We start from the raw sequence: 110,115 nt of genomic DNA on the forward strand, positions 1-110,115 counted from the left end.
AAATTATTACTCACAGTAAGTTATTCAAAACACTTTATAGGTTGTAAAGAACTGAAAATTGTCCTTTGTTGTGTTTGCAGCATATTTACTGAAATCAAAAGCTATTTCAATCAAACTTTTAACAACATTTTAACTTTTTAAACATTTTAACACTCATCAGTGAACAGGACTGTTTGAAAATTAGTCTTCATGTATTTTTCTGCCCAGTGCAGCTGTTTCTGCTTGTGAGCATTGGTTAGTGGTGGCCGAATAGAAGGTTTATGCACAGTTGTAAGACTCTGGAGGACTCTACACCTTGATGTCCGTGGGACTCCAGAGGCACCAGCAGCTTCAAATATTTGTTTGCTGCTATGTAATGGTATTTTAGCAGCTGCTCTCTTGATCCGATGCATGGATCTGGCAGAAATCTTCCTCAATGTGCCTTTATCTGCACCAACCCGTCTGTGCTCTGAATCAGCCACAAATCCCTTAATAGTGCGATGATCACGCTTAAGTTTTCATGAAATATCTAATGTTTTCATACCTCGTCCAAGGCATTGAACTATTTCACTCTTTTCGACAGAGAGATCCTTTTTCTTCCCCATATTGCTTGAAAATGGTGCTCTGCTTAATAATGTGGAACACCCTCCTTTAGTAGTTTTTCCTTAAATTGGGCTCACCTTCCAATCTAATTATCACAGGTGTCCAAGATTGTTTTCAGTGATCAAAAGAGCCCTGACACACAATGCCATCCAAGAGTTAAACTGAAAAACAAAATATATAATCTTTTTGACACTTAAATAGAATTTTCATAATAATTTGGAACAGGGTGTATATAGAGAGGAACAAAAAAATATGGAGATCTCACGTTTGGAGAGTTTCTAGAGAATGCTACATCAGTAGTGTTGATTTTTTTTTTATGGATCCTTTGTTTATTCCTCCTCTACCATAGGACTCCTTTATTATCTGATTTCTATATTTTCTCATCTCAGCCATAATTGAAATCTTCCATTAAACAAACCCCTTTCCCTACATATTTCACCACATACAGTGGCTTCTTCGGGGGTACAAACTGCCAGTTGTGCAGTTCTTAAAATCAGCGCAATGATAACTCAAACATCTTAGCATAGTGAGGGGCCCTTCAGCCGTTCCAACATGGAGGGGAGAAAGAACTGTGCTGATATATGTTAAAGTTGTAGCATGGCCACTATGTTAAAGTTATTTTTGGCCATTTGCATAGTAAAAATAAATTATTGCTGATGACGTGTTCTCCATCTCTGGCCGCTGCAGCAAATTACTGCCGATGACGTGTTCATCTTTGGCTGCTGCAGCAAATTTCTGGCGATGACGTGTTCTCCATCTCTGGCCGCTGCAGCAAATTACTGCCGATGACGTGTTCTGCATCTCTGGCTGCTTCAGCGTTTGTTAAAAATTGTTGCTTACATTCACCCTGCAGTTTTCCGTGGGCCCTGAAAATTTGCAGTTCCGCCTGCGGTACAGATATCACAAGACGACGCTCGCTCACCACTCCTTCATTCATAAAAAGCCTTGCATTCTTTTTCAAAGAATGCAAGGTGAACTGTGATTAGAGGAGTAAGATTGTGGTGTTCATCACACCTCCCCTATTTGGAACACATCCTGACATTGGAACAGCTCAGATTGCAGACAAGGTACACAGAGCCAATCAGAGTGCTCCTGTACTCTGTGAACCAATTACAGCCATAATATGTGTCAACATTGCTATTGTTTTTAGCCCATTGATCCTGAATGTTCGTAAACACAGCAGGAAGAGGATTGCGTCAGGTTTTAAGAGCAAGACTATGTGACATTTTTTTTTAAGTGGTTCTAAAGGCTACACATTTTTCCTTAATGTATTCCCTGTAGTAAAGGTAAATAAAAAAGTCCCACTACTTGTATCACCCCCTCACGTCCCTTAATACTCACCAGATTCCTCACTCAATCCAGCTGCTCGCTCTCATTTCACAAGTTTAGAATCACTGGCTTCTGTTGCTGTCAAAGCCACACTGGGGTTTATTTACTAAAGCTGGAGAGTCCAAAATCAGACTCCCTTCTGCATAGAAACCAATCAGCTTCCAGGTTTCATTGCCAAAGCTTCATTGAACAAGCTGAGGTTAGAAGCTGATTGGTTTCTATGCAGAAGGGAGTCTGATATTGGACTCTCCAGCTTTAGTAAATAAACCCCACTGTGTCGCTTAATGGAAGCACACAGCCCAGCTTTTGGGAGCAAGCCAAGTGTTCTTCCTTAGGAAACGGCTTCCTATGGTGGTATGCAGAGCGAGGAGGAGCCAAGAACACCAGTGGGGGGCCCCAGAAAAGGAGGTGCCCGGCTAGCTATGTATATTATTTTAATAAAATATACACTTTACAACCACTTTAAATAATGGTATATTTTAATTACAGGCTTATAAGATTTTTTTTTAATATTGACAATTATTTTTTTTCCCTCTTAAAATTGACAAAGTCCTGCTGGTGAATGAAAAATAAAACCAGTTTCTTAAATAATCACATGTAGTGGTGCCAGTCCTCCAGCTTGTCGTAAGAGGCCTCTGTGCACCAGAGAGCTGGATGAAGCCGAGAAGCGGAACACTTGAGCAGAATGAATTATGCAGAGTGGAAACTTGCTATGAATAGCAGCTCTCACTGCATTGTCCTCATGAATGAGCAGACTGAACACATCATAGGGGGGTGCTGAAGCGCTCTGTAAACTCTTCCAGTGTATACACTTTGCCATACCCCACGGCAGGATCCATACTGATGAAATCATCCAGGTTCATGGACGATTCTGAAACCAACAAAAGCAACAAATCAAACATGGTGCTCTGGACGATAAGCATTGCTGTTTATTGGTATAGACTGCCAATGTAAACATTCATGAGCATAAAAAGCCCAATTGTGGAAAAAAAAAATAATTATCTGTGTACCCGCACTGCAGGAGTTAATAGCATGTTTTTTTTTTTGTTTACAAACTTTTTTTTATTGAAAAGGCAGAATACAAAGACTGTGCCTCATAGAATGTAACACAATGAACAATGAGAAAAAAAAACAAACAGGTCATTTTCATTGACCGACAATCACAAAATAAAAATCAAGTACATAACAATGCTGGAATATGAATGGTACTTCTCACAAAAATCAAAGACAGGTCTGTTTTAGATAGGCATTCAATCTATCAGCAGATATCAATGTATCTTCCAACCATCCCATTTATTGTTGAATAAATGCATCCTATCTAATAAAGTATAATGGATACGTTCCATGAGCATGACCATATCAATTCTCCGTAGAACAGAAGCTAATGGGGACTACAGGTGATTTCCAATGCAGGGCTATGGCCCATAGGTTGGAAACACAGATGGTATGAATCAGCCAAACTGGCAGGGACCCCCTGAATGGATGAACCCAATAAACAAATCTGTGGCAAGAGAACAATCAGAGAGCTAACCAAAGCGGAGGCGACCTCCGATATTCTACACCCAGGGGCGGACTGACAATTCCTGGGGCTCCCGGGCAATAGGGGATCATGGGGCCCCTGTGTCCTTGCCCAAACTCAAAAAAGCCTATGAAAAAGGTACCAGGGGCATCTCATGGGGCCGCCTACTGACCCCAGGCCCTCGGGCAGTGCCCAAGTTTCCAAATGGTCAGTCTGCCCCTGCCTACACCATATCAGGGAAAGACCAGGACAGGCCCAAAACTTGTGCATGAGAGTTCCAGCAAGGCCACAACCCCTAAAACAGAGGTGGGAAACTTCTGGGTACATAACATGTAGCCTGGAAGGGGTAAAGTACCAACGGGTAAGAACCTTAACCACTTCCTGTCCGGACACTTTCACCCCCTTCAAATCCAGGACAATTTTCAGCTTTCAGCGCTATCACAATTTGAATGACAATTGCGCAGTCATGCAACACTGTACCCATATGAATTGTTTAGCATTTTTTTGAGACAGATAAAACTATTTTGGTGGTATTTATTCACCACTGGGATTTTTATTTTTTTGCTATATAAAAAGTCCAAAAATTTTGAAAAAAATGTGTTTTTCTTATAAAATTTTGCAAATAAATAATCTTTCTTCATAAATCTTGGCCAAAATGTATTCAATTATCTTTTTAGTAAAAAAAAAAACCCAAATTAGTTTATAACCAAAAATTATAATTTTTTTTAAAATATATATATATATTTTTTTTTTTACATACGGTCACCCTAGCAGTACAATATCACAATAATGACACTGTACGACTTGTGGGGGGTGATAAAGATTTTTTTTTTTTTACACGGATTGCTTTTACACCCATAAAGGCTGTAAAAGCAATAATTTCTCCTCTCTGGCTATATTCTTGCAGCCATTGAGAAATACTGTGTTAGCTGTGATTGGTCACACCTTGTCACATGGTACAAGGCTGTTGTGACTAGCCTTGTACCATGTGACCTCTGTGATCATTCACAGATTTCCTCCCTTGGCCAACTGATAAACTCCCACGGCCTCCACCACCATCTCTATGCCGACGACACACAAATCTTATCTCTCTACCCCTCACCTCACCCCTTCAGTCTCCAATTGCATCACCAGCCTTCTAAGTGACATATCGGATAGGATGTCACTCTACTTCCTGAAAAACTCAACCTTTCCAAAACTGAGCTTCTAGTATTCCCCCCAGCCTATGCCCCCTCCCCCCTGACTTCTCCATCAAGATCAACAACACTACCATCCGTCCCTCCCCTCACGCCAGGGTACTAGATGTAATCCTAGACTCCCATCTGTCCTTTCAGCCCCAAATCCAATCACTGACAAATTTATGTAGACTTCACCTCCGCAACATCTCCAAGATACGGCCATTCCCAACCTCGGAAACCCCTAAGCAACTTATCCACTCCCTTGTTATATCTCACCTTGACTATTGTAACTCCCTCCTCATTGGCCAACCTCATCGCAGGCTATCCCCACTTCAGTCTATCATGAATGCTGCCGCCAGACTCATTCACCTTACTAACCGTTCTGTATCCGCCACCCCTCTCTGCCAATCCCTCCACTGGCTTCCAATTGCCCAACGGATAAAATTCAAAACACTATCACTGACATATAAAGCCGTTCATAACACTGCCCCAAATTACATCACCGATCTTGTCTCCAAATATCACCCAAACCATACTCTCCGCTCCTCACAAGACCTCCTACTCTCTAGCTCCCTTATCTCCTCCTCCCATGCCCGTCTCCAGGGCTTCTCCCATCCTCTGGAACTCCCTGCCTCAAGCTATCAGGCTATCGCCTTCCCTGCTTACTTTTAGGCGCACTCTGAAAACTCGTCTCTTCAGGGAAGCCTACCCCGGCTAATACTGGAATCCCCTACTCCCCCAACCACTCCATCCCCCACAGCTAATTACCTCTTGTACCACTATCCCCTCCCTCCTATATTGTAGGCTCCAAGGAACAGAGCCCTCAAATCCCTCTTGTATTGAAACTGTACTGTCTCCCTCCATAATGTAAAGCACTGAGCAAACTGTCGGCGCTATACAAGTCCTGTATAATAATAATAATTTCACGTAGTAAGCAATGTCAGAAGTGACATCTTGCTTACTACTATTCATGTGATCACTGATTGGCCAATCAGTCATAACATGATCAGGACCTCACAAAGAGGTCCTGTACAAGGATTGATGTTCCGCTGTGTTCGGCACCGGAGCGCGCACAAGCAGGGAGGACATTTATAAATGGCCACCCACCCCTGCACTGCACCCGTCTGGCCGTTTATATAAATGGGCCGGACGGGGAGTGGTTAAGGGCCGTCTCTCGGACCGAAAGGGATCTAGAACCCCTGCATATGTTATCCAACATGGAGTCCCAGTCATCATCTGAAAATGTGACATTACAGTCAAGCTCCCATTTCAATCCATATGGGGGGCGGGGAGGTATGATAAGCATCCAGGAAAAGGCAATATAGGTCTGAAATAAGGCTTTTACCTCCTAGGAGAGTCATGAAAGATACGTTCAAAATAGGTAATTGGTATAGTCGGTGTCAGACCAAAATGGGAACTAAAAAAGTGACATATTTATAGGTAACGATAATGTTCATGAAGTGGAGCATCAAAGAGGGTGCGCAGCAGGTTAAAAGAGATAAAGGACCCTCCTCTTTGAAAGTCAGTCAATCTAATCAGGGCTCGGACATACCACCACCGATATGCCAGTGGAAACGAGAAGGCTGTGGTAAAATTCGGATCCCCAAAAAACAACGATCCCGGAGGGGCAGGGAAAACTAGGCCCAATTTAGATTTGTATTGGGACCAAAGTGTCAATGTTTGAAACACTATAGAGTTATAAGCCGACAAGGAGCGTGGTAGGATATTAGTCAGGAGTTAGTAGCATGTTTTGTCCAGGGGAGAGGAGAAACTTTTTTTACATCAGTTTTTAGCTTCAGGATTGGCACATTTGGGGAGTGGGGGGGTGTTTTGGTGTGGGAGTGGGTACTCGAATTTGACAGGTACCAGCTCCCACTTCTGCGGTGATCACCTAGGCGATCGTAAGTGGAAGTTGTCCTCCCTCCCTGTAGTCTTCTGGGACACGTGACAGGTCCCAGAAGCCTACGGGGCCATTCACAAAGCGCAGCGCTTCTCGCACATGCGCAGTGGGCACCTGGCTCTGAAGCTGCAAGCTGACACAGCCGGGTGCCCACACTTAAGGTGCCGGGCCAAGGAGAGCAGACGGCCGGTGAAACCAGCCGTGGTGAGGATACTGCTGGACCGAGGGACAGGTAAGTGGCTGTATTTTAAAAGTCAGCAAAGTTTTTACTGCTTTTTTTTTTCCAGGTGGAACTCCGCTTTAAGTTTTTTTAGTGTTTGATGTTCAAAACAAGAAAAAAAACCAGAACATTCCATAGACATATCTAACCAATGCTTGAAAGATAATTAGTAGAATATACTGGTTTTGCTTACCTGATCCTCTGCCCCCCCCCCGGCAGATGGTGCACCCCAACAATCCAGCAGTGGAAAGTCACTTGGTATCCTCACATTCAGAACAGGGATATGGATCCTGCTCTGGTCTTGATAATATCAGGACTCTAGCCCGATAAAGCATGGGTGCTGCGGGGACCGGTATAGCTGCAGGGAAGAGTGGAGGATCGGGCAACTATATATCCTATTATTGCTCCCCTAGCCATTCCCCTTGATTCAGCAGAGAACTGTCACTCCACATCCTCATACCCAGAGCGGGGATATGGACCCTGTTCAGGTCTGGATGTTGTCAGGGCACTGGACCACTAGAGTGCAGGGGTGCACAAGCTGCAGGAGGGAACGGAGGATCAGGTAAGTAGATTTCATTTTATTGTTTCCCTAGACAAAAACAGGCAATTAACCCTTACAGCCCCACTGCAAGGAAACATTTTCTATTTGGGTTGGGCTTTAATTATCAATTCACCTCTGATTGGTTACCAAACTTTCCATACTGTTCTTTGTCTCATCAGAGAACTCGTACTAGAAGAAATACAGAGGGTACCCTTGCCGACTTCCTCCTAACAATACTCTGGCTGCCTCTGGTTTTGGTACTTTAAGACGGCCACACACTAGAAAAGTGTTCCCCTAAATTTTTCTTTCAGAAACATTTGCCTAATTTTTTGTTAGTGGAGTCAAATCAATATTCGTTTCCAAATGCGGCGATGAGAAATTTTAAAAGAAGCAGGATGGAAACATTTTCTCAAACTTCTAACAGTAAAAGTGTTGTTTCAGGAACTTACTTTCATTCCACGATTGAGTGTTATAAGTGAATTAATTTTTGATATACTTTCAAGACATTGGTCAAGTCATCGAATGTACTGATGAGACACTGTACCCAGCCGATCCGAGGAGCTGGGTACCATGGGATCGCTGTGATTGGTCACAGCGATCACATGGTACTGTTTACAGTACTGATCCTTCCCTTTCCCCTTACAACAGAGGAAGGAGAGAGAATGTGTATCATCGAATGTACTAATGAGACACTGTACCCAGCCGATCTGAGGAGCTGGGTACCATGGGATTGCTGTGATTGATGAGCAAAGGGATCACATGGTACTGTTTACAGTACTGATCCTTCCCTTTCCCCTTACACATTCTTTCTCCTTCCGCTCTTGTAAGGGGAAAGGAAGGATCAGTACTGTAAACAGTACCATGTGATCGCTGTGATCATCAACCACAGCAATCCCATGGTACCCAGCTCCTCAGATCGGCTGGGTACAGTGTCTCATTAGTACATTCGAAGATACACATTCTCTCGCCTTCCGCTGTTGTAAGGGGAAAGGAAGGATCAGTACTGTAAACAGTACCATGTGATCGCTGTGATCATCAATCACAGCTATCCCATGGTACCCAGCTCCTCAGATCGGCTGGGTACAGTGTCTCATTAGTACATTCGAAGATACACATTCTCTCTCCTTCCGCTGTTGTAAGGGGAAAGGAAGGATCAGTACTGTAAACAGTACCATGTGATCGCTGTGATCATCAATCACAGCAATCCCATGGTACCCAGCTCCTCAGATCGGCTGGGTACAGTGTCTCATTAGTACATTCGATGATACACATTCTCTCTCCTTCCGCTGTTGTATCATCGAATGTACTAATGAGACACTGTACCCAGCCGATCTGAGGAGCTGGGTACCATGGGATTGCTGTGATTGATGATCACAGCGATCACATGGTACTGTTTACAGTACTGATCCTTCCCTTTCCCCTTACAACAGCGGAAGGAGAGAGAATGTGTATTTGTGAATAGGGGACAAAGATTGGATCACCAGCTGCAGATTCATTCTGTATTAGTGACAACGGAATTGCCTCGTAATAAAGTATTACAGGCTGGTACTCAAGTAGTTCCAAAAAACAAAAATGATTTACGAAGAATGTTTTGGTTAAATAGGTATTCATTTTTAGTAAACACATTGAGGCAGATTCTGATTGTTTTGAGAAATTACCACACATGCATTTACAGACATGCATCATTCTTTACAGAGCATCCCCCCCACAACTGACATATGGTTCACTCCTCTCTAAAGCTCACACGTGTTGCAGTGTGCTGGCCATTTAAAATAAATGGCACCACCTTGCCACAATGTGGAACAGTCTGAATAGGCTCCTTAGAATTTGGAGAACCCCAAGAAGATCAATTTTGGTCCTCTAATTACACATTCTGTAACATCACGTTGATGGAAAAGGTTGATTTGCGAAGAGTCCTGGACTGAACAAACCTGGAACAGCTGCGCGGGTTGATCAGCCTGGTGTTTGTGTTGTACCGTGTAAACATTTCGGAGCACGTTTATATAAACCTAGCACATCTGTCAAAGCTTCATCCAACGATCAGCGTGAGCCAGAGAGATTCTGGAATGCTGCATGTGAAATCAGAACAAGGTTTGACGTTCTTTCGCACTTGCTGTGGATTTTTGGCAAGCCTTCTAGTATTCAGGACAACAAAAGGAGCTGAAGTTTACTGAAGGCTTTTTTTTTTTTTTGTAAAAAGGTTAAAAAAAGAACTCTGGTCACATTGGAATCAATATATTGTTTGAAATGAGTTGCTGCTGAAATGCCATGCTGCACTCCTTCTTTGACAAGGACTGATTGGCACATAGTTTGATGCAGTCATCCTAAAGGCATAGTTCACCCATACCAGAATGCCGATATGCAGGTAAGGGGGGCCTGTATATAAAAACAAACTGTGCAGCTTTCACCAAAAGTAAAGGTCAAGTTCAACTTTTAGAAAGAAATAATGCAATTTTATTTTTTTCGGCAAAAACATGTGCATTTATTTATTTTCGCCTGCAGAGCATTGCACCTGTGATCAGTGGATCATGGGTGCCATGTCAACCTCCTGCAGACCAGCCCTACAGCTTTTAGCCCATACCTATGAATGGACTATGAGAGCGTATGCAAATTAGCAGCCTCACAGAACTGAGCTTTCTTCCGTGGAGCCACTAATTTGTGTGCCTGTCTTTGTGCTCGGGGCGTGCTCCCAGCACAAAGACCATGGTGTCAGGGAGAGCCCCGAGTCCCGTTCTAATGATCAGGACCCACAACTCTCGATTCCGGGTCACATGATCGCCGATAGCCTCTGATTGGCTATCACAGTGATCAGTCACTGTGAAGCCGGCCCCCTCGTTTTCTCTCTCTGAATGGAGGAGAGATATATTGCATCTCTGTCCTTTCAGAAAGAGAGAGAAAAAAAAAAGTGTGTGTTAAAAAAAATATATAAATCAATCAAATAAAAAAATAAATATAAATATGTACATCAAGGTTTGATCTAGGTCAGTGCCGGAGTTAGGCTACGTTCACATTAGCGTTGTGTGCAGGTGGCAGAGAGGCATTTGGGAAGCGTTTTTACCACTTCCCAAACGCCTCGGACAATTCTGCACATTGCAGCACATGGTGCTGTTCTAACGGGAGCGTTATCGTCACGTCGCAGCAGAACGGACGCCTCTGGTCCAGTCAGGAGGCGTTGAAGCCTCCTATTCTAGTCTATGGTGCCGCTCCGCAAACACGTGGCCGGCGTTTGTGGTGCGGTTGCGACGCGATTGCGGAGTGGTAACACCATTTAAACTTTATTATAGGCGTTTGTGGGGCGTTTCTAACGCTCGGCAAATGCCTAGCAACCGCCGCTAAACTGCGCATGCGGCGTTTGCCGAGCGTTAGACACTCCACAAATGCCGAACCAGCGCTTGCCAGACGCCATAGGGGCGTTTGGCAAACGTTGGTAAAACAGTCAAGTGTGAACGAGCCCTTAGTGTTTGGGTCAAAGGTCAAGGTCAGAATTATTTTTTTAATTAATGTTTAAATGGCAGTTAGTGGCAGAATAAAAAAAAACAAAATGCACACTATTGTTTCTGGGCTGTACTACGGGTACAAACAACTAACATACACACATGTAGTATTGCTGCAAAAGTCAGGAGCAGGAGAAAATTATTTTAGGTTCTTTGGTGATTAGTATGGAAGTAGCAAAAAATATACAGCTAAATGTAAAAAAAAACAAAAAAAAAAACTTTTTTTTAATACTATTTTGGGTCTGTTTTCCTTTGATAACAAAAAAAATAAAATAAATCTGGAGATATCCATTACCATTTACCACCAAATGAAATCCCAATTTGTCCTGAAAAAAACAAGGTATAATGCACCTGCATGCACAAAGTAGTTGTGCTGATATGTACGTTTTTGCTAACACGTCAAAGTTGCTAAATTGTGCTTAGGCATGAAGGGGTTAAAAACCACCCGGCCCTAAGCTTTTTCCTTGGTTGCCCTAGCAGAACGGAGATTTCTAAATTAGAGACCTGGTGGATTTATATTTTAAAAATGTATGCCCCTTTCAGTTTACATATTGAATGTAAACACAATAAATGAACTTAAAAAAAAAAAAAAAAGTCCTGGATTGTTTCTTAGATACACAGAATATAACTGGATATAACATTTACAGGTAAAGTTGATCCAGGGAATATCTGAAAAAAAAAATCAAATTTCATCATAAATTTAGACCAAAATGTATTCTGCAACATGTCTTTGCTAATTATTATTTTTTTTTTTAAAGGTACAGTGTAAGAAAAAAGGAAAAAAAAAAAAAAGTTTAAAGTGCCCCTGCCTCCCCGTGCTCGCGAGTAGTGGTGGCCGCATACATAGACGGCCACATATGTAAACAGTGTTCAAACCACACATGTAAGGTATTGCCATGAACGCCGGAGCAAGAGCAATAATTCTAGCAGTAGACATCCTCTAACTTTAAACTGGTAACCTTTAGAGATTTTTAAAGTGTCACCCATGAAAGATTTTAAGTACCACAGTTTAATGCCATTCCACAAACATGTGCAATTTTAAAGCATTACATGTTGGGTATCTATTTACTCGCCTTAACATCCTCTTTCATATTTTACTAAAACTTTGAGTTATATATTGTGTTTTATTGCTCATTAAAGTGTATTTTTTTCCAAAAAAATTGCGTTTGAAAAATAAATTAATTTTTAAACTCGGTTTTAACTTTCAGCCAAGTTGCACCCTGAATTTTCGGTTTCAGCACTAGAATTTTCATTTCAGTGCACCAAGTGAAACTCTTGCTCCCAGCAACTCTGTTCAGAAGGCAGGTTCTGTGAAACATGTGACACAGCAGTGCCTACTCACAGGGGATAGTGAATATAGTAAGAGTAAGCTAGAAACATTTGAAATACAGTGTGCAAATTAATATATATGTTTTTACATTTTGATCAAAGATGCATTTTAAAGCTAGCCCACCCATTCAAATGAATGGGCTGCCATGCCCGAACAAAGGTGGCCCGGAAACACGTATAGGTGTGAACTGAACATCAAGCTGGCCAAAAAAAACAGAAGAATTTACTTTGGAAATTTTTGTTTTAGGAACGTTTGTTCGAATTACTGGTGGTGACTGGGGTCAAGCTCACGTTTGTTTTTGACTGCAATGATTAAAAAAAAGTTCTAAAGGAGCAGGATGGAAGTTTTATCAAACATTTGAACAAATTTCTAACAGTGTATATGATTTTTGTTCAGGAAAGTCCATTCATTCCAAAACTGAATGTTAAAGTGGAACCATAACCATCATATTTGCTTGTGCTCTCAGCCAAACTGTCCAACCGTCAAATGGCTGGAGTCATAACTGATCACATGGGCAGCATGATGGCAGATCAAACAGAGGCTAAAGCAGCTTCCTTGGATGAATAGGATTGGAGGGCTTAGTTCTGCAAACAAACCTTTGATGTACTTTGAAACAACATTCATCAAGTCAATTGTACTGATCAGAATTTTTGGATGAATTTTCATACAAACATTTTATGAAAATCTATTATTGTACGGCCAGGTTTAGACAGAGGAAGGTTAACTATTGATCTGCGTCAGTCTACAAGCATCACTTCCATGCTCATAGAAAGTAAAAGAAGATTGGGCTAATGGAAAGAGTAAAAGGGAGAGAAACCGACACACAAAAAGTAGATAATTGCAGTCAGCAAGAAGGGGGAAGGGAGAAAGTAAAAAAAAAAAAAAAAAGATGGGGTTAGGCCTACAGGCCTAGGGGGACAAGTGGGGAGGGGGGGGGGGGGGGGGGGAGTAAAAAATGGGTATTGGTTAGCCCTGAAGAACATCTGAATAGTATTTAATCAATTTACGCAGCGCTTTACATACATATTGTACATTCACATCAGTCCCTAACCCTCAAGGGGCGTACAATCTAAGGTCCCTAACTCACATTCATATACAAGGGCCAATTTAGACAGGAGCCAATTAACCTACCAGCATGTCTTTGGAGTATGGGAGGAAACCGGAGTACCTGGAGGAAACCCACGCAGGCACAGGGGTTCTCCCTGCAAACTCCAGGCAGGAGGTGCCGTGGCTGGGATTCGAACCAACGACCCTAGTACTGCCAGGCGGAAGTGCTAACCATTTAGCCACTGTGCTGCCCTAGTAAGATCTGGGGAATAATCAGAAGAAGATATAAAGTCAATCTAACAGAATCAGGTTTTTCAAAACTATGGAAATGATTACATCCTCCACAGGTTTGATTGTCTGGACTTTGGAGATCCACATACCCACAGTTGGTGGAGAGGTCTACTTCCACACTATGGGTATGCAGGTTATTGCCGCATTACTCGAATGTATGAGAAGAGATCGGTTGTATCTTGATGTATGCATTGGGGTCAAATGGAGAAGGGCATATATGTTAATTGCGGAATTATTTTAAAGTGATTCTAAAGGCTTAAATTAAAAAAAAAAAAAAAAAGAAAAAACACGTTATACTTACCTGCTGTGTGCATTGGTTTTCTTCTCGGGTCCCCCGCCTGCGCTCCTGTCCCCTCCCTCCTTTCGGGTGCCCCACACAGCAAGCAGCTTGCTATGGAGGCACCCGAGCATGTGCACTCCCCAGTCGCTGATCTGTGTGTCCATTCACATACGAAACCCTGGCTTGGCCCTGCTCCTTCTCTCTTCTCATTGGCTGTGATTGACAGCAGTAGAAGCCAATGGCTCCACGCCTGTCTCAGCCGATGAGGAGAGGGAGTCCCGGGATAGCTGAGAATCCAATGCACATCGCTGGACCGAGAGGGGGCTTAGGAAAGTATTAGGGGGGATGCTGCACAGAGAACATTTTTTTACCTTCAAGCATAGAAAGCATGAAGGTAAAACACCTTTAAACATAATGGAAAGGACTTCATCCTAAAATGGCTTGAGAATGGGGTAATCCCAAAATACGTGTAAGAGTATCCCAACGCTTTGATGGCAGCACCAACACAAGATGTGTTTTTTGAATGGATCTTGTACATAAAAGTATACATTATAGACAACAGTAAACATTGTGACAAGTAATTTAAGGGGGCTGAGTGGAATACAAATGGGGAAGCTCTGATTTTCAAAAAGGGCTGTAAAAGATCCAGCAATCTGATGTCATGCACTACTAGTCTATGACTGTCTCCTAACGCATGTCCCCAGTAATCAACAACTCCTATAGCATGTCGGTAGTCTGACAGCGTTCTGCAGCATTATAGATTACTGAATATTACCCTTTGGTGATGTCTAGGGTTGCACTTTGGGCCCCCTATATTAATTGAGTTGACCACCACTGTAGTAGAGGCTGTTGATACAGACACAACATAGTTTAACCACCTTTCGCCCACCCTATAGTACAATGACGGGCGCACAGTGGTTCTCTCGTTCTGATAGGACGTCATATGACGTCCTACCATTCTCACTGCGCATGCGCGGCTCAGGGTTCACAGAAAGAGCTGAAGATGTCGGCTCGGTCATGTGATCAGCTGTGTCCAATCACATCTGATCACATGTAAACACGGAAATGCTGGGTATCGGCATTTCTCTCCTCTCGAGCTGTCACGCTGACAGCTCAAGAGAAGAGGAGAGCCGGTAATCGGCTTTCCGCGGAGGGGACATGTACACTGATCATCAGGGCACTGATCATCAGTGTGCCCCCAGAAGTGCCACCTGTCAGTGCTCATCAGTGCCAGTGCCCATCAGTGCCATGTGCCAGTGCCCAATCAATGCCACATATCAGAGCATACCAGTGCACATCAATGCCACATATCAGTGCCCATCTGAGCTGCCTTTCAATGTCACCCATCAGTGCCAGTCAGTGCCACCTAACAGTGCCAGTCAGTGCCATATATCAGTGTCATGTATCAGTGTTGTCGTTCAGTGCCCATCAGTGATGCCTGTCAATGCCCATCAGTGCAACCTACCAGTGCCTTCTCATCAGTGCCCATCAGTGCCACCTATCAGTGCCCATCACTGCAGCCTCATTAGTGCACATCAGTGAAGGAGAAAAATCACTTATTTACAAAATTGTATAACAAAAACTAAGAAAAAACATTTTTTTTTTCAAACTTCTCAGTGGTTTTTGGTTTAAGAAAAAATAAAAATCGCCGAGGTGATTAAATACCACCAAAAGGAAGCTCTGTCACAAAAAAATGATAAAAATTTCATATGGGTACAGAGTTGCATGATCGTGCAATTGTCATTCAAAGTGTGACAGCGCTGAAAGCTGGAAATTGGCCTGGGCAGGAAGGGGGTATAAGTGCCCTGTAGGCTAGTGGTTAAAGTGTCATGTCCTGGACGATGGATTCGTGATTTCCCTAAACAAGGAATAAAATGATTCATGCTTATCAGCTATACAGCAGACTTCTAGATGAGAACTGACCTGCAGTACGGATACAAGGATAAGGAGGTGGAGGCTTCTTCCACTTATTATCTGCATCTTTCATATGGCTACGGTCAGAAGCAAACGTCTGGAGAAACTCATCTGCCCGTATTAACCTTAGCTTTCTAGAATGAAAAATAGAATTTATTAACATTAGTGTCAGACGTTACGCTGTAAAAGCCAAAACAAAATTCATATTACTGTCATGTCAGGCTTCATTTTATAACATCAGCATTGTAACAACAAAACAAACTATATTTATTTTTGACTATCCAATACAGGCTTACTTGAAAACTCTCCTTTCATGTTGTGAGTGCTGCCTATCTGCTGGTTGTTTCTTTCCACAACTTTCTGGATTCCCAGCATGCTTTGCAGCTTCTCAATTTCTAAGGACTACATATCCCATGGTACCTTGCTGCCTGCAAGCCGTGTTTCCTGTACTGACTCCACCTCCTGAAACTTCTCCTCTTGATACCTTTGTAGCTCAGAAGGCAGGCTCTTTGAACTGTGTGACACAGCAGTGCCTACTCACAGGACATAGTGACTACGTGCCACAGAATTCAAGGAAGTAAATGTGTAGGATCTTCCAAAGTAAGTTTACAATCGTCAAGATTATTCACATTAACCACTTGCCCTCCGGAGGATTTACTCCCCTTCCTGACCAGGACTTTGTTTGCGATACGGTGCTGCGTTACTTTAACTGATAATTGCGCGGTCATGCAACACTGCACCAAAATTAAATGTATGTCTTTTTTTCCCCTACAAATGGAGCTTTCTTTTGATGGTATTTGATCGACTGCGTTTTTAATTTTTTGCGCTATAAACAAAAAAAGACCGGCAATTTTGAGAAAAAAAAACAAACAATTTTTGACCTTTTGCTATTCAACATGTCCAGTACAAAAATTTAGAAATCAAATTTTGTCAAATGTAGGCCAAAATGTATTCTGCTGCATATCTTTGCTAGGAAATAATCCCAACACATTTATATTTATTGGTTTACGTGAAAGTTATAGCGTCTACAAATGGCAGTATAGATACTGGAATTTTTTTTTTACACTAGTAATGGTGGCGATCAGCAACTTATAGCGGGACTGCATCGGGCATTCTGACACTGGAGGGGAACTGACTGTCACTGACATCCCCAGTGACACTAATACAGTGATCAGTGCTAATAAAAAAGGACTGACACTGTACTAATGACACTGGGCAGGAAGGAGTTAACATCTGGGGCCATCAAAGGGTTAACTGTGTGCTGTTTTACTGTGTGTGTTTTACAGTGTCAGCACATTGCTTTGTATTGCTCTGCTATGCAGAGCAATACAAAGCAGTGTGCAGTAGCTGACAGGGGAGAGATCTGTATTGTTTACATACAGACCTCTCCCCCCCGTCAGTGATCGCCGGGTGCCGGTCTGTATTGTTTACATACAGACCTCTCCCCCGTCAGTGATACTCGGTGATCGCCGGGTGCCGGTCTGTATTGTTTACATACAGACCTCTCCCCCGTCAGTGATACTCGGTGATCGCCGGGTGCCGGTCTGTATTGTTTACATACAGACCTCTCCCCTGTCAGTGATACTCAGCGATCACTGGGTGCCAGTGGAGAATCACTGGCTGGGACCTGGTGATCGACAGCTGAAGTCACCAATTGCAGTGTGTATGTACACGTGATTTTGCGCAGCCCTGCAGCAGTATTTCTGCTATAGGGCGGTGGGCAAGCGGTTAATAGGAGTAGGCTAGAAACAATTGGAATACAATGTGGAAATCAATATATGCTTTTAGAGATATTGACCATAGACACACAATGTGAACCTTCACTCCAGTTTCAACTTATAAATACAAACATTCTGCCTAATAAATCTCACAAAATGTAACTGACAACAGGGATGGTTTGATAAGGTAGCTCACGTCTACCCAGGAAGATTGGCCAATCGTAATAACCGCATGATGATGAAGAACCACACAGAGCGCTCCCGAATCTCTTCTACAGCACAAGACACAGCTAGTAGCAGCCTGGTCCTGCAGCACACAGCTTAGCTACAATGATCATTAATCTCATCATGCTTACTGCATGTAATCTGTAGATTAACGTTCCTCAGCACAAGGCACACGTAATCTACATTCTATGCTTGAAGCTGAACTCCAGCCTTCCATTCAGTCTTGCACAGTTGTACCAGTTCCTCACTTGTACCAAAATTGCCTATTCTGAATTTACTGCACACTGTGAGCTTCCCACAACATGCAACTGGCTGGGGGAACTCCAACATCTTTCAGCCTTTTCCTCCACAGCCCGACTGTCCCTGGCCCATTCCTTTCATTCACTGGATTTCAGTTCTGTTAGTCATGGAGGTTCAGTGTCACATGAGGACACTACCTAGGGAAGTCTGCATGCAGGTGTAGTTTAACCCCTTGGCGCCCGTGCCTTCCGGCCCTTTAAGAGTTTCAGAAGCCGGGAAGCGGGGTGGGGTTTTAGGGTCATGTGACCGCTGTGATTCACCGTCACGGCGGTCACATGATCGGGAAAGGTCCCAATCCAAAAAGATCGGGACCTTTCTGCGAGTACTGGACATGTGTGCTGGGAGCGGGCAGGGCGCACGCTCTCAGCACATATGTTTTTTTTAATTGCACACAAATGTGCGGCCGCTCAGCGTTTAGGCCCAGACGCCGGAAGGCCACATATTTGTGCGCGGCCGGCATGAAGGGGTTAATTAGAACTGCCCACTCCTCCAGACTGACATCCACCCATCAAGGCATTTTGATATTTACATAACTCCTCCCAAGAGCAACCCACTGCTTTTATCTGGGCTCTTGAAAGGAGTACTGAGGCAGGGTGCTGTGATGTTTTCAGAGAACTATGTACAGCTCCCTGCCAGCTCCTCCCAGAAGTCATGATCTGCCTGCATTTCATAGAGAAGCACAGAGAGTGATGAGGTCATTGGTTCTAAATTAAGTAATGAATGTAAGGAAAATAGAAAATAGGTTATATTATTATTATACAGGATTTATATAGCGCAAACAGTTTGCGCAGTGCTTTACAATATAAAAGGGAGACAGTACAGTTACAATAAACAAGAGGATTAAGAAGGCCCTAGAGCTTACCATCTAATAGGGTGGGGCAAGTGGTACAAAAGGTTATAAACAATGGGGGATGAGCTGATGGAAGTGATAAAATGTTTGACTGAAGGAGTGATAGGCGAGATGCGTTTTCAGGGATCGCCTAAAGGCTGCCAGAGTAAGCCCTGGTTCACACTGATGCGGTGCCAAATTTGCAGTGTTTTCATTTCGAATTCCGCACTGCATCAGAATCGCACCACGTTCATGCAAACCGCTGCCGGTGTGTATGTTAACTAAACAACCCCCCGAAAGTGGTCTGCATAACCCCGCGATGTGAAGAATCGGCTCACATGGGTGTGAATACCTATGCGATCCGATTCTAGTACAGACCCAAAAAAGGGTCCTGCATGTTTTTGGTGTGGTTGCGGTGCGAATAGAGCCATACAAAAAAAAGGTATGGCTCTGATTGCACCGCACACAAATCGCATGTGATTTGCACAGGAATGCAGTACGGTTCCTGTGCAAATCACATGTGATATACGGAGCCGCACTTATGTAAACCCAGGCTTTAGGAAAGCTGGACAGATTGAGGTATAGAGTTCCAGAGGATGGGAGAGGAGAGGCTCTGGCGAAGTCCTGGAGACAAGCATGGGAGGAGGAGACCAGGAAGGATGAGAGCTGGAGGTCATGAGAGAAGCAGAGAATATGGTTTGGGTGACATTTGGAGACAAGATTGGTGATGTAGCTCGGGGCAGAGTTGTGAATAGTTTTGTATATTGTTGTTAGTATTTTGAATTTAATTCGCTGAGCAATCGGAAGCCAGTGGAGGGATTGCAGAGAGAGGGGCAGTGGACACTGAGCATTTGGCAAGATGTAGAAGTCTGCCAGCAGCATTCATGATAGACTGAAGAGGGGATAGCCTACAGAGAGTAGGCCTATGAGAAGGGAGTTCCAATAGTGAAGGCAAGAGATAAGGGAGTAAAGGAGTAAATAAGTAGCTTGGTGGTTTTAAATGTAAAAATGTCATTAACATGTTAACGAGGGGTGAACCAAAAAAAAAAAAAAATTACACACTTTTTTGTAGCTGCTGACTTCCATTATTTTTTTTTTTCAGGTGGAACTCCACTTTAATTTCTGAACTTATGTGTAATTAAAAAAAAAAATGGAATGATACAGGGGAAAAAAAAAGTATTGAACTCAAAGAAAGGGAGATGCAAAAAAGGCATGGAAATCCAAGACACCAGCTGAAATCTATCAGTAATTAAAAAGCAATCCTGCCCCTTGTCAGTGCAAATTAATATCAGCTGGTTCAGTCTCAACTGATGGCTTATAAAAAGGTGTCTCATTACCAACGTATCACACAAGAAATATGTCATGATGGGTAAAAGCAAAGAGCTCTCTCAAGACCTTTGCAACCTTATTGTTGCACAACATACGGATGGCATTGGTTACAGAATTATTTTCTAAACTTCTGAATGTTCCAGTGAGCACTGTTGGGGCCATTGTTATCAACCAAGGTATGCAGAATACCATCTCTGAACACAAAACACATCGAACCTTGAAGCAGATGGGCTATAGCAGTAGAAGACCACACTGGGTGCCATTCCTGTCAGCTAAGAACAGGAAACGGAGGTTACAGTTCTCACAGACTTACCAAAATTGGACGATAGAAGATTGGAAAAACATTGACTGGTCTGAGGAGTCTCAATTTTCAGCTGCGACATTCAGATGGTAGGGTCAGAATTTGGCATAAACAACATGAAAGCATGGATCCATCCTGCCTTGTATCAACAGTACAGGCTGGTGGCGTAATGGTGTGGAGGATATTTTCTTAGCACACTTTGGACCCCTTAGTATCAATTGAGCATCGTTTAAATGCCAAGGCCTACCAGAGTATTGTTGCTGACCATGTCCATCCCTTTGACTACAGTATCCCCATCTTTTGATGGCTCCTTCCAGCAGGACAATGCACCATGTCAAAGCTCAAATCATCTCAAACTGGTTTCTTGAACATGACAATGAGTTCCCTGTACTCCAATGGCCTCCACAGTCACCAGATCTCCATCCAATAGAACACCTTTGGGATGTGGTGGAACAGGAGATTCGCATCATGGATGTGCAGCCAACAAATCTGCAGCAACTGCATGATGCTATCAGGTCAATATGGAATATTTCTAACACGTTGTTGAATTTATGCCATGAAGAATTAAGGCAGTTCTGAAAGCAAAAGGGAGTCCAACCCAGTGCTAGCAAATTGCACCTTTTCCACCTTTAATGTGACCTATAAACTGTACAACTCAGTTGAAATACAAACTGAACTCTTTTAGGTGGATAGAAGTAAAAATAAACTAAAATAATATGGTTGCATAAGTGTGCACACCCTTAAATACTTTGTTGAAGCACCTTTTTATTTGACTCCAGCACTCACTCAGTCTTTTTGGGGATGAGACTATCAGCATGGCACATTTTGACTTGGCAATATTTGCCCACTCTTCCTTGCAAAAACACTCCAAATCTGTCAGACTGCAAGGACATGTCCTGTGCACAGCCCTCTTCAGATCACCCCACAGATTTATGATCGGATTCAGGTCTGAGCTCTGGCTGGGCCATTCCAAAACTTGAATCTTCTTCTGGTGAAGCCATTCATTTGTTGATTTGGATGTATGCTTTGGGTAGTTGTCATGCTGAAAGATGAAGTTCCTCTTCATGTTCAGCTTTCTAGCAGGAGCCTGAAGGTTTTGTGCCAATATTGACTGGTATTTGGAACTGTTCATAATTCCCTCTACCTTGACTAAGGCCCCAGTTCCAGCTGAAGAAAAACAGCCCAAAAGCATGATGCTGCCACCACCATGCTTCACTGTGGGTATGGTGTTCTTTTGGTGATGTGCAGTGTTCTGTTTTTGCGTCAAACATATCTTTTGGAATTATGGCCAAAACGTTCAACCTTGGTTTCATCAGACCAGAACACATTTTCCCACATGCTTCTGGAAGACTTCAGATGTGTTTTTGCTAAATTTAGCCGGGCTTGGATGTTTTTCTTTGTAAGAAAATGCTTCCGTCTTGCCACTCTACCCCATAGCCCAGACATATGAAGAATACGGGAGATTGTTGTCACATGGACCACACAGCCAGTACTTGCCAGATATTCCTGCAGCTCCTTTAAATGTTGCTGTAGACCTCTTCGCAGCCTCTCAGACCAGTTTTCGTCTCGTCTTTTCATCAATTTTGGAGGGACGTCCAGTTCTTGGTAATATCACTGTTGCGCCATATTTTCTCCACTTGATGATGACTGCCTTCACTGTGTTCCATGGTATATCGAATGCCTTGGAAATTCTTTTGTACCCTTCTCCTGACTGATACCTTTTAACAATGAGATCCCTCTGATGCTTTGGAAGCTCTCTGCAGACCATGGCTTTTGCTGTAGGATGCAATTAAGAAAATGTCAGGGAAGACCTACCAGAACAACTGAACTTTATTTGGGTTTAATCAGAGGCACTTTAAAATGATGTCAGGTGTGTACTGACTCCTATTTCACATGATTTTGAATGTGATTACTTAATTCTGAACACAGCTACATCCCCAGTTGTGAGAGGGTGTGCACATTTATGCAACCACATCAGTCTAGTCTTTATATTTACTTTCCCCCCTAAAAGATTTCAGTTTGTTTTTCGAGTTGTACAGATTATAGGTCACATTAAAAAGGTGGAAAAACTTCTGAAATTATTTATCTTTGTCTAATTTTTTACATGCCAGAAAGCTAACATTTTAACAAGGGTGTGCAGACGTTTTATATCCACTGTATATATTTAATAACGTTTAACAGGAACAAATGGTGGAATGGTTTGGATCTCTAGATATAGGACTCTGGCACATCGCACCCTAAGCCTCTTCAATGTAAATACCAACATATTTCCCCTACCTGGGCATGAATAGCTATGCACTGCTGTACTTGGGTTTATACCGGTGCTTGCATAAAACACTTGAATTAAAAAGTACACCCAAGCACTTTGTGTGCACTAACTTTAGTATGCTTTTTACTGAAAATCTGCCCTTGATAAAAAGTTGCGCTAATATTGTGTGACATAAAAAAATGGAACTACAACCATTTTATTCTCTACGATCTTTGCACAAAAGTGTCTCTGGCAGCAAAAAATGTTACAAAATACCAATTGATCCTTGAATTCATTTATTATCTTATTATCCATATCGTCTCACAACTCTTGCATGTCAACACCGTCACATGAAATTTTGATGGAAGATTACAAATGAGTGTGTCAACACTAATTACACAGACATGATCCACTGTTGTCACGATTTTAAAAAACACCCCGAGTAATGCTATGCAGCCATTGCTGGGGATCAGGTAAACAGACATGCATCAAAAAGTATGATTTTTTTTTTCAAAAATTAAGTATTTTATGGGGGGGGGGAATGGCAAAAGTTTATGGTACATAGGACTTTAGCAAATCAATGATGTTTTGTCTAGGGTTTAAAGCAGACCTTCCATTCAAAAAGTGAAAATGCTGCTCATCCTTTCAGAACCCCCCCACGCACACACACCTTTTTTGGGGAGGGGTACATTTATTATTAGGTACCCGTGTCTGAATCGTCAGCTTTTTTTTTTTGTTTTATAATTTCATTTAGGGATTTGACTAATCAGCTGATTTAATAAAAGAAGTTAGCGCTCAAACTCCATCCAAGAGCAGCATCTACTGGCCACAGAGAGGACTGTGCTCTATAAATAATCAAATCCTATAACCCCACTCCGTGATCAATGGTAGATAATAAAGCTGAAAATAACTAATGGACCAAAGAAAGCTGCCATAACAAAAACCCAAAACCAGCAATATACACTGCTCAAAAAAAAATTAAATGAACACTTTTTAATCCTAGATTGTAAGCTCGAAAGAGCAGGGCCCTCAATTCCCTCATGTTTTGCATTGTATTGGTATTGTTCTGTCCCTCTTTGTAATGTACAGCGCTGAGCGAACTATTGGCGCTTTATAAATACTGTATAATAATAATAATCATGGCATAGCATCAAGTCAATTAACCGCTTCCCAACCACGCTATAGCCGAAAGACGGCTACAGTGCGGTTGTCTAATTCTGGGTGGGCATCCATGGACATGCCTCCAGCGCTGACTGTGATAAGGTAAAAGGCCAATCACAGCGGCCTTTTACCACGTGATCAGCTGTGTCCAATGACACAGAACACAATGTAAATACAGTTGCCGGTTATTGGCTGCACTTTCCTCACACAGGTCTCTCCATCGGTAATACTCTGATCACTGGGCAGGACCCGGTAAAAGACAGCCGAGGCAGCGAATCGTGCCCTATAGCAGTATTTCTGCTATAGGGCGGTGCGGAAACGGTTAACAACAGGTACACTAGATGGGCAACAATGAGACATCTCCCAAAACAGGAATGGTTTTACAGGTGGAGGCCACTGACTTTTTTTCCCTACTCATCTTTTCTGTTTTTCACTAGTTTTGCATTTGGCTAGGGTCAGTGTCACTACTAGTAGCATGAGGCGATACCTGGACTCTACAGAGGTTGCACAGGCAGTCCAACTCCTCCAGGATGGCACATCAATAACGTGCCATTGCCGGAAGGTTTGCTGCGTCTCCCAGCACAGTCTCAAGAGCATGGAGGAGATTCCAGGAGACAGGCAGTTACTCTAGTAGAGCTGGACAGAGCCATAGAAGGTCCTTAAACCATCAGCAGGACCAGATGTCCTCTAGTGGGCCCTGTGCTCACTGCCCGGCACCATAGAGCTTGATTTGCATTTGGCACTGAACACCAGAATTGGCAGGTCCACCACTGGTGTCCTGTGCCCAGACCTCTAAGGGCTAGACAATGGCACCCTGACTGTCATTAGGTATCGGGATGAAATCCTTGGATGACCTAAATCCAATAGAACACCTCTGAGATATCATATTTTGGTCCATCTGACGCCACCAGGTTGCACCTCAGACTGTCCAGGAGCTCAGTGATGCCCTGGTCCAGATCTGGGAGGAAATACCCCAGGACACCATCCGTCGTCTCATTAGGAGCAAGCCCCCAACATTGTCAGGCATGCATACAAGCATGTGGGGGCCATACAAACTACTGAGTACCATTTTGAGAAGCTGCAATGAAATTTCAGCAAAATGGACTAGCCTTCTGCATCATTTTTTCACATTGATTTTCGGGGTGTCTTTGAATTCCTCTGTAGGTTGATAATTTTCATTTCCATTAAACGATGGGGCAACCTTACATTCCTAACATATTACCCCGTCCATATCAGTATAGATATCCAACATGATATTTTTCTCCATTTTGATCTGATGTGTTTTCAAAGTGTTGCTTTCATTTTTTTGAGCCATATATATTATATCTTACCAGAATAAATTCAAACAAAACAAACAATCCAAATTTGAAGTGCAGATTTTCAGCTTTAATTCAAGGGGTTGAACATAAATATCAAGTACAAATTTTTGGAACTGCAACCATTTTTTTTTACACAGAACCTCCATTTTCAGGGGCTCAAATGTAACTGGACAAATTAATATCATATATAAAATGTTCATTTTTAATATTTTGTTGAGAATCCTTTACTGGCAATGACTGCCTGAAGTCTGGAACCCATGGACATTACCAAAGACTGGGTTTCCTCCTTTCTGATGCTTTGCCAGGCTCTAACTGCAGCTGTCTTCAATTGTTCTTTGTGGGTCTGCCTTTAGTTTTGCCTTCAGCAAGTGACATGCATGCTCAATTGAGTTGAGATCAGGTGATTGAGTCGGCCATTGCAGAATATTCCACTTCTTTTCCTTCAAAAGTTCCTGGGTTGCTTTTGCAGTGTGTTTTGGATCATTGTCCATCTGTAATGTAAAGAGTCGTCCAATTAACTTTGCTGCATTTGGCTGAATCTGGGCTGACAGTATATCTGTAAACACTGCAGAATTCATCCGGCTGCTTCTGTCACATCATCAATAACCACCAATGACCCAGTGCCACTGGAAGCTATGCATGCCCATGCCATCACACTGCCTCCACCATGTTTTACAGATGATGTTGTATGTTTGAATCATGAGCTGTTCCAAGCCTTCTCCAGACTTTTTGCTTCCCATCATTCTGGTACAGATTAATCTTAGTTTCATCCGTCCAAAGAATGCTTTTCCAGAACTGGTCTGGCTTTTTTAGATGTTTTTTGGCAAAGCGTAATCTGGCTCTCCTATCCTTCAGGCTTATGATTGGTTTGCACCTTGTGGTGAACCCTCTGTATTTGCTCTTGTGAAGTCTTCTCTTGATTGTAGACTTGGACAATGATACGCCCACCTCCTGGAGAGTGTCCTTTACTTTTCTGGATGTTGTGAATGGGTTTTTCTTTACCGTAGACAGGATCCTGCGATCATCCACCACTGTTGTCTTCCGTGGATGTCCATGCCTTTTTGCTGAGCTCACCAGTGCATTCTTCTTTCCTCAGAATGTACCAAAAACTGTTGATTTGGCCACTCCTAATGTTGCTGCTGTCTATGATGGATTTGTTTAGTTTTGGAAGCCTTACAATGGCCTGTTCCACTTGCATGGACAGCTCCTTTGAATACACGATGTAGATTCACAGCAATAGATTCCAAATGCAAATACCACACTTAGAATCAACTCCAGACCATTTACCTGCTTAATGGATGGAGATATAATGGAGTAGCCCACACCTGGCCATGAAAAAGCTTTTGATTTAATTGTCCAATTACTTTCGGTCCCTTGAAAAAGGGGGGATAGCTACTCTTCAGAGCAGTAATTCCTAAACCCTTCCTCCAATTTGGATGTACTCAAATTAAACCAGAGAGTGTGCACTTTCAGCCCATAACCATTATATAACTATATCTTGAATATGTTTTGGGAAATACCTGAAAAAATCTAAAAAAATTGTGCCTGTGTCCATATATATATGGACCCAACTATATATTTTGTGACATGGGATAGTTAGCACTGGTGGTAGATGCTTTGTTTTAATGCGTCCGCGGCAGACAGGAACTATTTTTAAGGGCTTGGTAGCCCAGTTTTATTTAGAAAAAAAAAAAGAGAAAGTTCATAAATGATTGGATTTCCCACGCAGAGGATCTTCTCCAGCTTCAACAAAAATCCATACACTGGAAAATGCTGAGCCTTCTGGCTCATAAGCTCACTCAGCTTCAGTTGCAGTACGTCTTCTGGATACTTGGCTCTCTAGCCTTTAGACACAGTACCCTGCTGTAAGGCCCACCTCTGGCCTATGGATGGGGGTTCTCCTGACACCCCTATAGGAGCTGACCTGACTCCTGGAACGGAGACCTCGGTCTCTTGGCTTTCGGCTGAGTCCTGACCCCTCAATGAGACCTTCCATCTCCCATGCTGGGAGTGATCTCCAACTGGGAGCTCTGAGCTATTCTCAGACCTGAGTATATATCAACACCTCACACCTGCGTACTCCAGATTGCAGGAGTCTAGCAAAACCTAGACATGGGATTGAATGTTCCTATCCACAGCTGCAGAATCCAGAGAATGCCAAATCTGCAGCTTTCTCTGCCCACAAACATTAGTCTGGAATATTGCACCTTAAATGTGAATCCTGTGTCACATTTTCTCACAGTGACAGGGTTTCATCCTATCAATATATATTTATGTGCTGTATAATTACAAAATGTCAAGGCCATGTACAAATTTTACACAATGAAAACACAAGTCATGATTTTTTTTTCTCTTTTTTTTTTAGTGTGCATAGTACATTCAAGTATCAACACTGCATTATTTTTCTTCTTCCAAACCAAAGCCCTAAAAGTAGCTGAATCATGCAGTAGAACTAAAGACAAAACTTTTATTGTAAAATTTAGGATAGAGCAATAGAGGGTTATAACCCCTCTCAGTATTTATTTTCCATCTGTATCCTATTGGTGATATTTAATTTCCGGTCTCATAGTTAAAAAAAAACCCCAAAAAACAGGAAATGAGAGGAAATCCCTCCAAAGTGAGGGTATCCCAGGGTGTCATCAGGGTCACTAGAACTAGAACTCTATTCTTGTTCTGATGAAAACCCATAGTTTGATATTTTCTCTCACTTTCAGTGATAATGATAAACAGGACAAATAGAGAGGGTGAATCTCTCTATTATGGGGGCACAGACAGCAATAAATATCTGACAAGTGTTCTAATCCCTCCCCACGCCATCCAAAACCTAAAAAAAAAAAAAAAATCAGTATTGCCTTTTGTGTCACTTTAACTAGTAGCCGACCGCAGATAGCCGAATGACGGCTGCACTGTGGCCGGCCAGTTCTGGGTGGACGTCATATGACGTCCCCCCAGAACGCGCTCTCCTGCGCGCCCCAGGGGGCGCGCACCCGGCGATCTCCGTGATCGCTGTGTCCTACGGACACAGCTGATCACGTGATGTGGTAAAAGGCCAATCACAGCGGCCTTTTACCACCTGATCAGCGGTGTCCAATGACACGCTGATCAGAGGGAAATGCAAGTGCCGCTTCTCGGCTGCACTTTCCTCACGCTGTCAGATCATGAGGAAAGTACTGCCGAGAACCGGCAGTTGTCAGAGCGGGGATCGGCACCGATCATCAGGGCACTGATGATCAGTGCCCTGATGATCGGTGCCCAGCAGTGACACCCGCAAGTTCCGCCCACCTGTGCCCAGCAGATCACCCACCTGTGCCCAGCAGATCACCCACCTGTGCCACTCTGCAGTGTCACACACCTGTGCCCAGAAGTGCCACCCACCTGTGCCCACCAGTGCCACCCACCTGTGCCCACCAGTGCCACCCACCTGTGCCCACCAGTGCCACCCACCTGTGCAGCCTAGCAGTGCTGCCAGTCAGTGCTACCAGTCAGTGGCCAGCGGTTGTGCCAGTCAGTGCCCAGCGGTTGTGCCAGTCAGTGCCGTCTATCAGTACCCATCATCAGTGTCACCTATCAGTGCCGCCTATCAGTGCTGCATATTAGTGCCGCCTATCCGTGACACCTCATTAGTGCTGTCTATCAGTGCCGCCTATCCGTGCCACCTCATTAGTACTGCCTATCAGTGCCCTTTAGTGCTGCCTATCAGTGCCCATCAGTGCCCATCAGTGCTGCCTCATCAACGCACATCAGTGAAGGAGAAAAATTACCTGTTTGAAAAACTTTATAATAGAAACAAAGAAACTTTTTTTTTTTTTTCAAATTTTTTGCAACTTTTTTATTTATAGCGCAAAAAGTAAAGCGCCCAGTGGCAATTAAATACCACCAAAAGAAAGCTCTATTTGTGAGAAAAAAATGATCAAAATTTCATATGGGTACAATGTTGCATGACCGCGCAATTGTCAAAGTGCGGCAGCGCTGAAAGCTGAAAATTGGCCTGGTAAATAAGGGGGTATAAGTGCCTGGTAGGCAAGTGGTTAATATTATGATTTTTCTGATCTTGGTGGTACAGACGCACCCATTTATTGCTAGTATGCAGCAGCAACCCCTGAGGGAGGGGGAGTCTGTGTTCCCCCGAAACACACTGGCTTGATCACTTGTTGCTACTCTCAAATTACAAACTAACCTTCCATCTTACATTCACTGGATATTGGGCTCTCTTTTTCACCTACCTTTACAAGTATTTGCAGGAACGACCTTAAGGCTGTACCCAGAGCCCCCCCAAAAAGATAAAAAAAAAAAAAAAAGCACTTATAGCCTTTTTTTGTGCTGGGCAGAAATCATTGCAAGAAAATTCTTCCAACCTGCCCCCATGAACACCCACTCTCTGACCAGCGACCGATTGAGTCAGTCCAGCGCAATCTCCTACCCCAAAAGGAGCTGGACACTAGTTTTGACCTGTATTCATCATCTTTAACCGCTCTCCCACCGCCCTATAGCAGATATTCTGCTACAGGGCAGCAAGGGTGCACAAAATCACGTATACATACACGTGATTTTGCATTTCTGGGTATTCGCGGCCTAAGTTGTCCATCACCGGGTCCTGCCCGGTGACTACTCGCCGGCACCCACTGATCGGAGCATTAGCTATGGAGGAAGAGAAATGTATACAATACAATCTCCCCTGTCCGCTCCTGCACACTGCTTTGCATGGCTCTGCATAGCAGAGCCATACAAAGTAGTGTGCTTACAGTGGAAACACAGGCCACAGTAAAATAGCACTCAGTTAATCCTTTGATCGTTCCACGTTAACCTCTTCCTGCCAAGTGCCATTAGTACAGTGTCAGTGCTTTTTATTAGCACTGATCACTGTATTGGTGTCACTGGGGATGTCAGTGACACCAAGTCAGTTCCCCTTCGTGTCAGAATGCCCGTCGCAGTCCAGCTATAAGTTGCTGATCGCTACCATTACCAGTAGAAAAAACCCAAAATCCCAGTATATATACACTGCCATTTGTAAACACTAACTTTCACGTAAACCTATTAATTTACATGTATTGGGATTTTTTTTAGCAAAGACATGGAGCAGAACATATTTTGGCCTAAATTTATGCCGAAATATGATTTTTAAAATTTTTTTATTGGACATGTTTAATAGCAAAAAGTAAAAAATATTGTTTTCTTCTCAAATTTGTCAATAATTTTAATTATTATTATTATAGCGCAAAAAATGAAACGTACAGGCAATCGAATACCACTGAAAGAAAGCTCTATTCGTAGGGAAAAAATTTTAAAAAAAGGACATAAATTTCATTTGGGTGCAGCATTGCATGACCGCACAATTGTCAGTTAAAGTAACGTGGCGCTGTAAAGCAAAAAATGTCCTGGTTAGAAAGGGGGGGTAAATCCTCTGGAGGGCAAGTGGTTAATCACCCCACAATTCTGGGGAATGTGACCAATCACACTACCATACATGAACTGTAAGGTTGGATGTTCTCTCTATTAGACATGAACAGACACAAATTGTGATATCTGGTTTCTGCACCCTGCTATGTGTAGCCAGCTTTTGCCTGAAGCAGACTATAGAATAATGCTCAGTCAGGTACATAGAGACAAAGATACCGGTGTATGTTTTACCTTCTGAAGTCCTTCCGTATATTCTGATCAGATCGGAGAGCTTCCTTAACATATAACTCACAGGGGCACGGGAATGGCAGCACACTATCTAGATCATAGATCAGCCGCTGTCCTCCACTGCAGACATGGAGCAAGATTACATGATAGTCCTGCAAGCACAAAAAGTCCACAATATATTTATTTGAACACATATACAGTACATGGCCACTGCATATTCCACAGCAGTTTCATAAACCAATCGCATTATTCCCTGCCAGAAAAACAAACTGCAGTGTAACGCCCCTTCTGTAATCAGTCAGCCAATAGTGGGAGGAATCCATTTAATATACTGTATATTATTTGTTTACAAAATAACCGCACCACACAATGCAGTTGTCATGTTAAATACTATAACCATTTCTATTAAAAATCCTAAATAAAATTATACTTTTCTTCCAAATCTAGAAAGTTATGGGCACAACGAAAAATCAAGTATTAAATCTCTTTACCTTATTCCTCACTCCCATAGACTGATCCCCCTTAAAACTGCTTCCCTTCGCTGCCCAACTGGTCTCAGCTCTCTGACTTCATCACATACAATGCAGGACCAGTAGCCCTGCATTGTACATAAGGATACTGAAGGCGCACCTACCCCCGGGGAGCATCAGACAGTGCCGGCTTTCAGAGGAGCAATGAATAAGTAAATAATTCCCCATAATTAGTAAAAGCAGGGTGTAGCGCTAAAAAACAATAACAGTACTTATATCAAATAATAAAATCAAGTGACTGGTGCAAAAACCATATCAATGGTAAATGCATGCATACATCATGAAACCATACGCATGAAACCAGCTAATATAAATAAATTGAAATAAACTGCAGCATAAAGTGATAATCTAGTCACTGTTTAGTGACCAATCAAGTGTAAAGTGCAGGACTAGGAAATCAAACAATAGTCCACAATGAAAAGTGCACAGGAGATCCAGATGATCTTCAAAGTCCAGTGGTCTAGTCTGGTGCTATGGTGATAAGAATGATAAGATTGCGCACTCACCAGATACGCATTAAGAAATATCAATTCCAGAGGACTGGAGATCCCTCAATGGTCTGGTCTTAGTCAGGTGCCCCTCACTGCCTGGTATCCACTGCCATATGTGATGCAGCCGCTCTGTGGGTATTAGTAGCTCACAAGGAACTCCAAAAGAAGAGGCCAGATAGTGTGATATCTTCTAAACAGGCGATGTTTATTCAAGTGAAGTACAAACAATGAGTATAGGCAAACAAAAAACACTGACCATCTGAATATGGCCGCCAGGGCTCTCTTGGCTCCGGCGGCGTGACGTCACAACTCCGTAGCTCACTGACGCGTTTCGTGAGACCGCACGTAATCATAGGGGGTGAGCTTACCGTTATTTGTTTTTTAGCGCTACACCCTGCTTTTACTATTTATTTGGAGATTTTATACAGTAACTTTTGGTGTTTAGCAGCTTTATTTTGTTATAAGCACTTGCTTGTTTTTTCAGATAATTCACCATAATCATTCCGGAGACAAAACAATTCATTTAACCCTTGCAGTGCTGAGGGGGACACACTGCAAGAGGGCAACTGGCTGCAGTCCGCAGTTTTAATGTAGACAAATGGGTACAACTGATAAACAGCAATCACAATAGCAGCTTTAGCTGTAAATATTTTAAATAACGAAAGTCTTTTAAAGCAAAACAACAAGGTTTTGCTGATCTCTGCAACCCCAGCAACATATACTTTATTTTCTTCAGGGCTTGTTCATACTATCAGCGATGACCCGCACTTCTCTGCCTCGGATAAAGGCAGGTCACCTCTAGGGTACATAGAAAACAATTGTTTTCTACGTGCCCTATTCACACTGCAAGGCTGGTGTAATGTGTGATAAAATTCAGCATGTTTGCATTTTTCGGCAGCGCACTGGATGTCACCAGATGTCACTGCACAGCAGCGGAACACATCGCACAGCTTTGCAGTGACAGGAAGTGCCAGTACATGACACTTCAAATTATGATAGTGCTACCGGAGCCAGCACTGTCACAAACCCACATAGAAAACTCTGCATTTTATTGTGCAGCATAGTATGAACCCAGCCTCACTCTCCTGCAGGTCCACTACACATCACCAGGAGCCTAAGGAAATGTGCATACTGTGTGCAAGATTTTATATATTTTTACACACACACACACCCGCCCCCCCCCCTTACATATCATTTTTTGTGCTACGTATAGATCAGAAAAAAAAAGGAAATATACAAATCTGCATTGCTGAACAGTATTTCACACGCATATGCACGTGCGACAGCAGAAAAGCTAGAGAAAAAAAAATTTACACAGTGTGTAGGTGTTTGCACAAAAAAGTGCAAATACACAAATTTACTGTACAGCCCACCCTCAAGTTTTTACGCAGGAACCTTCTGGCAGGATTCTGACATTCACACATCAGCACTGTGTTCAAGTACCCCTAAAATAGAAGTTTGGGAATTAAATAAAAGAAAAACAGAAAAAAATAAATAAAAAAAACACACACCACATTTATACTCACCTAGCTGAACACAGCATCGATCCGTGTTGCATCTGTCCTCCTCCAGCTCCACGACTGAGAACTGAGCGATCAAACACTGCTGATTGCTCAGTTCTCGGTTCTTAGTCTGCAGGGAGCCGGTGACTGTCCCTTAAAGCTGATATCCATGTTTCCTGTCACTTTAAATAGTTTATCTGGACCAAGCTGGTCCAAAAAAAATATATATATACTTCACTAGGTGCTGCAGTAGCTCTAAGCACTGTATGTAGCGATGTGCTGAGAGTGCCAGGCAGCAGGGGTGGATCCCGGGTTTAAAGAGGAGGTCCAGGCTCCCTCTACAAAATTAAAGTCAGCAGCTACAAATACTGTACTATAAGGATGCTGACCTGTCCAGGGGTCCAGCGATGTCGTCACTCGGGCTATTTCTTCACTCAGCTGGCACAGGCTCAGCAAAGATCCCACATTTAAAGCAGAGCTCCACTTGTCTGCCTCCCCCCACTGCCACATTTGGCACTTTATGGGGCGGAAGGGAGGAGCGGGTACCTGGTTTTGACGGGTACCCGCTCCCAGCTCACTTCACCTTGGAGAACTGTGCCGGATGCTTGGCACCCCTTGTTCCTCCTGCAGTCTGCTGGAACAATTCACAGGTAGGAAGTCACCAGCACCAAAGCCTACAGTTCAGTGCCTTGCAGGGTCCCTACCTCTGTGGGATAAATTGTTACTCTGTAACCTTAAGAAAGGGTCCCTGTGAGACCTAGAATTTATGGAATGGATCTTGTGACTTGATGCTTCCCCTCTAAAGTGGAGGAATAATCCTGGAGCGCTGGGGACTTTTCACTCTTCATTGGATTCTTCAATCAGATACCCATTATGCCATTTTCAGCAGCCGCCATCTTGATAAGGTCACAGGCTGAAGGCAGAGCAGCTCTCACATAGACTATTAAATTTGTACAACTGATTGACAACATCAGAATTGAAGAGATAACCCAGCATGACACTCACCCATATTACAGGTTCATCTCGTCTACCACATTGCTGTTTCCAAATAGGTATCTGCAGGAGAGAGAAAAAGAAAATTGACAATTTGGATCCCCAAACAGCAAAACAGATTATGGCAATTTGATGGTTTTAATGGAATGACATCTCATTCACCCGATATACAGGTGTTCGTACAGCCACTGCATCTTCAGAGAAACACAGGCTGTCTGTGTGCAGCTCCAACCACACAAACAAGGAGCTCATTCACGCTACAAGGGCCACAGCACCCATGCATATGAGCCCTAAGGCAGTTGATCTATATATATATATATATAAATGTATGTCTCACCATTCTCTTTTCATTGGACAGGAACACAGCATAAAATTCTTGCAGAGGCCTTTCACTCTGATCTCGGATGTGCTCACAGAGCTTCCAGACATTTTCTTCACTGTGCAATAAAAGAAAATTAATGTGTTGCATTGCAGCATAGATCTGAGACGCTGACATCAATTTTTAACCCGATGTCTCATCAAAATATTTTACCTTTTTTAGTTTTAGATGGAGGAGGGGGAATGATTCGGAACCTTTAAAGTGGAAGAAAAATGTAACTATACTTTAAAAAGTTCCCTTTCCGAGGAGGATCTGTGTACTTACCTATTTTTTTTAATCTGCTCCGGTCATGTGATGAGCACCAGCTCAAGGAATGCTTGACATCGGTTGGGAATTTGAGGATCTGTGACATCACTCACAGTCTTCCCATTGCCCAGACGTGGTCAGCGCTCCCTTCTCTTCCCTACAGCAGGTGCTCACTGACATATTGGAGCTGAAGCTGTGGGACCAAGTGACTGGACCAGAGCAGATAAAATCAAATATAGGCAAGTACACAGATCTTCTTTATACAGGTTAGGCAGCATAGTTACTCTGGCTGAAAAAGAGACAAAAGTCTATCCACTTCAACCGTTAAAAAAAAAAAGTTATAATCCTACACCCGCAGTTGATCCAGAGGAAGGCAAAAAAAAACAGCAAAGCATGATCCAATTTGCTCCTGCAGGGGAAAAAAATCCTTCCTGATCCCCCAAGAGGCAATCGGATATTACCTGGATCAACTTTACCTATAAATGTTAGTATCCAGTTATATTCTGTGTATCTAAGAAATAATCCAGGCCTTTTTTAAAGCAATCCACTGAGCTGGCCAGAACCAACTCTTGAGCGAGTCTATTCCACATTTTCACAGCTCTCACTGTGAAGAAACCTTTCCGTGTTTGGAGATTATATTTCTTTTCCTCCATACATAAAGAGTGCCCCCTTGTCCTCTGTGATGACACAGAGTTCACTATATGAACCACTGATTTATTTATACATGTTGATCATATCCCCCCTTATGTATTATACGTGGAGATCATATCCCCCCTTATGTATTACACGTGGAGATCATATCCCCCCTTATGTATTATACGTGGAGATCATATCCCCCTTATGTATTATACGTGGAGATCATATCCCCCTTATGTATTATACGTGGAGATCATATCCCCCTTATGTATTATACGTGGAGATCATATCCCCCTTATGTATTATACGTGGAGATCATATCCCCCCCTTATGTATTATACGTGGAGATCATATCCCCCCCTTATGTATTATACGTGGAGATCATATCCCCCCCTTATGTATTATACGTGGAGATCATATCCCCCCCTTATGTATTATACGTGGAGATCATATCTCCCCTTATGTATTATACATGGTGATCATATCCCCCTTATGTATTATACATGGAGATCATATCCCCCCTTATGTAATATACATGGAGATCATATCCCCCCTTATGTATTATACATGGAGATCATATCCCCCCTTATGTATTATACATGGAGATCATATCCCCCCCTTATGTATTATACATGGTGATCATATCCCCCCTTATGTATTATACATGGAGCTCATATCCCCCCTTATGTATTATACATGGAGATCATATCCCGCCTTATGTATTATATATGGAGATCATATCCCCCTTATGTATTATATATGGAGATCATATCCCCCTTATGTATTATACATGGAGATCATATCCCCCCCCCCTTATGTATTATACATGGAGATCATATCCCCCCCCCCTTATGTATTATACATGGAGATCATATCCCCCCCCCTTATGTATTATACATGGAGATCATATCCCCCCCTTATGTATTATACATGGAGATCATATCCCCCCCCCCTTATGTATTATACATGGAGATCATATCCCCCCCTTATGTATTATACATGGAGATCATATCCCCCCCTTATGTATTATACATGGAGATCATATCCCCCCCTTATGTATTATACATGGAGATCATATCCCCCCCCTTATGTATTATACATGGAGATCATATCCCCCCCCCTTATGTATTATACATGGAGATCATATCCCCCCCCCTTATGTATTATATATGGAGATCATATCCCCCTTATGTATTATACATGGAGATCATATCCCCCCCCCTTATGTATTATACATGGAGATCATATCCCCTCCCCCTTATGTATTATACATGGAGATCATATCCCCCCCCCCTTATGTATTATACATGGAGATCATATCCCCCCCTTATGTATTATATATGGAGATCATATCCCCCTTATGTATTATACATGGAGATCATATCCCCCCCCCTTATGTATTATACATGGAGATCATACCCCCCCCCTTATGTATTATACATGGAGATCATATCCCCCCCCCTTATGTATTATACATGGAGATCATATCCCCCCCCCCTTATGTATTATACATGGAGATCATATCCCCCCTTATGTATTATACATGGTGATCATATCCCCCCCCCCCCCCTTAATCTCCTCTTCTCAGTAGAGAATAAATTCAGTTCCGCTGAGCTCCTCCATGCCTCTTATCAGTTTGGTTCCCATTCTCTGTACTTTCTCCAGTTCCCCAAACTGAACATTCCAGATGAGGTATACTAATGATTTGTAGGGGGTAGGATGATCTCTGCAATCTGTTCCTGTACTCAGTGCAGGCTGGCCCCTGTATCGGTGCTCTTACCAGTAGCAGCTGGTGTAGCAGCAGTCAGTTCGGGGTGGAAGGACTCCAGGACTGATATCCGGGTCCCAGGAGGGAGTCATGACTACAGAGGGGCACAGCTCTCCATTGTCACATGCCTCCCATTACACACAGTAACAGCCGGTGTCGCACTAAATTCTTCCCCCCGGAAAAAAGGAAGCGGAACCTATCACCCGACTACACGGCCTGGTGCATCAACTTTAGTTCCCCGGCACATGCCCTCCCACCACCCCCAGCCAATCAGCGGCGGACCTGCAGGAAAACAACTCGCGTATTTCTCCTTCAGTACACATACCCCGCCCACTGCCTTGTGCCAGACCCTGTGTTGAACGTGTCAGCAAGCTTGGGGGGCGTGCTCTCTCAACAGAGAACCAATCAAATTAATCTTTGATCTTCCGCGCCAAAACTCAACTGCAATCCATTGGAAAAGTAATAGATCCCTCCGCCTACGGTTTCGCGCCGTGACTAATAGTCCCGAAACATTTCGACTGCTCATTCCGCCGGAGAGCTCGACTGATCTCGGTGAAGCTCTGTAAGGACTAGCGGGGTTCGCGGCTGTTCGGTAGGCCGGCGGTGGTGTCCGTGCTGTGAGGCGATCAGTAGGCGGGTCGGTGGCGGAGGGATCTGGCTGTGTGTGAAGGCGGTTTGTGGCGCCAGAATTTGGAAGTGTTGGCGGCAAGCGGCTGTGCGAGGAGTCGGCGGTGGCCATGGTGCAACTACGGAGCTCGGCCGGGGCCAGGAGCGCTCCCGACAACGAGGACGACTCCCTGCTCGACTCCAGCTCCGAGTTCCTGAGTCTGGACCGCCGGGGCTCCCGGAGAGCCGACCCACCCGGGGGAGAGGAGGGGCGCCGGGCCAAGGTGAGCGGGACTCCAGGGTACAGGGCCACCTAACTATACAATCGGGTTGGATGATCTCTGTTCCCCCGACCATACAATGTGATTGGACGATCAGCAGAAACTACCAATACACTGTGCGATGTGGTTGTACGATTTCCAGACCACCAACTGCTGTGTACTGTAAGGGCCAACCTGATCGGATAGAAATAGATTGGATGGTATAGATTTGTCCCCTTCCTGTTTTCTGTGGATCTAAGTGAGATTGTATTTTGTATGCTGCCCCCCCCCCCCCATGTCATCTGCTGCCCTACTGTCCCTTTAAAAGTACTGCATTGCCAGTGGGGTGTGAAGGACTGTTGATCATCTGACCACCGTCATAGGCTGTTGCGTGACCGGTAGCCAGCCCGACCACCCAATCTCCCCCCCCCCCCCGAATCTGCACTACTGCCCCTTTAAAAGTCCTGCATGCCAAAGGGGTAGAAAGGACTGCTGATCATGTGACCACCATCATAGGCTGTCATGTGACTGGTAGCCAGGCCCCCCCACGCATGTGATCTGCTGCCCTACTGTCCCTTTAAATGTACTGCATGCCAGAGGGGCAGGAAAGACTGCTGATCATCTGACCACCATCACAGACTGTTGCGTGACCGGTAGCCGGACTGACCACCCAATCCCCCCCTTCCCCCTGGAATCTGCACTACTGCCCCTTTAAAAGTGCTGCATGCCAAAGGGGCAGAAAGGACTGCTGATCATGTGACCACTATCATAGGCTGTCATGTGACCGGTAGCCAGCCCCCCCCATGTAATCTTCTGCCCTACTGTCCTTTTAAAAAGTACTGCATGCCAAAGGGGCAGGAAGGACTGCTGATCATGTGACCGGTAGCCAGACCCCCACATAATCTGCTGCCCTACTGTCCTTTTAAAAGTACTGTATGCCAGAAGGGCATTTGTAAACACTAATTTTCATCTAAACCAATTTACACGTTTTGGTTTTTTTTCTAGCAGAGACATGGAGCAGAATACATTTTTGGCGTAAATTTATGACTAAATTAGATTTTTTTTTTTTTTTTTTTGGTTATAGCAAAAAAAAATAGAAAACCCACACAGGCGATAAAATACTACTGAAAGAAATCCCAATTTGTGGGGAAAAAAGGACGCAAATTTAATTTGGGTGCAACTTTGCATGACTGCGCAATTGTCAGTTAAAGTAACGTAGCGCCAAAAATGGCCTGGTCAGGAAAGGGGGTAAATCCTCAGGAAGGCAGGGGGTTAATACTTGGTACAAATCCTATGTTGGTAGTGATGGCTTCAAGGCACCTCCAGTATGGAGAAACTAGTGTCATGCATTGCTCAGGTGGGATTTTGGCCCATTCTCCCACACAGTCTTCAAATCTTGAAGGTTCTGTGGGCCTCTTCTATGAACTCTGATCTTTAGTTTTTTTTTCTCATAGATTTTCTATCAGATTAAAGTCAGGTGATTGGCTGGCCCATTCTAGCTGCTTTGTTTTCTTTTCTTTTAAACCAATTGAGCGTTTCCTTGGCTTTGTGTTTGGGATTATTATCTTGGTGAAATGTCCACCCTTGTTTCATTTTCATCATCCTGGTAGATGGCTGCAGATTTTTATCAAGAATGTCTTGGTCCATTTTTCCATTCATCCTTCCTTTAGTGACATGAAGTTGCCAGTACCGTATGCTGAAAAACAGCCCCACACCATGATGTTCCCACCTCCATGCTTCACAGTTGGTATATGTGTTTTTGGGGTGGTGTGGTGCCATTTGACCTCCAAACATGGTGTGTATTATGGTATCCAAAGAGTTCAATTTTTGGTCTGAGCAGACTATATTCTCCCAGTATTTCACAGGATTGTCTAAATGTTGTGCAGCAAACTTTAAATGAGCTTCAACATGGTTTTCTTCAGCAATGGAGTCTTGCGTGATGACGTGCATACAGGTCATGCCAGCTGAGAGCATTACTTGTTTTCTTTGAAACAATTGTACCTGCTAATTCCAAGTCTTTCTGAGGCTCTCCACAAGTGCTTATTGGCTCTTGGACAACTCTTCTGAATTCTTTTCACTCCTCTCAGAAATCTTTTGGAGAGCACCTGGTCGTGGCTGACATGGTGAAATTATGTTCTTTCCATTTCAAGTTGATGGCCCCAACAGTGCTCATTGGAACATTCAGAAGTTTAGAAATCCTTTTGTAACCAATGTCATCAGTGTGTTGTGCAACAATAGGGTTGTGAAGGTCTTGAGAGAGCTCATTGCTTTTACCCATCATGAGATGTTTCTTGTGTGACACCTTGTTAATGAGATACCTTTTATAGGCAATCAATGCAATTACTGGCTTTTTTTTTTTTTGCCCCACTATAGCTCAGAGAAAAACCTTTTTTCTTTTAACTTGGGGAAAGAAACTAAAGAAACTTAATTTCTTTTAGCTTGGAGGAAAGTGACAAGTCATTCTCTGAGCTATAGTGAAGGAAAAGAAAGCTGGTAATTACATTGGAAAAAAAAAACCAGTACTGACCGCCAGTCACTGTATAAACTGCTCCTCTCCTTCCTTTCTAACCCCCCCCCCCTTTCTGATCTGCAGTACACACAGTCCCCTGTATTGGCACCTGTATCGGCTAATTTTTTTTCCTATTGGCAAAATGCCAGTAGGGCTATTTTCGACCGATCTGTTTTGGTGGCTGAAATTTCACTGCGTCCCTTATAATTACTGATAGATTTCAGTTGGTGTCTTGGCTTTCCATACCTTTTTTGCACCTCTTTCTTTGTGTGTTCAATACTTTTTCCCTGTGTCATTCCAGTTTATTACACTCAATGTAAGTTCTGAACCTACTTGTTTTGGTTTCCTTGTATGTACGGATTACATGGGTTGTTACTGACATGAACAATTCATGTCAATACCACCTTTCAAAATATACTTAGAAAAATTGGTAACGTGTTCAATACTTATATCTGGTGTACGTAGAGGGTGATAGGCTAAACTTTGGAGGTCAGAAAACGACAGAAGAACCTCGTTATGAAATATGTCGAAGATGTAACTCCATACACCTTCCACCTTGCATCATATTGCAACTTGGCCAGCTCTAGATGGGTGTCATTCTGCCAGATGGGACTAAATTCATTAAAATATATATTTTGTTTTTAATGTTCGCTTCCTTTAGTCTTCATTTTCCAAAACAAAATTACAAAACTTCAAAAAACTAAATACTTCAGATTGTCTACTTTACAAAAGGGTAATTTGGGGGTATTTTGTACTGTCTTGGCATTTTTGGGCCTCAAGAAATGAGATCGGCTGTCAGCACATCAGATATGTATATACCATAGTTTGTCAACTATAACTGTCACACAGACTAAATAATATACACTGATTTGGGTTATTTTTAACCAAAGAAATATAATTTCCAAAAATACATTTTGGCATGAATTTTTAAAGAAAGATTTGTTTGCAACCTTTAACTGAAACTAAGAAAAACATGTTTTTAGATTGTTTTGTTATAGCAAACAAAACAAAAAACACCAGTGGTAAATAAATACCACCAAAAGAAAGCTTTATTTGTGTGGAAAAAATGATATAAATTTAGTTTGGGTACACTATTGCCATGACTGAGCAATTGTCAAAGTGGTAGTAAACTGCAGCTTGGGGGGAATCCCCTGCAAGGTAATGTCAGAATGACTTGCCTTAAAACAAAGGCCTCCGGCGGTGTGTTGTCCCCTCTGCAGAGGCTTTCATCTTCACCTGGTTTTCCTTTCGGGTTCCTGAGCTCCGGCCATGTTACTGGCCAAGCCGCGATGACGTCATTGCTGCGCATGTGTGCGGAAGTCTCAGGCCATGGCACAGTAGTCTGAAGGAATGACGTGGGTATACCGTTGCTTCAGCACGCATACGTCAGCTGTCAAAATGAGCGAATATCTCCTAAACAGTGCACGTTTTTGGAGATACTCATTTTATGTACACATGAGCGTTATTCTAAACTTACTGTAGGTAAAAGATACAAAAGTGGGTTTACTTCAACTTTCCATTTCAATATCTATGTTTGGGTTTAACAATAGGAATAATAAGGTCTAAGTCAAGCATGTGAATCAGCTGTGCAGAGGCTGAATAATAAACAACCAGAACAAAACTGATCAAGAACAGCTCAGTCAAAAAAAAACAAAAAACTTTTATTTATATATATAATATATATATATGAATGATACTAATGAATTGATATGTTTATAGAGAAGCCAAGTCCCAAAATTCACTCGCAGACACCAAAAGGGGGAAGCTCTTCACCTGCAGACAACTCCTATAAGTTGAAGACTGCGATGGGCAGGAAAGAGCTAGAGGGAGAAAAAGATGATAAAGAAACCGGTGTGGGGAGGAGGAGGAAGAAGGTAGATGGGTAACTCAGATGTGGAGGCCCCAAAAGTGGCAGTCAGACTAGGCATGATGGGAACTCATAGGAGGTCCAAGGTTTCCAGACCTTAAGAAATTTAGGTGGGAGTCAAAATATTGGACATTTTTGTTCATGTAGCCTCATTGTGGTCAGTCGTGTTTTAACCCCCTGAAAGGCCAGATGCTGGGTCTTCCAGGCTTGCGTTATAGTCCAGTTAGCTGAAATAAAGAGATTTGGCCAATTTCTGCTGTGATGCATATAACCTAGGAATAGGTTAATGTAAGAGGGACAGTTTTTCATTCTTGCGGACCGGCAAATGGGAGAGAATCTGGAGCAGGTCAAAATCTCTGGAACAAAATCCTATTAGCTTGGGGCAGGACTACCAAATATACAGAACATCCCCACGCTGTCCACAGACTGAAGCATTTGTCACTACTTCTGGGGTAGACGTGAGCACTTTGGGACATGGGTCCAATACCTTCTGAGTAGAATCTTGTATGCTGCCTCAAGTATGTTTTGTATTGAAAGAGCATTTGGCAAATATTTTCCAAGCCTTACTTCAGTCCTCCAAATCTAAGGGGGACTGGAGGTCCCATTGGGACATGTAGGAAAGTGCTGTTGAAAATGGGCATCCACTTAAGGATGCGTGGATTGCTAAGATGAGACCATGAGCATGCTGTCATGCATGTTCAAAGAAGGTCTTCCTATATGGGTGGGTGGATGTGTGCCACAGGGCACCAATCAAGTGTTTTTAGCTGACGATAATGGAAGGGCTCTCTGGCTGGTGCATCATGCGTCTCCCCGATGGCCTCTCAAAAATGGGAAGGAGTGGGAGGAAAGAAAAGAGGGACGTAGTTTGAGGGAGCCAAGCATGCAGTGAGAATGGATCACAGTTGGGAAGTTCAAGCAAGACCCAACGAGGGACGTCTGAAACCACAAGAAGCATAAGCTAGAGAGGAGATCTGTGCTGCCACATAATGCCTAGAAATATTTGGGACTCACAAGCCCCCTTGTAGTCTATGAATGTAAGAGACGATCTAGGAACTCTAGGATGTTTTTAGGTCCAAATGAATTGGAGAATCAGTGTTTTGCAATATGCGAAGAAAGAAGGGGGGCACTCTCCCTGGTAATGTGCAGAAATAGTAAAGGGTCTCGGGTAAGATTGTCCTTTTCACCATGGATATCCTCTCTATCCAAGAAAGCGATGGGTATTGCCAAGAATGCAAAAGTGAAGCCAGGGTTCACAGCAGGGAGTAGTAGTTGGCAGAGCACAGAGAGGAGTGTGAGAGTCAATTTTAATGCCAAAGTAGTCCAATTGAGTGAGACGCCCAGTGATGGGGAAAATGCCAAGCCAAACACCCCCCCCCCCTCCCGTCTCGCACACGAAGGACAACACATACGCAAGTCCACAACGTATATGGAAACGGTGTTCACACACCACGTGCGGTATCGCCATAAACAGCTAGAGCAACAATTTGAGCTCCAGACTGTAGCTCTAAACTGGTAACCTGTACAGTCCATTTAGCATGATTTCCTATGGGACTATAGACTTCAGTGGAAACACTGCAGATAAGCATGTATTGCGTTTTCGCTGCATTTCGATGCAATTTAAATCTACTTAGCAGCAAGAGGGGGGGAAAAATGAAGGAAAAAAAAAACTGCGTCAAAAACGCAATGCAGAAACTGCTCAAAAGCAACCTGTATAGGTGTGAACCTAGCCTAAAGGCATTTAAATTAACGCGTATGGAGATTTTTAGGCACATAGCTTGGCACAGTTCCACGGGCATACGCAGTTTTAAAGCGTGACATGTATGGTATCTATTCGGCGTGTTATGTGTGGTGGTTTTTGTTTGTTTTTTTTACTGAAAAATTGCTATTCTATTTGTGCGCACTAAAATTTATTAGAGGTTTGTTTGTTTTGGGTGTTTTTTTGTTTTTTTTCTAAAAAAACCTCCTGCACAAATACAGCGTGACACATAAATTCGAAACACACCATTTTATTTTCTAGGGTCTCTCATTAAATATATCATGTTTGGGGGTTCTAAGTATTTTTCTTGCCAAAAAAGAATGTAGGAGACAAACATCAGAATTGGCTCGGAAGGCAAGTGGTTAATCTAGCTATTAGTCCTTGGCATACAAACACACACTGTCAAAATCCTAATCCAATTTTGCACACCGCAAAGGGCCATGTTTTTATGGTAATCTATTGCTTTGTCTGTATCCTTTCCAAAATAGGGATCATTTGCCAACAAGTCTGATGGGAAACTTGCTCTGCGGTCGTTAAGGAATCGAAATCCAGAAAATGGACATAACTATTCAGATTCCAGCTTGGAAAAGACGAATGAAACCATGACCAACGGCACAGAGGAGAAAAGGTTTTCTAGGTAACTGAAGCTTACGTGTGTGTGGGGGGGGGGGGGGGGGGGGGGGGTTTGTTTGGTTTGTGTTTTTTTTTTTTTTTTTTTTTTTTTTTTTTTTTTTTTCCTTTCTTTTACTCATTTGTGATTCAGGCTCCATGCACACGGTGTGTTTTAATGACGCTGGTAACGTTAGCTGTGTAAAAGTCACATTAAAAACATGAGTTTTTCAGAGTTTTTGTATTGGTGTTTAGCAGTGTTTTGCCTTTTTTTTTTTCAATTTTTTTGGGGGGGGTTACCAAAAAAATGCTGGTTTGCAGCGATTTACCGCGTTTTGCCACATTTTTCAGCGTTTGAAGCATTTTTACAGCTAAAAAACTCCCCTAGAAACTCACTAATCCTGGGTTTATTTCCAGCCAAAAACCGTTGATTCCAGTCTGTGTGCATGGACACATAGGATGACATGCTGGTGGGTTTACTGGCTGTAGAAAAAAATGTCAAAAGCCATAAACAGGCGCTGTAAAAATGTCTGGTGTGCATGCGGACTTAATAGCAATGCCTTTGGAAATCCTCAAAGATGTAGATTTATTCCCGGGAAAGCGAAACCTTCAGATCGTTGTTTGTATTTGATAATCAAGAATATTTGAATAAAATTGTAGTTTTTGGTTGTTCTTATGCTGTTAACACAGTTAAGTGCCCATGACCATCAGAATCCATCCTCTTCTTGGCTGAATTCAATCTTTCACTTATTCAGTTAATAATAAACTAATCGTTTGACGTATAAACTAAAAAAAATAGAAATGGATCCCTATATGTGTGTAGTTTTTACCTTTTTAATGCAGTGCTTACCACCTGGTAATTATCTTGATATATGTTTTTCTTCTTTAGGAGGCTGGCTAGGTTGCAACCAGATGTGGCTATAAATGGTGACTGCAAAGAAGGTAAAGTTCATTCCTGATGGCTAACCTGTTAATGTAAATGACACATTGATGGGTGAGGTTAAATTGTTACTTTAGGTCTCTTAATAAAATACGGCTGAAAACTTTCAGAAGCATGCAGATCGTGATCCACCAATGATTTTGTGGCAATTTTAAATTTTGTGGTTGTGTGTTTTCGTTATTTTTAAGTTTGCATTTTAGTAGACGCTATAGCTGGTTACAGTTATAAATTGTCCATGTGCTATTCATCAGCAGCTTTGGAGAACACGAGTAGCTACTAAAGTTGGTGTTTCTGTAGCATCAAATGCTATAAAAATCTATCATTCTAAGTGGCCAGTAAATAGTGAGGAACTACACTGCATATGAGCACCGCAAACTAAAATGTCTATTTAATTCATATTTAATATTCAAAGACCCCCCCCCCCCCCCCCCAATCCATCCATGTCCCATGCTTTATTTGGATAAGCACCCACTTAGCATTTCTGGCTGTGACCATCTTAACCACTTCCAGACCGGACACTTTTACCCCCTTCCTGACCAGGGCAATTTTCAGCTTTCAGCGCTATCACACTTTGAATGAGAATTGCGCAGTCATGCAACACTGTACCAAATTATTTTTTTACCATTTTTTTGAGACAGATAAAGCTTTATTTTGGTGGTATTTATTCACCGCTGGGATTTTAATTTTTTTTGCTATGTAAATGAAAGTCCAAAAATTTTGAAAGTGTTTTTTTATTAAATTTTGCAAATAAATATTTCATCATAAATCTTTGCCAAAATTTAATCCGTTTATCTTTTTAGTAAAAAAAAAATCCAAATTAGTTTATCACCAAAAATTATATTTTTTAAGCATTTTTTTTTTAAATTTTTTATTTTATTTTTTTTTTTACATACTGTCACCCTAGCAGTACAGTGTCACCATGGTGACACTACTACTTGTGGGGGGTGATGAAGATTTTTTTTTTTTGTACGCTGATTGCTTTTACACCCATATAGGATGTAAAAGCAATAATTTCTTTTTCTCTCTGTGTGCATTCTTGCACTCATTGAGAAGTACTGAGAGAGCTGTGATTGGTCACAGCTTGTCACATGGTACAAGGCTGTTGTGAATAGCCTTGTACCATGTGACCTCTGTGATCATTCACAGATTTCACACGTAGTAAGCAATGATGTCACAAGTGACATCTTGCTTACTACTTTGCATGTGATCACTGATTGGCCAATCAGTGATCACATGATTGGGACCTCGTACAGAGGTCCCGTCCGACTGGTGTTTCACTGTGTCCGGAGGACACAGCGGGCACCGGATCGCGGTGCTGCGCGCTCCCAGGGAGCACGCACAAGCAGGGTGCGGGGAGGCCGATTATAAACGACCACCTGACACTGCACTGCCACCGTCCGGCCGTTTATATGCAACGGCCGGTCGGGAAATGGTTAAGTTAAAGCATAGGATTCATGTCCCATTTACTTCGTGGAATCCATCTGCCCTTAGGCCTTGTACACACCACTATTACTAATATTTATTTTTTTGTTCAACCTTGACTGCCCCAGTGCTGGTACAGCGATCTACCCTACTGTGCTATTGTGTCCTGACAGGGTGGACAGCCCCAGCCTCCCCCCACCCAGAACACCCTGGTCAGCCATTGATTGAGAGTTCTGACCAGGAGTAGATGTCGGGTGGCATCGTCCAGTTCAACAGAAACCAGCCAACATTCAGCCTGTGTGGTGGTGTTCTGACTGGGCTGCAATTCCATGCATCCTATGTACTTGGAAGCTCCACAGGAATTAAGAGGGTGCAGGCCCAGCTGGGAATGTTTTTACATGTGGCTATGTAGTCTAGTTTGCAGTATCCCTTTCTTTTTTTTTGAGGGGGGGATATGTGATAGGGCTGGAACAGGCTACAGTATTACTCCGTTGCACTTAAAAGCCTTGTGTGCTGCTTAACTTGTGTCTTCAGCAATAAATGCTTCTTGCCTTCCTGCTGGCAGCTTAACCACTTGCCAACCGTGCTATAGTCAAATGACCGCTACAGCACGGTTGGCCAGTTCTGGGAGGGTATCATACGACGTCCTCCCAGAACACACCCTCCCGCGTGCCCCCGGGGGTACGCACCCGGCGATCTCCGTGATCACTGTATCCTATGGACACAGCTGATCACGTGATGTGGTAAAAGGCGTGTGCGTGTGATTAGCAAAGAGCCAATCCGCACTGTCCAGACAGAAGACCAGGGGTTTTGCAGCCTCATAAGGACAGTCAGAGCAGAATGAAAACTCCTCCTACAAGCTTTAACCAGTGCTCGGCTGGACGCTGATAGTCACAAGATTGCTGTATACTTCTGATGAGAAAAGATATTTAGCCATTTATATTTACTAAAATAATTGCATTTCCATGTTTTGTGGGAGACCAGATATAGTGAATGCAGGGTCCTGGATTTAGTACCTGTCCCAACTTGCATACAAATTCAACTTGGGAACAAACCCACAGAACCTGTCTTGTTTGTAACTCGGGAACTGCCCCCACCCCCATTTTGGATAGAGCAAAGGAGGGTTATAGCCCCTTCTAATTTTTTTTTTACTTTTCTTTTTTCTATCTATGTCCCATTGTGGAGAATTAGCTTCACTTCCTGTCCCATAGCCAAACAGGAAGTGAGATTCCCTGCAAATCATTGGGGACCCCCAAGTCACCAGAACTAGGGTCCCCATCGGAAAATGTCCCCTCTATTACTTTTCTTTCTAAAACTGACAAGTGTTCTAATCCATCTGCACTTTAGTTTTACTTTAAACCTGGAGAGATCTCATCTGAACTCGTAATAATTCAATGACATGGATTTTGTAATTTCTTAGAGTAACACAATATCTGTGCTGTTGGAATTGATGAGCCATTGATTATCACAAAAAGATCTCATTTTAATGCTGTCTCCTTCAGAGGTGATGGCATCTGCTGGAAAGAAACCGCTGAAGAGGACGAGAGAGGGTGCAGAGAAAGTTGCCACCCACAAGGAAGATGGTCTCGTGGAAGTTCGCCGGAGCGGCAGGATCAGGAGGAGTCGCTACAGCACCACAAATCAGTCTGTGCTGTTTGACAAATTAATCACAAAGTACGTACAGACTGTGTTCGGGGGGGATTGTGTTTCCTAAATAAGGGGTAAGAGCTGATAAAGGCTAGATATGTCCTGGCTTAACAGGAACAGAGATAACTGCATTAGATTGTTGTAACCAGGGCTTTCTTTCTGCCGGAACGCGGCGGTACTGCGTTCCGCCACCTTTTTCTTCTTGTCCCCGCTCACCGACTGCCTCTGCAGAGCTGACAAGCTATGCAGAGCAGCGAAAGTGACAGGTGCCGGACGCGGCTTGTTTATGTCATGCTTGCGCGTGCCCGGCACCTGTCACTGCCGCTGCTCACAGCCGGTGAGCGGGGACATGCACGCTTCACCCCCCCCCCCCCCCTCTACCGCCAGCGTGTAAACATCGGGGGCGCGGACGATGGGCGAGGACACTATGCACGCTTCACCGCCCCCCCCCGCCGGCGTGTAAACATCGGGGGCGGCGCGGCGACATCAACGGCAGTGACAGCGTGGACGCAGGGGCCGTACAGCTTGGAGTAGGTAAGCTGCGCTCGGCTCCCTGTCACTGACTGCAGTATCATGTATTGCTCTAAATTTTTACTCTCTCCCCAGCCTGTGCCCACCTAAACTATCCCAACCACCTGTGCCCACCTAAACTATCTGAGCCCACCTAAACTATCCTCACCCACCTGAGCCCACCTAAACTATTTCAGAACGCAATTGCTCAGCGCTCAGCGGCGCCGATCGAGAGCGCCCCTCCTGTGCATGAGGAACAGGAAAGATAAATTCAGTGATGGACGGTATTTTTTGGAGGAAAAGGTGGCAACCCTAGGGGAGCCTGTAGGAGCAGGCACATCTACCAGACAGGGTACACATGCATGCTAGACTGATTTTATATCTATGCTGGACGTTTACAAACGGCCTGCCATGATTTTATATCTATGCATGTGTTCCTGGTGTCAGTACGGTACTGATTTTATATCTATGCGTGTGTTTCTGGTGTCAGTACGGTACTGATTTTATATCTATGCATGTGTTTCTGGTGTCAGTACGGTACTGATTTTATATCTATGCGTGTGTTTCTGGTGTCAGTACGGTACTGATTTTATATCTATGCATGTGTTTCTGGTGTCAGTACGGTACTGATTTTATATCTATGCGTGTGTTTCTGGTGTCAGTACGGTATTCATTTTATATCTATGCATGTGTTTCTGGTGTCAGTACATTAGTCATTTTATATCTATGCATGTGTTTCTGGTGTCAGTACATTAGTCATTTTATATCTATGCATGTGTTTCATGCAGATCATGCAAGAGGCAGCCGGGGGTCCGATGACATCATTTCCCTTATATGGTATGTACGGGAAATGATGTCATCGGAAGCCCCTCCCAAATTTTACTTGCATTCCTGTTCTCTAAAGGGGTGGTCCTAGGGTTTGATGGGGGCGTGGCCAGGTTTGGGTGGGGGAGTTCCACCACCTTTCCTCTGAGAAAAAAAGCCCTGGTTGTAACTGTATGCTGTGTTAGCCTGGGAGCCTTGAAATACGGGGAGCTAGGGTCAAAGGTCACGGGTCACCATACACATTACAATCTGACCATACAATCTTCTTTAGATTTGCCAAACTGATGTAATATGAGCACCTACTTGAACTACCCAATTAATCTGTATTCAGTCAGGCAGGACCTGGCACTGTATAGTTCATAGATCTAAAGAAGGTTGTGAAAATAGATTGTATAGTGTATGGCTGGGCTCGACAAATCCCGGTCGCCATGGTGACTAGAAAATACGGCCTGGCACCTGGGCTGTCGTCAGCCCCAGTAGTGTAGCATAGGGGAGTGCAGCCAGGCAGTCTGCAGGTGTCACTGCCACGTGTGTGAGGCCGGGGGTGGGTGGAGGGGTGATGTGAGGGCCGATTGAAGGAGGAGAGCGATGGGAATGTGAAGGGAGGGTTAGGGGAGATGGCAGGGCTCTACATTAGTAGAAGGGGCAGGTCAAAGAAGGAGCAGGCAGGAAGTGTCCCCTGTGCAGCACTCGGTGACACCTGCCGCTCCGGGGAGACTCTCAGCCTCACCTTGGAGCAGAAACTGGCTGCGTGTCAGCCAGTATGGCCACCTATCAGTGAAACCACCAGTGCACATCAGTGAAGAAAAAAATTACTTATTTGAAGAAAAAGCTGGGTTTTTTTAAATTTTGTCTTTTCTTCATGCTTTTAGTAACAAATAAAAACCCCAGTGGTAATTAAATACGACTAAAAGAAAGCGCTATCTGTCTCAAAAAAAGATAAAAATTTAATTTGGGTACAGTGTTGCGTGACCGCGCAATTGTCCTTTACCCTCGGTTCACATCTGCGCTGGTGGTGCCGCTGCGGGACCTGCACAAATACCTGCAGCCACACCACCCACACAGAAGAATGCGGGATCCGCACAAATACCTGCAGCTGCACCACCTACACAGAAGAATGTGGGATTCAGACAAATACCTGCAGCCGCACCACCTGCACAGAGGAATGCAGGATCCACAGGCGGATCCCATTCATTTTAATGTCATCCTGCCTGTACTGGGAACCTTGTTTCCCGTGCGGCCTGCGATTTCCAAAGTAGTGCAGGGACTTCTTCCCTGCGTGTCCCGGGGTACGGGAGTCCATTCAAATGAATGGGCTCTCATGTCTGCTCAAATCAAGGTCCGCACAGATGAAGCAGGGCTTAATGTGACAGCGCTGAAAGTTGAAAATCGGCCTGGGCAGGAAGGGGGCGAGAGTAACCAGTAGGCAAGTGTTTATAATAAAAAAAAAACTGGCTCCTTGCTTGTTAAGCTCAAAGCAAATTTGTCAAGCCCTGGTGTATGGTCACCTTTAGGAATCGATAAGGAGTTATTTTAGGGCAAAGCAATCTTCACTGAAGTAGTTTTGTGCAATTTAATTTTTTTATTTAATTTTGAGGTGTTTGTCCATTTAATAACTCTAGAGATAAAACTGGTTTCTTTTTATTTCCACCAGTGTTCTATCCAATAAACAGATTTTCTATGCTCAGCACACTATAAAGACGTATCACCCCTCACATAAGACACAAGTAGCAGCAAGCATATTGGAATATCTATATACTTAACCATTTCAAGTACTACGTACGTCTAAAGAGTTGACTTTTAATCACAGGCTGATGACTGCAGTAGCAGCCATCACCTTGTGCAGGTTTTGTTCAGCCGCCTTCCGGCTTGAAAGTGATGTGGCAGCTCCATAGCTGCTGATCACTTTCACAGAGCCAGCAACTCGGGCCCTAAACATCACCCACCCTCCTCCCGTGGTTTCTGGGCTCTCCCGCTCTTACCGGAGCCCGGGAACACACCTGCCGTCTTGGAGAGGGAGAGTGCTGTGAGGCTGAGACAAATCCATGGGGACTCATCTAACCAAGCCGATGGTGTGATGGGCAGGGGAGATGCTGAGGTCTATTAGATCCCTAATGTCTCCATAAAGAGTACCTGTCACCTACCGTAACCCCCCCTTGCCCCGCACACACAAGCTCAAGGTGTGCAGCCATATGTAAACCATGCTTTCACCGCATGTGACAAATCACCGCGAACCTCATAGTGAGAACAAGACCTCCTAATTAACTCTAAGCTGATGAACTATATGGCTCGGCTCACATCCCTGTGCTCCTGCAGGCCACGTTTTGCACGGGCACGAGAGCTCATTCATTTGAATGGACTTCTGTGCCCTGGGACATGCAGGAAAGTCCCTGCACTTCTTCGGAAAACGCAGCCCATGCGGGAACCTTGGTTCCCAGTACGGTTGCGATTTCCAGTGTGGGCGGCTTGCCATTAGAGCTAATGGCACCCGCCCGCGGGTCCGCATTGCTCTGTGTGGGTGGTGCGGCTGCACAGATTTTTGTGCGGATCCGCAGCGGCACCACCTGCACAGATGTGAACCTAACCTAAAGGTTTAGTATCTCTTGATACAATCTCAACTTTTATATTTTAACCAAAAATGGGTATTGTGTGTTTTTCTTTTTTTTTTTTTTTTTTTTTGCACTAACTAAGATTTTTTACATGTATGTGAAAAATAAAAAAAAATTGCTCTGCGCCAAACTGGTTAAGCATCTGTTCTTCCTGGCCAAAAGTGATTAAATCCTGTAAAATTTAAAGAAAATTAGGTTTTGGCTAAAGTATGTACCTTCTGTGTGAATGGGCCTCAATGTTTTGGGTAGTGTTGCCCAATGCAAAAACAAAGCATTTTTCTTTGTGTAGTTTCAGTTCTCATCAGTGGTCTGTTTTGATATGTCCTGAAAGGGAAAAAAAATACTGCAATCCAGCTATTGTGACAAAACCACTGATGATGCCGTAATGTTGTACAAGATAAGGCAGAACATCACCGCCACACAAAGCAAAGCAGAAACCTCATTTTCACACTCTACTTGTTGCACAATAACGTGATTCTTCAGAGCTGCTAAGGACCCATTTCTCAGGCAGCAGCGACCTGCTGCTTTAGTGCAATAAATCATGCTCTGCTGTTTATGGGCCCTTCAAAGTTTAATCTGAGATTCCAGGTTCAGTGTGCATAATTCTAGCTTTTGGAGCTTTTTTTTTTTTTTTTTTTGCTCTTTGAAGTATTGCAGAAAACATGCCCTTTTTTTGTATATTTACTGCCTCTTAGATTTGAAATCCCATGTTGCCCACCTGTCCACCTACCACCACTAAGCAGTCCATTTACCATGAATGTTTCTCTGATCTTTTCATAAAATGCAGAAACACTCATGACTCTTATAGATAAGTTGTCACTGCAGCATTTGACCTTTTGGAGCGCTTAGCATGTATAAATATTGTATTGTAAATTTTGACAAGTGGGTAAAACATTTAACTTTTTTCTTTTTAAGCTTGGATGAATCTCATTGCAGGAAGAAATGTTTTAGAGGGTCTGATATGTGAAATCTGTAAATATACAAAATCTCCATTTCTTTCAGCACTGCCGAAGCAGTTCTACAGAAAATGGATGACATGAAGAAGATGCGACGACGGCGTATGCGAGAGCTTGAAGATTTGGGGGAGTTCAATGACACAGAAGAGGTAAAAACTTTTTTTTTTTTTTTTTTTTCCTCGCTGCTTTCAAAATGCATACACACTACCTAGCTTATATTGCCAAACTGATAGCCTGGGCATAACTAGATTTATGAATTTAAAATGTGCATGTACAGGACCTAAAATTAAAATTGTAAATGAACTACTGGTAATGTTCCATAATGTGTATTTTGGAGGGAAAGTTTGCTTTGCGACATAGTATTCCATAATAACTATCATAGACTAGGTGGTTTACAGTGAATCCTTCATGATACTGAACTGGAACCAGACATTTAAAGTGATATAAAGGCAATTAAAAAAAGACATGCTTGACTGCTCTGTGTAATGGTTTTGCACAGTTCAGTGGGTCCCCTACCAGTGCTTCTGGCTCTTCTCTCCTGCCAAGTGCCCCCGCAGCAGCCTGCTGGCTATGGTGGCAACCAAGCAGGCTCGCTCCTGACCTGCTGCCCTGTGTCCGTTCACACATAGAGCCCCGGACCGGCGCTGCCCCTTTGCTCTCACTCACTGTGATTGACAGCGGGAGCCAGTGGTTCCCGCTGCTGTCTAAGCGAATGAAGAGCAAGAATCCCCAGAGAGCCTAGGCTCTCGTGCACATCGATGGGTCTCAGGTAAGTATTTGGGAAGGGGCTGCTACACACAGGTTTTTTTTTTTTACCTTGAGCCTTCACAACCACTTTAATTACAGTCATGTAGAGGTGCCTGAATGGGTCCTTGTTTTCTGAGCTTCCTAAAACATAGGGCACTGTAATTCTATGGTGAAACTCTGTTTTTGCAATGGATAACTTTCCAGCGCTAAACAAATTGCTCCTAAAGGAAAAAAGTGTATTTCTCATTTCTCTGACCAACCCCCCCACCCCCCCCCCCCCCCCCCCCCGGGTGTCCACAAAAATATAGCTCCTTCAAACATAATACTCTGTGCCAAATAATATCCAATAATTAAAATCGGTGAGTAAATTACTATAATACCCCGTGCTTTGTCACATTAATGAAAAACCCCAGTACCACTAGATGCCACTGGCTGTTTTCTCAGCTAATTGATGACCTATCCATTGTGGGAAGATGCAAACCTCTGCACAGGTTAAAGTGCGCGTGTATGTGTGCATATAATTTGTTATAGCGCATATACAGACAGCACATCCACCAAGATGCACGCTTGTACATTTCATTGGCTTTACTGGTCCAGGACTGCTGGCCTGGTTGGACAGTAGTAGTGTGTGAAAGGGTGGGAATGAGCTTCACAGCGATGACATTTTAATCCGGTTGCTAACCTCCCTTTTGGTGCAGCTCACATTCTTATTTTGTTGTACTGTTTTCAGCTCAGTACAGATCCATTTTAATTTGAACCCTTGCAAAAAAGGAAAACTCATTTATGTAGTGGCTAAGTTCTTCTGATTGTGTGAGCTGTGTGTGGACCCGGAGTCTGTGGTCTGCCCAGTGTTCTTGCTTAATCTTACATTTCATGTGTTGCCTTGTAAACCGTTTCATATGTTTGGTATGAATTATATCAGATAGCTGTGAGGGTGCACAACCACTAGTTCCAAGTTCACCTAAAAAATCCATTTATACGGTATATTGTGTTTCTTGCTCCATAGGACAATATTGATATGTATTCTCGTGTGAAGAGAAAACGTCGAAATTCCCAGCTTGATGAGGAGACCACAGACAACCAGGAGGAAAGTGGAGGTATGTTTACCTGCCTTTTGATCTGTTTAGAAGAGCCACAGAGATGCTAAATTGGACAAAGTGCTGTACTAGTAGAGAGAGCACTTATTTCATTTTGTGTGGGTGTTTGTTTTGTTTTCTTTTTGGGGGGGGGGGTTTTAACCACTTGCCCTCCAGAGGATTTACCCACCTTCCTGACCAGACCATTTTTTTTTTCTTTGCGTTACGGCTGTTAATTTAACTGACAATTGCGCGGTCATGCAACGTTGCACCAAAATGAAATTTACATCTTTTTTTTTTTTTTCCACACGTTTGATTTTCTAAATTTTTTTTCCTGGACATGTTTAATAGCAAAAAGTCAAAAATATTATTTTTCTTTTTCTCAAAATTGTGTTTTTGTTTTTTTTTTCTTATAGCGCAAAAAATTAAAAAGGCACAAGCTTTCTTTGGGGGTATTTTGATCGCCTGTTTGTTTTTTGTGTTTGTTTTTTTGCGCTATAAAAAAAAAAAGACCAACAATTTTGAGAAAAAAAAACTATTTTTGACTTTTCTACTAAACATGTCCAGGAAAAAATGTAAAAATCTAATTTCGTCATAAAATTGGCCCAAAATGTATTCTGTCTTTGCTAAAAAAAAAAAATCCCAATACGTGTAAATTCATCGGTATACATGAAAGTTAGTGTTTAGAAGTGTGTGTGTGTGTGTGTGTGTGTGTGTGTGTGTGTGTGTGTACTGGGTCTTTTTTTTTTTTTTTTTTGTACTAGCAATGGCAGCGATTAACAACTTATTGCAGGACTGCGGTGGGCATTCTGACACTGTGGGCAACTGACTTGGTGTCCTTGACATCCCCAGTGACACCAATACAGTGATCAGTGCTAAAAAGAAAAAACAAAACTGTACTAAGGGCACTAGGCCAGAAGGGGTTAACGTGGGGCGATCAAAAGGTTAACTGTGTGCTGTTTCACTACGTGCTGTCCATGTGCTTCACTGTAAGCACACTGTTTTGGGTGGCTGTGAGCAGTGTACACGAGCTGACAGGGAGGAGAACTGTTTTGTTTACAAACAGTTCTCCCCATCAGAGGTGTGTGTGTGTGTATATATATTAGTGATTTTGTGCATCCGTGCCATCCTATAGCTGTATTTCTGTTTATAGGGAGGTCGGGCAATGGAAAGGTGTGTGTGTGTGTGTGTGTGTGTGTGTGTGTGTGTGTGTATCTATCTCTTTTTTTAGAGTGTGGTGTTTGTCCCTTCATGAAGATCTGTATAATAAGGTGGCAGTGCCTATAGATCAATGCATGCTTGATGTAATAACTGGATTGAATCTGCATTGCTCCTGGGAACATAGGGATTTTAATAAAGGTGACAAATATTTACGGTTCAAACTAGATTGGATTTTGTGGATACACCATCTATTTATTTATTTATTTCATCGAGTTTATATAGCGCCAAAGGGTTTGCTCAGCGCTGTACAATAGAGGGGGGACAATACATGAAACAGGACAGTAACATCAAACAGCACACAAGGGGTAAGAGGGCCCTACTCTTTCGAGCTTACAATCTAGGAGGGAGGGGGTAGAGGTACAGGAGGAAACGGCTGTGGGGGATGGAGTGGTAGGAGGAGGGAAGGGCAGCGGCTGTTAGCTGAGGGTGGGGTAGGCTTCCCTGAAGAGGTGGGTTTTCAGGGAGCGCCTGAAGGTGAGGAGGGAAGGTGACAGTCTGATGGATTGGGGTAGTGAGTTCCAGAGGATGGGGGAGGACCTGGAGAAGTCTTGCAGTCGTGCGTGGGAGGAGGAGACCAGGGAGCAAGATAGGAGGTCCTGTGAAGAGCGAAGGGTACGGGTAGGGTGGTACTTGGGAATCAGGTCGGTGAGGTAGTTAGGGGCAGTGTTGTGAATGGCTTTATAGGTCAGAGTGAGCAGTTTGAATTTAATGCGTTGGGCAATGGGGAGCCAGTGGAGGGAGAGGCAGAGGGGGGTGGCAGAGGTGGAGCAGCTGGTGAGGTGGATGAGTCTGGCAGCTGAGTTCAGGATGGTCTGAAGCGGGGAGAGTTTGCACTGGGGTAGGCCGATGAGGAGGGAGTTGCAGTAGTCAAGGCGTGAGATAATCAGGGAGTGAACGAGTAGTTTAGTGGTGTCTGGGGTAAGGAAGGAGCGTATCTGAGATGAAATTTTTATTTTGACATTTTCTTTTAGGTGACATGACTCATGTAACTGGTCTTTGTTCTATCCTTTTGCTCTTGTTTGTAGCATTTGACTGATCTGTCATTCCCTGTTCTGTAAGGGGCAACCTTTTTGTCCAAAACTGATTTGTATATTTTTTATGACCCACTATACCAGCAAGTTAATAGATGTTACTTGAATTCCATTTGTACTCCTTTTTGTAATTCCTTTTAAGAATATAATACAAGAAAGCAATGTGAGCGATCTGAGTTTCTTTGAAAACAAATTTCTCCACCATGTCTAGCTAAAGAAGTAGAAGGTTTTGTTTTCAATTGTTTCAATGCATGTTCAGAAAATGTAAATACTTCAGTGTGCATAGTCTGGGCACAGGTTCACTTTAAAAATAAATTTTTGTGTATATATATATATTTTTTTTAATTTTGTTTTTTTTTTTTTTATCCCAGAAGAATTAGTTGTATGATAGTACAGAACACTATTCTTTATGGTGCTTGCAAAAATGCTCACTCTGATTCAATTTATTAGATTCCTCTGAGGAGGCTGAAGACCATGAAGATGAGGAGGATGAGGAAGAAGAGGAGGAGGAGGATGAAGATGATGATGACGAGGAGGATGATGGAGAGGAATTTAACCAAAAACGTTACGAACTGAGACAGAGAAAAGCTGCTGTTCCCTACCAAGTGCCTCTACAAGGTGAAGAACATTACTTTAAAAAGAAAAAAAACAAAACAACTTGTTTCACCTATAGGACAGAGTTGCCGATGTCTGCCTGAGAGTTGGGTCATTTATTGGTGTGTCCTTTTCCTGGAAACTGAGCTCTCTTTCGAAAAATGTTAGAGACTATAGTTCTTCAGCAAGGTTGCAAGAACCGTTTTCTGGTTTAGTGCCCTTGCTTCCTCAGGCAAATTGACTATGCAAATGTAATGTCATAGGACCTAGTGGGGTTAATTTACTGAAACCGGAGAGTGCAAAATCTTGTGCATCTGTGCATGGCAGCCAATCATCTTCTAACTTCAGCTTGTTCAGTTAAGCTTTGACCAGAAAAACTGGAAGCTGATTGGTTTCTATGCAGAGTGCACCAGATTTAGCGTTTTGCAGTTTTAGTCAATCAAGCTCAGTTTGTCTAGTGTTGCCAGTGTGGGCTTTGAAAGGAACTTTTTGAGGTTGGCCCATGTCACTACTTTTCAGTGGTTGTGTAATGTCTTAGCAGGTTGATTATCCATTTTAGCACTGGTGGATTGGGCATGAAGGTTTTGTTAATCATGCTGGAGCAAAGACTAAATTTACAAACTGACACTTCCGCTGTTGAAAAGATCATGGACGCATCAGTTTAGTGTTCGCAGTCTGTGATTTGGGGGGGGGGGGGGGACACACAGCCAATGATGCAGAAGTATCCAGAAGATCGTCAAGGGCAAGTGTATGAATAGGAGCTCATTCTACTCAGATATTTATGTACTGCACGAAGCAAAACAACCAAGCACAGCCCTATGTAGGTGAGGCTGGAGTGGCCTCTACCTTAGAGCTTGTGGTAACAACCTTTTAATAGAAAACTCACATAGATGCATATCTGCAGATAGTTTGGAGGTGGCTAAACATTGCCTCTGGTCACAAAAATAATCTTTACTATGGCCACATACAAAATGGTCAATTAGACGCTGACCCTGGATGGTACTCAGTCTGCATCCAGGGTCCTTTTTTGGAGGCTTCTTCCACATGTAACCTTGCAGATGAGCAGTTACATGAGAACAGCAGCAGTGCTGGCCATTGATTTGTACGTATGACTGCTGCTGCTTGCATAGAAGTTTGTGCAGGCAATATTTACTGCCAGCAAGAGCTTGATTTTTGTCAGTTTTCACCCCTGGCAGCTTCTATATGGCCTTGTAAATGTAGCGCAAGACCAAAAATACAGAGAAGCTTCCATATGCTTATGCGAACTGCTGAATTTTTTTGCTTTGATGCTGTTGAAATGTGGGTTTTCTGCTACTAAGGAAAGTATTTCTAGCTTTAAAAAAATGTTTTTGTGTTTTTTTGTTTTGTTTTTTTCTTAGAGCCCAGACACCATAAGAAAACGGATATGTTTTATGCAAGTGCATCTTCTCCTGTCAGGCAGCGTCATTACCGGTTTAGTTCTGCTGGACCCAGAAGTCCATATTGCAAGAGGCGTCTTAGCAGGTTAGTTTTCACAATTTATTTTGCTTCAGATTTTTTTAAATGGTGACCACTTTTTTTTTTTTAATGTAATAGAATCTTACAACGAACCTCAAGGCACGTGCAATTGCTAGCACTGACATGCAGACTGGAGCGGAGTCATGGATCCGAATGCAGAGCCTCTGTGTTCAGATCTGTGCACTCTTTTTGTCCACGTGTCAAACTTTGATATGTAATTGTGTGTGTCTGCTCTGGCGCTGCTTGTGCATCCACTTCTGTGGGTTGCCTGCATGCAGCTCTGAGGTGGATGCGAACTCATCTGCCAGTGGCTCTGCACAGAGGATGGCACTAATGTTCTGTCTGAAGGAACCCTTAGCTGTTTCTGTCAATCAGCCTTTAAGCCAAACTCCACCCAAAAGAGGGGGGATGTGGATCCCTAATTTTGCTGGACCATTCACAATGCGCAGTGAAGCGGTCACCTGGCTGTGAGCCACAAGCTGTCACTACCAGGTGCTCTCAATTAAGATGCCGGTACGGAGGACCCAACACGGTCCTTGGCGCCCCCTTGGGTGAGCACATTGCTCGATCCTTATACAGATAAGTGTCTGAATATTAAAAGTCAGCAGCTATAGTTTTGTAGCTGCTGACTTCATTTTCAGAAAACCGACTGGAGCTCCTCTTTAAGGCTACTTACTCTCTCACTTTAGCTAAGCTACAGTGCTCTGGTAATCCTTGTAGTAAATGATTTTGTGAAAATGATTGTACACACATGGTAAAAATAGTAATAACTTATAAACTTTAAAAATCTTCCCCCTGCCCCCCAGCCGCTAGTTTTTTGCCAAATAAGAATACATTTCAACACAGCCTGGAAATGCAAAGCTTAGCTTGGTCAGTGGGACCAATCACTTGGTTGCAGCAAATAAAACCGAAGGCTAAGACACCGGTCATTCAATAGCAGTTCAGTGGAGTCTCTGTGGCATTGGACCTTGGGAATGCCAAATGCTTTGCTAACAAATTGTGTGGATTGTTTGTTTTTTTTTTTTTTTTTTTTTCCTTCACTCTACAGACAAGGGTGGTTTTCAGAATGGTATGTTCTTTTGCGACATGGCCGGTTTAACTACAAATAGAATTTGGGAAATTTCAATTAAATATCCAAAATTATGTGACAAAACTGAAAGTAAAGAAGCTATCGGAACTTTAATAATTGTCCTTTCTGCTCTTGTTATGTAACAGTATAACGTTCGTTTTCCACTCACACTCTTATCTTCATGGTCACCAGACAAGAACGTGTTAGGGAATCTCCCAAACAGGTACACAGCAATAAAAACCCAGCAAGTATTGTAACTCTTACCTGCTTTCAAAACAAACGTTTTGGATTGGAGTTGAGTTAACACTCTGCACTCACGTTCTGCAGTTTCCACTCGAGTTATCGAACTAGCGCAAGCCATGGAGCTGTGAAGAAAAAAAAAATACCTGGATAGAAAGCGCTCTTATCAGGAGACTCCACACCCTTGATCTGACTATTAGAGGGCAAAGACGGTGCTATGTTAAAATTTAAAATCCATGTACAGAATGTCAACTTTTTTTTCTTTTTTTTTTCTTTCAGGAGGAGACATGCAGTGCATAGCAACGACTCCACATCCTCCTCTTCCTCAGATGATGAGGAACATTTTGAGAGGCGCCTGGTTCGAAGCCGTAACAAGGCCATTGCAAGGTAGTTATCTGAGCTGCAGCTCTACAGTATCCATTGGGAACCAACTGGTGTCTCCTGATCATGTGCTTGCCATGGCTGGCAGTGAGATCTGATAAAGGCACAGTGACTGAATTTGCTGGGGTGCTGTTGGTCTGTTTTAAAAGGAGAAAAATAGGTCATCATTTGTCCACTCCTATTCAAAACCATAAGCTGGATATTCAGGTAACTAGTTTAAAAAAATATATATATACTAGGTAAGGGAAATGCCCTTTACAGAAAACTGATGAGTGCTGATGCTGCCATATTTGGTCTAAGCTTCAGTGGTATTGGGTCATGAACGAGTTATAAATGCAATGCTATTGAAACTATTGTTTTGATACCGGAGCTGGATTTTTCCACATGCTATGTAAACTGAAAGTTTTGGTAGACTGGGAATTTCTTGAATAAGTTCGCCTTTTGAAAAAAAATAAATGCATTTTTTTTTTTTCCCCTAACATGCTTGCAAAGCATTGCACCCGTGATCAGAGGAACAAGGGTGCAATGCCAGACTCCTGCAGACAAGTCCTTCAGCTTCCAGCCCATACCTTCATATGGACTGTTTACAAGCTGCACGACTTTTGAATGAACTGTGCGGCTGCTCATTAGCGATCTCGTATTCCATTCAGAACTACAAACCTTCAGCCACAATGGCTCTGCAGGAAGTTGTAGCTCGTGCATTCACAGTCAAGTGTGAATGCATGATGTGGACAGAGACCTGAACATCCACGTTATTTTCAAATGGTGACAGTGGGCAAGAAGAAGATCCCTTGCTCACGATCACCGGGAGGGGGTAGAGACTGCAGCTGCTGGAACATGTTAAATGTTCCACCTTTTTAAATGCAGGTGGAACATGTAACCTGTTCCAAAAGGTGAACTTCTCCTTTAGGAAGACAAAGCAAACAGTTGACATAACTCATTGGTGCTTAACCAATATGGAAATATCAGTTTGATGGAGTCAATCTTTTTATAGAAAGCCTATATGCTTGTGTTTTATACTTTACATAAGTGTGCTTTACATGCCTCCTACATTTTGCAAATCAAACATTATGGAAAGTTTTTTTAGCAGTGGTACTGTTGTGTAACCTGTGTGTGGGGGTTTTTTTTTTTTTTTTAGGTGTCTCCCTATGAATTTGCAGAGAGAAGATTTAAAAGGACTTCACAAAGATCGCATGAAAATTGGTGCTAGTCTAGCAGATGTTGACCCAATGCAGATTGACACCTCTGTGAGTCTGATGTTGTAACAAATTTAAACCGTGTCATGTCAGTGGCTCAAGTATTGGAGCCTAAGAATTGGCTTTATAGTCAGACATCTAACATTCTTAAGTTACTCCTGCTAGCCTCCATATTGTACTTGGTTGTGTGTTCTAGAGAGAGAGAGGTTTCAGCCACCAAATCTCTTTATAGCCTGAAAGTAGTCGTATCGGCATTTAGCCGATACAGAGGGCTGTGTACTGCAGGGTTTTTTCTTTTTTGGGGGGGCTGCCATTTAAAGGCAGGAGAGGAACAGTGTATACAGTGAGCTACCGCTTCATGTCACTGCTGGTTTTCAAATGTAATTACCAGCTTTTTTTTTTCCTTCATTAAAGCTCCAAGAAGGAGCTGTCATTCTCCCCGCTGCTAAAGTAAACAGAGGCAATGTCACTGGGTGACATTTTGTTTCCTTTAGCGGCGTGTTTAATGAAAGCTCCTTCTTGGAGCAATAGTGAAGGGGAAAAAAAAGCCTGAGTGTATACACTGCTCCTCTCCTGCCCCCATCCTTGCACACAATTTTCCAATCCCCCCCACCTTGCCCAATGAGTTTGCCTTTACTGCAGTGCCCATATAATGATAAATACCATACAGTGCAGCAGTACTTTGGACCCAGCCATTTTAAAGACACCACCCAGGGAGTATGTCGGTGGCAGCCTGGGCTCACAGAAAGAGAGGTTGAATGCTACTGGTTGTTGTATGATTTGAAAGTTTGGTCCCAAGTGGTGGAATGTGGAAGAGTGTAAATAAATAGGGTTGAAAACTTTTTACATCAAGGTAGGGGGGGGTTAACGTATTTTAACAAATTTTGATTTGTATGTGTGGATTACAGATTTAGTGGATGTGGACAACTTTGTGTAACAGGTTACAGAATAAAAAATGTAAATCTCTACACTAAATAGAAGGAAACTGTGCAGTTGCTTCTGTGTGTGGGTTTTTTTTGGGTTTTTTTTAGTTCAAGTAAGAAACGGACCCCACGGGACATTGATAAATATACTAAGAATTGTTTTGCCCATTTGCAACTGAATGCCAAAATGCTTTTCTCCTTTTTTTTCCTATAGGTACGGTTTAGTAGTGTTGGAGGTCTCTCTAAACATATTGCCTCATTAAAGGAGATGGTAGTTTTCCCATTACTTTATCCAGAAGTCTTTGAAAAGTTTAAGATTCAGCCACCAAGGTAGGTTCACTTGTATATTTTATGGTAATATGGTTAGAGGGTGTAAATATTTATAAGTGGGCAAAAAATCCTTTTCTTGCTGAGTTTTAGTACAAAATCTAATATAAGCCATGTCTGTAGGTTAGACTCAGAACAAAGTTGCTATACCCCTCTTTTTATGTACCTGAATGAATATAGCAGATTGGTGAATGAGATCTGTGGCCCTCTGAACATCAATGCTCCCAATCCAGGGGACTGCAAAAGGCCATAAAGAAAGCACCAAAGGGGCAGCAATGATTGATTTCTAGCAGTCCCACATTGCATGCATCCATTCTGTTTTCTGCAGCAGGTTTCCAGTCTCCAGCAACAATTGTCTCCTAGTATGTCTGCCGTTTTGACATCCTCTGCTGTAGGAATATATATACTGACTATGGTGTGTGGCCCTTTGGTGCTTCCAGGGGCTGCAGTTGAGGCCTCCTATACCACTAACAGTGAAACTGGCCATGTAAGCCTCACCTTCCACCAGCTGTCTGGCTTTCATGATTACCTAGCCCTTAATATTGCCTTACCGTAATGCGATTGGGAGGGGGTGATGGAAAGTTCACTGTACCGGGTACCCCTAGCTCTGCGACTGCTTGCAATGAGCCTACAAACACTGTCAATATCTTCTGCTGGAATATTGTTGTCCTCTGTACCTAGAGTCCCTTTTTTTTTTTTTTTTTTTTTTTTTTTTTTTTCTTTAGCTCTGTTGGGCATGGCTGGCTTTTTGAGATTTTATTTTTTTTTTTGATTTTATTTTTTTACTGTAGTCATGCAAGATTTTACAGTCAGTCAGCAAACCATTGGGAGGGGACTGCACATTTTGTATTAGATGTACTCGCAGCCTTGGCCTCTGGGCTTACTGGGCCAGTAGGTTGAACAAACGAAAGAAAATGACTCGATTTAGCCATCCACGGATTTATTATATACTGACAGCGGTGAGACTTTGCCCACTGGTACTGATTAAGAGAATTTTCCAACAGGCTGGCTGTAAATGAGTCGTTCAATAAAGGTACAAGAATTCACTGGATGCCCAGCAAGAGCACAGTAGCATCCAATGTGTTCCCATGCCAAATCCAGCAAGCTGGATTTGGATACATCTGCAGGAGCTTGTTCTTTTTTTAAAACGGAACTGGCTAGTTCACCGGATGAAAATGGAGGAAAGCCTAAAAATAAAACAAATGCAGCCATCACATGTAAGAACTGCTAAGCTGCAATGTTTGTTTTTGGGTTTAATACCGCTTGGAGACTGGGCCAAGAATAGTATGTCTCCGGAGTCTGTTCTTGGGGCAAGGCAGTAGGGGCACACGGAACAGATCATTCTTAATGGGCACTTTCTTGTATGCACATATTGTAGTTTCAAAATTTTAGTGAACATTTGCAGGAGACTTTCTGTATTAATGTTTTTTTCTTTCCTCAGAGGCTGTCTGTTTTACGGACCACCCGGTACTGGAAAAACATTGGTTGCCAGGGCCCTGGCTAATGAGTGCAGTATAGGTGACAGAAGAGTATCTTTCTTCATGAGGAAAGGGGCTGACTGCTTAAGCAAATGGGTTGGAGAATCGGAACGTCAGCTGCGACTGCTCTTTGACCAGGTAATGTTCTTTCTGTGGAATCGAGGGGTGACCTTGGTCAATAATTCCATAGCTTTGTGCTAGCCTCATTAGACCTGTTCGTTTCTAGAAATCACTGCAGGACCTATTTTGTCGGTCCACCCACACGGATGCAAAAGTCTGCATTTAATATCTGCTGTTTTCACAAACCGTGGTTGACATCCAATGTGAGATTTGTTTATCATAGAGGGATTTGCTTAGAGCCAGGCTCAAGACAGTGACCAGAAATGTCATGGATCTTTATATCCATGTAAGACCAATTTTTAAAGTAGTTATGTGATGAAATAGGGAAGCGCCTCTTACCTTGTTTTTTTTGGGGGGGTTTTGAAACTGCAACCTCCAGGACTGCCAATGGATGTAGATTTTCTGGGCTCCTGCACTTGCTTGTTACTAGTCTATTATAAATGGAACCTGCACTCCTAGACAGGTTACATTTTATAATTTAATACATTTTATCACGCTATTTCTGTATTTTGAAAAAAAAAATTAACATATCGTGTTGTAGTTTGTTGCAAAAACCTAATTGTAAATGAATCCTTAAATTCAAGAGTCTTGGTTGTGCTTATTCTTTTTAAGCTGAAGGACCACAATGCAATGTTAGGCTTGGGTTATTATCATGAAAGAATACCTGATGGTCTGCAGTTACATGTATAAAAAGCCTCTTGTGCTAAAGTGCACCCATTCATTTTTGTTATGGCTGGCAAATCAGAGTCCCCAGTCTATATTTTGGACAAATTTGGTTGCCAGAAATCACCCAGCAGCCCTGTGTGGTTTGGCCTCAACCTTGTTAAAGCCGAACTAAAACCTCCTATCCTTTACAGCTGAGGAAGCTGTCATCTTACAGCGGAGCTCCACCCAAAAGGGGAAGTTCCACTTTAAGGACTGCTCCCCCCCCCCCCCCCCCCCCGCTCCCTATTAAGGATTGGCACCTTTTGGGGGCGGAGGGAGCGGGTACCCAGATTTGACAGGTACCCGCTCCCACTTCTGGTCCAATCGCCTAATCGGTCGGAAACAGAAGGTTACCTCCCTCCCTGTAGTCTTTTGGGACATGTGACAGGTCCCAGAAGACTACAGGAACATTCATGCAGCGCTACTCGCATGCAAAGTGGGCACCCGGCTGTGCAGCCGCAAGCTGTCACAGCCGGGTGCCTACATTGAAGATGCCGGCCTCCTGGAATACAGGACGGCCGATGAAACGGCTGCGGGGGACACACCACGGGACCAAGAGACAGTTTTTTTGTAGCTGCTGACTTTTATTTTTTTGACAGGGTGAGTGGAACTCCACTTTAACTTCTGTTCTGCATTTGCTATGATGCTACACATGTGATCAGTTTTCAAACCAGCCATTTGGTAGCTTGACATTTTGGCTGAGAGCACAAGCAAATTGTTCATGGCATGTCTTTTTATTATAACTATTATGGGAAAGAAATATTTAAATCCAACAGTTCCACTTTTATTAGCTGTGCCTTTTCAGTTTATTCTCACACGTTTCTTCTGTTACCTAGGCTTATCAGATGCGTCCATCAATAATCTTTTTTGATGAGATTGATGGCTTGGCACCAGTCCGATCAAGCAGACAAGACCAAATTCATAGGTACTATAATATTTACGGTTTGATTTTAATGCAGTTCAATGGCACTTTGGGTTTGTTTTTGTTCACTTTTTGGTCTGAGTATAGATCTATGCTTGTTCTATATGTTCAATAATATTTTAACATATATTTGAGTACTTCCTATGAGAGGACTAGTTTGTCATGTAACGCTTTTTCCCCTGAAACATTTTAGTTCCATTGTTTCCACATTGCTGGCTCTTATGGATGGTTTGGACAGTCGCGGAGAGATTGTTGTAATCGGAGCCACCAACAGACTTGACTCTATTGATCCTGCCCTGAGACGGCCTGGACGTTTTGACCGAGAGTTCCTTTTCAGCTTGCCTGACCGAGATGTAAGTATGACAGTGTTTTTACCATTTGCCCTTCTGCAGTGATACAAATCCTGGATCCCCCCTCCCTTCCTTCCTATTTTAATTTTAAATATGTATTGTATGAGAGAATGTAGAACTGCATCTTTTTTTTTTTCAATTTTATACCTTAAAATGCTTCCCTGCAGTTTGTGGGAAGTAACAAATAATTAGGTGATTTCACCGGAAGGAGATCCTAAAGTAGTTGTGACGTTCAGTAATCACATACACATTTTTGTATAAATATATGCGTTTTAAAAATCCATCTCTACAAAAAAAAAACTTGCCAATTGTTTTTCCTGCTTGCAAAGTTCAAGTCATATGATCACTGTTCATGTCAGAGGGATTCACAGGCCTGTGGTTTGGCTTGTAAAGGGCTGGACATCACATCATTGCAGCTTCACGGAGAAGGATTTGCTGGCTGGGAAAGCCACCGGTAATCAGACCGGGTTCACACATGTGCGGGGCTGCTTCAGTGAGATTTATAAAGAGTCTGGTGCAGTTCCGTTCAGGTGAGATGAGTCTAGTATGATGTTCAGTCCGGTTCAGGTACACTTAAAATATATGAGCCTAAACTGCTGAATGAAACCGCACCGTACTCCTTTTTACACATCTCACTGAAACTGGCCCTGCGCATATGTGAACCCAATCCAACACTTGAAATTGCACCTGAACAGGGCTTAAAATTGTACCTCACTTTTTAAAATCTCCCTGTGCCCAGCCCACACAAATGTGAACCAGCTCCATAGAAATCCAGTTTGGTTTAAAAAGGCTTAGAGGATGGATGCTTGCACAGTGTCTGTATCTAACAATGATATGACTAAGGATGTGAACTGACCATAATGGCGTGGATTGGCCTCCATGCTTAGCTTGGTCAGTTTACTACCAGGAAGAGGGGAACTGGGATATTTCCAAGCTTGACAATGAGTATTCCCTAAAATTTTGCCATCTGTTTGGTAGAGTTGAAAGCTTGAGTCACAAGATATATTTTTCGATGAACATCAAAGATTTTAAGTTCCTTCTTTCCCATAGATACTTTTGGAGCAGTAGGTGATGTCCAGGATCTCAATATGGCTCTACAGGCCGTCCAGTAAACATACCCATGGTGGTATCGTTGGTTTTGATGATCTGGATGAAGTGAAGGAGTTGAACCGCTTAGGGAGATAACATGGGATCCTTATTGAGTTGTAATGCTGCTACAGCATTTATATAATTCAAAAAGTATCCTTATTCTGGGACCAAATTCTGAACAGTCCCACATCCTATGCAGCAGTGTGGGATGCAGTATACCACACCATGAGCAAGTGGAAGCCGAGGGATCTGTTTTACCAAACAAAAATGGCATAAATGCTCCAAGTAAAAGTTGATATCGAGTGTTTTTATCTGTTCATTTGTCTCTGTAAAGCTTATCGGATGCTGTCACAGGTTGGCAACACCTTTTTTGTGTTTTTTTTTATTTGTTTTTTACAGAATTAGAAATTCCTTGCCATTTTTGCAATGCATAACGCTTACATAAATTGTTACCATAAACGGCTAGCAAGCATCTGTAATTTTTGTAGGAGGGACACTTTCTGCCATCAGGAACACATGTTGTGTAAATCACATTGCCAAGGGTCCAGCACCAGATTCAATTACATATAGTAGCAAAACAGTCATTTTACTGTTACTATACCCAGAACTCTGCATTCACTATATCTGGTCTCCCACAGTAAACAGAACATGGAAATGCAATTATTTTAGTAAATATAAATTGCTAAATACTTTTTTTTTTTTTTTTTTTTTTTTTTTTTCTTCTCATTATCAGTCTATAGCAGTCTTGTGACTTATCTCAGTGTCCAGCAGAGCACTGGTTAAAGCTTGTAGAAGGCGTTTTCATTTTGCTTTGTCTGTCCTATCAGGCTGTATATCCCCTTACCCTCTGTCTGGACAGTGCTGATCACATGACCCTTCCAAAGAAAGAAAAAAAAAACTAGCAATACACACTAAACTGAGCATGTGCAGAGTGACTCTTAGAGTGGTGTACTATCAGCAGATGTATTGGGGACAATAGACGGGGAGGATCAGAGAAGACAGGATCAAACAGTCTTTTTACTCAATGCAGAGAATTAACCCCTTGGGTTCCATAGTGAGTATAACAAGCATGCTTTACTGCACATAGACTGATTTTACTGTTGTGGGTTTAGCACTTTGATGACTAGCCACTAGCTAAAGTGACAGAGAGAACCTACACAACATGTCAGTATTTGTTGCATATCAGTGCTGCCTTCTGTTGAGATGAAAGCTGAGGAATCGCTTATGAAAAAATTAGCTTTAATTTCATGCGTTGTGTAATTGGTATTCACCTGCTTACAGGCACGTCTGGAAATTCTGAAAATTCACACAAAAGAATGGAATCCACAACCAGCAGAAACATTTTTGCAGGAATTGGCTGAAAAGTGTGTTGGTAAGAACTGCTTTGTGTTGCAGGACAACGTTGTGAATTGAATATGCTACTTTGTATATAATTCTGTTTCCTTTTTTTTTCATTTTTTTTATTTTTTTGCAGGGTATTGTGGGGCAGACATAAAATCTCTGTGCTCCGAAGCTGCCTTGTGTGCTTTACGCAAGCGTTACCCTCAGATTTACACAACAACAGAGAAGCTGCAGCTTGATGTGTCCTCTATTAAAATGACTGCTAGAGACTTCATGTTTGCCATGCAGAAAATTGTGCCGGCATCACAGAGAGCCGTTGTCTCCCCTGGACAGGCACTTTCCTGCATTATCCAGCCTCTGCTTCAGAACACCCTGTGCAACATCTTGGAGGCATTGAAGAAAGTTTTCCCACATATGGAAGAAGGACTTAAACATAAAGGGCCTGGTGCGTAACACATTTCTGTATTTAACCCCTACTAATTTTTAAGTATTGGTTTTTAGACATGGGTGACCAGGTCATTTATTTATTTCAGGTGCTTATATAGCGCCGTCAATTTACGCAGCACTTTACATATATCTATTGTACATTCACATCAGTCCCTAACCCTCAAGGGGCGTACAATCTAAGGTCCCTAACGCACATTCATACATACTAGGGACAATTTAGACAGGAGCCAATTAACCTACCAGCATGTCTTTGCAGTGTGGGAGGAAACCAGAGTACCCGGAGGAAACCCACGCAGGCACAGGGAGAACATGCAAACTCCATGCAGGTGGTGCTGTGGCTGGGATTCGAACCAATGACCCTAGTAATGCCAGGCTGAAGTGCTAACCATTTAGCCACTGTGCTGCCTACAGGGCATAAATCATTTTACCCTTTCACTCCCAGGTGGGTAGGGGGTAGACCAGCAAATATCTGTTCACTGATCTCCTCTCCCTATTAAGTATCCACGTGTTTGCTTCCAGGTTTGAATGTCACTTGTGCAATATACACTTCGTTAGCTTCAGTAGAGGGCAGGAGAGAAATCAGGGATACAAAATATATTGGGGACATTTGGTGTCTCCGGAGTACCTGGAGGAAACCCACACAGGGAGAACATGCAAACTCCAGGCAAGTGGTGCCGTGGTTGGGATTTGAACCAACGACCCTAGTACTGCCAGGCGGAAGTGCTAACCATTTAGCCACTGTGCTGCCCTTATAAATTTTTTATGTCAACTAATATAAGGGCAAAAAATCTATAAACTACCACCATTTTATTTTAGGGGATCGGTTTTCAAGAAGTACACAATATTTTGGGGGGTCTTAAGTAATCTTCCTAAAATGATTTGCAAAAAAAATGGCTGACAGTTAAAGGGTTAAAGCAAAACTCAGCCATCAAAATATTGAATAGCCCATTATAAGGTAATAAAAAGCTTTATGCTTGCCGTTTATTCCTGTTCTGTTGCCTGCAGCATGTCTCCATCACTGAAAGTCCTCCGTGTAGGTTAATTGGTGTCAAGGGGGTGAAGGGTGTAAACGACTTCAGCTTGAGTGTTTTCTCCTAAAATAACTCCCTCTACCCAACCTTTCTGCAGCAGTGCTGCTCCATCAGCCTCTTGCAGGCACTTGGTCTACATTCAGCCACTTGCTGTAGGACACAATTGGGAGACAGCGGTTTCCCAGAAGTGTCTTTAACCAGTTGTCAACCGCAGATAGCCGAATGACGGCTGCACTGCGGCCGGCCAGTTCTGGGAGACAGTCATATGACATCCTCCCAGAAAGCGCTCTGCTGCATGCCCCCGGTGATCTCCATGTCCTACCGACACAGCTGATCACGTGATGATCGGTGCCCAGCAGTGCCATCCACCAGAGCCGCTCACCTGGGCCCAGCAGTGCCGCAAGTCAGTGCCGACTATCAGTACCCATCATCAGTGCCGCCTATCAGTGCAGCCTCATTAATGCATATCGGTGAAGGAGAAAAATTAACTGTTTGCAAAATTTTATAATAGAAACAAAGAAACTTTCCCCCCCCCCCCCCCCCCAAAGTTCTTGCTTTTTTTTTTTGTTTATAGCGCAAAAAGTAAAACGCCCAGCGGCAAATACCACCAAAAGCTCTATTTTGTGAGAAAAAAATTATAAAAATTTCATATGGGTATAATGTTGCATGACCGCGCAATTGTTATTCAAAGTGCGACAGCGTTAAAGGCTGAAAATTGGCTTGGTAACGAAGGGGGTATAAGTGCCCTGTAGGCAAGGGGTTAACAAGGACCTACATGGCAGGATCACCAGGTATTTTCTTTTATGTGCTGTAGATCTGGGAAAAAAACAGACTGAAAACTACTTGGAAACGGGCGGACTGACCATTTGGAAACTCGGGCGCTGCCGAGGGCCCGGGGTCAGTAGGGGCCCCATAAGATGCCCCTGGTACCTTTTTCATAGGCTTTTTTGAGTTTGGGCAAGGACACGGGCCCCATGATCCCCTATTGCCCGGGGGCCCCATGAGTTGTCAGTCCGCCCCTGCTTGGAAAACAACAATTTACATGGAAAAGCTTTTCATGAGATTTTATTGGGTTTAGATGTCTTTGATGCTTTGAAATCCTTTTTTCTTAATTGCCAGATGTCCTCTAACTCCAGGCCCGCAGAAGAAATGAAGTTCCCGCACACCACAGGGTGATGCCACTCAGTCAGGGATATTCATTCCAATGAAATCCGCATACAAACAGCACCATTAGCAAGGAATGTTGCTGCATTGCACACAATACTGCACTTATTAGATTATGAATAAGCAAGGTGTTGTGTGAAACCCCTCAGAATTCCTTGCTCACTATGCTGTTAGTATGCTGATTTCATTGGAATGAGGAATCTCCCTGAGGTGTGTGGCAACTTTTGTTTCTTGTATTCACATTGATGAGCTGGACAGGCACCTGCAAGAGACCTGCTTTGTCCATCTTACCTGTCACTTGTCTGGAGCTGTTTTGTCTTGTATTAACACCAGGCTGTACCTGTAAATATCTCCTGCAGTTTGTTGATCAGGTGCCTTAGTAGACATGCTACAATACAGAAGGTTCATTTGGGCTTTAAAGTAATATTAAAGACTTTTTTTTTTTTTTTTTTGTTATACTTGCCTACTTTCTGCATTGGTTTTGCACAGAGCAGACTCTATCTTCCTCTTCTCAGGTCCCCTGTTGGCACTCCTGGCTCTGCCCCTAAGGGGGCACTCGTGTGCTTGCTCCTGAGTTGGCTGTGTGTGTCCATAAGACACACAGAACAGGGCTCGGCCCCATCTCCATTTCCTCGTCATTGGCTTCTGCTGCTGTATCTGAGCCAATGAGAGCCTCCACTCTCGTGCACAATGCTGGATCAAGATCCAGAAATGTAATTAGGGAGGACTGCAGTGGAAGCTGCATGCAGAAGGGTGTGTGTGTGTGTATGTGTGTGTATGTGTGTGTGTGTGTATGTGTATGTGTGTGTGTATATGTATATATATATATATATATATATATATATATATATATATATATATATATATATATATATATATATATATATATATATATATATATATATATATATATATATATATACACATATATATATATATATACACATATATATATACACATATATATATATATATATATATATATATACATATACATACATACATACACACACACACACACACACACACACACACACACACACACACACACACACACACACACACACACACACACACATATGTATGTATGTGTATATATATATATATATACTCTCTCACTGTGTAGAATGCAGTAGGGTGACAAAACCTGGCTTTAGAACTACTTTTAACCTCCCTGTCTGTATTCCCGAGTGTAGCTCGGGGTAAAGTTTCAGCACCACAAGCGGTAACCCCAAGCTACACTCGGGAATACACTGCATCGCTGCTCTGGGATCTGTTCTTCACTTACCCTGTCCTTCGCTCCCGTGATGTCCCTCCTGCAGTATCCCCAGCAATCTCCTCCGGCCAATGCCGGCATCCGTCTTCCGGTCCCTGTGAGCATCGGGACGTACGGGGACAGAACTGGCGGAACATTTAAAAATGTCAAAAAGTGACATTCACTCAATGCTCTAAAATCACATAGTATAACATTACTGTATCAAACCATTTCACATACATTTTGTCCCGAGTTTTGTCCCGGTTTTAGACCGGCTAGAGAACAGCGATAGTAAATTAGAACCACTTGCAGAATTGAGTGATAATGATTCGTGGGGGAAATTGATTGACTGAAAATGATTTTGCAACTTTGCTCAGTGATGTGCGAACTTGGCGCTATATTTCATATTTCAGTGTTTTTTGGTTTGATTATATTATTGAATTAAATTTATTCTTTTTACGATTATTCAGTTATAATTTATGATTTCGTGTTTCAAATTTTATCCTACCCGGGATGTTTACTAGACTTTTGCTCGGACAGATTTCAGTGAGTTATTCCTAAAAATTACAGGCCTACAATAAAAAAAATACATATTTTCATGCAAAAAAAGTACCGCTTTGAGCACAGAAATACTGACATAATCAGATCGCTAGGGAGGTTTAAAGACCATCTTTGCTTTCCGCATGCAGGGTAAAGCAACAGGTTCACTTGATTGCCTGCTACTTATACTCTCCTTCCCTTGGTTTGTCTGCTGGAGTGAATTTGAGGAGCACTGTGTAAGCATTAAGTTGATCTGGTCAGAGCATGCATAGTTAACCTCTTCTCACCAAGCATGCGCAGATGTGCAGCCTTTCTGCATCTGGGCCTTGACTCAGAGCGGCTGCACATTTGCTTGCAATTAAAATAAAAAAAACAACCATATGTGCTTAGAGCGGGCACCCTGCACGCTCACAGCACGCATGTCCGGTACTCACGGAAAGTTCCCAATCTCCTCCTCTTATGATCTGGACCTTTCCCGATCATGTGACAGTGAATCACGGTGGTCACATGACCCTAAGACCCTGCCTTCCGCCTTCTGAAACACTTAAAGGGCCGGGAGGCGCCAGCGCCACGGGGTTAAGGACACTCACTGCCACCAAATGACATTGGATGTGCCTGGCTGCTCTGGCACATTTTGCTTCTGTTTTGGATTGTTCAAATGGTGAGAATATCACATGATATAAGAATAGTAGACATGACAGCTGTTTTCTGGTGGGGGCATAACTTTCTGAGACTGTTACCTGGCTCATGTCAATGTTTCAATGCTTGGGCACTTGCCAGGGACATGTATAGAAATTTATGAAATTCTGAAACTCATTTACACCATGCTTATTTTGGCTCCGACTTGCTGTTAAAACTAGACCCACCCAGGCAAGTAGCATTTTCAGGAGGCCAGCTATGTTGGGCCCTACATTTATTTCATGACTCGTGTATGTTCAGTGTGTTGTCAACCGCTTTCACTGGACCATGAAAGATTGAGATGTGAGAGCACCACCGCTACTTTTGCAGCAATATCACTTATAAGTGTCCACTTCACTTACTTTTTTTTCTTCTTGTATATTTAAGCACTTTCCATTGGTTTGTTGGATGAAGACCTGATTTATAGTGATGATGAGGGTCCCTCTGTGTTTGAAAATGGGATAATCAATAAATTGCCAAATGGTAGATCGAAAGAAAATCGCCCATTTATTCACCTCAATGTGTAAGTACTCTTATTAATCTGATGCTTTGACTTGTAAGATTAAAATTTTTAATGGTAAATCTCGTTCATTACGGTCATAAATCAGTGGAGAGGTTTGTTTTCTCTCCCCTGTACTGCCTAAATCAAAACATAAACATTTTGGAATAATATAAAATCCCAGTGGTTATTGAAGAATAAGTACGCTTTAAAACAGTGTGCGTTTTTTTTGTTTTTTTGGTTTTTTTTTTGCTCTGTCCAAAACAATCCTGCTCTGCCCTTTCCACAAATGTATACTTGCCTGAATTCAACAGCCATGGCTTCCATTGTTTACATCCAGCTTTGAAAACCTCCCTTTAACCACCTTCCGCCCGCCATATACTACAATGATGGGCGCAATGTGGTTCTCTCGTTCTGATAGGACGTCATATGACGTCCTTCCATTCTCACTGCGCATGCGCGGCTCAGGGAGTGCGCAGCGTGGCGATCGCCAGTGTGCTGTGTCCCTCGGACACAGCTGATCACGGAAAGAGCCGAAGATGCCAGCTCGGTCATGTGATCAGCTGTGTCCAATCACAGCTGATCACATGTAAACACGGAAATGCCGGTTATCGGCATTTTTCTCCTCTCGTGCTGTCACGCTGACAGCTGGAGAGGAGAGCCGGTAATCGGCTTTCCGCGGAGGGTACATGTACACTGATCATCAGGGCACTGATGATCAGTGTGGCCCCAAAAGTGCCCCCTGTCAGTGTCCATCAGTGCATACCAGTGCACATTAATGCCACATATCAGTGCTGCCCATCAGTGATGCCTGTCCATGCCCATCAGTGCCTCCTCATCAGTGTCCATCAGTGCAGCCTCAATAGCGCACATCAGTGAAGGAGAAAAATCACTTATTTACAAAATTGTATAGCAAAAACTAAAACGTGTTTTTGTTTGGTTTTTTTTACAACATTTTCAGTGGTTTTTGGTTTAAGAATAAATAAAAATCCCAGAGGTGATTAAATACCACCAAAAGAAAGCTCTATCTGTCTAAAAAAAAAAAGATAAAAATTTCATATGGGTACAATGTTGCATGACTGCGCAATTGTCATTCAAAGTGTGACAGCGCTGAAAGCTGAAAATTGGCCTAGGCAGGAAGGAGGTGAAAGGCCTCTGTAGGCAAGGGGTTAAAGGCTGCATTTGCATGTTACAGCCCCATGGACAACTTTTTGGTCCTCTTCCCACTGGCTGATGTAGGTAATGAGCCTCACTAAAGTCTATGGGGCTTTATTGCACTGATGCAGCCAGGATAGGGAGCCTTTCACCACTAGATGTAACAAACGTGCCACGGCCATCATATCTCGGTAAGTATCTTTGCAGGAGGATTGTTTAGGTCAAGGCAAAAAAAATAAATGCATTTTGTCTGAAAGTGCGCATATTCCTTATGCAAAAAGAAAAACAAGCTAGAAATTTTAATTTTGGTAGTGTTGTGTCTCCAGCTTGTTGACTATCTCATTACTGAAAATGGCCTGGAAATTAATGGGTGTAACTTCTTGGAATTGAGGTGGTTCAAATCAAAGGTATTGGGCTTACAAGTTACCTGAGGAAGAGTAAGCACATCAGTGGCCTACCTTGCAGTCCTCTACAGTCTTCAAACTGTGGCCAGCAGCAGGAATAGTAATTGGTCCAAAGTGGTGAAGGGACCAGATAGCAATATCGCAGAATAGTGATACCCTCGTTGCTTCTGGGATAATGGTGTGGCTCCACCCATTTTTGGGCGCAGAGTCAACGCTTGAATTTTAAACAGACTGTCAAAGAAAATGGTTTGGTTTTTCTTTTGGGAGGGTGTGTTTTTTTTTTTTTTTGTGGTCCTGTCTGGAGGACTCTTTGCCCGCAGGTTTTGAGATTGACAGAAATATTTGTATTGATTGTATAGTTACTCTAACACTTGTAACGGTCTCTCTATTGTGAACAGGAATGCCTATCACCAGCCAACTTCGTACAGGCCTAGGTTTTTGATCTGTGGGAAGCCAGGCCTGGGTCAGGGTACGCACTTGGCTCCAGCACTCATCCACACTCTGGAAAAGTTCACCGTGTACACATTGGATTTGGCTGTGCTTTTTGGGGTTAGTGTAACGTCTCCAGAAGAAACTTGTGCACAGGTAATTAAGCTTTTGTATTTTTCTACTAGACTCCTAACCATGCTCTACTGAGGTTGTTTGAAAGATGTTTTGTATGACTAGATAAATGAATTGTATAGGGAGAAATCTTAAAAGTCGAAGTGTGGCCATACCACTGATTTTAAAAAAATAAATAAATAAAAATGCACATTGCTAAAGAGCAGCAACGTTTACAAATGCCCGCTACCATTCGCAGAGTTGACTCTTGCATTTTTAAGCAGCAAGAACTCCGAGGCCCATGGCAGACTTCATGTTGTATCCTGCATCTGCATTTAACTTTGCAGCTGAGAGCTGTTCTCGGTTTACATCTGTCTGACCACTTTTGGTTTTCTGTCTTTTTGTGATGGTTTGGTTGTGAATATTTTATAAATGCCTTTTCCCTAGATCTCAGATACTCAGTAGTGAGATCTTACTGCCATAATTCCCAACACTGTTCCAGTTCACTTGGAGTTCTTGATGTTCTTATCTTCCTTTGTGTGTTCTAACATTCTTGTTACTTTCTTTATCTAAAATAACCAATAAACCAATGGACATGGAGGATGCAAACAGGCAAAGCTCTGGTACTAAAGCAGTTTCACTTTCCCTTGTGGGGGGGGGGTGAACACTGTTGTTGGTCTGTGGCACCTGCACTTAATACCTGTTGGCAGATCTTTATTTAACCTCTGGACACCAGCCTCACGCAAATGTGCGGCCTTCCGGTGTCTGGACCATGATGCCAAGCGGCCACACATTTGCGCACAATTAAGAAAAACATATGTGCTGAGAGCGTGCATCCTGCGTGCTCCCAGCACACATGTCCGGTACTCACGGAAAGGTTTAGATCGGGACCTTTCCCGATCATGTGACTGCTGTGACAGCAAATCACAGCGGTCACATGACCTTAAAACCCCGCCCTGCCTCCCAGCTTCTGAAACCCTTAAAGAGCCAGGAGGCGCCAAGGGGTTAAGTTGCAGACACAGTTTAGGATATAGTTCTGCTTTACAGAATTCTAGAGCCAGGAATACCCGAGAACAAAGTTGTGATGAAAATGCTATCTTCAAATATTCATGATGTGTAAATCTAGGTCCATGGCACTGAGTGGAATGACTTTGGCTTAACAGTGAACAACTTCTCCCTTTTTTGATATAGCTTTTTCGTGAAGCAAGACGGACTGTTCCTAGCATTCTGTATATTCCACACATTCATCTATGGTGGGAGACGGTCAGCAACACCTTGAAAGCAACATTTCTCACTCTAATCAAAAGCATACCATCGTTTTCTCCAATCCTCCTGTTGGCAACAAGTGACATGGAATATGGGGATCTTGACTCTGAGGTAATAAGTGTTCTGGATAAGAGTCGAAGTTTAGGAAAATAAATGGCTAGTGTTAATCCAAAATTATTTCCTTCTTGTCTATCAATATCTTTACCTTCACAGTACATTCCAAGCTTGGTTAGATCTTATAATTTGTGTGAACAAATAATTGTACAGTTAAAGCAGAACTATAGGCAAAACCACCTTCTTTCTTTCTTTTATTATTTTGGATAGAGTAAGGGAGGTTCTAACTCCTGTGAAGTTTAATTTTTGTCCTCTTTGCCCAATGAGGAGACTTCCCTACACTTCCTGTCACATAGCCAAGATGGGAAGTGAAAGGAAATCCCTGTAAATTAAGGGAATCTCTTGGGGGGGGGGGGGGGGGGGGTCCGTCCCGGGGCCCCAGGTCACCAGAACTAGCGTCCCCATTGGAAGATTTCCCCTCTATTACTTTTTCTGGGGACAACTCCAAATTTGGAATTTTACTTTCAATGATAAGACAAAGAGAGGGTCAATCTCCGTAATGGGGGCACAGAGCAATAAAAACCTGACAGGAGTTCTAATCCCCTCTAACCAAAACAAAACAATTTTTGCCTCTAGTTATACTATAAACATTAAATTAAACCTCAATTAAATGAGGCAGAACAACCCTTTGCAACCAATCAGATATTATTCTTTTTTTTTTTTATTTTTTTTTTTTTTTATCTGCCGAGACTAAAAAAAACTTGCAGTAGATTGCCTTTGGCCATATAATGATCTTTTGAGCTAATGCTTATTTTTTATTTTTTTTGGAAACTAACAATCATGATTTTCTTTCATGACTGGTAGAGCATACAGATTCGGTGAAGCCCATACTCTGGGAAGCCTGTACTGCTAGAATATGAAGTCCTCTTTTGCACTATAAAATGCTAGTTGCCTGACTGTTATTCTGACCCAGTGGGTTCAATACATTTGGATATAGACCTGCATTAAAGAGGAACATTAGCCTTTCCTCTCCCCCAAATTTCCCCTCATCCCTGCTTACCTTTTACTGTGTTCACCGCAGTAAACATACTCATCTAGCCAGTGGATGCTGCATTGAGCTGGGAATCCCCCTCTCTGCAACTGCTCTACGGGTCCGACGCGATGACGTGGCAAGACTTGAAAATTGCTGTTTAGATGCTCTCCATCCAGTGACAGAGCTTGAGCTGTTTCCCAAAGAAGATTGGGCAAAAATGTCCCTTTCTAGATGTGCAAAGCTGGTAGAGACATCCCCAAAAAGATTTGCAGCTGTAATTGCAGTGAAAGGTGGTTCTACAACCTTGTCTATCACATAAAATCCCAATAAAATACATTTACGTTTTTGGTTGTAACTTCAAAGGGTATGGAAAATTTTCAAGGGGTATGAATACTTTCAAGGCACTGTACATCCTTACGCCGTACTTTAAATAAAAAATGCACCAAAAAAGTGTATAAACCCAAATTTTAAACCATCACATAAACCCAAACTAATGCAGCTACAGTATTGCTACACCTTAAATGTCACTATATGATGAATACCAATATCAATCACCATCAAGCGCTATGAATACAACTAGTCTAATCAACAAAATCCCGTATGGTCATGCAGTGAGAAAACTTTACATTTTTATGTTAAATAAATATATGCACAGATAATCAAACAGAATAAAGTCCACTTTGTATAAATGAACATGCAATCTTCTCTCATTGTGCTGTGATTTTATGTATTTATTTTTTTCACACTTTAAATCTGTTTATAAAGGTGTTCTGTGACCCACTCCCTTTAGCAAGCAAACTCACCAAATCACATGGCCTCTATATTTTGATCAGCATATAGAGCTCAAGATTTCTATCAAGGAGGTCGTCAATTTCTTTCAGCTCACTCCAATGCAATGAATGGCTCCATTCAAAGTAAATTTTAGCATGCAAAGAAAAAACACCCAATAGTGTAATACCATACACACAAATATATTTAATAAAACATAAAGCCACTCACAAACTCAGAAGGGTAAATGCCATTTTTCAGAAGTACCCCCTTTGCATTTAATTGCCGACGAACACATATATCAAACTGGTTCTCACTGAAGTTGGGCTTTACCCTAGCCGTATAATTTGAATGTATTATAATATCCCTGTAATAGGAATATCAGACTGTAACCTCCACTGTGGAAGATACTAATGTAAATAGCATGCGTATATTTGATAAAATGAGAGCAATGTTACGTTCAAGATCAAGGAAACCTGGGCTAACTTGAACCGCATAGGTGCTCATTGCTGTTTTTCTGGAAACGCTAGTTGCAGGGCTGTTATGCTAGATCTAGTGGTTCCATACTTACTGACCAGAAACAAGATTGTTGTGAGGGGGCTGTCTGGCTAAATCACTGAGTTCTCTACTTTTGGGTCCCTAACCAGAAACCAGATTGCTGCAGATGCAGCATAATGTAGTCAGAATACTTGGAGTCACTGATCTGTAAATTGATCGTCGTATTGAAGGCGGACAGAAAACTAGTTTCAAGAAGAGGCTGGTAAAGGCGGCATTTGCATATATTTTTTCTCATTTTTTTATAGGCTTTTTTTTTTTTTTTATAAATGTGGAAAACCAATATTCTACTAGCCTTTGATTAATTGATTTGCTTTTCCTTCTAGCTACAAGAACTGTTTTTGGATGATTATGAGGAGGTTTTCAATGTTGAATTACCAAACAAGGAAGACAGGAAAGCTTTCTTTCAGGATCTTATTTTGAACCAAGCTGCTAAGCCTCCAACTTCCAAAAGGAAGGCAGGTTAGTCTGATCTGAGCCTTCGCAAACATTAAAGGTATCTTTGCAGCAAATTTACCATGTGTGTTTTTGTATTTTCTAATCAGTTCTCCAAGCTCTTGAAGTGCTGCCAGTAGCTCCACCACCTGAGCCCCGTCCACTTACTACCGAGGAGCTAAAGCGATTGGAAGCACAGGAGGAAGAAACACTCCGTGAGCTGAGGCTCTTTCTGAGGGATGTTACCCACCGAATTGCCATTGACAAACGATTCAGGGCTTTTACGAAGCCAGTAGACCTTGAGGAGGTAATTGGGACTCATTTCTGTATGACTTGCTTGCATCTCATGTATTCTGAAATGGGGAAATGATTGTAATGCAAATTCAGAAACTTCTCTTTCTTCTACCACACCGGGCACAGGCAGTTTTTCAGGGTTTTGCATGCTGGGAAAGCTTTTCAATGCACTTGAGCAGCTCTGCTTAAGGTGTATGTTTGGGCAAAATTAAAGAAATAAAGTGCACATTTTACATTAATTTCCCCATGTTTTATCAGTTTGAAAACACTGCCTGTACAGAAATACCAGGGGATCTGCCAGAAACGTGGCATGCTCCTAACTTCTGTTTTGGGCTGGCATCTCTTCAGATATGTAAGTTTGGGAGCATGTCTGCCTCAGTCTGACCTCCCAGCAATTGCACCTTCAAGAATAATCTGTCACCTTCAGGGTAATACTACAGGAGGAGTGGACACTTGAATACAAAATAACTGTAAGCCAGCCCAGGAGAGCATCCCCTACTACCAGGACGACCGTTATTTGCAACTGTCCCAGTAGGATGGATATCTTCAGCTCTGCTGTATAAAATATGAATCTATTTTTTTTTTTTTTAAGCATAATTCCCAAATTGTCTTCCATGATGGGACATGAGAAGCTCCTCCTGCAACAGGGACAGGAAACGCATCATCACTTTAAAGGATGTCCTACCGAACTCGTCAGTTATTGTGTTTACTTCAATCGGTGGTAGGAGGCTCAGATCTGGATTCTTGCCTGTATTCCACCCACTTCCCTTTTTAGTTGTCCTCCTTTTGATGGTGGAACTCTTGCCCTCTTAACGAGCAGGAAGAGGCCTGGGGCCCACACCATTTTCAGTGCTTGGGGAAGGTTCATTCTGGGTAAGGAATAGCCTGGGCTGTTGTGGTATACTTTTTGCAGCAGCAAGGAAAAGTCCCTGCTGGATATGAGCCAGGCTGAGTTTCCTAGACTGGTGTTCACTGGATGCCAAGTCCAGGTGGGGAAATATCGCTGCTTGTTTCTGGAGCTGCGTTTACTCAGAGATGTGAGCAGGGCCAGCTGGTTCTTCTGACTAAGCTTCCTTGGTGAGGGGATGTGAAGGCCAGAAGACCATTTTTAGGAGTTAGGAGCTTTCCTCCACTTTATCCCTTGCTATGATCAATATAGGGCTCTTCGTCTTCTGAGAAGTCCCAATCCACATCCTCGAGCTTCGAGCAATTTGGCTGTCTCTGCAGTGTTTAACAATCCTGATGGGTGGAGGCTATAGTTATCCAACTGGTGTTCAAGTGGACAGCCATCTCTAGGTGGCTCCTACAATCATCCAGGATTATGTTCTGAAAGATTGGGTTCCACTCTTTACAGTCGAATTGCATTCGGCTAAGCTTGTGAGTGTTTGGGCTTTTTGGCATCTATCAACTCTTTTCCACTTCACACTTACTCAAGTTTTGCCAGGTGAATATTATGGGCCCCATCTGTTGCCATCTTCAGGCCAAAGGTCTTTCAGGGGCCTGTTTGAGCTACAGTCAGACTTCAGTTTTCTGTTTTGTTGGGTCTGTTGACTTTTGTTTAATGTGTTGCTCACCCCTCAGCTGGACTACTTTTTGACCTCCCTAAGGTAAGACTTTGTTCTTCAATTGACACCAAAGAGAGGATTTTACAGTTACTGCAGAAATCCCTTATTTTTTTCTTTCTTTTTTTTTTTTTTTTTTCACTGCAGGAGCAACCTAAAGAATGCTGTGATTTGCTCTTAGTAGATGAAAGGTTGGGTGTAAAGTTGGGTCATGCCATTCAATTACTACAGAACTATATTAATTTTTTTTTTTTTTTGTAAACTTTCTATATTTCTCAGGTTCCAGATTATGTCACAGTGATTGCCCAGCCTATGGACCTCTCAACTGTTATAAGCAAAATTGATCTGCACAAGTATCAGACTGTGAAAGAATACCTAAAGGACATCGATCTTATCTGCAGTAATGCACTGGAGTACAATCCAGACAGGGACCCAGGAGGTGAGCTGCTGTATTGCTTGCAATTTGTTGAACAGCCCCCCTTGCATTTGAACTGCATTTAATAACTATTTTCAATGAGCCCTCAACATCAACTTGTGAATTCCTCTAGGTGGTTGTACTAAGGCAGGGCTTGACAATTTTTGCTTTGAATCTAGGGGCCAGCTAAATGTTAGGAAGCTTTCTTTTTCTTTTTTTCTTTGTAATCTAGCATAGCATGGGTTGTCAGCACCCAAAGCAAGGTAACTTTTATGGGCAACAGGTTTCATGCAATGCGATTTGACGCATATCAATCATGGCAAAATTGCACCACGTTTTAGAATCCATTAAAAATAACGACGCCTGCTACAATTCCAAAACTCATAGCTGTGAATAGACGCCCTGATTGACACATGCGATTCTGGATGAGTCTTCAAACTCAGATTCGCATGACAGGATAGATGTGTTCCTATTGAGGTGGTTCACAAAGGCAATCCGCACGCATTGCGTTTTGAGTGCCGCTGCAAAAAGTAGGATTGCTATTGACAGGCAATTTGGCATTGAGGCCAGTGGGAGGCAGTTGTGGATGGTTACGGTGGATCTTGTTTTTATTCAAATCTAGTCACATGGTGGATGGTTTTATGAACACCGCGACATAAAAATTGATGAAATGAGACATAAGTTCCACTGTTGCTTACAAGGGGTTTAAAGTAGTTGTCCCCTATGTGCAATTGATAGCCCCTGCGTGGGCGTGATTTGTTGCTCTTGTGTTAATTGTTAGAAATTAATAAAAACCATTGAAATACAAAGTAGTTGGAAAGACTAAAGGTTCTATGCATGAAGGTAAAAAAACCTTCTCTGTGCGGCATCCCTCCAGCCCCCTACCCGGAAATACCAAAACGTGTGTGCAGCTCTGCTGCCTTGTAGCAGTAGTTCTGCTATAGGGAGGTTAAAGCGGAGTTCCACTCAACCTATCAAAAAATAAGTCAGCAGCTACAAAAACTGGAACTGCTGACTTTTAAAATAAAAAAAAAAAAACAGCCACTTACCTGTCCCTCGGTTCTGTGGTGTGTCTCCCGCAGCTCGTTTCACTGGCCGTCCTGTATTCCAGGAGGCCGGCATCTTCAGTGTGGGCACCCGGCTGTGACAGCTTGCGGCTTCACAGCCGGGTACCCACTGTGCGTGCGCAAGTAGCGCTGTGCTTCGTGAATGGACCTGCAGTCTTCTGGGACCTGTCACGTGTCCCAAAAGACTACAGGGAGGGAGGACAACTTCTGATCGCCTAGGCGATCAGACCTGAAGGGGGAGCGGGTACCTGTCAAATTTGGGTACCTCCCCTTAATGGGGAGCAGGGAAGCAGTTCTTAAAGCGGAACATCCCCTTTTGGGTGGAGCTCCACTTTAACATGTCAGCCTCTTCTTGTAGTGGGCAATATTGCAGTAATCCACCCTCTTTTTAGTGTGCAATATTGTTCCATGTCTGTGCACATTGCTAGTTCTCATACCCCACTGTCAAACTAGGACAAATTCTAATCAAGTTTGCTGATTTTCATCAGGTCACTTTTAAGCTTAATCAACTTTTTTTCTTTTTTTTTTTTTTTAACCCTCCTATTGTCCAACCTTTCTCATTCTAGATCGGATGATCCGCCACAGAGCATGCACTCTCAAGGACACAGTTTATGCAATGATTAAACAGGAGCTGGATGAAGAATTTGAAAAGCTTTGCGAAGAACTCCAGGAATCTCGCAAAAAGAGGGGTGAGCCGAATCCTTTTTAGTATCCCTGAAATAATAGAATCTATTTGATCTTTTTCCATCCCCATTGTGTTGGTGAGCCTGTCCACATGGAGAGGAGTCTTTGGTTTTATCCAGTAGAACGTATTCCCAGTCATTTCCTCCTAAAGGCTTGTTCACAGTAGGATACTTTCCAAGAAATGTGCTGCTCTATCCAGAACAGGCAAAATATATAGTTTGGGAAGATATTAACTGATGCCACCAATTTTTGAAGCCTTTTACCTCAAATTTCTTGTTCAAATCAAATGGGTTTTGTACCATGTGTGACCTTAACCCCTATCTGCAGTATAAAGAAAACACTTTTTTGTGTTCTCTTGGAACACAGTCTTACAGTCTCAAAGCCAAATTTAAATCGCCCATGGTCAAATCATGGGTTTGTACATACTCATACTGGACCCTACTTGTACCTGCATGTGGCTGCACATTCTGTATACCCTGCTTTGTACATTTGGGAAAGATGAATACTTTCTTTGAATCTGTGTTCCACACTAAGTAGCTTTTTACCCAAAAATGGTAACAGTCTTGATTTCTTCAACACAGGTTTCTCCTCTGCGAAATATGCACCTTCTTATTACTATGTGCTTCCTAAGAACACAAGTACACTGGATGGGAAGAAAACAGACACGGAACGTGAAAAAGTAACCGCAATGGCATCTGCACCTCCTGTCGCTTCTAGTACACCCAGTACAGGTGTGTTCTGCCTTTATCCTAAATGTCATAGTATACCATTGCAAGAGTAAGAATGCCTATGTATAGTTTTGCCTAAAACAGTTAATTTAAACTTGTAAAATGTTCATCCTCAAAGTTGAACACAAAATCACATATGTGTAAGTTGTAGTAGTAGATCTATTTGCAAACCCTTAAAATTACATGATACAAAGTTTTATCCTCAGATCAAGCTGAACTCCAGTTAGATACGTAGAAGATGCAAATTAAGGCAGCCCTATATTTAAATTCCTTTGTTAATGGACAATGGAAAAAATGAAATGACTGTTGGGTTATACCGCTGAGTGAAGGAGAAATGGAGACTGGTAAACAGTTTATACATACTAGGGGGGGTACAACTGGGGGAATCAATGGTGGAGAAGGATCTGGGAGTTCTGGTAGATCACAAGCTTAATAATGGCATGCAATGCCAAGCTGTGGTTTCTAAAGCGAGCAAAATCCTCTTGTATTAAAAGAGGTATAGACTCCAGAGAGAGAGATATCATTTCCCCCGGTACAAATCATTAGTAAGACCTCATCTGGAATATGCAGTTCAGTTTTGGGCACCAATTCACAAAAAGAACATTGGGGAACTGGAGAAAGTACAGAGAAGGGCAACCAAACTAATATGAGGCATGGAGGAGATCGGCTATGAGGAAAGATTAGAACTGAATTTATTCTCTCTTGAGGAGATTAAGGGGGGATATGATCTCCATGTATAATACATAAGGGGGGATATGATCTCCATGTATAATACATAAGGGGGGATATGATCTCCATGTATAATACATAAGGGGGGATATGATCTCCATGTATAATACATAAGGGGGGATATGATCTCCATGTATAATACATAAGGGGGATATGATCACCATGTATAATACATAAGGGGGATATGATCACCATGTATAATACATAAGGGGGGATATGATCACCATGTATAATACATAAGGGGGGATATGATCACCATGTATAATACATAAGGGGGGATATGATCTCCATGTATAATACATAAGGGGGGATATGATCTCCATGTAGAATACATAAGGGGAGATATGATCTCCATGTATAATACATAAGGGGGGATATGATCTCCATGTATAATACATAAGGGGGATATGATCACCATGTATAATACATAAGGGGGGATATGATCTCCATGTAGAATACATAAGGGGGGATATGATCTCCATGTAGAATACATAAGGGGGCATATGATCTCCATGTAGAATACATAAGGGGGGGATATGATCTCCATGTATGATACATCAGTGGTTCATATAGTGAACTCGGTGTAGAGCTATTCACCCTGAGGTCATCGCAGAGGACAAGGGGGCACTCTTTATGTCTGGAGGAAAAGAAATGTAATCTCCAAACACGGAAAGGTTTCTTCACAGTAAGAGTTGTGAAAATATGGGATAGACTCCCTCAAGAGTTCGTTATGCCCAGCTCAGTGGATTGCTTTAAAAAGTCCTGGATTCTTTCTTAGATACACAAAATATAACTGGATACTAACATTTTATAGGTAAAGTTAATCCAGGGAATATCAGATTGCCTCTCGGGGGATTAGGCAGGAATTTTTTTCCCTGCAGGAGCAAATTGAATCATGCTTTGCTTTGGTTTTTTTTTTTTTTCTTTATCATTTATCATTTTCAGCCAGACTAACTATGTATGTAACATAAAAGAAAAAAGACTGAAGGCCAACCCTGGATAACCCACTCCTTCTACCTGTATTGTGTGGGGTTTCTTTTTTGTGTGTTCTAGGAGCATATGAGGCATCTTCAACATCCCTCTTCTCTACACTGCAACTACAGTTTGCCTTGCCTCTGCAGTACCGTGCTTGGACCCTTCTAGACTGGACATTGCAGGGATAGCCTGGAAGTGACCTTTGGGCGCTGGGTTATGTGTAGGGCACTTTTCAGACTGTTAAAAAGTTAGTCGCTGAGCACTTTCCAGGTCCATTGCACGGCTATCACAGCCTCAATGTTCCTGATGCAGCTGACACCTTGAATCTTGTTGGCTTCTGTTTCCTAAACACTCTGTAAATAAAACACAGGAGGGCACAAATGCTTAGTGCATTACCACCGAAAAGGTTTATTGGATCCAAAAGTCGATTGTATACTCGCAAACCTAGCAGGAAACAAGCATATCAAATATAACTCCAGCTGTGAGGCGATGGCATCTGACTTTGCATGACACAGTTGGAGGGCTAATGTGTATCGGGGGATTTGCCCCCTTTTACAAACATTTTTGCTGGTAATGCACTAGCTGTTTGCACCCTCCTGTGTGTCTTTTTTGCAGTATGTCAAAGATTACCCAATCTGAGGAGAGCTCCATTGCAGGGATACTATTGCCGGAGCGCTGGAGCGTTTGAACTACTTTTCTGTTACATGAAGTCTCTTCTGTCCTTGGGCTCTACTGGGTGTGGCAGTAACTCTGCCCGTTCAGCTGAAATTTTGTTACTAGAATCATGTAAGACTTTATGGCCTGAATTACCCAACTATTAGACTGACAACAGAGGCCTCTTTGGCCCTGCGCTGGATGTAGTGACCAACGTGTCAGGTGTCCAAATTTTGTTCCAACCCAAAATGTACAATCTTAGAGAGGTCAATTGAATTCCATTCTTTACTACTGTGGCAGGTTCCACCTGGTTTTCTGAGGCAGAGCCTTGCTTGGTTTGGGCTCATACTGGGAAGGCTACCAAGTAAGGGTCTGACAAAAGGGGTCCTGTGTGATTCAAAACATTGCATCTTACTGCTGTGATGTGATCACCTAAATAAATATTTGGACATTTTCTTAAAAAATCTGTGCGCTGATGAGATTTACTTTAACTTTGCTCTCATATTGTCACTCGAAGTCCATGTCTCCCCCCTTAATCAGGCAGTGTGGTTTGTCAGAGGAAACTATCCCTATCCATGCAAAATCATAGAGGAGTGGCCTTTTCCTGAAAGAATATTCTCTTAGGCTTTTTGCTGAAATGCTATCCTATGGAAAAGGAATTTAAAAATAAAAAAAAGGTGGGGGGGCTATTCTGGTAGTAGATCCTACCCTTTCAGTCATAAACACCTCACAGTTACTATTGAGGATATTCCCTAAGAATTCTGTTAGGTCTATTGAAGCCCTCTTAAAGGCCTCCCTAACCTTGGCAGGTCCTACCTTGAAACCAGCAATTGCTGCTGTATCTATTAGCCGGTATGTTAACAGTGGGACATGGCAAATGAGCTGGTTGTCAATGAACTAGCTTTGCCCAAACCAATGATTTAAAGTATACCTAGAGGCAAGACTTTAATTTTGGATAGCAGAGAAGATTAGAACACCTGTTTTTGGATTGCTACCTCTGCCCTCGTTGGGAGATGTACACTCAATATTCCCTTCATTTGCAGGAATTGAAGGTAAATCTTCAATGGGACAGAGATGGGGAAAAAAAACACTGACGGGTTATAATCTTTCCTTACTCTATCCAAAATGAAAACATTTACCTACAGTTCTACTTTAGAGTGAGGGTAAATCCGATGTGGTTTTTTTTTTTTTTTTTGCTTTTAAGAATTTTTTTTTTTTTTCCTTCAGTTAGTTGCTGATATAAATCCACCAATACGATCTCCAGTGTTGCCTTGGGATCTCAGCCTGATACTCTGTACCCAAGACACCCTCTTTTGAGTCGATTTTAGATACATTCCATCACATCCCTCATATGTAAGCTTTCCTTCTTGATGGCGTTCTAAGGCCCCTTCCACGTGGGTTGCAGTCTGCTTGCTCAGTGGGAGATGTCCGTTGGTCCATGTCTGCCATACTTATACAGAAGTAACAGACACAGCCTGCTGTCCCCTATGGGTGGTCGAATGTAAACAGACTTCTTGTCATCCTACACCCGACTGCCATCTGATCCGTTCCGCCAGACATGTCCATTTTACACTCTCTGCTCCATAGAGGAGACTCGGAGCACAGGTCCGCCTGAAAAATGGACTGGCGGCCTCAATCAGCCTGCTAATGTAAAAGGGGCCCAGATGGTTTTTGAGCTAAATGTTTTTGAGCTATAGGATTTCAAAAATCCTTTGCGATCTTACACAGGGACAACCTGATCTTGAGACCAAGGCTTTCCTTTTCTACCCAAGGTGGGCTTTCCTTTTCTACCCAAGGTGGGCTTTCCTTTTCTACCCAAGTTGGTCTTTCCACCACAGTGACGATATTGTACTCCCTTCCCTCTCTCCTGCTCTAAACCATTTCAAGAAAGTGCCTCTACACTGCTTGGTCGTTGTCTGAGCTGTCAAGATCTACCTGGGCAGTCACAGCTTTCCACCAAGCTGACCTTTTTTGCCTTTCCTGCATGCACTCGTTAAAGACATCCTGCTACCCACTCCACCATTGCCAGGTGGATTAGACAATGAATGTCTAGGGATTACACCCATAAGGAAAGGGTTTCTCCCTTCCCTATTAGAGCTCATTCCACCAGATTGGTGTCTCTTGGGCCTTGTCATCCAGTATCTGTTCACATGTTTTCCAAGTTTTACCTGACCTCGGCTGATATGCACTTCAGCTGCAAGGTGCTTTTAAGCTGTTTGAGCATTATTTTTGTTTTGTTTAGGTCTGTTGACCATTCTAGTTGTTGCACTCCCCTCAGTCTATGGTTATAGGACATCCCATGGTCTATGAATATGGGTCTTGTACTGAGATAAAGTGAACTTTGACTTGCCTATAAATTCCTTGTCTTGGAGTGCAGTACATGACACAGGTGCCTCTCTTCTGTTCTTTATGATCTCCTTATTGCTTGCTGCAAAACTGAGGCTAGCAGTTACTGTGGTCAGTCAGTATTTTGGGGGACCCTGAGTGGGCATTGGGGCAAGCCCTGTACTATAGTCCAAGACAATGATTTAACCCTTTCCTACCAGGTCCGTACGGGTTTTACACGCACACTCCTGATGTCTGCAGTCACCAGGATTGTATGTAAATCTGACAAGCTGACTTCTGGCTGTCAGATGCAAACAGTCCTGTGCCTCTGCACACACCGGATTACTTGTGCGCGCACACAACCATTTCTCACCGCACACAAATTTTAAGGTTTGACATAGTTTGTTCCCCATAAAAACTACACATTCACCTAATTTTTTATTTTTTTAGCAGCCATTTTCTTTTTCATTTTAAATTGATATTTGGAGGGTTCTCATTGCAGTGGTCATTGGCTTTTTCCTTGATACTAACATTTCTACCTCTTCCCTGCAAAATACAGGAAGGAGAAGATATAGACGGCGGAGTCGCTGGAGCACTGGCATTTGTCCTAAAAGGAAGAAAGTCGCATCAGCTGTTGGAGGTGAAAAAACTGATGAAGCAGAGAGTGAAGTAGACCAGGACCCTAAAGAGTCCAGCCTAGACCAGACTGAAATGGAACTCCTAGACGAGTCATCAATGGAAACCGAAAACTCCAATGTTGACTTCAGCTGCCTAGATAGGGAAGTGGATAGTGTGCCTCATAATGCAGATCCTTCTAAAGCTCAGAGAGGAGAACTTGGGAAAAGACATGAGGAAGTCCCAGCGGCAGCATTAAATGGTGATCTTAGAGACTTAAATGGTACGTGAAGGCATTTTACTGTTGTAATTGGCCATGACTAAAGTGGAGCTCTGCCAAAAACCTAATGATGATGGGACTCTTTTGTATTTGCTGTCTAACATTCATATACTGCACTGTGGTTGTAGGAGAAGAAAGTGTTGGGAACAATAGGGTTTGTAATACAGTGTAATGGTTTTGGTAATTATTGTTAAAGCAGATTTATAGTGTAGCTGAGGGTAGACCGCTTTTCCTATAATGTTGAAGTATGCATGGCATGATGACCAGCTTGGACCAGAGTGTCATCCTCCAGCACTACCGACTCCACCATCACTGCTCCATCTCACATCATTCCACTTCTGGCTCTGGTGTCCTCTATGCCCTGTGATGCACAAAGTAGAGAAATGGTTAGGTTGTAGAGCTTTGGAGAGACAAGACTGCATTTATCTAGCAAAAAAAAACCCCTCACCTAGCAATTTTTAATTCTAATGTATATGACCCAGTGATGTCCTTACATGAGCAAAAGTTATATTATTGGGCACTTACTGAAGAGTAATTGAGTGCCCAATTATATAACTTTTGCCTCATGTAGGGAATTCACTGGGTCATATACATTAGAATTAAAATGGCTAGGTGAGGTTGTTTTTTTTTTTTTTTTTGTTTTTTTTTGTCACACGTGCGGCAAAAACACTTATGCGTGTTAAAAAGGACATGTGACTCAAACGCAACACAGGTGTGTTTTTTTTGTGTTTTTCAATGGGAAGGGGGGGGGGGGGGATTGGTGTGGTTGTAAACAGTATAAAAAGTGAATACTTGTGAGCTACTATGAATGAGGTGTTCAATATAGTATTAGTAATAGTAAACTACCTAAATATTGCGCTGGGTGCGCTGACACTTTCACAAACTCACTTGATTGTGTATTTAATAATCAATTATATATACTTATAATGCCGCGCTCCTACTATAAATACTTAATCACATAGTGTATGTCACTCATATAAATAAATGAATAAATAAAATAATAAATAATAATTAATAAAAATTAATGTGACATATAAATAAATATAATTCAAACCATTATTGTGCTAAAATATTTAATACATATTTTAGCACAATAATGGTTTGAATTATATATATTTATTTATGTCACATTAATTAATTTTTATTAATTATTATTTATTTTATTTATTTATTTATATGAGTGACATACACTATGTGATTAAGTATTTATAGTAGGAGCGCGGCATTATAAGTATATATAATTAATTGGTGTGGTTGTGTTCTGTTTTTTCTTCTGCTTTCATAGTAAGCAAAAAAGGGGAAGAAAACGCGTTACCATGTACTCCAATGGTGCATTTTTGGTATGGTAAAAACAAATCCGCGTGAAAGCGGTCCTAGTGTTGTGATACTTTTATGGCTGTTTTATGATCGTTCCTCTGAGCTGAATGATAGAACACTGTTGCACATGATAATGTCGTCGATGATGCCTTCATATTCTATCAGTACCCTTAGCACAGTAACACGCACAATTGCTGAAGAGACCACTGGGGTGGGGTTTTGAAAAACTCTGCTCTGCCGGTGACTTTTCAAAATTGCTAGTTTTTAATTTTGTTTTAATGCTTTAACTGATCCGTCTGTTCAATTTCAATATTTTATTTTAGAGGTGTGTGTTTTGAGAATGACCCGTGGAAGACAAATGCAAGTGGAACAGCAGAGCCTTGTAAGCGTGGATAAAATAATGGATGTCCTTTCTGAGCCTGTTCCAGCGTTCCACGTGGATCACCAGAGCCTGAAGGCAAGTTTCACTGTTTGTGTATGACTTTATTACAATTACATCAGCATGGCACTTTGTATGATCTTTTATTACTTTGACCAATAAAAATGTGTAAGGGCCATCTTTTGCTAATGTTTTTGAAAATGCTAGTGACCTGGTAGTGTGTTTTTACCTAGATCAAGCATTTAGCAAGTGAAGTCCGATCTTCTACCTTGCATAATTGTCCCAAGTCAGTCACATGGACTTAAGAAGTATAGCTGCCAATACCGTATTAAAATGTTTCTCCCCTCAGAAGTGGGCTAAGTTGCCTGAAGGGAGAGTGTTGCAAGGCTTGACTGACAGTTATAGTGCAGAGGCACATTTATGACTGTATATGTAGCCTGCATTACAGAAAAGGGTTTAATTGTGGGTTTTGTTTTAGACCTTGAACATCATACATAATGTATACATTTCCAAACCATTGTGCAATTGCAATATAATGCGGTATTTTTTATTTTAGGATTTGTTAGAAAAAGCTGTGAGTAGAACAAATGGATATAATATACTGCAACTTGAAAAGTTATATGCCGTGCTGAGCCAATGTATTTACAGACATCGCATGGACTACGACAAGTCTCAGCTGGTGCAGGTATAGTATTATTATTATTATACAGTATTTATAAAGTGCCAATAGTTCGCTCAGCGCTGTACATTACAAAGGGGGACAGAACATGTGACAGAACAATACCAATACAATGCAAAACATGAGGGGATCGAGGGCCCTGCTCTTTCGAGCTTACAATCTAGGAGATAAAGTTTACTTTGTGAGTAATGCGTCCCTTTTTAAGCAGTAAGATTTTACAGAGGTTGTGTCACTGGACTTGGAGTGACCTGAAAATAGGTAAGTATACAGATTTTTCTTACACAGGTTAGTAAGCCTGGGAGGGGGTGGTTTTAAGAGTAGTTGGGATTACCCCATAATTTCACTTTAATGTCCATTGTTTCGTAATTTAAAGTGGTTGTAAAGGCTAAAGGTTTTTTTTTTTTATTTTTTTTCCTTCATGTATTCTATGCAAGAAGGTAAAAACCCATGTGCTGCTAACCCCCCCCATAGCCCATGAGGCTGATCTCAACACAGTGTTGTGCATGGGGAGCCTTGCCTCTACTGGGTCTCTTTCTCCTTATTGGCTGAGACGCAACAGCGGCAGTCAATCGCAGCCAGTGGGGATAGGAATCGGTAGCGAGCATGCTTTTAGTTCCCCCATAGCAAGCGGCTTGTTGTGGGGGCACTAGTCAAGGCAGAGGGGTGATGAGCGCCAGTGGGAACCCTAGAAGAGCATTGGGGCTGCTCTGTGCAAAACACATAGATTTGAGAAGTATGACATGTTTGTGTTTTTTTGTTTTTTTTTTTTTAAGCCTTTTAATGTCACTTTTTTTAAAAAAATATTTCTGTGGCAAGGAACAGGGGAGGATGAAAGCACAAGAGCTTGCATTGTGAAGAACGGTACCTTTTTAGTAAAGTAATCCCCCCAACTCCTTAGTGCACCCTACCTGGTGAAATACATTGAAAATGTGTTCGGTCCTCTTACTGCACATGCATGTCCTGGCTCTATTTATTCCTGTGGGTGAGCCATATTCATAATGGAGCATAATGCAGCCCACCCATAAGAATGAAGGGGATTGGGCGGAGGAGGTTTGTGCTGCCATAAAAGTAGCAGCTTATAATAGAATGTGCATCAGCCAGTCATGTTTGCTTAGGTTATTTGTGTGCATTCAAAGGTTGAAAGCCATTTCTTTTTTTGGTCTGTTTAAATATATATAGTAAAATGTTTCTGTCCAAAAAAATATCTGTTTATTCTGCAAGAAATCAAAGTAACTTGAAAATGTGCGAGGAAGGCAGGAAGTTGGCTTTGTCTTCATAACATAGAAGGACAGGGGTTTTAGGTCACCCAGAGCATACTACAGACAAGGGGAAGGTGTTCTGTAGTTCTAACATACTTCTGTCCTAGGGTGATATTGCTGCACCTCTATAGGATACAGTAAGAATTGTTATCCAGAACAGATGTTATGGGCAGGATCACCAGGGCAAATTGGAGGAGGGGGTCTTTAACGCCCGGTCGTCAATCTGTTGTAGGCTGGGCAGGGCACTCCTCGTTGTGACTGGGTGTCATATGATGTCCTGTCAAAATGAGCCAGGCACTCGGCCTGTCACCGGCTGTGTCCATGGGACACAGCTGATGACATAGCACTACACCGGTCAGTTGCCAGTGTCATGTGACCAATCACAGCATCACATGTCAATTGTATATAATGGATGGCTTCCTGTCATGCCATTCATTGTATACAATTATGTTGTTGGCTGTGACTGGTCACATGATAGAGACAGGGCCCATCACCGCCCATCTGTATTATGTGATGAGCTTTGCCCAATCACAGCTAATCACAACCAAAGACTGAATCCGTTTCTTTCAGTAACAATGATTGTAAAGATCAATGAAATACATTGGTTTTAGCAATCATAATGTGTTAAAAAAGATAAAAAATCCTGATCACTTGCCCAGAGTGGTTCAATGTTACTATGGTAACGTATTTCTATTTCCACAGTGTTGAAAAAAAAATAGTACAAAAAAGAAAAAATAATGTAATGGAAACATTTGAAAAAAAAAAAAATACAAATTAAGTTTTGTTGTGTGGTTTTTGGTTTTTTTGTTTTTTTGTTACATACGGTCACCAGTCCGTGTCTCAGATCACTGCCACACCAATTATATAGTAACGCTGTACTGGACTGGTCACTGTATTTTTTTTGTTTTGTTTTTTTTGGTACATGCATACTTTGTTCTGTGGACTCTTACAGACTAAATAATATACACTAATTTGGGGTATTTTCACCAAAGAAATGTAGCAGAATACATTTTGACCTAAATTTATGAAGAAAGGTTATTTGCAAAATTTTATAACCGAAACAAAGAAAAATGCATTTGTTTTTCAAAAGTTTCAGGGTTTTTTGTTTAGCAAAAAATAAACTGTGGGGCTTAAATATCACCAAAAGAAAGCTCTATTTGTGTGAAAAAAAAGACACAATATGGGTACAGTATTGCATGACCGCACAATTGTCATTCAAAGTGCGACAGCACTGAAAGCTGAAAATCGGCCTGGGCAGGAAGGGAATAAAAGTGCCCAATATTGAAGTGGTTAAAGCGGAGCTCTGCCCAAAATGGAAAGTTCTGCTTTGACTGCTCCCCATTAAGGATTGGCACCTTTGGGGAGGGAGCAGGTATCCTAATTTGACGAGTACCTGCTACCACTTCCGGTCCGATCACCTAGGCGATCAGAAGCGGAAGGTGTCCTCCCTCCCTGTAGTCTTGTGGGACACGTGACAGGTCCCAGAAGACTACAGGACCATTCACGAAGCGCAGCGCTACTTGCACATGCGCAGTGGGCACCTGGCTGTGAAGCCACAAGCTATCACAGCTGGGTGCCCACACTGAAGATGCCAGCCTCCTGGAATACAGGACGGCTGGTGAAACAGGCTGCAGGGGACACACCACGGAACTGAGGGAGGTAAGTGGCTGTTTTTTTTTTTTTTGTTTTTTTTTTTTAAAGTCTGCAGCTACAGTTTTTGTAGCTGCTGACTTTTATTTTTTTGACAGGGTGAGTGGAACTCCGCTTTACGTAAAACTAATGCAGTCACCTCTTTGTAAATTTAGGCCAGAGTAAGCCCCCACCCCCAATGTCCAACCTATACTCCCATCATACCATAAGACTGTTATCTCCTAATGTATGGTCATTTTATTGCCAGATTCCATTATTTATATGCTGCTTAAAACCCTACTCCATAATTGTTCATAGCCCTGTAATCTTTTTTCTTTTTTGTTTTTTTAGGAAATGGGACAAGAAATTTCAAATTTCAGGATCTAAGATCACAACTGTATCGATTTTTTTAACTTGCCTTAATGTGTTTTTTAATATATGCAATGTTTACTTGTACATATCTGCTGTAATATGTAAAAGATATTGGGGCTATTTTCATAGGCTATGACATTGTACTGTATATATTTATGTTGCGGATATTTTACTTTTTTTGAGTGTACTAAAGAGAGAGCAGCAACACTGCAGTCAAACGTGGGACATTTTAGGCCAGCCAATCACAGTGAATCTGTGTTTAAAGTGTGTATATTGGCCACCGATGTTCATTGTAAACACCTAGAGATGCCTGCTGAGAGAAACCTGGAGTCTTCCAACTGGCCACTAATCTTTTCAGGTCAGCAATGAAGGAGTTGATCCTGACTTGCTTTCTGAGCAATTGCCCTGGAACAAGTATTCGGCAAATGAAGTCGGCACCCCTGATTTGCTTAGTTGTTCTAAGTGACCCAATTGGACCCAGCTAGGCAATGAGAATTTTCATAAAAACATGTTTTTCACAGCAGAGCTTGGGAAGCTCAAACCTTGAGGTGCTTCAGTGACCAGCTGGAACTTTGTCCTGTACAGTGAGTGCTCCCCACATAGAACTGAGAACTAGGACTCCTCTGGCCCTGGTCTGCACACTTCTTTATGCAAAGTGCTGGCTGCAGACATTTTGAATGTTAATAGATTGTAATACAGACCACTGGCTTAGCCCTGTGATTACTATTCACAGACCACAGGGAGGGAAATGAGGCAAGAGGGTTAGATTTGCAAAACTCTTTGTCTGATCATAATAAAATGGAGATTGTTTTATTAAGGCTACAGCCGATCACTTTTATTTTAGTCTTGTACAGAGTGCGGAAGGTTTAGAACACATTTGTGTTTTTAACGCTTGATTTTTAGATGTATGTTTTTAAGGTGACATCTATTTCAGCATAGCCCTGTAGTGGGGACATGGGCAAAAATAAAAACATTCAAACTTTCCTCTACCTTTTAAAAAAAAAAAAAAAAAAAAAAAAAAAAATAGAAAATCAGTGGCGCTGTTGACCTTCCTTCCTGTCTGGGGAAAGGTTGTTGCTGGGACAATAAGGGGGTACGTTTTTTATATTTAAAAAAAAAAAAAAAATGCAGAACTGTAATGCAGGCCATACATGGTTTGGATTCCGAAAATCGGAAACGTCGTTCATTCACTAATCCGATGGTGCCATCAATGCTTTTGAAAATCAGCCAACCAAGTCATAAAGTTCACCCCACATACGATGCAAAACTTCTGTTCCTTCCAGGTTACGGCTTATGCGCATATTCTTTACGGAAAAACGATTGTAGGATTTGACCATCGTTGAGTCGAAAATCGATTTTCCAACATGCCCGATTTCCAAAAAGGGGAGGAACCACAAAAATCATCCGGTGCCATTGATCTACTAACAGTGAAAATCTGGCAATTATTCTTAGGTCTGATTTTCGGACGAAAAATCGGTCGATTTTTCAACCCATGTATGGCTGGCCTTAGTCATTCATTTACATTTGTTCTGTGTAAATGCCAGCAAAAACAAATGTAATGTGGTTATTTTCCTGATTCACACGATTCTCATTAATTATTTTCCTGATTCACACGATTCTCATTAATTATTTTCCTGATTCTCATGAATTTCCTGATTCACACGATTGTCATGAATTTCCTGATTCACACGATTGTCATGAATTATTTTCCCGATTGTCATGAATTATTTTCCCGATTCACACGATTCTCATGAATTATTTTCCCGATTCACACGATTCTCATGAATTAAAGTATATGTAAACCCTCACCTTGTTAAGTTCAATGTAAAAACAGAAATAAGAGGCAAAACTTGTGTACAGATGTAAAAAAAAAAAAAAATTATAAATCCCCCCCCCCCACCATTTTATATAAGTGATCACTAATCCTCTGTTCTCAGCTGCACACAGAGATGGGGGGAGGAGAAACAGTATCACACTAGTCTTCCCAGTGAATGGCCGGGGGGGCACAGCTGCAAGTCGGAAGCAATACCAAGAGGACAGGCTACTTTTATCATACAAGTGCATAGTACAACGGGCACACATCAGGAATATTAAATGTTGGATTTACAGATTCTTCAGACATCTGACGTGGAGAGAGAAATGCCTAGTAATAGTCCATTTTGCTGTCACACAGAACAAATGTACAGTTTCACATGGCAGCTCTGATATATTTTTTTTTTTTTTTTTAATACACCCTAGTGAATGGAAGAACCCTAGAGGCCTTGTTCACACCATACATGCAGAGAAACTGATGCACAGATTTCACTTGCAGAGACATCTGTTTTCATGCGTGCCTCAATAAGTTTTGTACACGTTGCAAATTGCTGCTCAGAAAAAAATCCGTATGTGATACTAGTGGTGTGACAGGGCACATAGAGACTGATTCCCTTGTGCCCTTGCAGAAAAACTGACATCTCTGCACCATGGTGTGAACAAGCCTTAAAACCATTGGGGTTTCTAGTAAAGCGCTGAGCAAACTGTTGGCGCTATATAAATACTGTATAATAATAATAATAATACTTTAATAAAAAATTAGAATTTTTAGAAAGAAAAAAAATTCTTCTTTCAGTGTACATAAGAGTACTGGGCACGGAAAAACACAGCCAGTTCAGCTTTAGGGCCTGTTCACACCGTGGTGCAGAGCCATCAGTTTTGTGCCCTTTAGTGCTACACTGGTGCAACTAAATCAATTTTTCTCCGTGTCCCGGTCACACCACAGCCGTAGTGTTGTTTTTTTTTTTGTTTTTTTTTTTCCTGCACAAGAATCCACAACGTGTAGAAAACTCATTGACACGTGCATTTAAACTGATGTCTCTGCAAGTGAAATCTGCACATCAGTTTTTCTGCACGTATGCTGTGAATGAGGCATTAGGTAGGGTCAATTCAAATGAAGATGCTGGTAAACATCGTGACCTACCAGTCAAGGCAGCCAGATAGGAAATTTAAATGAGATTGAAATTAGAGCCATTTGGTGGGTAGGCTTTAAAATGCTAGTTAAAAAAAAAAAAAAAAATTTTTTTTTTCTTGTAACTGGCATATGCCAATGATGGCCGATTGGTTGTCTTCTCCTCAAAAGACAATTGGACCATAAATCTTAGGAGGACAAGCCTTAGCTTGCTTTTTCATCAGTGGTGTCAAGTTCAGTGACACGCTCTTTCCCCATCCAGAACATCATTAACCTGTTCCTGCCCAGTAGCACAAAGGTGGCTGAGCGAGCAGCTCGTCCCTCCCGGTGGACGCCATATGGCGTTCTTTCAGGCATGCGCTGTTTGCCTGACAGCAGGGCCGCTCTGCGGCGCGATCTGTCACCAGTCGCGTACCTCGACAGAACTGTGAACTGGCCCTGTTTCCAGTACCATGTGACCTGCTGTGACCAATCACAGCAGGTCACATGACAGTTGTATACAATGGATGACTTCCTTTCATGCCATCCATTGTATACTAGTGTGTCCAGCTGTGTCATGTGATTAGCCATGGCCAAATCACAGCTAAGCACAAAAAAAAAAATCCTGAATGAATTGATGTCATTCAGGTAAATGCTTGCTTATAGCAAAGTAATTCTTTCCTATAAGCAAATTGTGTATAAAAAAAAAAATACTGATCACTTCCCCAAAGTAGTACAATGTTACTATGGTAACATTATACTACTTTGGTCATAGTGAAATATGAAAAAAGAAATCTTGAGAAAATATAACAAATGAAAACTAATAGGAAAAAATGTAAAAAATATTTTTTTTTCGTACTGTCACCAGTGTCCCATGCCAGTTATATGAGCACGCTGTACTGCACTGATGACAGTATATGTAAAAAAAAAAGTGAACATTTTTTAATTTTCCGAAAAATTATGACAAAAAAAATTACAACTTCAAAAACTTGACATGCCTGTTATGAAATACGTCTTATTGGCCTGGGCAGGAAGGGGGTATAAGTGCCCGGTATGGAAGAGGTTAAAGCTGTATTACAAGACTGCTTTGCTCCAGTATATAGAAATGTACATGGTGTGTATGGCTGGCAGAGGATTATTGACGCAAGTGGCAACAAACCAGCTTTCTGTTTCATCTAGAAGTGTATATAAGCATCTGTATTTTTAATGAATGTCAATGCTTTGTGTTCACTGTTACACGACTATCATATTTTTGTTTCGTTTTGTGTTTTTTTTTTTCCACTGAAAGTGTTGCTATTCATAGAAGTCAATGAAAGCGACTGATATCAATAGTGTGTGCTTCAAGAGGGAGGTCACAATAAAGCTGGTCATACAAACCTCAATTTCTGTCATTCCAATTTCTGTGGGCTTAAAGACAGAAATGAATAGACTTTTACACCTGTGCTAAACGGTGTGGCTGGGGGAGGGGGAAAATCTTCAATGCCACCTGCACACTCATGGCTGTCATAATACCTTTAAGTGTTACTAAACCCACAACAGTAAAATCAGTCTGTATATGCAGTAAAGCATGCTTGTTATACTCACTGTGGAACCTAAGGGGTTAATACTCTGCATTGTGTAAAATAAAAGCTGTTTGATCCTGACTTCTCTGCCCCTTCTTGAAATGACCACCTGATACAGACTGAACCTGTGGTCAGATGCACATGCTCAATTTGGTGTGTATTGCTAGAGGGTTTTTTTTTGGGAGGGTGCATGTGATCAGCACTGTCCAGACAGAGGTCAGAGGTTTCTCATCCTAGAGCAGAAAGAAAACTCCTCCCACAAGCTTTAACCAGTGCTCTGCTGGACACTGAGAAATCACAAGACTGCTCTAACTGCTGATGATAAAAGGTATTTAGCAGTTTATATTTACTAAAATAATTGCATTTCCATGTTGTGTGTATTGTGGGAGACCAGATATAGTGAATGCAGGGTCCGGGGAGAGCGGATATAGTGAATGCAGGGTCCGGGGAGAGCGGATATAGTGAATGCAGGGTCCGGGGAGAGCGGATATAGTGAATGCAGGGTCCGGGGAGAGCGGATATAGGGAATGCAGGGCCCGGGGAGAGCGGATATAGGGAATGCAGGGCCCGGGGAGAGCGGATATAGGGAATGCAGGGCCCGGGGAGAGCGGATATAGGGAATGCAGGGCCCGGGGAGAGCGGATATAGGGAATGCAGGGCCCGGGGAGAGCGGATATAGGGAATGCAGGGCCCGGGGAGAGCGGATATAGGGAATGCAGGGCCCGGGGAGAGCGGATATAGGGAATGCAGGGCCCGGGGAGACCGGATATAGGGAATGCAGGGTCCTGGGTTTAGTATCACTTTTAAAGGAGACATTCACTTAAAAAAAAAAAAAAAAAAAATGCAGTAAAACGACCTGCAAAAAAAAAAAAAAATCTATTTACTATTTTAGATCCTGGGAAACATTGCATTGGTGACCAGCAGATCACAGGTGTCATGCAGGACTGCAAACCTGTCGGTGTATCTGTGTGCCATGCATCCTGGTTGGCAGCCAGATACAGTCTGACTCAATGAACTAAAACCGTGCCATGGTAGATCATTGAGAACTACAAGATGACAGCCCCAAAGCTGTCAGCACCATAGCCACTTCCCGTCCGGCTGTTGTATGTAAGCGGCCGGACGGTGGCAGTGCAGGGTCGGGTGGCCGTTTATAAATGGCCTCCCCGCCCCCTGCTTGTGCGCACTCCCTCCGGACACAGTGGAACACGGATTGTCGTACGGGACCTCTGTGCGAGGTCCCGATCATGTGATCACTGATTGGCCAATCAGTGATCACATGCAGAGTAGTAAGCAAGATGTCACTTCTGACATTGCTTACTATGTGTGAAATCTGTGAATGATCAGAGATCACATGGTACAAGGCTATTCACAACAGCCTTGTACCATGTGACAAGCTGTGACCAATCACAGCTCACACAGTATTTCTCAATGGCTGCAAGAATGCAGCCAGAGAGGAGGAGAAATGATTGCTTTTACAGCCTTTATGGGTGTAAAAGCAATCCGTGTAAAAAAAAAAAAAAAAATCCCCCCACAAGTAGTGCAGTCACCATGGTGACACTGTACTGCTAGGATGACAGTATGTAAAAAAATATATATAAAAAAAATGTTTTAAATGATTTTTGGTTATGAACTGATTTGGGGTTTTTTTTGTTTTGTTTTTTTTTACTAAAATATAACCAAATAAATTTTGGTCAAGATTTATGAAGAAAGATTATTTGCAAAACGTTATAAGAAAAACTTTTTCAAAATGTTTGGCCATTTTCATTTATATAGCAAAAAAAATCCCAGTGGTGAATAAATACTACCAAAATAAATTTTTATCTGTCTCAAAAAAATTCATATTGGTACAGTGTTGCATGACCGTGCAATTGTCATTCAAAGTGTGATAGCGCTGAAAATTGGCCTGGACTGGAAGTGGTTAATAGCAAAAAGTCAAAAGTATTTTTTTTTCTCAAAATTGTTGGTCTTTTTTTTGTTTATAGCGCAAAAATTAAAAATGCACAGGTAATCGAACACCACCAAAATAAAGCTCTATTTGTGGGGAAAAAAAGGATGTAAATTTCATTTGGGTGCAGTGTTGCATGACTGCGCAATTGTCAGTTAAAGTAACGCAGCACCGTAACACAAAAAATGGCCTGGTCAGGAAGGGGGGGGAAATCCTCTGGCGGGCAAGTGGTTAAAGTCCTGGATTCTTTCTTAGATACACAGAATATAACTGGATACTAACATTTATAGGTAAAGTTGATCCAGGGAATATCCGATTGCCTCTCGGGGGATCAGGAAGGATTTTTTTCCCCTGCAGGAGCAAATTGGATCATGCTTTGCTGTGGGTTTTTTTTTCCCTTCCTCTGGATCAACTGTGTATGTAGGATTATAACTTTTTCTTTAACTAGATGGACTTTTGTCTTTTTTCATCCAGACTAACTATGATGTTTTAGTTCTCATGCTCAGTGCCTTGCTTGTCCCCCTCTCACCATACTGGGGCCTAATTTTTGTTGTTGCCTACCCTTATGTTGGTGGTTTTCTGGAACGTTCTTCTCTATTACATGGACTTTGTGGGTCACCCCCTTGGGTTCTCAGGGGTCTCTTCACACCCTTCTAGACTGTATAGTTTGGAACAATTTTGTACATTCTCTGGTGTACTTCACTTTGCATGGTCTGACGAGGTAACCTACTTTAGTCACATAGTTTTTGCTCCCTTAATCCTTGGGATGTTGGTTTCAAGCCTATCTATGGAGACTGGATGTTTGTTTCATGAAGGTTCCCTTAGTATTTACCAAGGTCCTACCTTTCCTCACGGCTTGTGCTGCTCCATGTGCTGGCATCCATCTTAGGTCTGCAAAGCATTGTGGGATCCTTTATGCTTTCAGCCCTCTGTGGCTCCTCCCAGGAGGTGGCGGCTTATCACATTTAAGTCTGCTGTTTGCAGTTGTCCATTGTATTCGTGTCCTCTGTTGCACAGCAGCAAGCTCCTGTTCAGTTAACTCTTTGCTCTCCTGGATACCGACTCAGCTTTGGCTAAGACTCCTCCTGGCTTTTGACCCCGGCTCTGGCGACCATTCTTCCTGGCTTTTGACCCCGGCTCTGGCGACCATTCTTCCTGGCTTCTGACCCCGGCTCAACAATTTTCCACCTGGCTCCTTGAATAATCTACTGTTGTTGAGCTGGGTGGTATGGACAGGGCCACCCACACCTTGAATTTCAGCCAATTCAGCAGCAATCAACAGAAATTTGAGCTGTATATGGCCAGTTTCTGAAGGTATTGCGGACAGTGAAATCCAGGCAACTTACATCATCAGGAGTGCCATAACGGCAGCCTCCATATTGTTTTCCCTATTACTTCCCTCTAAGGGTTCACTCACATCAGGTGTACTGGGACTACAATGGGCAGCCTTGTATATCAATAAAAACCTCAACTTTGTCCAACCAGCAGAGGCCATTGTCAATATACTCAGGAGAACCACAACAGCATCCCAGGAGTTCAACAACATTTGTTGCCTCTACTTATAATTACTAGCTTTCTATTGGCTAAAACAAAAATGCTCAAGCCTGAAAACACAAAAAAAAAAAGTTGCAGAATTGTCTGCAAAGTCCATTTAAAACTATACAGTTGTGTTCAAAATAATAGCAGTGTGTTGAAAAAAGTGAATAAAGCTCAAAATCCTAATAGCTTTTATTTCCATCCACACAAATGCATTGGGAACACGACACATTCTATTCCAAATCACAACATGAAGAAAAATATATCACATTTGTGTTGTTCCTCTAAAAAAAATTGAAGAAAAGTGAATATTAGACGGTTCAAAAAAATAGTGTTTGTATTCTTTCACCAAAGTATGTTGCGCTCCTTATTAATTTATAATATCTCTTTAATACTAATAACCCCCTATTTATGCCCTTGAAATTAATAATATATATACAAAGAATTGATCTAATTTCAAAAAATTAATAAAATTAAATGTATATTATCGTGCCATTAACCAAAAATAAATTTTCATATATAATAATAACTTACTATCCAAGAGATTATTTTGATTATAAAAACTCAATAATTCATAATATTAATACATACCAGTGATTATTAAAACTAATTATTATTAAACCTCTCTTGGATATTAAGTTATTATTATATATGAAAATTTAGTGTTTGTATTCTTCTTTACAAACTCAAACATTCACTATATAAACTGAAAAATGTTTGAAGATTTTGCTTTCCTTTGAATGACTTAATGAATATTTGGTTGTAGTCGCACTGTTTCTGAGAACTGCTGTACATCTGTGTTGCATGGAGTCACCCAACTTCTGGCCCCTGTGATCAGGTATTCCAGCCCAGGATGATTGGACGACATTCCACAGTTCTTCTCTATTTCTTGGTTTTGCCTCAGAAACTGCATTTTTGATGTCACCCCACAAGTTTTCTATTGGATTAAGATCCGGGGATTGGGCTGGCCACTCCATAACGTCAATCTTGTTGGTCTGGAACCAAGATGTTGCACGTTTACTGGTGTGTTTGTGGTTGTTGTCTTGACCCATTTTCCTCAGAATTTCAGAGAGAAATGTACTGTAACCAGCATGTACAACATTTGCTGCCTTCCTTCCTTAAATAAGGGCAATAATTGCCACCTGTTTTTCAAAGAATGAATGACCTCACTAATAGAACCCCACACTGCTATTATTTTGAACATGCCCCTTTCAATTAGTGATTCAATTACACAGAATCAGCAGCATGCATGCCATGACTGTTGGGTCTGTTGGATTTCTATTACTCTACTACACCTGCTAGTAAATTATTTGCCATGTAGAAATATCATTTCTACCAAAAACAGTGATTGATCCGGTTAGTGATGTCTGACTGCTAATATTTTGAACACAACTGTATATAAACATGATTTTGCATGCCCAGGTAGGGGGTATGCGTAAGCTGTCAGTCAAGTGACGATCTATATTATTTCCCTCCACTCCTCCCCTACCAGCAACATGTAGCTGTACATGACCCTCTTGAGGGCCGCTGGATTTAGCTGGATCCCCCTAAGCCCTACACAGTCAGGCAACACGCATTTTCCACACTTTTATCCAAGATGGGGTATTTGGAATGCACGAGGAACTGTAGAGCTTCAGAGGACAACTTTTTAGAAAATATGTACAAAAATGTGGGCGAAATCAGCAACAGTCTTTTTAAAAAGCACCCCTTTGGTGAACCTCCTCAGACCCCAGATAAACTCTCCCCATCCACCTGGCTGTCCTGAGGGTATCCCTGGGCAAGGATTTCCAGAATCTACTGTGAAGCAGTCCCAGATGAGAACTAGTTGGATACTGCACCTGACCGCCCTCTCCCTTCTGTGGCCCAGGGGTGCAGAAGTACTCACACTGTCCTTTTCCTGTAGCTTGGTGGGATGCAGCTGCTTTCAGGCCTTATGGTTGGCTGGCGTCTTCCCTGCTGACAGGCTGTCCTCCCTAGGAGACTAGGGCAGTGGAGATCCTTCTGTCTGCTCCAGCCTGTAGGTAGGCCTTCCTCCCTGTGGCCCCTTCCCAGGCTCCAGCACCTTCCTTCAGTCCACCTACTCGACTCCAATAACTCCCTTGCTGCTCAGGCTCTCCCATATTTAAGGGTTGCTCTTAGCCACCAGGCCTGGCCTTCTGTCTGGGGATTGGCCAAGTTACCTTAAATATGCAAATCTAGGCCTCCTCCACCTCTCTACTAGAAAGTTCCTCCAGTTTCTAGAATGGTGGCTGGTCTCCAGAAACCCTGACCTGCACAGCCTCCCAGCGTGACCTGAGGTAACCTCACTGCCTCACTCCCAGGTTGACTAATCCCAGACTTCTAACAAGCCTCTGACTCACAGCAAAAATCTTAACTAAAACTAGAGGGCGCTGCATCCATAAAAGACTATTGAGGGAGTGGAGGAGCTGTGATTTTACCTGCAAATTTTTAAGATGGTGACAGGGTTTCTTTAACCGCTTCCCACCTGGCCACTGCACATAAACGGCCAGGTGGGAGCTTTGCTGTTTTGAGTGGACGTTCCTGAACGTGGTCACGCAGCTGTGCGCTCTCAGTGTGCCTGAGTCCCCTGCACACAGCGCAACACTGCTCGGCAGAAGGGTTCTCTGATTGGCCTTTCTGATCACTTGATGGCTGTGTCCAATCACAGCCGTTATGTGATGTCAACAAAGCCGCCATTCAGTTGAACGGCTCTGCCTCTCCTCACCCAGAGCCCACTAGTGAGGAAAAGCAGAGCTGATCTGAGAGTTACACACACACATCACTCTGTCACAGTACCAGTGATCCACATCTGTCACGGTGTGCCAGTGGTCATCCACATCTGTACCAGTGATCCACATCTGTCACGGCACACCAGTGTAAAACTCCACATCTGTACCAGTGATCCACATCTGTCACAGTGTACCAGTGCAAAATTCCACAACTGTACCAGTGATCCACATCTGTCACAGTGTACCAGTGCAAATTCCACATCTGTACCAGTGATCCACATCTGTCACGGTGTGCCAGTGGTCATCCACATCTGTACCAGTGATCCACATCTGTCACGGCGCACCAGTGTAAAACTCCACATCTGTACCAGGGATCCACATCTGTCACAGTGTACCAGTGCAAAATTCCACAACTGTACCAGTGATCCACATCTGTCACAGTGTACCAGTGCAAATTCCACATCTGTACCAGTGATACAGATGTATGTTACTCGTCCATGTTGTTACTCGTTTTTTTATACAATTTCATCTGCTAAAGAATCTTCGTTTTCCCCAATAAATGCTTATACCTACTACACTATGGAGATGTCTCTGCTTTGACTCCCCTGGGGAGTTTTAACCCACAGCTATCCACTTGACCACCGGAGAAGGAGCCTTTACACCCCCTATAGAGCAGTCCCTAGGCTATCACCTGAGGGGAACTCTGGACCACCCTGATGTCCTATTAAAAGCATCCAGGACCTCTGAAGGGATCACACAGGAATCCAGACACTACCCAGACTGGCAGATGACATCAGGAGAAAATAATATATATAAACGCTCATTAAATTGTGCATTCTGGTGAGTGCACATTCTTTCCGCACTTCATTTCACAAGCACCTTACTAATAGGAGGATACAGTTACATGAAAGCACCTGGAGTCACTTCAAGTCACCTTATGAACTGTTTACCTAATGATCCATATTCATATTGTGTTTACTTCTAGCGCTGCACTTTTGATTTACATTGTTTTTTAGAGGTTTTATGGTTACCTAGTGCACAGCTGCTAAATTCTCTTTGTGTGTGCGCTCGCATATATTTTCCTTATTGATAGTGATCCACATCTGTTTGCGGTGTACCAGTGGTCATTCATATTTGTACCAGTGATCCATGTCTGTCATGGTGTACCAGTGTAAAATTCACATCTGCACCAGTGATCCACGTCTGTCATGGTGTACCAGTGCTCATCCACTTCTGTACCAATGATCAACATCTGTCACGGCCTGCCAGTGTCAAATCCACATCTGTCAGTTTAGCAGTGCTCAATATCTGTCACACGGCACTAGTGTAAAATCCACATCAGTACCAGTGAATAACATCTGTCACAGCAGAGTAAAATACACATCTATACCAGTGATCAATATCTGTCACAGATTATCAGTGTGAAATCCACATCTGTACCAGTGAACATCAGCAATGCAGCATAAACTTGTGTAAACAATGATACACCAGCGAGGAGGCTTTCCAGATACTGAGTATGACGGACGAGAGTAGCGGGGATCTCTCTCTGTCAGACTCAGATTCTGAGTATGAGGCAGTTAAAAGT

At 42.5% G+C, this 110,115-nt stretch overlaps 2 protein-coding genes across 2 annotated transcripts; one reads left to right on the forward strand and one right to left on the reverse strand.

The window, feature by feature from the left end:
* Window positions 1–2,372: 2,372 nt before the first annotated feature.
* On the reverse strand, window positions 2,373–37,419 carry NTAQ1 (N-terminal glutamine amidase 1). The gene is made up of 6 exons (XM_089677531.1): window positions 37,238–37,419; window positions 34,534–34,633; window positions 34,209–34,259; window positions 30,684–30,832; window positions 15,635–15,759; window positions 2,373–2,782 (listed from the first exon to the last, which is right to left on the reverse strand). The coding sequence occupies exons 1-6, from the start codon at window positions 37,315–37,317 to the stop codon at window positions 2,676–2,678; spliced, it is 612 nt and encodes a 203-aa protein (XP_089533657.1). The 5' UTR covers window positions 37,318–37,419; the 3' UTR covers window positions 2,373–2,675.
* Window positions 37,420–37,724: 305 nt separating this feature from the next.
* On the forward strand, window positions 37,725–102,401 carry ATAD2 (ATPase family AAA domain containing 2). The gene is made up of 28 exons (XM_089677532.1): window positions 37,725–38,115; window positions 44,712–44,860; window positions 45,722–45,774; window positions 48,697–48,868; window positions 53,788–53,890; window positions 55,495–55,585; window positions 58,267–58,434; window positions 59,790–59,913; window positions 61,496–61,603; window positions 62,736–62,844; window positions 63,931–64,046; window positions 65,485–65,659; window positions 67,183–67,271; window positions 67,462–67,621; window positions 69,989–70,079; window positions 70,182–70,493; window positions 75,551–75,686; window positions 77,620–77,806; window positions 78,953–79,138; window positions 81,764–81,899; window positions 81,983–82,179; window positions 84,008–84,167; window positions 85,777–85,899; window positions 86,476–86,625; window positions 91,865–92,203; window positions 93,841–93,974; window positions 94,453–94,581; window positions 97,815–102,401. Exons 1-28 carry the CDS (start codon window positions 37,963–37,965, stop codon window positions 97,848–97,850), a joined length of 4,086 nt encoding a protein of 1,361 aa, XP_089533658.1. The 5' UTR covers window positions 37,725–37,962; the 3' UTR covers window positions 97,851–102,401.
* The last annotated feature ends 7,714 nt before the right edge of the window (window positions 102,402–110,115 follow it).

This window comes from Staurois parvus, unplaced genomic scaffold, assembly GCF_062004578.1.
Source record: "Staurois parvus isolate SC_StPar_1 unplaced genomic scaffold, SC_StPar_1.0 ptg000187l, whole genome shotgun sequence".
NCBI lineage: Eukaryota > Metazoa > Chordata > Amphibia > Anura > Ranidae > Staurois > Staurois parvus.

Bases quoted from the DNA above. Each gene is read 5' to 3' on its own strand.
- NTAQ1 (XM_089677531.1), bottom strand. From the start codon at position 37,317: ATGACTCCCTCCTGGGACCCGGATATCAGTCCTGGAGTCCTTCCACCC. The intron at 34,634-37,237 runs GTAAGAGCACCG...TTTATTGCACAG, and splicing joins TGCTACACCAGCTGCTACTG to TGAAGAAAATGTCTGGAAGC. The intron at 2,783-15,634 runs GTCAGTTCTCAT...TGTTGGTTTCAG, and splicing joins TCCTTGTATCCGTACTGCAG to AATCGTCCATGAACCTGGAT.
- ATAD2 (XM_089677532.1), top strand. From the start codon at position 37,963: ATGGTGCAACTACGGAGCTCGGCCGGGGCCAGGAGCGCTCCCGACAAC. The intron at 48,869-53,787 runs GTACGTACAGAC...CATTTCTTTCAG, and splicing joins TTTGACAAATTAATCACAAA to CACTGCCGAAGCAGTTCTAC. The intron at 70,494-75,550 runs GTGCGTAACACA...TGTATATTTAAG, and splicing joins ACTTAAACATAAAGGGCCTG to CACTTTCCATTGGTTTGTTG.